The following is a 144,179-nucleotide window of genomic DNA, read 5'->3' as shown; positions in this document are numbered from 1 at the left end:
CTGGTAAAAAGCAGCCCTCCTATCTTTACACTTACACTTGATTTGATTAATAAAAATTACATATTCTAGAAAGGAAGGGATTTTGACCTTTGTTTACTTCTTCTTTGCTGATAAATGTGGTTTTATTGATTTTCATGTTAAATGGAGTAAGTTCTAGACTTTTCTGCTGAGCAGGATCAGTAATATCTAGCTTAATCTGTGTGATGACAGCGTGTGACACATTTCAGTACCTTATTTTCTCTTATTTCTTGGCATAGTTAATGATACAATGTAGTGTTTCAGATCACTGTTAAAATAAAGAGAATATGAAAGCTGTATGGTTGCACAATATTACAATTTTTAGAGAAATAATTTCAGAATGTGATGAGCATTTCTATTCGATATAAATTCAGGGGTATTTGCAATAATTTAGCTGCTCGAGGTAGACTATGTAATGAATGATCCTCAGATATGCCTCTTCCACTCTGATACTTCTAGTTCCTGTCATGCTCTAATTTGTATATCACACCAGTAGTGGTAAACCATTGGAATTTTGAACATAAAATACATATAACTGGCCCATTACAGAGCTCTTCTTTGTCAGAGAAAGAACTTTAGTCACACAGCTTAATCTGGTAAAATACACTATGTGTCAAATTTTGAAGAAAAGTAAATTCCTGTGAATGACATGCTGTGTTATTGACGCATAAACTGACCAGCAACTTGTAACGAGGAAGAGATACCCTATGAATTGTGAATAGCCTCACGTTTCTGGCTGATTTGCGCCATTCCACTGTTAGCTTTGCAAAAACAACATCTTGTACTCAAACTGCCTGTGTGTTACATGAAGTTGTTGCATTTGTACATTCATCGGCCATTAAACTATCCACTGAAAGGTATGTTTCGTAATTAATAGCATAAGAACCTTTTCAACAATGCGATAATTGTTAATGGCTGCCAATCAACCTCTATTGCCCAGAAAGTAAACAATTATAAGTGTGGACTCTCATTCCTTCAGGTTGTTCAATTGTTTTAGGAGATTTTAAAATACCAAATTTTGAATTTAAAAAAAAATTACTTTTCCCTTCTGTCTCTTTTTTTCTCTCTCTTGATTCAATCTTTCTATCCCTCTCTCTTTATTTCTCGTTCTAAACCTGAGTTGACATTGAGTTCACCCATTATAATTCACTGTTCTCAGTCCTTCCTCTGTTTAAATCTAATTGGTTAAGGAGATAGATTGTTTGTCCCATTGTTCACCAAGGTCCCAGATGCCCTGTTACCCTTACTCCGCTTTTATTAGCTCGTGATTCGAGCAACTTACTGGGCAAATCATTTTTAAAATGTATGAGCAAGTCTAAGTGATAGGGCATGCCGTGAAATGGCCTGGTCTGGCAAAATCTGGCCCTATGAGCTTTCTTCTTGGATTTTGGAGGAAGAATGGAGGCCATTAGGCAATATGTATCACATAAAGAGAGAATTTTATTAGCTTTCAGAGCTAGAAGACCAGTATACAGTAAAAGGATTCTGACAAGATCATAAATTACAAGACTGAACCAGTATTTCATTAAAACCACAAGATTTTGTTACTGTTCTACAAAGTGCAATCATTGCTTACTACTTACAATGTACATTTATTTTTCATCTTGGTGTGAATCCCTGAGTTTAGTGACAGTTGCAATAACATCACGTGATAAGAATGGCAACTCTGTGGCCTTTTTGATGTTCAGCATGCCTGTGAAAATGGGAAAAAATCTTTTAGCAGCTCAGATGCTCAAGCTGCTTTTATCGTCATTATTTAACAGGAAAGTAGCATTTTACTGAAATACTGTACATTCCCTGTCACCAGGGTTTAGATAACCTATTGTGCTAGGATAGCTAAGTAATATTTAGTTTTTATTCTCAGCAACATAAAATATCACCATGACAATGAAAATGGAAACAATATTTAAAGTGATGTTTTAATAAGTGCATGTTTACTACAGTTATGAGGAATATTAATAGTTTTTCCAGTTATAAAAAGAAAACTGGTCTGCTGTTTACTTCGATTATAGACTATATTTTAATTAATTATAACTGAGTTCTGTAAGTTCAGGTCAGCAGTTAAAGACTTCCTGAACATAATTATTTGCGTTGCTTTTCCCCCAGGCCCTATTAGGTGCATCTGTGGGCCTAATTGTTCATGTGATGTTTTGTGGAACAATTTACCAGAAGGTCTCTGCACGAGAGGCCTGGTGGGTTCAACTAAGTAGAGTTGCAAACAGTCATTGGAAGTATACTATGAAATGAATTGTTATTTTTTGAGCCCTGTGATGTGGACTGTGATTCTTTTTGATAACTTCGCCATTTTTACAGTTTAATAGTACAATGTAGTGGGCAGTGCAGTGGGAAAGAGAAAGGATTGATACCAGATTAGGTCAAGGTTCAAATACTTGTTGGAGGCCTAAATGCAATCACAAACACACACCATTTATTGATACTGCATTATGATTTGAATACTTTCATTCTCATGTTACCGTTCAAGCCGAGCCTCACAAACTTGAAACAGATAAACTTGCATGAGACACTTATTGCACCACAGTGTAAGGGGTAGCTGTGGAATAAGCAAATGGTCAACATGTACTCTATGCTGCACACTTCTCTTTTCCCACGCCTTGCTGTGGCTGTGATTGTCGCACAATCTCTCCCACTCACCTTATACAGTGGTGATTGTGTTGAGAGAGAGAGGAAAAAAAGCTGTTGTATTTTCCAACTTCTGTATTTATGCAGTGTGCTTAGGGAGATTGTTCCTGTTACTCATGGAGCATGGCATCAGTTTCTAACATATAAAAGCCACTGCCTCATCTTACATGTACCATGTAACATTTAATTTACTCCCTGTGGTTACCCATTTTGATTTGAGTGGATTTTTTTTCAAGTTCTTTCTGGCTCCCTGACCAGCATTCTGAAGCTGAGACAGACATTTTCCTGCCCAGCCAATCTGTCCGCTGAAGGAAGTCCTACCATATACCAGGGTTTTTATTAATACTGTTACTAATGACTCAACCACTCTGCTCTGCACCAAGTCAGGTGCGAAGTTCATGGATTTTGAATTTAAATTTTCCTTGTGATAGTTGACTATCCTAAAAGTAGAATTACTTGATTGATATAAAATTGGCTCAGGGACAAAGTGCAGATTAGTGATGAATGGATGTTTTTCAGACTGGGGGGTTCACGCACACCAATCTTTGAAGGTGGGAGGATAAGTTAAGGAGGCTGTTAAAGCATATTTGATCCTTGGCTTTATTAATAGATGAATAGAGTACAAAAACAAAGACGTTACACTAAACCTTTATAAGACACTGGTTAGGCCTCAACTGGAGTATTGTGTTCATTTCTGAGCACAACACTTTAGGAAGGATGTCTATTCCGTGGAGATAGTACATGAGATTCACTAGAATGTTATGAAGGATGAGAAACCCCAGTTATGTGGAGAGATTGGAGAAGCTGGGGTTGCTCTCCCAAGAGCAGAGAAGGATAAAAGAAGATCTCATAGGTGTGTTCAAATCATGAATGGTTTTTGATAGAGTTCTGCTGGAACTCTGTTTCATCTGGGTCACTGTGGCCTAATTAATTGTCTGGCACCAACAAGGCAGAGTGCCTGCATAAACTTGAGGTCATCCAGAACTCTGCTGTCTGAGTTCTAACCCACACCAAGGGCTGAATTTGTGCTCTGGTATGGGGGCGAGTACAGAGGCAGTTGGGCATGAAATTTCCTGCTGCTGGTTGGCGTGCCAGTTTGCTGGTACCATCCCACCCCTGGCCATTTTCTCAGAGGCAAGATTGGGAGAAGGTCCACCCACCTGCAAGTGGTGGGTAGCCAATTAAGTTTAGTACAAGACCAATTAAGGCCAATTATCAGAGGCTGACTGCAATTTTCCAGTCAGCCTGCAAGCCCCCACAGCATCAGGAATAGGCCAGCTGCCTGGAGATGGCCTCCCAGTGGCAGTCAAGGGGGTTTGTGCTCTAGGCAGGCTTTGAGGCCCTCCCTGCCTACCTAGCCATAGCTGCAGCCACAGGCCCCTCTGGAGAGGTTCCCTTTCCACAATGGTGGCCTGGCAGCTGTGGCCATTTTTTAGTTCAAAAGTTTTAGAAGTTGCTGAGGTCACCTCAAAATGGAGGCACCCCCTCTCTCCCTTACCTATAACAGCAGGCTGCAGCTTCTTTGTGCTGGATGGCCTCCTCAAGCAACACCTCAATTCTAAAGTTCTCATCCTTGTTTTCAAAGCCTTCCATGACCTGGCCCATCCCTATCTCTGTAATCTCCTCCAGCCTCAACCCACTGAGATACCTGTGTTCATTTTTATTTTGGCCTCTTGAGGATCCCTGATTTTCATCACTTTACCATTGGTGGGCATGGCTTCATTTGCCTTGGCCCTAAGCTCTGGAATACCCTCCTTTAAATCTCTAACCCTTTGGCTGAATTTTACGCTGGACGGACGGGAGCCGGACTCCGACGTAAATGTCGGTGCCGAACCCACTTCTGCCCAGCCTGGGGATCCGTCCCATATTTTACGGATCCCCAGGCTTTAATTGGCCCGAGGTGGGACTTCCACCCACTTGAGGGAGCGGTGGCCACTGCTGGGACTGCAGCCCAGCCGACTGAGGAGGATACAAAGGAGCCGGGACCGAAGGTAAGTTTGGGCTGCCTCACCAGGGGAATCGGTCGTGCCCTGGTGTGGCTAGGGTGGTCGTTTGGGGGGAGGGGGGCATCTCGGATCCCGAGGTTGGGTTGGGAGGCAGGGGCAGCCCTCAATCGGGCACCCTATTTCCGATTGCCAGGCCCCTGCCCCCCCCGGGGTGCAGAAAGGCTAGCAGCTACAGCTGGGCGGCCTTTCCCATCCGCGGCACACCCACTTGCCACGAGTAAAATACCCGTGGAGGCGGGCGAGGGCCCTTAAGGGGCCGTTAAGTGGCCAATTAAGGGTCTTGATTGGCCTCAGGCGGGCAGGCCACTTCTCACCCCCCGCACCCCTGCCGGACCTCCGTAAACTTGGTCGGAGGCGGAATCGGGGTGGTTAGGCCTCCCAGAGCCTGATGCTCAATTTTATGCCGCCCCCACGTCACCATCCGACCTGCTGGGGCGATGTAAAATTCCGGCCTTTATTTCTCTTTAAGCCATTCCTTAAAACCTGCCTCTTTGACTAAGGTTTTGGCCATCTGCCTTAATACCTCCTTATGTGGCTGGGTGCCTAATTTTGCTTTCTAACACTCCTGTGAAGCACCTTGGGACATTTTACAGGGGGCACAGATTTAAGGTGATTGGCAGAAGGATTAGAGGGAACATGAGGAAAAACATTTACACCCAGAGGGTGGTGGGTGTCTGGAATTCACTGCCAGGAATGGTGGTGGAGGCAGAAACCCTCAACTCATTGAAAATTACCAATTGCAAGACTAAGGACCAGCTGCTGGAAGGTGGGATTAGATTGGGCGGCTAGATTTTTCAGCCGGCACAGACACGACGGGCTGAATGGCCTCCTTCTGTGCTGTAACTTTTCTATGTTTCTATATAAATATAAGTTGTTGCTGTTGTTGAAATGGGGGAAAGAGACAAGGGTATACTTCATAGTATGGGTAAGCAGAGACAGATGAGTGACTTCTGAAAACAGCACACATTTTTCATGCACAGTGTATGAAGGTGAAATTTAAGTGAGAAGAGATAGAGGGTAAGTAAGTGGGTAGCCCTGCAAGACACATTCTCCAGCCTCACCGGAGGCCAAGCACCTGATCCACATACACGATGTCCATCACTTGTTCTTCCAGTGGGGACAGCACATGGATGAATGGTGCCCCTCCTCCTCTGGTTACCAACTCCCTGCTATTGTGAGTTTACTTATTTAATTTATTGTTGAGACAGCTAATTTTAAAAACTCCACTTTTTAAAAAAATGATTAACCACTGTTACTTTTGAATATATGTGTATGAATGGGGAATTAGATTAAAGTGAGTTATAAGGTCTTTAGATATAGGTTTATCTTAATAGTGTTTAAGATTTAGTTTTTTTTAAATAGTTAATTTGTTGTTGTCTAAAGATACCTAGTTTGGTCTCTTTCATTCTGGGGTTATTAGAGTGTTTAACTTGGCTGTTTATTGATTGGGTGTAAAAGCTTTAATGTGCTGTGACCTGTGGAGTGACGGGACTGAATTGACAATGCATTGCTCCTGCCGCAGTCGTAACATTATTCTCTATGATTGTCATGTCCAACAGGTAGCTGGGGTTTTGTATACTTGATGTGGCACTTTAACTTGCATCAACTGAAATCAGATACAGATGTATACTTTATGTCTCTTACCAAATCTTGAGGTCTATCGCCATGTCAAGCATGTGCTTCTCAATCCATTGTGGGAAAAGAAATGAATGAGAAGAGGCATCTTTGTTTCATTTCCTGTCTGAGCAAGAAGAGTTCTGAAAGCAGTCCATCACACCTGCAGCAAATTATAAATCATTTCAACCACCTCACAAATATGTCTGGAAGTGAGTCTTTCCATGGAATAAAATAAAAGGTGCCATTCTACTGGTTTAAAAGACTTTTCTGCTAGCAGGATTCATGACTGGGGCATCTCCCAATACAACCTCATGTATAATCAGTGCCACTTCCTTCTTAGTATCTGCTGAAATACCTGTCTTAAATAAATCCTATTTAATTGTTCTGGAAAAAGTTCCTGTGTGAACCATGCCAGCCTCCGTCTAAGCACTTCCACCAAGATTTTAAAATCCCTGTTGACGAGGGAAATGGGTCTGCAGATTACACAGTTGAATGGGTCCTTCTCTGATTACAGGAAAACCAATGCCACTGCATGAATTATCATATGTACAGGTCCACATTTTCTCAGACATGCTAGCTATCTGCTTCATAAGCCAACAATCAGCTTTTCAACCTGGTAATAAGCTTTTCAACCCATATGTCAGCTTGTCAGCGTTTTATAAGAAAAATTAACTTTTTCCACCGGGATTAAAAGTTGGCAACACAAACTAATCAGATCAGTTGAAAGGCACAACTGCAGGCTGTCAAAACCAATAAGAAGAGTTGGAAGGAAAACTGAAGGCTGATAGAATGAATTCTTTCTTCCTCTGTTGGCTGTGCGTAAACTTGAGCCAAAAAGGTTTTCCGATGACCTGATGGTATCTGAGAATCACAGCTGCCCGTGTTTTTATTTAGTGTTTCTCGAAAGAACATAAATTAACTGCTAAAATGCAGCTTTTAAAAACATTGGATTTTCTTCAAAGGAACTTTCTGACTCGTGCTCGCTTGCTATCTTTTTATGGAGGTTTATTTTCAAGACTATTTTCCAGTGGTTTTAGGCACAAATCAGTAAAATATGGCAGTATAATTTACCAGCTACCCTTGAAAATGGCCACCAAAATTCTTCTGTCCAATAATCAGCTGTTCTGACAAACGATACCCTGAGCCTGCCCCACTGTGAATGGTGTTGAACACTTGTGCAATCATCAGTGAACATCCCTATTTCTGATCTTGTGATGGAGGGAAGGTCATTGATGAAGCAGCTGAATATGGTTGGGATTAGAACACTATCCTGAGGAACTCCTACAGTGATGTCCTGGGACTGAGCTGATTGGCCTCAACAACAAATTGGAAAAGGTTAGAATGGAGGGGCTTAGAATGAGACTAGGAAATGCTTGTTTCCAGCACAAAAGGCCTTAGATTTTTCTATCCGTTAAAGGTTCAAAGCTGTGTTACCCACACCGCACCCCCAGCCTTCCCCAGGAGGTTCTTGCTGAATTATATCAGCTGCTGGCTGAAGACTTGCAACCCACTTCATTGAGGAGCACAACATTATCTGTGGTAGTGAAAATGGATCATTACAAGCAGCCTTAAGTGACCTTTGCCACATTTGTCAGGCAGCAGCTCATCACTGAAAGGCACTAATGTTCTATTCAGGCAGGCCTTGCAGTTTATAATCTTCTCAATGGAACCTGAAAAACAGAGTTAACAGTTTAATTTTATAGGTTGGCTGGATTCCCACATGTGCAGGGAGCAATTGAGGAAACACATGTGGTCATGAAAGTCCATTGGACAATGCTACCTTCTTAATTTCATTACTAACAAAGTTTGCTTTCAATAAACATTCTGCTAACTTGTGATGCTAATCACTTAATCCTGCATGTTAATGCATCTTGCCCAGAAAGCAGTCATATAGCATTCCATCACACCAGTCCTGATAACAGAACCATGGCAATGATTTTACGTTGGGTGGACAGGAACAATGTTCAGCACCATTCGCAACTCCTCTGATACTGAAGCAGTCCGTGTAGAAATGCAGCAAGGCTCGAACAATATCCAGGCTTGGGCTGATAAGTGGCAAGTAACATTCGCGCCACACAAGTGCCAGGCAATGACCATCTCCAACAAGAGAGAATCTAAACATCTCCCCTTGACATTCAATGGCATGACCATCGCTGAGTCCCCCACTATCAACATCCTAGGGGCTACCATTGACCAGAAACTGAACTGAAGTAGCCATATAAATATCGTGGCTACAAGAGCAGGTCAGAGGCTAGGAATCCTGCGATGAATATCTCACCTCCTGACTCCCCAAAGACTGTCCACCACCCACAAGGCACAAGTCAGGAGTGTGATGGAATACTCTCCACTTGCCTGGATGGGTGCAGCTCCAACAACACTCAAGAAGCTTGACACCATCCAGGACAAAGCAACCCGCTTGATTGTCACCCCATCTACAAACATTCACTCCCTCCACCACAGACGCACAGTGGCAGCAGTGTGTACCATCTACAACATGCACTGCATCAACGCACCAAGGCTCCTTCGACAGCACCTTCTAAACCCGCGACCTCTAACAACTAGAAGGACAAGGGCAGTAAATGCATGGGAACACCACCATCTGCAAGTTCCCCTCCAAGTCACACACCATCCTGACTTGGAACTATATCGCCGTTCCTTCACTGTCACTGGGTCAAAATCCTGGAACTCCCTTGCTAACAGCACTGTGGATGTACTGACCCCACATGGACTGCTGCGGTTCAAGAAGGCAGCTCACCACCACCTTCACAAGGGCAATTCGGGATGGGCAATAAATGCTGGCCTGGCCAGTGACGTCCACATCCCATGAATGAATTTTAAAAAAGTCGGTGGCAAACCCACTTCCGCTTAGCCTGGGGATCAGTCCCGCATTTTACGGGTCCCCAGGCTTTAATTGTTCCGAGGCAGGACTTCCACTCGCTTGAGGGAGGAAGTCCCACCTCATTGAGCTGCCACTCAATCAGTGGGCCAGCAGCTCTTAGTCGCAGCAGCACCACTGGGAGTGGTGGCCACTGCTGGGACTACAGTCCAGTCGAGGACATGGAGCCAAGAGTGCAGTTAAGTTTGGGTTGCTTTGCTCAGGGTAATTGTTCGGGCCCTGACGAGGTAAGGGCGGTCGTTTGGGGAGGAGGGGAGGTGGCTTAGGTCCTGGGGGCAGTTGGGGAAATGGGGGCGGCCCTCAATCAGGCACCCTGTGCCCAATTTGTTAGGGCCCAACCCCGGGGCACTGAAAGACCGCCAACATTTACCGGCGGCCTTTCCTGGCACCAGGACGCCCACTTGCCACACGTAAAATCAGCGTGGAGGCAGGCAAAGGCCCTTAAGTGGCTGTTAATTGCCAACTTAAGGGTCTTGATTTGCCTGGGGCGGGTGGCCCGTTTTTCGCTTCCCCCCCCCCCCCCACCCCCGACCCTACGTAAAGTGGTGCGGAGGCGGGAGCCAGTCGGGAAGGCCTCCCGAAGCTTCTTGCTCCATTTTATGCCACCTCACCACCATCCAACTCATTGGGGTGGCGTAAAATTTCGACCATGTATCAGGATGATTGGTGATCTTGGATACCTGCAGTCATCTGTAAAAATTCAACATTTTCTGGGAACCATGCCCCTGGAAAGCCTAGAAATGAACCACAAATTCTGTGCCTTGAACATTTAGGTTTCCTCTTCAGGGGTTCATGGACTTCTGTTTCCACCCACCTCACCCCATACAAGCAAAAGAATAAAAATGGAACAAAGAGGAAATACTCAGCAGGTCAGTCACCATCAACGGACAGAGAAACAGAATTAACATTTTGGAATGATGGCCTTTCATCAGAATGGAATGTTACTTATACCTGCAGCTTAAGTTACAAAGCACGAGCAGCTACTTGTTTTCAAACCTCAGGCCTGTTCTTGAGTTACCAGAGTTTTGTGATCTGTGCCAGCTTCGTTGAAGGTGTTGGCTAAGTTTTGCTAGCTTTCTCGGTTTTCATGTTGTTAATATACATATATTTGTACTTTTTTAAACCAAGGGATGCACTTCCAAGCTTTTATATAGGTCAAGTGGGACATGTCTAATACTTAACTGAAAGGAGTAAAACCTAATTTCCATATGATGCGCTTCACTGTGGTGTGTTCCATTATTTTTAATATAGTAAGTATGAGGCTGTAACTGACAAGCTATTCCCAAATGGATTGCATAGTTTGCATATGTCTAGGTGGCTTACCATACAGTGTAAAGAAAAGAGGATGGATCACATTCAATTTATAAGCTTGGATATGATAAAACACTTTGAATTATTTGCAGAGTTTATTCTTTGCAATTGCCATATCAATTCAGATCCTAATTAATTCAGCTGTAGTGTTACAGATAAGTGAGCGTTAACAACACATGATACTTCAGTTTACAAAACATATTGGCATGGTTTCATAAAGATAGGCTTGCAATTGTTTCTTGTGTTTCCTTCATTCGAGGTTCATTAGGGATTTTCTCACTTGGAGCGGAGAGGCTGTGCTCATCAGTAGGACCAGCTAACAAGATCTACAACACATTGCCAATGTATTTGTGAACTAGTTTTGGGAGGTCTAATTAAAAATAAAGAGTTAATGGTTAGGAATTCTGCAGCAATAGCAGCAATGTTCAGGCTACTCAATTGTGTGTTTGACATTTTCTGCTTCACAATACTGCTGCTTTGAACAAAGAATTATGTGAAAGGGGGTTAGGGAATTGAGATAAGAAGAAGACCAATAGCACTGTTAGAAGCTGCACTGGAGAGCATGCACTGATAAGTGTTCATCATGTACTAAAACAATTACCATCATGAACTGGTAATATATTCTGAGATCATTAACCATGCCTCTACTTAGATAGTTCTAATCCTTACTGTATGGAGCCACGAAGCCTGAAACAAATTGTGCTAATAATATTATACTAATTATAATTGATAATAGTAATTGTGCTAAAAATACTGATGCTGCAAAAATTACTGAAGCTTGGACACTACCAATCCTTGGATTGATGTATGCTGGGTTCATTATTCTGGGTGTTACAGAAATGAATATATTTCCCATTTTATTGTTTTTATTCTTTCATGGGATGTGAGCATCGCTGGCAAGGCCAACCTTTGTTGCCCATCCCTAGTTGTCCTTGAAGGTGGTGGTGAGCCACCTTCTTGAACCACCAGTCTATCTGGTGTAGATACACTCAGTGCTCATAGGAAGGGAGTTCCAGGTTTTTAACCCAGCGATATATTTCCAAGTCAGGATGGTTTGTGGCTTGGATGGGAACTTGCAGGTGGTGGTGTTCCCATGCATCTGCTACCCTTGTCCTTCTAGGTGGTAGAGGTCCCAGGTTTGGAAGGTGTTGAAGGAGGCTTGGTGAGTTCTACAGTGCATATTGGTACATACTGCTGCCACTGTGTACCAGTGCTGGAGGGAGTAAATGTTTCAGGCGGTGGATGGGGTGCGGATCAAGTGGGCTGCTTTGTCTTGGATGGTGTCGAGCTTCTTGAGTGTTGGAGCTGCACTTATCCAGGCAAGTGGAGAGTATTCCATCACACTCCTGACTTGGCCCTTGTAGATGGTGGACAGGCTTTGGGAGTCAGGAGATGAGATACTCACCTCCAGAATTCCCAGCCGCTGGGACCTGTTTGTCACCACTTTATTAACATGGCAGATCCAGTTGCATTTCTGGTCAAAGAATGTTGATGCCTTACTGCCTAAAGTAAGCTATCTGTGCAATGTCAACATATCTGTAAGCTAATGGCAGGCATAGTGAATACTTATTGGGTGTAGAAGTCTGATTTGGATTTGTATTCTAACTCAGACCATCCATTTTTTTCCTTTCTCATGGCTATTTTTACTCCTTCTGAAAGCATTGCTGAGGTACAGTTCTGCAGGCATTGGGCAAACGCTGCTTGCTTAGGAGTCATTGTGAGCCTTAAGTGTTTGCAGGTTACTCAGTCATGGCTGACAGTCAACATGTCCGAGTCCAATTCTCTCTTCAGCTAACATCTGCTCAATCAGACTTCCCTGTAAGGATTACTGAGTAGTGATCAGGAGAAGGAACCCTTGGTAATTTTTCCTCCCTAACCCAAGAACACTGAAGTAAGTTACATCTCTGAGTTCCCTGGCTGAGATCAAGTAATGAGATCCTTTAGGGGATTATTTTCACCTCGGCTGCCTGGTGAAAAACTGACAGGACCAGATCAGCTGCCCATTTTACACCCAACTGATGGAAAGTAATATCAAGCGAGATGTAAAACAGGCTGTCAATCTGATCCCGTCAGTATCCTGTTAGATGGGTTAGGTTCAAATTACCCTTTTAGACTGTATGGCTCACCTGCATCCACTTTTTGTTTACATGAATTTCATTAACATTTCTGTATGATTTTGATAGAACGTGGGTTTTTGAATTTCAACTAATACAATATATCAATGTTATATTTGTAAAATATGGTCTCAAGGGACCACACTTGTAAAACTTAATTTTCAGACCCACAGAGGTTAAAAGGGTACTTAGGGCATCTTCGACAGTAACTTCCGGATTTCCACATTTAATGTACACATGCAGTCACCGGAAGTTGCTGTTCAATTTGCACATAAATAATGGTGAGCACTGTTTGCTTCACCATTATTGTACAGCAAAATAAACAGCCCTATATGCCATAAAATGTTTTAAACCATCTGGTTGTTTATATAAGCCTATATGCAAAATATGTTCAATATGTTAATTTTGCTTTTTAATGAAAAAATATTAATATGCGAGATCATACATGTCACTTAATAGAATGTATTGTTTAAGGAATAGGAATCTGTCCTTCATACGCACATAAAATAAAGGCAGGTAAAGATCAGCGTTTCCACTGAATCGCTGCTATGCTAATGTAACTTCTGCACACCATCACCCTGAGCCGCCCACTGTCCCCCACACCCTTGCAATCTCCTGGGAGTCTAACAAAGCATAGAAAAAACAGTAGGTCAATTTAGAACTCTGGGAAATTCCTTTTTGACCCCCAAAGAAAATGAAACAAATTCCAAGAGACTAAAGTGACTGGGTGACACAACTGTCAATATTCACCTTCCTTGTTTATGAAGTTATGTTGGTCACTCTCATGAACACACCAGATCCTTCTTGAATGCTTTCACTGAATCTGCATACACTGCACAATGTGGCAACTTGATGGGCTGAATTTTACATTCCCCCCCCCCCCCCACCAACATTGTGGGTCATTGTGGGGGTGGGGGGTGGCAGAATATGCCTCCAGCAGAGGCCCGCCACAAGCCTGGAAGCCAGGAAGGCCCAGCCCAATATTATCAGCGGTGGTGAGGCTTCGTGGTGGCCCCCCCTGCCGCTCGGTGATGGGAGTCTGATTTAAATGTTTAAATTTCATCAAATTGATTACTTACCCACTCCCGCCATCCATTCCACTCCAATATTGGTGCCTGTGGCCAGCACTCACATACTTTCGGGTCCCCGTCCAGTTGTCTGAGGTGGAACACTGGTGGGGAGGGGGAGCAGGTAGGTTTTTCAGTGTAGTAGGGGGAGCAGGGTCAAACACATTTCATTGGTGTAGGAGATGATGGGAAGGGTATAGCGTAAGGTTTATGTACTTTGTTGGGGGGGAAGGTCAGGTGCACAAGTTAAGTATTTCGGGGCTGTGGTGAGAGGGCAAGGAATGAATTATATGGTTATTGGGGGGTGGGAGAGAGGCTGGAAACATTTATTTTTTTCAAATCAATTTTAAATGACTATTTCTTTAAATATTACAGTGGAAATGTAGGGCTCAAAGCCCTTTAAAAATGGCGTCAGCACCTGTGCAAAGGCTGCTGACGCCATTGCCAGGGACGGACTGCCTGCCTGCCTAGCCATTTAAATGAGCCACCTGGTTTAATTTTGTGGCAGCTCCACAACATGTGGTTTGCACGGGCAGACCTCCATTGTTCAAGTCAAATCAGAGGCAGAAATGTAAAATCCAGCCTATGAAAAGGAACACCTTCTAATGCCTAACCTAGTTCTATTCTTACATAATTTACACTCATATTCCATGGTCCTCTCTAATCTATATAGCACTGAATAGTTTAGATACTTGCACAGAGCCTAATGGTTTCCTTGCACAGAAGATCTTTGTCAAATCTTCTCAAAGTCTACGTTTTCCTAGAGTTATAAGCCTACTATGGTAGCCGAGTTAAATTATCAATCCAGTAGAAATTTTCCAGGGCCTCTGTCACCCACAATATGACAGACAGTATTCTAGATGAAGGCTGACCAATGACTTACAGAGAAACAGTATTTCTTGTTTTATTTTTAACTGTCCTGGCAAAACATCCTAACACTCTGCTTGCTTTTATAGTGGACGCATGGTAGTGGTCGTGGACCTTCAATGATTCATATTATATAACACCCAAGTCTTTCTCCTGTTCAGCAGCTTTGAGCACACATTTCTGCATGATATACACATCCTTGGGGGTAACCTCTATCAGGGCAGTAGCGAGGGCTTTAAACTAAATAGTGGGGCGGGGAATCAAGTAAGGGAAGATGTGATAGTTTAGAGACAGAAGGCAAGAGAGCAAGATAGCAATAAGGATAATGATGATCAGGGTGTGACAGGAAGGGACAGTGTGTACAAAATCAAGAGTGAGCCAGAAGATAAGACTAGAATAAAAGCAAAATACTGCAGATGCTGGAAATCTGAAATAAAATCTGAGATAAGACTAGAAGTTGTGAACTAACAGAGCGGGGGGAGACTTCAGGAGAGGTGAGATTTAGAAATCCAAAGAGAAAGGCCAAGGCACTGGAGGAGTATAGTATTGTGGGTAAAGACAAGCAGAATGGTACAGGAAGGGAAAGAGTTTAACAGAAATTGTACATCAGAAATAAGGGTCATTGAAGGGAATAGAAGCAAAAAATGAAATTAAAGGTTCTATATCTGAATGCACAAAGCATCTGCAATAAGATAGATGAACTAGTGGCACAAATAGAGACATATGATTGAGATCTAATCACCATCGCAGAGAAACGGTTACATGGTGATCAAGGTTGGGAAATAAATATTCCATGGTACACAATGGGCTGAATTTCACCAGCCCTTCGATGCCGTGGATTGTGGCGGGAGGCCAGTAAAATGCTAGATGGAACGGACCGCCACGACCCTTGATGCTGAGGACCCCACCAGATAATATTGGCGCGGGCAGGCCTCGGTGCAGCCCCCACCCCCCCCGCCACCACCAAGTGGTGAGGCCTTCATAAAAGTATTGAAATGAACTTACCTGCCGCCGCCGGCTGTCCCCCGCCGATTTCATGGCCAACCAGCCGTAACCCGCATGCCTTCGGAACTCGTTCCAAGGCAAGACACTGGTGGGGAGTGGAGAGGAAATAAATTATCAGGGCAGGGGGAGCAGGGAAAACTATTCCTATTGGTTGGGGATGGTGAGAAGGGGTTGAGGGTCAAAGATACTGAAGTTCGGCGGGGAAAGTTCTGAATTTCAAAAAGTGTATTTTGGGGGGATTAGATCAATTTATGTGTTTAGCACTCAGTGTGGGGGTGGTAGAGGGGATTCAATGTTACATTAAACATTTTTTTCAAGCTCACTGGCATCTTAAAATATTTAAAATATATCCTGAAGGGATATCCTTTAAAAATGGAGGCCGCTCCGCCCCATCCGTTTAAATCAGCCCCTGGACATAATATCACAGGGGCTGTGTGGCGGCACGTCATTGTGAGAAGGCCGCTGCTTTCAAATTCAGCCCAATATTTCGGAAAGACAGAATAGCAAAGGAGGAGGGGTAGTACTGATGATAAAGGATGACATAAGGGCATTAGTGAGACAGGATTTGCCCTCAGAGGATCATAAAGTAGGATCAGTATGGGTGGAAATAAGGAATAGTGAGAATCAGAAACCATTGGTGGGTGTAGTTAATAGGCCCTCCAACAGTAGCTATACCATTGGACAGAGCATTAAATAAGAAATTATTGGAGCTTGTAACAAAGGCAATGTAATAATTGTGGGGGACTTTAATCTTCATATAGACCGGGAAAATGGAATTGGCAGGAGTGGTCTAGAAGATGAGTTTGTAGAATGTTTTCAGGGCAGTTTCTTGGAGTAATACCTTGTGGAGATAACTAGGGATAAAACTATCTTAGATCTAGTACTCACACTGAAGAGTGCCTGCAGAGTCTCATCGACAGGTTTGCGGCTGCCTGCAATGAATTTGGCCTAACTATCAGCCTCAAGAAAACGAACATCATGGGGCAGGACATCAGAAATGCTCCATCCATCAATATTGGCGACCACGCTCTGGAAGTGGTTCAAGAGTTCACCTACCTAGGCTCAACTATCACCAGTCCTCGAGGTGGCCAACATCCCCAGCTTGTACACACTACTGAGTCAGCGGCGCTTGAGATGGCTTGGCCATGTGAGCCGCATGGAAGATGGCAGGATCCCCAAAGACACATTGTACAGCGAGCTCGCCACTGGTATCAGACCCACCGGCCATCCATGTCTCCGCTTTATAGATGTCTGCAAACGCGACATGAAGTCCTGTGACATTGATCACAAGTCGTGGGAGTCAGTTGCCAGTGGGCAGCCATAAAGGCGGGGCTAAAGTGTGGCGAGTCAAAGAGACTTAGCAGTTGGCAGAAAAAAAGACAGAGGCGCAAGGGGAGAGCCAACTGTGTAACAGCCCCAAAAAACAAATTTTTCTGCAGCACCTGTGGAAGAGTCTGTCACTCTAGAATTGGCCTTTATAGCCACTCCAGGCGCTGCTCCACACACCACTGACCACCTCCAGGCGCTTACCCATTGTCTCTAGAGATAAGGAGGGCAAAGAAAAAAAAAGATCTAGTATTGTGTAATGAAGCAGGGTTAATAAGCAATGTCATAGTAAAAGATCCACTGGGAAACAGTGATCATAATACCATTGAATTCCATGTTAAGTTTGAAAGTGACATGCTCCATTCACAAACAAGAATCTTGAACTTAAACAAAGCCAATTACATAAGCATGAGTGGAGGACTGGCTAGGGTAAATTGGGTACCTAGACTAAAAGGTATGGCAGAAAATGAACAGTGGGAAACCTTTAAAGAACCAATTCAAAATGTTCAACAAAAATACATTCCTTTGAAAAACAAAAACTCAGCTGGAAAAACCCATCTGTGGCTCACTCAGGAAGTTAAGGATAGTATTAGACTGAAAGAAAAGGCTTACAATGTTTCAATAAAGATTGTCTGAGGATTGGGAGTGTTTTAGAAATCAGCAATGGGCCACCAAAAGTTGATCAAAAAAAAAAAGGAAAAATAGAATGAGAGTAAACTGACCAGTAACATAAAAACAGATTGTAACAGCTTTTATAGGTATATCAAAAGGAAGAGAGTAGCTAAAGTACATGTTGATCCCTTGGAAGCAGAGACAGGAGAAATTATCATGGGGAATGAGGAAATGGCAGAGGCATTGAACAAATATTTTGTGTCTGTCTTCACAGTGGAAGACATAAGTTCCATACCAGAAATAGACAGTAACCTAGGGGCTAAAGAGAGTGGAAAAATTCATATCAACAGAGAAAAAGTATTGGAGAAACTTAAGGGACTAAAATCTGATAAATCTGAATGACCTGACGGCCTACATCCAAGGGTTCTAAAAGATAGCTGCAGATATAGTGGATGCACTAGCAATGATTTTCCAATCTGATAGGACCATTCCTGAATCCAAGGAGTTTTGGAAGTTGTCACATGTTACACTGCTTTTCATGAAAGGAGGGAGAAAGAAAACGGGGAACTGCAGGCCAGTTAGCCTAACATCAGTCATTGGGAAAATGTTGAAACTATTATTAAGGAGGTTTTAACAATGCAATGCACAGTATGATTAGAACAAGTCAACATGGTTTTACTAAAGGTAAATCCTGTTTGACAAATGTATTTGTTTTTTGAGGATGTAACTAATTGGGAAGTTAAAGGGGAATGAGTAGATGTAGTATACCTGGATTTCCAAAAAGCATTCGATAAAGTGCCGTACAAAAGGTTTTTTGGCAAGATAAGGGCTTAGATGAAGAGACCAAGAGTAATGTATCTAAGTTTGTTGATACAAAGGTAGGTGTAAAGGTAAGCAGTGGGGAGGACACAGAGGCTGCAAAGAGGTATAGACAGGTTAAGTGAGTGAATAACAAGATGGCAGATGGAGTATAATGTAGGGAAGTGTGAAGTTTTGCACTTTGGTTGTAAAAATAGAAAATCAGAATATTTTTTGAAAGGTGTGCGACTTGTAAGTGTCGATGTTCAAAGAGACTTGGGTGTGCTGGTACAAGGAACGCAGAAAGTTGGCACGCAGGTACTGCAAGCTACTCTGAAGGCAAATGGCATGTTGGCCTTTATTGCAAGGGGATTAGAGTACAGGAATAAGGAAGCATTGCTACAGTTGTACAGAGTTTTGGTGAGACTAGATCTGGAATACTGTGTGCAGTTTTGCTCTTGACATTTAAGATCGGATATACTTGCATTGGAGACAGTGCAGCGAATGTTCATTAAATTAGCCCCTGGGATGAAGGGGTTTTCCTATGATGACAGACTATGTAAATTGGGCCTGTATTCTCTGGAGTTTAGAAGAATTAGAGGCGAACTCATTGCAATATATAAAATACTAAAGGGGCTAGATAGGGTAAATGCTGAGAGATTATTTCCGCTGGTTGAGGAATCTAAAACACTATTCTTATGCTCCCTGCTGATCACCTGAAAATCAGGTGAGAAATGGGTGGCTGGCAGCTGAAAATTCCCCAGTTATATCTAAATTTTTATTGTCCTTCCTATATTCCTCTCATTTCTTCAAAGCTCCAAACACATTGGCATGAAATTCAATAAGACGCAAACACAGGTGTAGGGATGTCGATGCGCAATTAACCCACTCCCTTTGCTTATGATGCAGACAGCATGCAAACCTTGTGTTGCCTACTTGTTTCAATGATTATCATTCATCCAGTGTGCTAAGTATGCTCTTGTGGCTGCACGCCTTAGCAGGGGCCCCAAAATCATGCAAGGCGAGCATCACTTAAAGCTAGCCTGCACTTTTTTTAGGTTTTTAGATTTAGATTTAGAGGTACAGCACTGAAACAGGCCCTTCAGAACACCGAGTCTGTGCCGACCATTAACCACCCATTTATACTAATTCTACACTAATCCCATATTCCTACCACATCCTCACTTGTCCCTATATTCCCCTACCACCTACCTATACTAGGGGCAATTTATAATGGCCAATTTCCCTATCAACCTGCAAGTCTTTAGGCTGTGGGAGGAAACCGGAGCACCCGGAGGAAACCCACGCAGACGCAGGGAGAACTTGCAAACTCCACACAGGCAATACCCAGAATTGAACCTGGGTCGCTGGAGCTGTGAGGCTGCAGTGCTAACCACTGCGCCACTGTGCCGCCCAAACCGGCTGCCCCTCTTAAAGGGGCATTTTGGCTGTAGCAGGTGATCGACCTGCTTGCAAAGGAGAGTAACCCAGAAGAACACTGAATTATAACACGACATGGTAGAGAGTGGGCTCCCACAATTTCCAACACTGCAATAGAGACCTTGGTTGAGGAGGTGCCAAGGAGGAAAGATGTAATAAGAGTCATAAGAATTTTACAGCACAGAAACAGGCCCTTCGGCCCAACACGCCTGTGCCGACCATCAAGCACCCGTCCTAACTAATCCCATAGCCTTGTATGCTATGGCATTTCAAGTGCTCATCTAAATACTTGTTGAATGTCGTGAGTGTTCCTGCCTCTACCACCTCTTCAGGCAGTGTGTTCCAGATTCTAACCTGCCTCTGGGTGAAAAAATTTCTCAACTCCCCTCTAAACCTTCTCCACATTACCTTAAATCTATGCCCCCTAGTTATTGACCTCTCCGCTAAGGGAAAAAGTTTCTTCATAATCTATCCTATCAATGCTCCTAATAATTTTGTATACCTCAATCAGGTTCCCCCTCAGGAGGTTTATGGCAGATTCAGAGTGCCGAAAACCACAAGGAGCCAGGAAACCCTCCAGACAAACTCTCAAAAGGTAATGGGAGCAGATAGCTGTTGTGGTCAATGGCAGCAGTCTGGCCTCAAGGACGTGGATGCAGTGCTGCAAGAAGTTCAATAACTTCACACGAGTGGTCAAGGTCAGTGAATGCATCCTTACATGTCATATTCTACCTGCACTGTTCAATGCACCACACACCCATCACTCGTCTACTAACAATCTCTATCAATCATGACTCATACCACACATTCATAGCTTCACATCACCCTTACATGTATCACTGCTGCAAGCCTCACATTCTCATCTCACAGCTTGTACTTATTGCCAGCTATTCAACCATAATGGTGACATCACCCAAACCCATTGCACCACACTCACTGACACACTCCCCTCTCTCTTGCGGGACCAGTTGGCACATAACTGGAGGCTGGAGGCTGCATGTCCTTACCTCCATGGAGGAGACAATGCTGGCCATCATTTGAGTGGCCGTCTCTGAGGCCATGGTCTCTTTTGAATGGCAACACTTTCCCAACCACTCAACGCATTACTTATCCAACCTTTGTAATTCTTTTAATACTTAATTATTCTTATTTTTACCTTAGTTCCTGCTTGACCTGTAATTTCAGCTTTCATCCTCTGTTAGATTTACAAGGATGAGACCAGAAGTGAAGATACAACTATCAAAGACTGCATAGGCTGGGGCTTATATCTCCATAAAAGGGAAGACTGAGAGGTGACCTAGTAGAGATTTTTAAAAATTGTGAAGGGATTTGATAGGATAGACATAGGGAAAACGTGAGGAAGCCAAAACTGGGGACCATAAATATAAGATAGCCGTTAATGAATCCCATAAGGAGTTCAGGAGAAACCTCTTTACCCAGAGAGTGGTGAGAATGTGGAACTCGCTACCACATCGAGCTGAATTTTACTAGCCCTTCAAAGCTGTGGTCATGGAGGGGAAACCTGTAAAACGCTAGTGGGAGCAGCCTGCCACGATGACAAGAAGGCCCCACCGAATATTAGCGGCGGCAGTGAGGCCTCGGTACAGCCCCCCCACCTCTTGGTGGCGGGGTCTTCATTAAAATATTGATATTAGTTAAATTAAAATGCAAATGAACTTACCTGCCGCCGCCGGCTGTCCCACGCCGATTTTATGGCCAACCGGACGCAGCTAGCGTGCCTTCAGAACTCCGTTGGAGTCCGAGGTGAGACACTGGTGGGGAGATGGAGGAATAAAATTATCGGGGGAGTGCGGGGAAAACTACTCCTATTGGCTGTGGGGATGGTGGGAAGGGGTTGAAGATCAAAGATACTGAAGTTGCGGGGGGTGGGGTAGGTTGGAATTTCAAAGAATTTTTTGGGGGGATAGGTCAATTTATGTATTGAGAACTCAGTGTGGGGGTGGGAGAGGGGATTCAAAGTTAAACTTTTATTGTCTTTTTTATGACACTGGCACTTTTAAATATTTAAATCCCTCCTGAAGGGCTTGAAGTCCTTTAAAAATGGCGCCAGCGCAGTGGCGCCGGATGCAGTTGCCGGGGACATGGCAGCCGCCTCTCTACATCATCGGGTGGCTGCTCTGCTCCCTCCATTTAAATCAGCCCCTGCACATAATATCGCGGAGGCTATGCGGCGGCACTTCCGTGTCGGAAGGCTGCCGACTTCACAGCGCGCCCCTGATAAAATTCAGCCCGGAGTTGTTGAGGCAAATAGCACAGATGCATTTAAGGGAAAGCTAGATAAGCACATGAGGTAGAAAGGAATAGAAGGATATGATCGGCTCAGATAAATTAAGGCGGAAGGAGGCTCTTGTGGAGCATTGACAGTAGCAAAGGCCTGTTGGGCCAAATGGCCTATTTCGGTGCTGTAATTTCCATGCAATTCTGTGTATGGCTGGTTCCTTGTCTCACCACATATGGGAATTATCAAGAGAAAAACGTGTATTTTTAGGCATGAAGATTTTTGGCTATTTCTTCTGCAGTGGTGCAGCAGGGGCAATTTAAATTGGCAATTCTCGCTTATCCTGGCAGACGATCCACATCTTGATGAGAAAACAGCAGGCAATTACATCTTGTTTAATATCGATGCATGAAACCTGCTGTTACAGCCCACTAAGCATTATGGACACTCAGCCTGCACAGATGAGTGCATTAAATCCCTACATTTTAAACCATGTCATTGTCTTTCATATGGCATTACAGGGTTCCCACATCTGGTCTAATATGTTCTCTAAATGTTCATGTTTTATCAAGGATGCACCTTGGTTTTGCACACAATTTTAATCCATTTTGAACCAGCAATCATCTTGGTACAACTCCTCTCCCAAGAACGTGCCAGATAAAACATGTGTTCTTTGGTTGTCCTCACAAAGATTGTACATTCTTGCCAAATTGAGTTAATGGATATATTTGAGCATGAATTTACATTATACAGGGCACGATAATGAGTGGTCTTAAAGTGATGTGCAAACTTACTGAAACTTTTAAGATGTGATTGGTACAGCTTTGTGATGATTCTCTTTTCTGAGCATTTATCCTTATGAATTAGTGCACAATTACGACAAGGGATAAGCAGAGTATAGTTGTACCTGATTACACATACCACCATATATCACAAATTACAGCTCTTTGACATTGTTAATTACAAAGTAAGCAGCATTGTGCTGATTGCTTTCTTTCAACATTGTAATAAATGCATTTCAGTGACAAGTGGTGAACATGTGTTATCACAATAGCTAAAATCCTGCAATTCAATGACCAATGTAACGTAATATAATTTTAACAATCAAATCTAGCATCAGAATCTGCTTTGTGTATAACAGAAAAATTAACAGCTCAGGATAATGTTCCCACTCTATGATTGTAAAGCCCGAGATAGTATTGCATAAACACATTTCCAGAATTCATCATGACCCCTATTAATAAGACTGCATAAATTTATCTCCACATAGGTGCTTAGCTATTTGATAATTTCCTTTTTATTACAGATGGATTAGTTTAGATAGCTTTAGATGAAAAAGGCTTTTTGCCCAATTTGATCTCATCCCTTCAGAATACCAGGAGTCAGAGGGCCATTCCTCAAGGCAAATTCAGGTGGACTCCTATGATATCGAGAAGTTTTATACAGGTACTTTGCATCCATCTTCATGACTAAAGATGATGCTGCATTACCAATAACATTATTGGGTGAATAATATTGAAAATGTCAAAGTGGATGTGGGTTTAGTCCTACTAAAGTTAGAATAAGGGATCACAACACAAATCATGTTGTTTGCCCTGATGGAATTCACCTTCAAGTGCTCAAACAAATAGGACTTCTGCTTTGCAAGCTCTTTGTATATTTAGTTAACAGCTCTCAATAGCTCTGACGACATCAGTGATTATAAGTGTATGAGTTCTTCTAGCAACTTGCCTATAATCAAAGTCAAACCAGTAGGTCTTTTGGAAAAGAAGGTTCTGTCATACCTATTGGTTGAATGTTTTGAGAAAGTTACGAGGTTGGTTCATGTCAACATTGTGGAAAATGCTGAAAGGTCACAGACCTGAAAATATGGGCTGGATTTTACCGAGCTCCCGACGTCTGGCTCTGTGGTGGGGGGTGCCAGAAGATCATTCTGGAGAGGCCCACCATGGAGCCCGACGCCAGCAGGGCTGGGCCCAATCTCCCGGAGGCAGTGAGGCTCTGTAGTGGCACCCCTGCCGCTAGGCGACGGGACCTGCATCTAAAGGGGTAAGTGAATAAAATGAATATATTAACATGCACTTAACTGGGATCTTACGGGCCCACTGTGATCTTCAGAGCAGCGGATGGCACTCTTGTGCCTTCAATTCCCCATCTGGGGAAAGCAGGATTGGCACTAGTGCGGAGGGGGGGCAAGTTAAGAATGTTAGTGCAAGGGGGGTGCATAGGGTTAAATAGTCATCATCGGTGTTGGGGATGGTGGGAAGGGGTGAACTGCAAACTTTCTACAGTTTGGGTGGGTGGATGGAGGGAAGGTCATATTCCAAAGGTAAGTGTTTTGGGGTGGGGGGAGGCAAGGGCATGTACTTAATTGTTATTGGGGGGGAGGGAAAGGAGCGTTAGAATTTTATTCATTACAATTTGCAGGAGGTGAATTCCTTTAAAAACAAATTAAATTAAATTTACCAACAGGGCTGGCTGCCCTTTAAAAATGGCGTAAGCACCTGCACACAGGCAGCTGATGCCATTGCAGTTGTCTGACAGCTCCCCTCTCCACGTGATGGGGGCGGGGCGGGCCGACCCAGATTTTTAAATGAGCAACTGCGCAGTAGATTGCGGCAGCTCTGCGGCATGCGGCCCGCATGTGTGGGCTGCTATTTTTTTCACCCACCGTCGGGCTCTTAAAATACAGCCCTGTCAACTCTTCTTTTTCTCTCTCCAGAGATGCTGCCAAACCTGCTGAGTGTTTCCAGCATTTTCTGTTTTTAATTCAGATTTCCAGCATCCACAGTATTTTGCTTTTGTGTCAACATTGTGGATTTTTAGTTTTGAAAATCCTTTGACAAGTTGCAGCACAAAAGGCACTAACTGATGTTGAGTCCTATGGAATTAGCAGCCATTCTTTGGGTTGTACAGAAAGTGGTTTCATTTAGTAGTGGGGAATGGAAGCAATGATAAGGTTGCTGTTCTTCACTATCTTTATCAGTGATTTAAATGAAGGCATTGAGGAAACATCTTAACTTTGTAAATGATACAACGATATAGATGGGTGCCTCAGATCAGAAAATTAGATTGCGACCAGCAGTATATGCGATGGGAGAATGGGCCCATATCCAGAAGATGGCTTTTAATATGGATAAATCTAGCATAATGCACTTTGGTGCACACAAGAACACAAAAAATAGGAGCAGGAGTAGACCATATGGCCCATCGAACCTGCTCCACCATTCAAAACGATCATGGTTGGTCTTAGGATTCAACTCCACTTTCCCATCCGCTCCCCGTATTGCTTGATTCTGAGACCAAAAATCTGTCTATCCCAGTGTTATGACCGAGTGAGGAAGGGGTCTCAGACTCCCCTCTTGCCTCTTTCTTGGTTTGGCCATAACAGGGTTTATCTTAAACGCAGTGATTTTTTTTTAGCTTCCCACCTCAGTGAGTCTTTGCTCACTGCTCTCTAATTGTAATTGCAAATGAATCAATTATACAGTTTTTTTGGTTTAAACAAGGAAGATGTAAGTTTATTAGCCTTATCACTCTAACTCGGTTAAAACTACTAAAATACGTGACACAACCATGCTCGCATGCACATGAGAAAAACACACACAAATAGATAGAGGGGATGAAAGAACTCCGAGGGCGGGGGGAGAAGGGTTGGGTGGGGGTTGAAGTAGGGTTGGCAATAAGTGGAATTCAGTTACTGTCTTTTATCTTCGATGTAAAGTCCTTGGTTGAAGTTGATTTTTTTAGAATTAGAATATTACAGCGCAGTACAGGCCCTTCGGCCCTCGATGTTGCGCCGATCATCTGACCTACACTATTCCATTTACATCCATATGTCTATCCAATGACCACTTAAATGCCCTTAAAGTTGGCGAGTCTACTACTGTTGCAGGCAGGGCGTTCCACGCCCCTACTACTCTCTGCGTAAAGAAACTACCTCTGACATCTGTCCTATATCTTTCACCCCTCAACTTAAAGCTATGTCCCCTCGTGTTTGCCATCCTCATCCAAGGAAAAAGACTCTCACTATCCACCCTATCTAACCCTCTGATTATCTTGTATGTCTCTATTAAGTCACCTCTCCTCCTCCTTCTCTCTAACGAAAACAACCCCAAGTCCCTCAGCCTTTCCTCGTAAGACCTTCCTTCCATACCAGGCAACATCCTAGTAAATCTCCTCTGCACCCTTTCCAAAGCTTCGACATCCTTCCTATAATGCGGTGACCAGAACTGCACGCAATACTCCAGGTGCGGCCTCACCAGAGTTTTGTACAGCTGCATCATGACCCCGTGGCTCTGAAACTCGATCCCCCTACTAATAAAGGCTAACACACCATATGCCTTCTTAACAGCCCTATTAACCTGGGTAGCAACTTTCAGGGATTTATGTACCTGGATACCAAGATCTCTCTGCTCATCTACACTACCAAGAATCTTCCCATTAGCCCAGTACTCTGCATTGCTGTTACTCCTTCCAAAGTGAATCACCTCACACTTCTCCGCATTAAACTCCATTTGCCATCTCTCAGCCCAGCTCTGCAGCCTATCTATGTCCCTCTGTACCCTACAACACCCTTCGACACTATCCACAACTCCACCGACCTTCGTGTCATCCGCAAATTTACTAACCCACCCTTCTACACCCTCATCCAGGTCGTTTATAAAAATGACAAACAGCAGTGGCCCCAAAACAGAACCTTGCGGTACACCACTAGTAACTAAACTCCAGGATGAACATTTGCCATCAACCACCACCCTCTGTCTTCTTTCAGCTAGCCAATTTCTGATCCAAAGCTCTAAATCACCTTCAACCCCATACTTGCGTATTTTCTGCAATAGCCTACCGTGGGGAACCTTATCAAACGCCTTACTGAAATCCATATACACCACATCCACGGCTTTACCCTCATCCACCTGTTTGGTCACCTTCTCGAAAAACTCAATAAGGTTTGTGAGGCACGACCTACCTTTCACAAAACCGTGCTGACTATCGCAAATGAACTTATTCTTTTCAAGATGATTATAAATCCTGTCTCTTATAACCTTTTCCAACATTTTACCCACAACCGAAGTAAGGCTCACAGGTCTATAATTACCAGGGCTGTCTCTACTCCCCTTCTTGAACAAGGGGACAACATTTGCTATCCTCCAGTCCTCCGGCACTACTCCTGTCGACAATGACGACTTGAAGATCAACAACAACGGCTCTGAAATCTCCTCCCTGGCTTCCCAGAGAATCCTAGGATAAATCCCATCTGGCCCAGGGGACTTATCTATTTTCACTCTTTCCAAAATTGCTAACACCTCCTCCTTGTGAATCTCAATCCCATCTAGCCTAGTAGGCTGTATCTCAGTAATCTCCTCGGCAACATTTTCTTTCTCTACTGTAAATACTGACGAAAAATATTCATTTAACGCTTCCCCTATCTCCTCTGATTCCGCACACAACTTCCCACTACTATCCTTGATTGGCCCTGTTCTAACTCTTATCATTCGTTTATTCCTGATATACCTATAGAAAGCCTTAGGGTTTTCTTTGATCCTATCCGCCAATGACTTCTCGTGTCCTCTCCTTGCTCTTCTTAGCCCTCCCTTTAGATCCTTCCTGGCTAGCTTGTAACTCTCAAGCGCCCTAACTGAGCCTTCACGTCTCATCCTAACATAAGCCGCCCTCTTCCTCTTGACAAGCGCTTCAACTTCTTGAGTAAACCACGGCTCCCTTGCTCGACAACTTCCTCCCTGCCTGACAGGTACATACTTATCAAGGACACGCATTAGCTGCTCCTTGAATAAGCTCCACATTTCGTTTGTGCCCATCCCCTGCAGTTTCCTTCCCCATCCTACACATCCTAAATCTTGCCTAATCGCGTCATAATTTCCTTTCCCCCAGCTATAATTCTTGCCCTGCGGTATATACCTGTCCCTGCCCATCGCTAAGGTAAACCTAACCGAATTGTGATCACTATCGCCAAAGTGCTCACCTACATCTAAATCGAACACCTGGCCGGGTTCATTACCCAGTACCAAATCCAATGTGGCATCGCCCCTGGTTGGCCTGTCCACATACTGTGTCAGAAAACCCTCCTGCACACACTGGACAAAAACAGACCCATCTAAAGTACTCGAACTATAGTATTTCCAGTCAATATTTGGAAAGTTAAAGTCCCCCATAACCACTACCCTGTTACTCTCGCTCCTGTCGAGAATCATCTTCGCTATCCTTTCCTCTACATCTCTGGAACTATTCGGAGGTCTATAGAAAACTCCCAACAGGGTGACCTCTCCTCTCCTGTTTCTAACCTCGGCCCATACTACCTCAGTAGACGAGTCCTCAAACGTCCTTTCTGCCGCTGTAATACTTTCCTTGATTAACAATGCCACACCCCCCCCTCTTTTACCCTCTTCTCTGTTCTTTCTGAAACATCTAAATCCCGGAACCTGCAACATCCATTCCTGCCCCTGCTCTACCCATGTCTCCGAAATGGCCACAACATCAGGATCCCAGGTACCAACCCATGCTGCAAGCTCACCCACCTTATTCCGGATGCTCCTGGCGTTGAAGTAGACACACTTTAAACCAAGTTCTTGCTTGCCAGTGCCCTCTTGCGTCCCTGTAACCTTATCCCCTACCTCACTACTCTCAACAGCCTGTACACTGGCACTGCAATTTAGGTTCCCATTCCCCTGCTGATTTAGTTTAAACCCCCCCGAAGAGCACTAACAAATCTCCCCCCCAGGATATTGGTACCCCTCTGGTTCAGGTGAAGACCATCCTGTTTGTAGAGGTCTCACCTACCCCAGAAAGAGCCCCAATTATCCAGGAAACCAAAACCCTCCCTCCTACACCATCCCTGCAGCCACGTGTTCAACTCCTCTCTCTCCCTATTCCTCTCTTCGCTAGCACATGGCACAGGCAACAACCCAGAGATAACAACTCTGGTTGTTCTCGCTCTAAGCTTCCACCCTAGCTCCCTGAATTTCTGCCTTAAATCCCCATCTCTCTTCCTACCTATGTCGTTGGTGCCTATGTGGACCACGACTTGGGGGTGCTCCCCCTCCCCCTTAAGGATCCCAAAAACACGATCGGAGACATCACGTACCCTGGCACCTGGGAGGCAACACACCAACCGTGAGTCTCTCTCGTTCCCACAGAACCTCCTATCTGTTCCCCTAACTATGGAGTCCCCAATGACTAATGCTCTGCTCCTCTTCCCTTTTCCCTTCTGAGCAACAGGGACAGACTCTGTGCCAGAGACCTGCACCCCATTGCTTACCCCTGGTAAGTCGTCCCCCCCAACAGTATCCAAAACGGTATACCTGTTGTTGAGGGAAACGGCCACAGGGGATCCCTGCGCTGCCTGCTGGTTCCCTTTCCTTCCCCTGACGGTAACCCATCTACCTACTTCTTTTACCTGAGGTGTGACTGCCTCCCTATAACTCCTGTCAATAATCCCCTCCGCCTCCCGAATGATCCGAAGTTCATCCAGCTCCAGCTCCAGTTCCCTAACGCGTGAGGTCTTGGAGTTCTCACTGGGGCCCAGTGCACAATTTCAGACTTGCTTCTTTGGTACCAGAAGGCTGAAGAGAGGTTTCAATTGTCTTCTCAGTGGTCACCTGTTAGGTTCTGTAGTCTTGAGGCTTACGTTGCCACCGTGGCTTTCCTGGGACTTTGCTGGAGAGAGACACAGAGGGAGAGAGACCTTCCTTCTCCTTTCTGTTCAAATTGCAGTCAGTTACCTCTCTGAGGCACAATTCAAACAGTCCCCAGTCTGGCCGGCAAGTAAGCTATGTGACCCTCTCTTTGTTTGAAACAGCATCTTCTGGGAGGGTTATTAGTTTTCAAAGGTCTCCAGTCACACTCAGTTGGGGGGGGGGGGGCAGGGGAGTTTTGGCTCTGACGCAGAATGTTGATTATCATGATTGCCCAGACCAATCTTGTTAATTGAATTATTGAACACTCCCATTGTCTTTCTATTCAACTGTCTCTCAGAATGCAAATGTACAACCATGTTTTCAGCTGGTTAACTATTGGGTTTTTTAACAAGTGATGTGCAATGTCCAGTAAAAAGGTTTCAGTAGTGTCCCAAATGACAAAATTAATGTTTCCATTTGGCAGGTATGGTTTCCATCTCATCTCCACCTCTCTCTGAATGAAATGCAACATTAGGGGAGCATTTCACTAAATTAGAAGGAAGGGAAAATACGGGAAAGCGCACATGCATTTCTCTCATTCATTCCCATTCATTCAGAAATCTTAAAATTGTTTCAGCCTGTCTTTCCTTTGCAGCAGTGCTGCTTTAAACTGCCCCTTTTTCCTTCAGGTGGGTCTGAGATGGTTGTGTTGCCCAAGGGGTTTAATGTTTCTTCATTATCAGCCTGCAATACGTTGGAAATGGACATCCCAAAAAATATGATTTTTGGGGAGACTTGGGGTTTGCACAGTTCCATGATTGTCTAGGGTGCCTTTGTTCCTGTTGATCTGCAAGAGGATGGTTAGATTTAATTGGCCCTGGTTGAGTCATGCAAGTGCTGTTCACTTCAGGGCATTGTTGGTTGCCTTTTCTCCTGACTGTGGCGGTGGATTCTTTGCTAGTCTTCCCTTTGTCCTTTGGGACACTCCTGCTTACAGGTATTTGTTCAAATTGAACTGCACTCTCCTGTAGCACTTTGACTAGGTGAGGCATCACCCTCTGTTTCTCTGCCCTCTTGAGGACTTTCTTTGTCCCTGCAGGTTTCTGTAAATGTTGTTAGCAGCCCTGGTAGGGTGCTTCTGCTGTCTTCATTTACATAAGAAGATATGGGGTCTAATTCTTCGAACACCTCCGGGTTGGCTCACCAGACAGTAGGGGTTTTCATTTGGGAATCCTCCCATACCTCCTTTTAACCTGTCGTCTTTGTCCTTGTTGTTCCCTCCCTCTCTAACTCTCTGCCAGACCCGTGCCTATCTGTCCCCTTTTGTTCTCAACAGGGGTCCCTTACAATTCACCAGCCCTCTGCTGGACGATTTCCCAAAAGCTGATATAGGAATTAGGGGGTGCAGATTACACTACAAGTTGGGGTTTCTCCTCCACCTGGCACATGTAGCAACTCCTACAGTACTCCACCACATCTTTGTGGAATTTTGGCCAGTCATGCTGCTGCCTTATGTGGGCTTTGTTTTTTCCGCATACATGTACAGCCATTGTAATCTCATGGGCCATTCTTAATATTTCTTTCGAGTGCCTCTGCTGCACCACTAACTGGTGAACCACTGTCCACTCTTTGTCCCCAGGTCTGTGAGGAGAACTCCACTTCCTCATCGGTACCTCATTCTTTACATAGTAGCAATCAGGGACTCCCTGTGCTTCACTTTCAGTCTGGGCAGCCTGTTCTAACTGTCTCAATACTGGGTCAGCTCACTGAGCCTCGACTAGGGAAGATCAATTTAATCCATTTGCTGGTCTTCTAACTTTCCAAAGAAAGTTTCAGACAGACAGTATGGTTATCTGACTGTAGTGCCATTTCATTCTCCCCTGGGGGAGCTGGTTTGGTCATGGCCCGATTCACTACACATTCAGGGGAACTGCAGGGGACTGTCTCCTGCCACTGCCCTGTCTCCTTGACCTCCTTCGGTATCTCTATCACTACTAGGGAAGCTACCACCTTTGCTGCTGTCAGATCATTACCTTGGATCAGGTCAATCCCATCCACAGGCAAACTAGGGACAACCCCTATGGTCACCGGTCCCGAAACTAGGTTGTACTCCAAGTGCACCCGGTGTAAAGCTACAGCCATAAACTGGCCTCCAATACCATTCACCATCATTCTGGTATTTACTGCACTTTCTGGGGGGAAAGGTCAGGACTTTTCCCAGCAAAAGGATCTAGTGGCCCCTGTATCCCTGACTATTACTATGGGCTTGCTTGCCCCACTTGAGGGGTATGGGGTTACTCTCCCTTCAGAGACAAAATCCTGATAACCTTCAGGAATCCTATTACATTTTCCTGCACCCACAGCAGTATGTTTCCTGGGTCTGAATGCTACTGTAGTTAAAGCCATACCTGCTCAGCTGCAGTTTCCATCAGGGTCCCTTCTCCTGCACTGAGTGGGTGTGCCTTGATTAACCCTACAGGCTTTCCCCATAATTTCCAGCAGTCAGCTCTTAGATGACCTGCCTTATTACAATGGAAGCACACAGATCTCCAGGTCTCACTCCTCCTATTTTCAGCACTATCCTTTTTAGGCTGGAGGAGGGGCCCCTGTGTCCAAATTTTCTTTCTCTCCCAGGACTGCTTGGGCTCCTATTACCTTCCCACTCTTTGTCCTTTTCAGATTTGTGGGAGTGACCATAAAAGGTTTTCCTCTGGGGAACAGACATATATTAGAGCAAACTCATCAGCCAGAACTGCATCTTGTCTCACTCTATGTACTTTTTGTTCCTCCACATGGGTCTTTATGGAGAGGGGGAAGGGAGTTTTTAAATTGCTTGAAGAGAATTACCTCTTTGAGGTTACCACTGGTCAAAAGCCCAGCTGCTTACTCCTCTCAAACTCCAAGTAGGTTTGACCAGCTTGTTTCCAGAAGGTTCAGAACCTCTGTTGGTAGGCTTCTGGTACTAGTTCATATGCCCCAAGGACAACATTTTTAGTCCATTCATAATTTCATGAACTCTCATCTGGCAAATGGGAATAAACCACATGGGCTTTTCCTGTTAGCTTGCTTTATAGCAGTAGTGTCCGGCTCTCATCCGGCCATTTTAACAGCCTTGCAAGTTTCTCAAAAGATACAAAAATGCTTCCATGTCTCCCTCATTAAATTTTGGAATCAGTTTGCAAAATTTTAAGAACTCACCACACAGCCCAGCATTATTTGTATTCTCCATGTTGGCCAGGCTTCCACTGGGGTTACTCTATCACTTCTTAGTTAACTCAAGCTACCTCAGCTTTCTTTCCTCATGTTCCTTCTGGAAATCTCTCTCTATCTTTCTCTGTCTTTCTCTCTCTGTCTCTCTCTCTCTCTGTCTCTTTCTCTCTCTCTCTCAGGAGGGTGGTGGTGGTGGAGTGCCCATCACCTACTCAATACCTTGGAATTTGGTCTGGGGCAGGGAAGGCTGATGACAGACTTCCCGCCCAGAGGTCAATTCTACCAGTGACTGGTGGGAGCCCCACTATGTGAGGTAGTCGCCCAATAAAACAAGGCGGCCACCCTGTGGGCTTGGAGGAGCGGGGCCTCCTCCATGGGGAAATCTGGCCCATGGAGGGTCCCCGACGGCAAATGTCACCCTCCACTAACAAGCTCCCCCTGCCCACAATGACCACCCTTCACCCCCTCGCCAAGTCCTGTCGGACTGGCCGTGGTGACCCCACCATATTTATCTGGGTTCTGGGCCTCCAGCTCTGGTCCTGGTCCCAGACCTCTTGTAATACCGGCAAGAGCCACGACTTCAGGTGGCGCTGCTGATACTACTGGGCTGGCAGCTCTTGGAGGCAGCATCCCCATCACTAAAGGGGTGCAGACCCCGGCGCCAGGCAGTTAATCACCCAAGTACCATTAAATAGAGCCGGGGTGGTCTCCAAAGAACCAAGGCAAGGTTCCCCTCACCTTTTGGGCCCGGTGTCGGGACCCCTGCTGGCTCCATAAAATCCAGCCCTTGTATGTTTCAATGAGGGCACCTCTCATTCTTCTGAACTCCAAAGAGTATAGGCCCAATTTACTCAGCTTCTCATCTTAGGACAACCCTTTCATCCCAGGAACTAATCAAGTGAACCTTCGCTGTACTCCTCCAAAGCAGGTATGTCCTTTCTTATATGTGGAGACCAAAACTGCACACAGTACTCCAGGTATGGTCTCACCAAAGCCCTGTACAATTGTAGCAAAACTTCCTTATTCTTGTACTCTAATTCCCTTGCAATAATGGCCAACATGCCATTTGCATTCCTAATTGCTTGCTGTACCTGCATGCTAACTTTCTGTGTTCCTGTACGAGTATCCGCAAGTCCCCCTCAACATCAACATTTATAATTTTCATGCCTTTTAAAAAAATATTCTGCTCTTCTATTCTTACGACCAAAGGAATAACCTCACACTTCTCCACATTATACTCCACCTGCCACCTTGTTGCCCATTTACTTAACCTATCTATCTCTATGCAGCCTCTCTGTGCCCTCCTCACAACTTGCATTCCCACCTCGCTTTGTTTTGTCAGCAAACTAAAAGGAAGAAAGTGTGATGGGGACTTTGTTCACCCATTTTCCTGCCAGAGTTACTTTTCAAGCAGACCACTAAATGGGCGTCTAGCACATTCAACCACAACAGGTGGGAACCTGTTTAATCGTGCCTATTGGAATCCTCTGTTTACTATCGGACCTCAGTTGTAGAGGACAGAAGTGGTCCAACATCGCATTGATGTCGCATAGTGGAAGTCAGCTGTGACGTTGTCCGACCTGAATTTAGACAACGAATTGGAGACCACCTTGATGAGATGCATGATGACATTAAATTAAAATTAATAGAAACGTTCCTAGCAGCCTATAGTAATTGAGGAATCCAAATGATCTGATGGCAAAATTTGATAATTGATGGCCGGTATGATGTTTGATCTTTGGAGAGTTCGTAGCAGAATATCCATCCATTTTCCAAGTGGTTCATACAGGCAATCTGTCAGAATGATATCTGTCAGTGTAGAGATGAATATGCATTCATATTTCCAAATGATGTAGTCAGGTGTCAGAGTCTGATCCCTCATGATGTAACACCAGTCGACATCTGATTTCTGATGGTCTTCTGTTGATTATCCATCTGCATTTCAAGTTAAAATCCATCCATGGCCTTACTCATCTCAACTCTGTTATCTCCTCCAGGCCTCCACCAATCTAAGAACTCTGTGTTCCTCCATCTCTGGCTTCTTATGCATCCTCTACTTCCTTTACCCTACAATTGGCAGCTATGCTTTCAGGCATCTAGCCCTAAGCTCTGGAATTCCCTCCCTAAACCTCTCTCCTCTCGCCCTCTCTCTCAGTCTTTTTAAGGCATTTCTTAAAATCTACCTCTTAGGCCAAGCTTTTAGTCACCCATCCTAATATTTCCTTCCTTGGCTCAGTGTGTTTTTTTTCTCTCGGTTGGTTGGGAATACTGGCAATGAGCTGCATTTGGATTGCATGTTCAGCTTCAATTTCAAAACCACCTGATTTTTAGGTTTCTGATGCAAAATCAAATCTTGAATTTTTCAATTTGACATATAGTATTAAACAAGATATAGTGCAGCTGAAGCATATGTTCACTCAAATCATTTTGTAGCGTTAAATTTGTCAAGATAAGATACTATCATGAAAATCTGCATTACATCAAATACTGTGTGTAATATAGAAAAATAGCTTAGGGTTTAAGAAAGCAATATAAATGCTGAATATATTTGGCTATAATTTCAAAGGAATGTTGAGACTAAATAATCAGTGTGTGGCACAAAAATTCAGATGGTTTGTTAGAATAAATAGTAAAACCATGGCTTATATTACTTGTATCGAGTTGGAGTGATTGGAAAATGTAGGATGACAGCCTTTTAAATATAAATTGCTATTTTTATTCATAACTGAGTACATCTTGAGTGTGCAAGATAGCAAGATTTGAGGAAAGTAAGAAATCACAACATTCGTGGAATTTTAACGTTTGACTTGGCAGGAGAGGAGCAGCCCGATAGGGTGTGGGGAACCCAGAAGTATCTGTAGCATGATCATTGTTGGCTTTTAATCCAGCCGCTGCACTTACATCTGACTTCCAGGTTTCCCAATCAATTAATGCAAATAGGCTTGATGACAACCCACGTTGATCTATATTAGCTGAACTATTTATAGACAAACTGCAAAGACGACAGTTGAAGGATTGTGCAGGTGGGTCAATAGAGGAAGCAACTGTCATAATGGATTCCCAACATGACAAGGCTGCACCTCAGTTCATAAATGCCATGGTAGACCTGATGCTTCAGTGTGTAAGGGCCCACAGGTAAATACTTTTCCCTGCCTATGGGAGGAAAAACTTGCCTCCGAGAGCAAGAAGTCATGACTGGAGATTGCTGAGAAGGCTAGCAGCAGGACTGTGGTGCCACTCTCCTGGATATAGTGCCGAAAGTGATTAATGACCTAATTAAAGCAGGATAGGTGAGTACAATGGCACATTCAACTACATCTTAATGTGTATATCACAACAACCCCCTCACTCTGCCTTCCCAAGCCTACTCTTGTACATCACTCTTCACACCAATGTACCTTGCAGATGCACCCATCCCTCTCCATCAACACACTTCCTCACATCTCCATCTGACCATCCACCACTGACACTTCATGCAATGTCACACCTATCCCTCATAGTGACCTTCAAAAACCATTGCCCATCCATCTATCCATTTGGCACTTCTCATTACGCTCACTCATAGATCTCCTTTCTCTCTTTGCCGGAGAAGAGAGCACAGAACATTAGGGAGAGGTAGAGAACCAGAGGTGGCGCTCTAGCCATCTCCATACTGACAACTGCAGAGGAGGATACAGTGAAGATAAGCTGAATGTTGGTGTGCCTGGTCATCAGAGATACAGAGATGGGAGTTTCCCAGCTACCAGGTGACAGAATTAAACATCACACAGCCACATGGCACATAACACTCACTCATGTTGACTTGCTATCAGCTAGTGAAATATGATGTTCATTTAAGAACTTCGAACCTTAAAAGTTCTAATTCATGTTTTTAATCTCCCACAGGCACATCAATCAACCAACAGCAGGTGGAGGAGGAGGAGGATGATCACTCTTCAGAAGAAGTCACTTACTCTGAGGATGCATCGTCACAGGACTCTCTCAGACCATGCACCAGCCATGATACACACACCTCGGTAGGACCAGTAAGACAATTGGGTTTTCACCTGGTGTCTCATGTCACATGTGAACAGAAGCAGTTGGTGAAGGCAGGTACAGCAGTGGAGAGTCCCCATCAGAGGGCACAGGACACTCCAATCTCTGTGCAGCTGGACACAGTAGCTGAGCCTCAGGGACTATCAACAAAGAGGACAATTCTCCAGCAGTAGATTGCAGAGATTGGAGGAGCCCATCTCAACCATGAGTGCCATGATGTTGCAGGCCTTTGTGATGCTGTCTTCACCCACGAAAAGAGTGGCCACTTGCATGGAGCATCAAACATGGCAATCAAATGTATGCCTGCTGGCCCTCACCAATGGCTTGCACATTCTGAATGCCACCTGAAATAACATTGGTCAAAACCTTGCCTTGGCCCTTTACTGCCTCACTGATCTGCAGCAAAGTGTTCTTCAGCTCATTGCGAGGAGGGAAGTGCAAGTGGAACATGAGCGGGAAGATGGAGAAAGGGGCATGCAAGTGGCAGTTCTGCTCAAAGCGCTTCCACTTCTCACCCATTGCCCCGCCTCAGTCAATGGGCCACATGCTGCCTCCTGTCCCGATGGCCCTCACAGGTGCAGGTGGGGCAGTGTTTGGCAGGCCCTCACAGGTTCCAAAACCCAGAGGACATCCGCCGTGGGCATCTCAGCAGTCAGAACCTGTATCTGTGCAGCATGCCTCCACCTTTGCTGAAGCCACAGGATAGAGGAGAAGGCTTCTGCTGCTGCTCATCTTGGTTCTCATCTGAGGTCCAAGATAAAGGCAACATGCTGCTCTGATGTATGACAGATGGAAAGTGGAGATCAGACGTGCAAACTTCAAGTAGTAGAAATGACCACCAAGGTAGTCAAAACACACTTTCTGCACAAGTACTGTAAGCAAAAGCCTTTCACTTGGACAAGGAAACAGGTGTGAGGTCTCAGTACTGAAGGGATCTTTTGCCTGTCTTTTTTCCAGCTCCGTCAGTTGCCATTGTGTTTTGCCTTGCTTTCACCAGCAAATTCCAGGAAGCTTGGGAAACCAATGCACCCACAGTTAAAGCTGAAAACCCATGTTAAAATAGCCGTTAAGGTAATAAGGGAATAAAAGCAAAATACTGTGGATGCTGGAAATCTGAAATAAAAACAAGAAATGCTGGAACCACTCAGCAGGTCTGGCAGCATCTGTGAAAAGAGAAGCAGAGTTAACGTTTCGGGTCAGTGACCCTTCTTCGGAACTAGCAAATATTAGAAATGTCAAAGGTTATAAGCAAGTGAGCCGGGGGTGGGGCAAGAGATAACAAAGGAGAAGGTGTAGATTGGACCAGGCCACATAGCTGACCAAGAGGTCATGGAGCAAAGGCAAACAAAATGTTAATGGTGTGTTGAAAGACAAAGCATTAGTCCAGATAGGGTGTTAATGAACTGAAGATTGAACAACAGCAAGTACAAACATGAAAAAAAACAGTGGGTAAGCAAACTGAACAAACTACAATGAAATGAAATAAACAAAAGAAAAAAAAAATTGTGAAAAAATGTAAAAAAGAAAAAATAACTAAAAATAAAAGTAAAATGGGGGGCCCGTCATGCTCTGAAATTATTGAACTCAATGTTCAGTCGGGCAGGCTGTAGTGTGCCTAATCGGAAAATGAGCTGCTGTTCCTCGAGCTTGCGTTGATGTTCAGTGGAACACTGCAGCAAGCCCAGGATAGAGATGTGAGCATGAGAGCAGGGGGGAGTGTTGAAATGGCAAGCAACCGGAAGCTCAGAGTCCTGCTTGCGGACTGAGCGGAGGTGTTCCGCAAAGCGGTCACCCAGTCTGCGTTTGGTCTCCCCAATGTAGAGGAGACCACATTGTGAGCAGCGAATACAGTATACTACATTGAAAGAAGTACAAGTAAATCGGTGCTTCACCTGAAAGGGGTGTTTGGGGCCTGGGATAGTGAGGAGAGAGGAGGTAAATGAGCAGGTATTACACCTCCTGCGATTGCAGGGGAAGGTGCCATGGGACGGGGACAAGGTGGTGGGGGTAATGGAAGAGTGGACCAGGGTGCCGCGGAGGGAACGATGCCTTCGGAATGCTGACAGAGGAAGGGCGGGGAAGATGCGACTGGTAGTGGCATCACGCTGGAGGTGGCGGAAATGGCGAAGGAGATCCTTTGGATATGGAGGCTGATGGGGTGGAACGTGAGGACAAGGGGAACCCTATCACAGTTCTGGGAGGGAGGGGAAGGAGTGAGGGTAGAGGTGGGGGAAATGGGCCGGACACGGTTGAGGGCCCTGTCAACAACAGTGGGGGGAATTCTCGGTTGAGGAAAAAGGTCATATCAGAAGCATCGTCATGGAAGGTAGCATCATCAGAGCAGATGCGTCGGAGATGGAGAAACTGGGAGAATGGAATGGAGTCCTTACAGGAGGTAGGTTGTGAAGAAGTGTAGTCCAGGTAGCTGTGGGACTTGGTGGGCTTATAATGGATATTAGTAGACAACCTATCCCCAGAGATGGAGACAGAGAAGTCGAGGAAGGGAAGGGAAGTGTCAGAGATGGACCATGTAAAGGTGAGAGAAGGGTGGAAATTGGAAGCAAAGTTGATAAAGTTTTCCAGTTCGGGGCGGGAGCAGGAAACGGCACCGATACAGTCATCAATGTACCGGAAAAAGAGTTGGGGGAGGGGGCTTGAGTAGGACTGGAACATAGAATGCTCGACATATCCCACAAAAAGACAGGCATAACTAGGACCCAGGTAATAAGGAACTTTCTTTCAAGCAGCCCAATGTGCTGCAGTTAAATGCAGAGGTCAGCGGGTTGGAGTCTGCTTCCCTATGTACTGTTAGTTTCAGTGTTTTTAACCGCTTACCTGCTCCCAAACCCACTCACTCTTTGGAGTTAAAAGTCCCCCTCCATTGGGGTTTTATTGATGTGTCAAATTCAGATCAAACTGCAAAATGTCTTTTCTTTCCTTCTCAAAGTTGTTTGAGGTTATATCGATGTAAAGGTGCAATTGTGGGGCTGGATGAATTAAAGCAGTGGATGGAGGAGCAGCAACAGGCTCAATGGTCATTTCTTATCATTGATTTTTTTTTTCTTATGTTCTTAGGTGATTAGACAGTTTAGTGTTTTGTTCAATATAGTACCAAGTCATACAGACCAGGAAGCTTCCCAATTTTGATCCCGGTCTGTGGTAAATTAGCTTATCTCAACTGAGGCATCTGTAGAAGTGATACAATTAACCTCAGTGCCACTGAATTAGGAAAGGGGACAATCAACCAGGGGTCCTGTCCCAAAACATTATCCTTTTGGAAAGTGCAGGTATTTGAATGGGTAGTTAAGACAAGTCAGCATGAATTCAGAAGGCAAAGTTTTATGTTAGAGTGGGAAGAAGTTTTGAGGGGGGATCAATACCTTCAAATTTACTTAAGTGACTTGGATTCAGAAACTCAATACAAAGTGGTTAAATTTGCAGATGATACTAAACCAGGAAGGGGGAATAGAATGAGAGGAGGCAGCTCAGAAGCAGAATGTTAATTAGCAGAACAATGGGAAGATGAAATTTAATGCAGACAAAAGTAAGGGTCTATGCACTGGAAGGAAAATAGATGACATGAATATTTCATGAATGACTACACTAAGCATGTCCAATTGATAGAGATCAGTGCTGACAAAGTAAACATGAAAAGTAAAAACTTCAGCATAATTACAACCTCGACAGATTGCTGACAAATGATGTTGAACTAGATAGCCAAAACATTACAATATAAATTAGAGCAGGTAATGATCAAACTTTATAATCTACTCAGACCACATCTTGAATACTATATCCAATTCTGGTTATCATGAAACAGAGGAGACTTTCAAGCACTGGACATAATGCAGAGAATAGCCAGCATCAGGAGACTGAGTTATGAGGAAAGACTGGAGAAAATGGACTTTTCAATCTGGAAAGAAGGTGACTAAGAGGTGATCTTATAGAGGTATATAAAATAGTTAAAGATATTACCCAGAATATTACTTTAAATTAAACTGCAGAGTTGAATTAAGGGACACAGGTTCAAACTAGAGAAGGATACTTTTAGAAGTGATATCAGGAATTCTTCTTCACACAAAGAGTGATCGTATGTGGAACAAACTTCCAGATACAATACTGATCCCGTAAGCAGTTAAAAACAAGTAGATGCTCTCGAGATGGATGGATGACGTTGAGCTTTCCTCATTCGCAATCATCATGTAATCTCACAAGGACGGCATCAAATTTGGTTGTGATCTCCCTTACTGTCAATCAGAATGTCAATACAAATGAGGGCTGGCATTGGTGGAATGATTCAGCAACTTCGAGAGAGGGGCTAAGGTAAAAAAGGAACTTTTATATTTCCGTCTATGTCTTTATGCTTTGCTTTATTACTGGTTATGTCTTGTTTTATAATAAACTGATAATTTTGTTGTTTATTAAAGAAACCTGGTTGGTGTTTTAATTCTGGGATAAAAATAGCCTATGATTGACCATATCGGTAACTGGGGAAAAAAAAAATGTTGTGACCTGTGTAGAAGTGGAACTAGAAAAAAGTGCACTCCCCCTGCCTAAGTCACAACAGTAGACCTTTGACTAACGCCCTTAAATGATTTAGGTGGTCTTCCCAGGTGTCACTGTAGACCAGCAGGTTATCAAGGTACACGACACAATTGCTTAAGCTAGCCACCACTTAATCAATCAATATTTTAAAGGTTGCTGGTGTGTTCTTTATATCAAATGGCATGACTTTACACTGGTATAGGCTATCTGACATTACAAAAGTTGATATTTCCTTAGCTTGGGTGGTCATGGGGACTTGCCAGTACCCTTTTAATCAATTTTGTTGATTTAAGTGAAATTTCCTGCCCAGTCGATACAATCTTCAATGCGTCGAATCGGTGCGAGTCACTGCATTAACTTTTCGATAGTCAATGCAGAGTCTCTTTGAGCAGTCTGACTTAGGAACCAATAAAATAGGAGAACTCTAGCTGCTTTGACTAGTCTCTATTAGGTCATTATCTAGCATGTATTGAATTTCCTCTCAGACGTGAGCCAATTTATCATGGCTCAGTCAGTATGGGTTCTGTTTAATAGGTGGGTCTCCCCTGCATTCACATCATGAATGGCCAAAGAAACGCAACCCAGTTTGTCCCTACACACTTCCTCATACTCTCTTAACAATGTGTTCGGCCTTTCCTCTGCTCATCATGTAAATAATGAAGTACTGTGTCTAGCCTCCCTAAGAATTCTTTGTTAGCTAGTTTCACAGTAGGGGATTCAAACTGAGAATTTTCCAGGTTCTCCTTTTCCCCTAGCTCCTCCTCAATATTGTTTCCATCTTGGACTGTGTTCACTATCTGGTATACATTCACCAGTTTGTCTTGCTCCCGATTTATAATATTTCTTTAACATGTTTATGTAGCACAGCCATTGTTTCTTTCTCCGGTTGAGGGTGTTGTTCCATTAAGTGACCTCACTGATCTTCCCATTCAGAACAGGCCACTAAATCTAGCTTTCAGGTGTTTGCATGGTAACAGCAATAGTACCAAAATCTGATACCGTGGTTTGAATGTCTGAGCCTCAGTATGTCTATCTGCCTGCCTTTTCGTGGTCTGCTGGGAGGCTTTAAGCTCTTACCTCATGCTCATAGACGAGGTTGAATGGGCTGTAGCACATCAATTCATTGGGTGAATCCCTAGTGACGAACAATAGAAAAGTTAAACACTTGTCCCAATTGTGGGGCACTCACTGCAGTAGGCTTTGATCATGGTTTTCAGGATTTGGCAATACTGTTCAGAATCACTCATGACTTTGGGTAGTAGGCCGAGGATTTTAACTGTTTGATGCTGAGGCAATGTGTAACCTCTTGGAATACCTGGGACATAAAATTTGATTCTTGATCTGATTGAATCTCTTTTAGGCAGTCCATAGTGGGTGAAAAACTGGGTCAGATCTTCGACCACAGCTTTTGCTGTGATTTTTCTTAAGGGTATGACCTCTGGAAATCGGGTGGCCAGGTGCATGATAGTTAAGAGATATTGAAAACCTTTCCTAGTTCTAGGTAAGAGTCCCCCACAATCCAGCAGAACTCTGCTAAACAGTTCATCAAAAGCAGGTATATGTATTAGTCGGACAGGCTTGATTGCAGGTTGTGGTTTCCCAACAACCTGACGGGTATGGCAGGTCCTACAGAATTTAACCACATCTTTGTGAAGGTGAAGCCAATAAAAGTGCTGTCTTATTCGGGCCTGGGTCTTTCTGATACCCAGCCATTAGGATTTCATGGGCAATCCTCAAGATTTCCCTAAAATAGCTGGGATGAACTAAAATTTGGTGGACCACTCCTGCAGGTCGGCAAGGAGGTCTCCACTTTCTCATCACTACCCATTTTTTTAATTAATAGCATTTGGGAACACCTTCTGCCTCTGCCTCAGAACAGACAGCCTGTGCTTTTCTTTTAAAGTCGGGGTCTGCCTGCTGAGTCTCAATCAAGGAGGATCTCCTGGATACCACCTTCTCCTTTCCTAAATTCCCAAAAAAAGATTTCGGCCAGCTAGACCTCTGGGTCATCTGTCCAAAATACTGGCTCAGTGCCCTCCAACGGAGTTCACTTAGCCATGGACCTGGTCACTCCGCAGTCAGGGAATATTCCAGGGACTTCCTTGTGTTATTGTTCCATCTCCCTGGCCTCATTTGACTTGTCTAAGACTACCTGGAAGGCTATCACTTTACTCCCAGCCAAATCATTAACCAACAGCAAATTTACTCCAGCCACAGGCAAATTAGGGACAATCCCTACCATAGCCCATGCAGAGGCAAGGTGACACTGTAGGTGGGCCTGATATAGTGGTACAGGCATGCACCCACCTTCAATGCCTTTTACGAGCACCTTCACATTCACCCAGCTCTCTGGTGGGAAGATTATGCCTTTACCCAGATTAAGGATTGGGTGGCCCCTGTATCCCTGAGCAGGGCAATTTTTTTATTCATTCATGGGATGTGGGTGTCACTGGCTAGGCCAGCATTTATTGCCCATCCCTAGTTGCCCTTGAGGAGGTGGTGGTGAGCTGCCTTCTTGAATCGCTGCAGTCCTTGGGTTGTAGGGATACCCACAATACTGTTGGGAAGGAGGTTCCAGGATTTTGACCCAGCAACAGTGAAGGAACAACGTTATAGTTCCAAGTCGGGATTGTGTGTGACTTGGAGGGGAACTTGCAGGTGGTGGTGTTCCCATGCCTTTGCTGCCCTTGTCCTTCTGGTTGGTAGAGGTTGTGGGTTTAGAAGGTGCTGTCTCAGGAGCCTTGGTATGATGCTGCAGTGCATCTTGTAGATGGTACACACTGCTGCCACTGTACGTCGGTGGTGGAGTGAGTGAATGTTTGTGGATGGAGTGCCAATCAAGCAGGCTGCGTTGTCCTGGATGGCGTCGAGCTTCTTGAATGTTGTTGGAGCTGCACCCATCCAGGCAAGTGGAGAGTATACCATCACACTCCTGACTTGTGCCTTGTAGATGGTGGACAGGCTTTGGGGAGTCAGGAGATGAGTTACTCACCGCAGGTTTCCTAGCCTCTGACCTGCTCTTATAGCCACGGTATTTATATGGCTACTTCAGTTCAGTTTCTTGCCCAATGGTAACCCCTAGGATGTTGATAGTGGGGGATTCAGCGATGGTAATGCCGTTGAATGTCATGGGGAGATGGTTAGATTCTCTCTTGTTGGAGATGGTCATTGCCTGGTACTTGTGTGGCGCGAATGTTACTTGCCACTTATCAGTCCAAGCCTGGATGTTGTCGAGGTCTTGCTGCATTTCTACACGGACTGCTTCAGTATTTGAGGAGTCATGAATGGTGCTGAACATTGTGCAATTAACAGTGAACATCCCCACTTCTGACCTTATAATAGAAGGAAAGTCAAGTAGCTGAAGATGGTTGGGCCTAGGACACTACCCTGAGGAACTCCTGCAGTGATTTCCTGGATCTCAGATGACTGACCTCCAACAACCACAACCATCTTCTTTTGAATGAGGTATGACTCCAACCAGCGGAGAGTTTCCCCCGATTCCCAATGACTCCAGTTTTGCTAGGGCTCCTTGATGCCATTAGCGGTCAAATGCTGCCTTAATGTCAAGGGCAATCACTGTCACCAAATCTCTTGAGTTCAGCTCTTTTGTCCATGTTAGAACCAAGGCTGTAATGAGATCAGGAGCTGAATGGCCCTGGCAGAACCCAGACTGAGCGTCACTGAGCAGGTTATTGCTGAGCAAGTGATGTTTGATGGCACTGTTGATGACACCTTCCATCACTTTACTGATTATTGAAAGTAGACTGATGGGGCAGTAATTGGCTGACTTGGACTTGTCCTGTTTTTTGTGTACAGGACATACCTGGGCAATTTTCCACATTGCCGGGTAGATGCCAGTGTTGTAGCTGTACTGGAACAGCTTGGCTTGGGGTGTGGCAAGTTCTGGACCAAAAGTCTTCAGTACTATTGCCAGAATATTGTCAAGGCCCATAGCCTTTGCAGTATCCAGTGCTTTCAGTCGTTTCTTGAGATCACATGGAGTGAATCGAATTGGCTGAAATCTGGCATCTGTAATGCTGGGGATTTCAGGACGAGGCAGAGATGGATCATCAACTCAGCACTTCTGGCTGAAGATTGTTGCAAATGCTTCTGCCTTATCTTTAGCACTGATGTGCTGGGCTCCCCCATCATTGAGGATGGGGATATTTGTGGAGCCACCTCCTCCAGTAGTTGTTTAATTGTCCACCACCATTCATGGCTGGATGTGGCAGGACTGCAGAGCTTAGATCTAATCCGTCGGTTATGGGATCGCTTAGCTCTGTCTATTGCATGCTGCTTACTCAGTTTGGCACACAAGTAGTCCTGTGTTGTAGCTTCACTCGGCTGACACCTCATTTTGAGGTATGCCTGGTGCTGCTCCTGACATGCCCTCCTGCACTCTTCATTGAGCCAGGGTTGGTCTCCTGGCTTGATGGCAATGGTAGAGTGGGGGATATGCCGGGCCATGAGGTTACAGATTGTGGTCGAGTACAATTCTGCTCCTGCTGATGGTCCACAGCGCCTCATGGAGGCCCAGTTTGGCATTGCTAGATCTGGTCAAAATCTATCCCAGTTAGCATGCTGATAGTGCCACACAACACGATGGATGGTATCCTCAATGTGAAGATGGGACTTCATCTCCACAAGGACTGTGCGGTGGTCACTCATACCAATACTGTCATGGACAGATGCATCTTCGGCAGGCAGATTGGTGAGGACGAGGTCAAGTATGTTTTTACCTCTTGTTGGTTCCCTCACCACCTGCCACAGACCCAGTCTAGCAGCTATGTCCTTTAGGACTCAGCCAGCTTGGTTAGTAGCGGTGCTACCGAGCCACTCTTGGTGATGGACATTGAAGTCTCCCACCCAGAGTACATTCTGCGCCCTTGCCACCCTCAGTGCTTCCTCCAAGTGGTGTTCAACATGGAGGAGTACTGATTCATTAGCTGAGCGAGGGCGGTTGGTGGTAATCAGCAGGAGGTTTCCTTGCCCATGTTTGACCTGATGCCATGAGACCTCATGTGGTTTGGAGTTGATGTTGAGGACTCCCAGGACAACTCCCTCCTGTATGCCACTGTGCCACCACCTCTGCTGGGTTTGTCCTGCCGGTGGGACAGGACATACCCGGAGATAGTGATGGCAGTGTCTGGGACATTGTCTGTCAGGTATGATTCCGTGAGTATGACTATGTCAGGCTGTTGCTTGACTAGTCTGTGGGACAGCTCTCCCAACTTTGGCACAAGCCCACAGATGTTCGTAAGGAGGACTTTGCAGAGTCGACAGGGCTGTGTTTGCCGTTGTCATTTCCGGTGCCTCGGTCGATGTCGGGTGTCCATCTGGTTTCATTTCTATTTGTTGACTTTGTAGCGGTTAGATACAATTGAGTGGCTTGCTAGCCTCATTAGAGGGGCACCTTTTCTCTTGAAGCCAAAACACCAGTAACCCTTGGGGATCTGTCTATTTCTACTGCATCCATGGCAGTATTCCTAGAGTGGTCAATCACCATGGTTAGGGCCAAGGACTTGTCAGTTGTGCTACCTGTTAGGGAACCCGTTCCTGGACTGGCCATGTGAACCCTAATAAAACCCACTGGCTTCCCCTTACAATTTCCAGCAGTCAATCTTCACATATCCTGGTTCACTACAGTGGGAACACACAGTTCTTTGAGAATCTATCCTACCATTTGCACCTTCCTTCCTGCCCTGTGGAAGGCCTCCTGTCTTCTCACTCCGATTCTCCTTTTCACTACCAGCCCATCGCCTATCGCCCTCCAACTTTCTGTCCTTCCTGGATCACTGGATATTAGTAGGGAAGGACTTTCCCTGATTAAAGGGCTTGTGCATGAGGTTGTAATCATCTGCCATTGCAGCAGTGTCCCTCACCTTTGAGAACCTTTGTTCTTCAATGTGGGACTGGATATTAATTGAGATGCTATTTTTGAATTCTCCTAATAGGATCACAGTCTCATCGGACTGTTTTAGCTTCAACAATCTCATCCAGTGATTAAAAGTCATTTGTTTAACTCGCTCAAATTCAATGAATGTTTGGGCAGGCCTTTTCCAAGTATTCCTGAATTTTTGTTTGTATGCCTCAGGGACTAGCTCATAGGCATTTAAAATAGCAGTTTTGGTTTGCTCATAATCTAAAGAGCTTTCCTCTGATAGCATGGAGCAAACCTCATGGGCTCTTCCCACCAATTCGCCTTGTAAAAGGAGGGTCCAGGACTCTTTTGGCCACATTAACCAATGGGCAATTTTCTCCCAAGAAATAAAATATGATTTGACCTCATCCTCATTAAATTTTGGCACTAATCATGAGTGTTTCAGGAAATCAAAGCTTTGCTCCGAATTGGGGCAGTTTCCCTCTTTCCTTATCTAGCTCAAACTGCCTTGCCTCTCTCTCCCTTAGCATTTTTCTTTCCTCTTTTTCCTTTGCATTTCTCTTTTTCTCTTTTTCCTTTTTTTTCCCTTTGCATTTGAAACTCTAATTCCAGTTTTCACATGGTAATTTCTCTTTCCAATTTGAATTCTAGCTAATGCAACTTTGTCAGTCTCTGATTCCAGGCCTATTTCTTCTGTTTCTAGATCAATATCAAAATGATTAGCTAGACTTTTAAGGATCTCGGGTTTTCTTACTTTCAGCCTTAAACTTATGCCCACCTGGTTAGCTACAGCTTTTAGTTCCTCAACAGTTAATGAATTTAATGCACCCCAAGATAACTCTTCTTGGTCTACAAATGCTTTGGTGTCAAACACATGTTTTAAGTGTTTATCACAGTAAAATGTGAGAAAATCTGCTATTATTTATTTTCTTTCTTTTACCAATTTTAGTGATCGATTCACCTCCTGTTTGCAATTCACTCATTCAATCTAATGTTTCAGATCCCAGACAACAAGTCCCCTATCTGTTATTGACAAATGAGAGATGATACCGATGGCTCCCCTTTTCCACCTCTTGACTGACTGAAGACAATGGCCTGAATTTTATTTATCTCCTCGTTGGTGCTCTTTCAACTCTGCGTCCTTCCAACACGGAAGGGCTGTTGAGGAGCCCGCGCGATTTTACGCACTGGGGGCTCATTTAAATAGTGGGGGCGGAGCGTCCACCCCAATGACATGTAGGGCAGCCACCACGTCCCCAGCAACAGCATCTGACGCCACTGCTCAGGTGCTGGTGCCATTTTTTAAAGGGCTTTAAGCCCTGAGCAGATATTTCACTTTTTAAGAGGGCCAGGACTTCAACTTTTAATAAAAACAGTAAATTTTACATTAAAGCGCCATTTCCACCCTCCCCCCGCAATGATCACACAATAAATGTATTTCCCTCTCCTTTCCCCCCTGCCCTCCCAAAAACCATTCTTGACAGTCCCAAACTTTAAACCCCAAACTTTGCACACTTTGTCCTTCAACCCCTTCCCACCATCCCCACAGCAAATGAAAAATGTTTTCCCCACTCCTCCACCCCTCCCGCTCTGAAAATGTTATTCCTTCGCCACCCCCCCACCCCCAACCAGGTTCTCGCTTCGGAACTCTGTATGGAATTCTGAAGGCACGCGAGCTACGTTCAGAGTCATTAAAATCGGCTTGGGACATCCGCTGCCTGCAGGTAAGTTTATTAGCATCTAATTTACGTTCTTTTGAATATGCAGATGAAGCGCCCACCTCCAGGTGACGGGGGAGCCGCACTGAGGTCCCCCTGCCGCCAGTAATATGCGACGGGCCCTTGGCGACGTTGCGACTAGCGACAAATGACAGGTTTTCTCATAAGTTTTAAAAGAAAAATAAATGTTTATTATTCAACACCTGAAATATATGCAACTTCACCCACTCTCTCTCATACAGATACTCACACGCGCAAAAAGACATGCATTTAGGTCTTATGAATTTTTAAGATATCTGTGTTGCACTTACTTTTCCCTGGGTGAAGACTTGAAATGATGCAGGCCTGTAATCTTTTCCTTGTTCATTGAAGAAAAAAACTTGGGAGGTTTAGGAAGACGGATGCCCTGTTGCAGATTTCTCTTGTTATAGTCCAGTCAAAGTTCCGTGGTAAACCCTGGTACAATTTCTCAGGTGGGGAATTCAAGGCCAACTCAGTCTCTGCCTACATGTAGCTTAAAAGCCGGTGGTGTTAGGCAGGGTCCTTTCTCTTTGATGGCACAGATGTTTCTCTCGCTGCCCAGAATATACCTTTATTAAAACATCTTATCAGAAACTTAGTTTCTGTCATGTGACCAGAGTTTCTCTTCCATTGAATTCATAAATGATTTCTGATGGTTAGGCCATTGCCAGACAATGCAGTTCAGTTGCCATTCAATCACATACCATCTTGATAAAGTAGAGCTTTTCATACACATTCTCTGGAGTTCAAGCTTGGAGTCAAAAAGTCTGCCATGGTATTGTTAACCCAATTGTTTGGAGAGATGCAGCCATTACCATAGAAAGGGCTGTTTGCATCTTAATGACTTCTTAAAGAAATGTCCAGAAGGATCATTTGTATTTTTATGACTTTGCCAAGACTTGTCCAGACATGAAAATTAACTTAGGATTCTTGCAGTTTCATGTGTATTGGCAGGAAAGAGGTCACCTGACCTCTCAACTCCATTCTGTTTTACAGGAAAAGTGTCTGTTTTGGGTTTATTTCATAAGTTCATATTGGCATGAGCATGATGATATTTAAATTGATCATCATTGTTGCAGCAGAGATTCTAGAAATCAAGCGGGAGCAGAGTTCTCCACTGGAATTGGCAGCGTGAAAGCTATTCCTATCACTTCTGTGACAATTCAACTCTAAATGCTGATGAATTAAGAACATTTCAAAACATTGGAATACACAGAATTTTCACATAAATAGCACATTAAACAGGAAAATAACATTATACTGACATTTAGAATTTTGAATATGCTGACAGAGGAAAAAGTTCATTGTTTTTCATCAATATAGTGCAACATAAAGATCTAAAACTTGAGGACTGAGTTCCAAGCATTCATGTCGTTAAAACAGTTGTGCTGTCACTGTCATAAGAGACATAGTAAATGAAAGTACCCGTCACTATTAGTTTTATTTGGCAGGCAACCAAACATATTTTGCAGCTTTTATTGCCTGTCAAACAATATATTGTGCCCACAAATCACCAAGTTTCATATTTTGGCATTTGAAACAAATGGGTATTATAATTAAATCTGCTGTTGTCAGATTTGTGGTTAAGAAGATTAGGAAGGTCTACAGATCTGACAATATCGCCTACAATGTTCTTGTCAATTGCTACCAATGTATTTGTGAAAATGCCTATGTGAACATCTGGGAAAGTTGGCTAATTTACAGTGTCATTCAATTACAATGACGCCTAACATGTACAATGTCATAAATCAGATAACTTTAAAATAAAACGTCCTGACAGTGACGACACCATGATTAATTTGACACAAAATATGTCATACAAAAATAGGAGCAGGAGTAGGCCACTCGGCCCTTCGAGCCTGCTCTGCCATTCAATAAGTCCATGGCTGAACGGACCACTCCACATTTCCAACTACCCCCGATAACCTTCCACCCCCTTGCTGATCACGAATCTATCTACCTCTGCCTTAAAAATATTCAAAGACTCTGCTTCCACCACCTTTTGAGGAAGAGAATTCCAAAGACTCACGACCCTCTGAGAAAATTCTCCTTATTTCTGTCTTAAGAGGGCGACCCTTTATTTTTAAACAGTGACCCCTAGTTCTAGATTCTCCCACAAGGGGAAACATCCTTTCCACATCCACCCTGTCAAGACCCCTCAGGATCTTGTATGTTTCAATAAAGTCACCTTTAACTCTTCTAAATTCCAGGAAATACAAGCTTAGCCTGTCCAAATTTGCCTCGTAAGACAGCACGCCCATTCCAGGTATTAGTCCAGTAAACCTTCTCTGTACTGCCTCCAACGCATTTACATCCTTCCTTAAATAAGGAGACCAGTACTGTACACAGTACTCCAGATGTGGTCTCACCAATGCCCTGTATAGCTGAAGCATAACCTCACTATTTTTGTATTCAATTCCCCCCGCGATAAACGATAACATTCTATTAGCTTTCCTAATTACATGCTGTACCCGCATACTAACCTTTTGCAATTCATGCACTAGGGCACCCAGATCCCTCTGCATCTTCAGAGCTCTGCAGTCTTTCACCATTTAGATAATATGCTTCTTTTCTATTCTTCCTGCCAAAGTGGACAATTTCACATTTTCCCACATTATACTCCATTTGCCAGGTCTTTGCCCACTCACTTAACCTATCTATATCCCTTTGTAGCCCCCATTATTTCCTCTTCACAAGTTACTTTCCTACCTATCTTTGTGTCATCAGCAGATTTAGCAACCATACTAGGTCCTTTCATCTAAGTCATTTATATAAATTGTAAAAAGTTGACGACCCAGCAAAGATTGCTATGGCACACCACTCGTTACATCTTGTCAACCAGAAAATGACCCATTTATGTCTACTCTCTAATTCCTGTTAGCTAGTCAATTTTCTATCCATGCCAATATGTTGCCCCCTACACCATAAGCTTTTATTTTTTGCAATAACCTTTGATGTGGTACCTTATCAAATGCTTTCTGGAAATCTAAGTACAATACATCCACTGGTTCTTTGGAAATTTAGAAATTAGCAAGCATTGAGCCTGAAATTACACCATAGGATACGAATATTTAATAGCATTGTCTGATATTCCTTCTTCCGCCATACAAATAAATGGGTTAATGCCTTGTATTAAAACAGATTAATATCTTTGCGAAATTAGTGGGGCTGGGTGGTGAGATGTTAAAATTCCTTCTGCTGTTTCAAGAGCTATATCTTCATAGCCTGTGTCTACTTCCTGTTCTACTCTTGACTCTGAATTATTTTCCTTCTTCCCCATGGCTTCGATCCCTTTTACAGCAAAGTTATTGAGCCTTAAGTATTCTAGCCTAATTTAAGGCAGATCATAATTGACTAATTGAATTTTTTAATGAAGTAACAGAGAAGGTTGATGAAGGGAATGCGGCAGATGTTATCTATATGGTTTTTAAGGAAGCAGTTGATAAAGCACCACATAAAGGACTGGTTAACAAAATTGAGGCTCATGCAATAGGAATGTCAGTGTCCAATTGGATAAAAAATTGGCTAAAGGATCGAAAACAGCAAGTCATGGTCCATGGTTTTTAAGTGGTGTTTCCCAAGGTCAGTGCTGGGACCACTGCTATTTTTTTGCTATATATAAATGACTTGGATTTTGAAATACATAGTAGAATTTCAAAATTTGCAGATGGTACCAAACTTGGAGGAGTGGCAAACAGTGAAGATGATATGAACTGCCTGCAACAGGACATAGGCTAGCAGAATAGGCAGACAAGTGGCAGATGAAATTTAATACACACAAGTGTGAGGTGATGCATTTTTTGCAGAAGGGATAGGGTGAGGCAATATAAACTTAATGGCACAATTCTAAAGAGTGTGCAGGAACAGAGGGACCTTAGGGCACATGTTCATCAATCTTTGAAGGTACAGGAGATATTGAGAGAGTAGTTAGCAAAGCATATGGGATCTTGGACTTCATAAACAGATGTTTTGAGCACAAAATCAGAGAAGTTATGCTGAATCTTTATATATTTTTGAATAGCTTCATGGAGAGCTGGCATGGACATGATGGGCTGAATGGCCTCCTTCTGTGCTTTTAGTGACTCTATGACTCTACAAAGCACTGGTTAGACCCCAACTGGAGTATTGCGTCCAGTTCTGGTCACCACACTTTAGGAAGGACACGAGGGTCCTTGAGAGGGTGCAGAGGAGATTTACCAGAATGTTTTCAGGGTTGGAGGATTTTAGTTACAAGGTTTGGTTGGAAAAGCCTGGGTTGTTCTCCCTGAACCAAAGAAGATTTAGGGGAGATTTGATAGAGGTGTACAAGATTATGACAGGCTTAGATAAGTTAGACAAGGAAAAACTGTTCCCATTAACTGATGGTACAAGGAATAGGAGACACAGATTGAAAGTTTTGGGCAAGAGATGCGGGGGAATGTGAGGAAGCACTTTTTTACGCAGCAAGTGGTAATGACCTGGAACTTACTGCCCACGAGGTTGGTGGAAGCAGAGACAATCAAAGATTTCAAAAGGAAATTGGATGGGCACTTGAAGGAAATAAACTTGCAGGGCTACAGGGATTGAGTGGGACTGACTGGATTGCTCCGCAGAGAGCCGGCTGGGCCAAATGCCTTCCTGTGCTGTAAATGACTCTGACTCTATGATGATAATCTTATAGACCCTGGGGAGGCTTAACTACATGGCATCCACTCAATCAAGATCTCAATACAATGCTCAGTAATGGTTCTGGTGATCACATGGCCTTGTTGAATCTATGCTTTGCCTCTGCTGTGGGTTCAGCAAACATACGAGAATCTCACAGCACACAAAAAGGCTATTTGACCCATTGTGCCTGTGCTGGAATAAAATGTCCTTAAAGTGATTATTAGTTAAGTTTGGAGAGGAAATTCCCATTCTTCAGTCTCTTTACATATAAGCCAGGTGCCACCTGGAAATAAATATTGACTTACATAGAGCAGTATTGGTGATCAGCTAAATATTGATAGGGTAGGAGCTTTCTCTGTTCAAGTGGATGACCGTCAATCAGTGTCTGTACCTTCAGAAAACCACCACTCTGGTGGAATTGAACAGGTGCTGTTCCTGATCAGTGCAAAAGGAAATGTGAAGGTGCTGATTTTCCTGAATTAAAGCATCAGTTACCTGATTGATGTAACTGTGATAACAGCAAATTGGTTGATGCTGCTGATATTCTGAGAAACTGAAGGTGTAAAAATTGAGAACTGTGGTCACTTTGATGGCCACTGGCAATATTGTCCTATGGCACAGCTCTATAACTGTATCACTGATAAACCTGAAGCTCTGTAGATAATTCTCTTCGGTCATTGTCAACTAGATGTGATTAAATCTGTAGATGTGATAAGTGGCATAGCAATTAGACCAGACAGTACTCCGTTGGTGCCATATGATATCTCTGGCAGCTCTTCGCTGTTCCTCTGCTAAGTAAAGTGACAGGGGAGAACTGAAAGCAGTTCCTGTTGTAGTAAACTTTCCTTTGTGAATCTGATGCAGTTCGCATCTTAATCTTGACATGACAGAACCTGCCTCAGCTGTAATATCCCTTTTACATGGGTGGAATTAGTACATTGCAGGTGCAATGTGTGATGATTAGAATTTCATTGATTGCCTTAATTAGAAATAAGCCAGGAATTAGCAAGCACAACAAGGCTAACAGACAGCATTGGTACTGTAATCCACTGAAAGCTCCAAAGTGTTGAAGTAATTTCCAGACAGGCACACAAATGACAAATTTTTGGCCATTAACATTGAATTCTGGCTGATATAAATCTTCACAACAACAACAATTTTCAGGGGTGAAGGGAACTTAAAGAGGGAGAGTATAAGGAAGTATGAGGAGTTTGGGGCGGCACAGTGGCGCAGTGGTTAGCACCGCAGCCTCACAGCTCCAGGAACCCGGGTTCGATTCCGGGTACTGCCTGTGTGGAGTTTGCAAGTTCTCCCTGTGTCTGCGTGGGTTTTCTCCGGGTGCTCTGGTTTCCTCCCACAAGCCAAAAGACTTGCAGGTTGATAGGTAAATTGGCCATTATAAATTGTCACTAGTATAGGTAGGTGGTAGGGAAATATAGGGACAGGTGGGGATGTTTGGTAGGAATATGGGATTAGTGTAGGATTAGTATAAATGGGTGGTTGATGTTCGGCACTGACTCGGTGGGCCGAAGGGCCTGTTTCAGTGCTGTATATCTAATCTAAAGATATTTATTTTGTACTTTGCAATTGCCTTTTCTTTTTCATTGTCTATGGAACTGAAAGAAAACAATCCTATTTAAATAGCTTCCCATGTAGCCAAAGATGAAAAACCTTATTCCCTCAAATTCTTGGAAGAGATGAAAACTGACATTTTGTCCAAATGTAAGGATAGTTTAGAAAGAGCTGTTACTCTCTTGTATGCAAGTAGCAAATCCTTTGGTTAGTAAATGTTCATCTCTAACTCAAACACAACATCTCTGTGAAATCTAATAACCTTCAATAAGTCTTGTATATTTCCAGAATGAATTTCCTTGAAAGATTCATATTTCAGTTGCTGCAAACCTCGCAAAACATTGTATTATTTGAATATGAAATGGTGAATGAGATTCTTCTTTCATTGCAGGAAATAGACGCTTCCTATTTCAGTAAAAAGCCACTTGTGTGTAGTTGCTTATTCATAACATATTTATTCCATCATGAAAAACCATACAGTTGAGGATTGTAGTTTCTGTTCCTACCAAACAAAGCCATTCTACAGTACTCTCTTTATACAACCCATTTCAATTTTGTGGAGGCATGCACTATTCTTTATGGGATGTGTACAGAATGACTTTAATACTGTGATTTGTGGCTTAAGTAACTGCCTCACAGCTTACATTTGAGCAAGAAAAGAATACTTTAAATACAATAAGCACAGGCAACAAATGCAGGATACTTTTCACATGATTCCATTAGCATCAGTGTTACAATAAGATCTAGTAGTTCTCTGTTAAAGACCATGGCTATTTGTCCAGGTCAATATCTGAAACATTTGTGCAGAAAATCGTCTTGGGCAATCATGCAAAATGGGTGAAAGTGAATCGGCCACCCATTTTACTCAATGCCCAATTTTTTTTTTCCTTTATTGAATCAAACCAAGTGTAAAAGGGGAAATTGCTTCGTCTACACCAATTTTACACTACCACCAAAACAAATTTTTACCACAGTGATTCAGTGGGAAACATGACATCGGAATGGCATGTGATACTTGTAGATACATTGTTGCCTGATGACATTGCTGGTATGACATTTTTTTCTTCATTATTCTTCTCCTTTTCCCACTGGCACTTAAGACTTGGATGACAATCATAGTGTAATGAAGAGATATGATAATATTGATAATTCAGTCCTCTCTTAGGCTAAGAACTTTGGGTTGCAGAGATGTATGGATATGGTACCATAGTGGTTATGTTTCTGGACTAGTAATCTAGAGAACTAATAACTGAGACATGAGTTCAAATGCTATATGGCAGCTGAGGAATTTAATGCCACTTAATTAAATAAATCTGGAATTAAACTGCTAGTATCAGTAATGGTGACCATGGAACTACTGGGCTGTCAGTTGTATCAAACTACTACAGAAAAGTCCAATAAGAATAAAACCAGACAGACTACCTCGCACGACCTAAGCACTGGTCATGACTAAGGTACAACCAGCCTAGTGAACCCTGCAATGTCCTCCTTATTAACATCTGGGGACTTGTGCCAAAATTGGGAGAGCTGTGCCACAGACAAGTCAAGCAACAGCCTGACATAATCATACTTGCAGAATCATACATTTCAGCCAATGACCCAGACTCCTCCATTACCATGCAAAAGCAAAATATGGTGGTTCTGGAAATTCGCAGGAAATACTCAGCAGGTCAGGCAGCATCTCAGTTTAACGTTAACTCTGTTTCTCTCTCGAAAGATGCTGCCTGACCTGCTGAATATTTCCAGCATTTTCTGTTTTTTTTTCTCTCCTTCACCATCCGTGGGTATTTCCTGTTCCACCTGAGGTGACAGCAGTGGTATACAGTTTGAAAGAAGTGGCCCTGAGCATCCTCATCATTAACTCTGATCCCATGAAGTTGCATGGCATTAGGTCAAACATGGGCAAGGCACCCTCCTGCTGGTTAGCACTGACTGCTTTGGCTCAGTTGGTAGCATTCTTCTTTCTAAGCTACAAGGTTATGAGTTCAAGTCACACTCCAGGACATAAGCATAAAAATCAAGGCTGATACTCTAGTGCAGTACTGAAGAATTACTCCGACGCATCTGCTCTGATGACCATGGCGGTGCTTCTGATATGACCTCCTTTTTCCTCAACCGAGGATTTCCCCCCACTGTGGTTGACAGGGCCCTCAACCGTGTCCAGCCCATTCCCCGCACCTCTACCCTCACCCCTTCCCCTCCCTCCCAGAACCGTGACAGGGTTCCCCTTGTCCTCACTTTTCACCCCATCATCCTCCGCCATTTCCGCCACCTCCAGCGTGATGCCACTACCAGTCGCATCTTCCCCTCCCTTCCCCGTCATCATTCCGAAGGGATCATTCCCTCCGCAGCACCCTGGTCCACTCCTCCATTACCCCCACCACCTCGTCCCCGTCCCATGGCACCTTCCCTTGCAATCGCAGGAGGTGTAATACCTGCCCATTTACCTCCTCTCTGTATACTGTATTCGCTGCTCACAGTGTGGTCTCCTCTGCATTGGGGAGACCAAGCACAGACTGGGTGACCGCTTTGTGGAACATCTCCGCTCAGTTCGCAAGCAGGGCCCTGAGCTTCCGGTTGCTTGCCATTTCAACACTCCCCCCTGCTCTCATGCTCACATCTCTGTCCTGGGATTGCTGCAGTGTTCCAGTGAACATCAACGCAAGCTCGAGGAACAGCATCTCATCTACCGATTAGGCACACTACAGCCTGCCGGACTGAACAGTGAGTTCAATAATTTCAGAGCATGACAGCCCCCCATTTTACTTTCATTTTTAGTTATTTTTATTCCTTTTTTTTACATTCTTTTTTACATTTTTTACAATCTTTTTTTTTGCATTTATTTCTTTTCATCTTAGTTTGTTCAGTTTACTTACGCACTGTTTTTTTTCAGGTTTGCACTTGCTGCTGTTCAATATTCAGTGTAATGACACCTAATCTGTACTAATGCTTTGTCTTTCAACACACCATTAACATATTATTTGCCTTTGCTCCGCGATCTTTTGGTCAGCTATGTGGCCTGGTCCAATCTAGACCTCCTTTGTTATCTCTTGCCCCACCCCCACCTCACTTGCTTATAACCTGTGACTTTTCTAATATTTGTCAGTTCCGATGAAGGGTCACTGACCCGAAACGTTAACTCTGCTTCTCTTTTCACAGATGCTGCCAGACCTGCTGAGTGGTTCCAGCATTTCTTGTTTTTATTTCAGATTTCCAGCATCCGCAGTATTTTGCTTTTATATTACTGAAGAATTACTGCTCTGTTGGAGGTGCCTTGTTTCAGATGAGATGTGAAACCAATGATTAAAAACTGGAAATGATCTGTAGTCTTTTGCATTAAACCCTGTCTGCCCCCTCTCAGGTGGACATAAAAGATCCAATGGCACTATTTTGAAGAACAGCAGGGAGCTATCCCTAGTGTCCTGGCCAATATTTATCCCTCAATCAACATCACAAAAAACAGCTTATTTGGTCATTATCATATTGCTGTTTGAGGGAGCTTGCTGTGTACAAATCGGCTGCTGCATTTCCTACATTATAACCGTGACTATACTTCAAAAGTACTTCATTGGCTGTAAAGCGCTTTGGGATGTCCATCTGACCATCATTTTCCAATTCTCTCCAGCTACAGGTGTGGTGCCAGAGGAGTGGAGGACAGCTAATGTCGTACCATTGTTTAAAAAGGCAGAAAGGGATAGAATGAGTAATTACAGGCCAGTCAGTCTAATCCAGGTGGTGGGAATATTATCGGAAAAAGTTCTGAGGGGCAGGATAAATCTTCAGTTCAAAAGACACGGGTTAATCTAAAGCAGTCAGTACGGATTTGTTAAGGGAAGGTCAATTGAACTTTCTGAGGAGGTAACGAGGAGGGTCAGTGAGGATAATGCATTCGATGTACTCGATATGGATTTGATAAGGGCCCACATGGTACACTGGTCATGAAAGTAAAAGCCCTTGGGATCCAAGGCAAAGTTGCAAGTTGGATCCAGAAATTGGCAAGAAGCAAAGGGCAACGATCGATGGGTGTTTTTGTGAGTGGAAGACTGCTTCCAATGGGCCTCGGTACTAGGTCCCTTGCTTTCTCTGGTATATATCAATTACTTGGGCTTGAATGTAGTGGGTGTGATTGCAAAGTTTTCAGATGATTCAAAAATTGGCCATGTGGTTGACAATAAAGAAGAAAGCTGTCGACGACAGGAAGATATCAACGGACTAGTCAGGTGGGTGGAACAGTGGCAAGTGGAGTACAATTTAGAAAAGTGTGAGGTAATGCATTTAAGGAAGGTTAACAAGGCAATAAATGGTAACATACTGAAAAGTGTAGAGGAACAGAGGGAACTTGGAGTGCATGCCCACAGATCCCTGAAGGTGGCTGGACAGATAGATAAGTTGATCAAGAGGGTATCATGCAGGGTCCCACCTGCCAAGAATGAGGCATATTAATTTTGTCATATGAACATTGATTTTAAACTGTTACTGGAGTGAAGAAAGGACTTGTTAAAAAATCACCAGACACTTGGCTGGAAGGACATTTCCATACTAACAGACAGTGCTTGTGGAGACAAAGGGCTATTCCCAGGTCCACTTAACCCACAATGGATTTTGATCACCAGACATTGATGGTGTTAGGAACAGCATTCCAGAGACTGCTAAGGTGATACAATCCACAAAAGCCAGACTGGTTAAACTAGCTGGTCACATGACTAACTGACTGGTCCAGGTTTTTTTTTGAACCAGCCACAGAAAGTTTGAACTCAGAAAGACTATTTGCTCCTGGACTGAGAAGACCTCTCCTGTCTGCTCCCATCTCTTTCTCACAGAACTCCAAACCCACTGAAGACACGTGAACTTCAAGAGAGAAAAGTCTCCTACATCGCACAAGGTTTAAGAAGAATACGGGGCCCCAACGAAAAGCAAGGCCTACCTACAATCAAGGACTCTACAGCAAGCTCTAAGAACAGTAACCAAAACCATCTTCAGATATTGCCTTAAACATTCCCCCTTTATTTCTTCTGCTCTTTTCTGTCTCTATCTGCATGTGTGTATCGTGTGTACATGTTAGCGTGGGCCATTGCGTATCCGTAGGCATTAACCGAATTAGAGTTTAAGTTTAATAAAGTTCAACCTTTCTTCTTTAAACCTAAGAAGACCTGTTTGGCTGGTTTCTTTGCCTTACAATTGGAAAGCAGTGAACAAGGATTCACGAAGGGGGAACTAAAAATGCATTGTGTTTAAAATTAAACCCTGTTATGGTAAGATCAGGTGAATGCTGACAGGGACCCCTAGACCACTTTTCACCTAGTCGTAACATAGGGGATACTTGCCTTTATTTGCTGAGACGTCGACTATAAGAGCTGGGACATTCTGCTGGAACTGTGTAAAATATTGGTTAAGCCATAGCTGGTCACCACACTATAGGAAAGATGTGATTGCACTAGGGAGGGTACAGAGGAGATGCTCTGATGAAAGGTCAGATGACCTGTAACGTTACCTCTGCTTCTCTCTTCACAGATGCTGCCAGACCTGTTGAGTATTTCCAGCATTTCTTGTTTTTATTATAGAGGAGATTTACCAGGATACTGCCAGAACTGGAGAATTTTAGTTATGAGGAAAGATTGGGCAAGCTACGGTTGTTTTTCTTTGGAACAGAGGAGGCTGAGGGGAGACCTAATTGAAGTGTATAAAATGATGAGGTGTCTAGATAGTGTGGATAGGAAGGCCCTATTCCCCTTGGTTAAGGGGTCAATTGGAACAGAGGAACATAGGAGCAGAAGTAGGCTATTCAGCTCATTGAGCCTGCTCTGTCATTCAATTCGATCATGGCTGATCATCTACCTCAATACCACTTTCCTGTGCTATTCCCATATCATTGATGTCATGAGTATCCAGATATCCTCTGCGGTTGAGAATTCCAAAGATTCATCACTCTCTGAGTGAAGAAATTTCTCCTCATCTCGTCTTAAATGGCCTATCCCTTATTCTGAGACTATGTCCCTGGTTCTAGACTCACCAGCCAGGGGAAACATCTTATCAATATCCACTCTGTTGTGCCCTGTAAGAATTTTGTAAGTTTCAATGAGATTGCTTCTCATTCTTCGGAACTCGAGAGAATACAGGCCCAGTTTCCTCAATCTCTCCTCATAAGACAATCCCGCCATCCTGGGATTAGTCTGGTCAACCTCCATTGCACTCCCCCTATGTCAAGTATATCCTTCCTTAGATAAGGAAACCAAAACTGTACACTGTATTGCAGGTGCAGTCTCACCAAGGCTTTATACAATTGAAGCAAGACATCTTTACTCCTGTACTCAAATCCCCTTGCAATGAAGGCCAACATACTATTTGCCTTCTTAATTGCTTGCTTAAACTGCATGCTAGCTTTTAGTGACTCATGAATAAGGACACCCAGGTCCCTTTGGACATCAACACTTACCAATCTCTCAGCATTTAAGAAATACTCTGTCTTTCTGTTTTTTCTACGAAAGTGGATAACTTCACACTTATTCACATTATATTCTATCTGCCATGTTCTTGCCCAATCACTTAGCCTGTCCAAATCCCCTTGAAGCCTCCTTGCATAATCCTCACAAGTTATATTCCAACCTAGTTTTCTGTCATCAGCAAATTTGGAAATATTACATTTGGTCCCCACATCCAAATTATTTATTGAGATTGTGTACAGCTGTGGCCCCAGCACTGATCCTTGCGGTAAGACTAGTAACAGCCTACCATCCTTAGAATGATCCGTTTATTCCTATTGTCTGTTAACCAATTCTTGATCCATACCAGTATATTACCACCAATCCCATGTGCCTAATTTTGTTTACTAACCTGTTTGAGATCTTATCAAAAGCCTTCTGAAAATCCAAATACACCACATCCATTAGCTCTCCTTTATCTAAGCTACAAGTAACATCCTCAAAAAACTCCAACAGGTTTGTCAAACATGATTTCCCTTTCATAAGTCCATGTTGACTCTGCCCAACCATATCATTACTTTCTAAGTGTCTAGTTATCACATCCTTTCTAACAGACTCTAACATTTTCCCTACTACTGATATCAAACTAACAGGTCTGTAGTTCCCCGTTTTCTTCCTCCCTCCTTTCTTAAATAGTGGGGTTACATTTGCTACTTTCCAATCTACAGGAATTTTTCCAGAATCTGTAGAATTTTGAAAGATAACCACCAATCCTTCCACTATCTCAAAAGCCACTTAAACACTCTCAGATGTAGCTCAACTGGTCCAGGAGATTTATCAGCCTTCAATCCAGTTAATTTTTCGAGGACTACCTCTATATTAATACTAATTTCTTTCAGTTCCTCATTTTCACAAGTCCCTTCGTTCCCGAGTATTTCTGGGAGATTTTCTGTATCTTCCTCCGTGGATACAAACACCAATTATTTAGTTTCTCCGCCATTTCCATATTCTCCATTATAAATTCTCCCTGTCTCTGCCTGTAATGGACCCACATTTGTCCTTGCTAATCTTTTCCTTTTTGCATACCAAAAGAAGCTTTTACAGTCCACCTTTATGTTTCACGCTAGCCTTGCATTCATATTCTCTTTTCCCTTTCTTTATCAGTTTCTTGGTCATTCTTTGCTGGATTCTAAATTGCCTCCACTCCTCGGGCTTTTGAGAGCAACTTCATAAGCCGCTTCCTTTGATCTAATTCAATCTTTAACTTCTTTTGTTAACCACGGTGGATTCATGTTTCTTGTTGGGTTTTCGTGTCTTACAGAAAGTATATTTGTTGTAGACCAGGTAATACTTCTTCAAATACTAGCCACTGTCAAATCTTTTAGTGTATTTTCCCAATCCACCAAAGCCAACTTTCCTTCATATCTTCATAGTTTGCTTTGTTGAGATTTAAGACCCTAGTTTCAGAATGAACTATATCACTTTCAGAATTAATATAAAATTCCATCATATTATGGTCACTATTTCCCAAAAGCTCCTTTACAGCAAGGTTATTAATTATCCCTTTCTCATTTCATAATACTAAATCGAAAATAGCCCAATCCCCAGTTGTTTCTTCAACGACCTGTTCCAGAAACCAATCTCATACACACACACGGAATTCATCCTCCACAGCATTTGTGCTGATTAGATTTACCCATCTATATGTAAATGGAAGTCACCCATTATTACATGTTACCCATTGCGGTGGCATAGTGGTATTGTCACTGGACTAGTAACTCAGAGACCAAGGGTATTGCTCAAGGGACATGGGTTCAAATCCCACCATGGCAAAAGGTGGAATTTGAATTAAATTAATAAATCTGGAATTAAAAGCTAGTCGATTGATGGCGATGAGATCATTGTCGATCGTCGTAAAAAAAAACATCTGGCTCACAAATGTCCTTCAGGGAAAGAAATCTGTTGTCCTTACCTGGTCTGGCCTACATGTGATTCCAGACCCACAGTAATGTGATTGACTCTTAAATGCCCTCTGAAATGGCCGAGCAAGCCATTCAGTTGTATTAAAACTGCTATAAAGTCAATAAGGAATGAAACTGGACGGACCACCCGGCACCGGCCTAGGCCCAGAAATGACAACGGCAAACCCAACCCTGCAAAGTCCTCCTTACTACTATCTGGGCCTTGTGCCAAAGTTGGAAGAGCTGTCCCACAGACTAGTCAAGCAGCAGCCTGACATAGTCATGCTCATGGAATCATACCTTACAATGTCCTAGATACTGCCATCACCATCCCTGGGTATGTCCTTTCCCACCAGCAGGACAGACCCAGCAAAGGTGGCGGCATGGTGGTATACAGTCGGGAGGAAGTTGCGCTGGGAGTCCTCAACATCGACTCCGGACCCCATGAAGTCTCTTGCCATCAGGCCAAACATGGGCAAGGAAACCTCCTGCTGATTACCACCTACCACACCCCTCAGCTGATGAATTCATACTCCTTCATGTTGAACACCACTTGGAGGAAGCACGGAGGGTGACAAGGGTGCAGAATGTACTCTCGGTGGGGGACGTCAATGTCCATCACCAAGAATGGTTCGGAAGCACCATTGCTGGCCGAGTCCTAAAGGACATAGCTGCTGGACTGGGTTTGCAGCAGGTGGTGAGGGAACAAACAAGAGGGAAAAACATACTTGACCTCGTCCTTACCAATCTACCAGCCACAGATACATCTGTCCATGACAGTATTGGTAGGAGTGACCAGTGCACAGTCCATGTGGAGACAAGGTCCCGCCTTCACATTGAGGATACCCTCCATTGTGTTCTGTGGCAGTACCACCGTGCTAAATGGGATAGATTTCAAACAGATCTCGCAATGCAAAAGTGGGCATCCATGAGGCGCAGTGGGCCATCAGCAGCAGCAGAATTGTACTCAACCACAATCTGTAACCTCATGGCTTGGCATATCCCCCACTCCACCATTACCATCAAGCCGGCAGATCAAGCCTGGTTCAATGAAGAGTGCAGAGGGGCATGCCAGGAGCAGCACCAGGTATACTTCAAAATGAGGTGTCAACCTGGTGAAGCTACAACACAGGACTACTTGCAGGCCAAACAGCATAAGCAGCATACGAAAGACAAAGCTAAACAATCCCACAACCAATGGATCAGATCTAAGCTCTGCAATCCTGCCACATTCAGTCATGAATGGTGGTGGACAATTGAACAACTAACAGAAGGAGGAGGGTCCACAAATATCCCCATCCTCAACAATAGGGGAGCCCAGCACATCAGTGCAAAAGACAAGGCTGAAGCATTTGCATGCATCTTCAGTCAGAAGTGCCTACTGGATAATCCATCTTGGCCTCCTCCTGAAGTCCCCAGCATCACAGATGCCAGTCTTCAGCCAATCCGATTCACTCCACGTGAGATGAAGAAATGGCTTAAGGCACTGGATACTGCAAAGACTATGGGCCCTGACAATATTCCGGCAATAGTACTGAAGACCTGCGCTCCCAAACTTGCCGCACCCCTAGCCAAGCTGTCCCATTACAGCTACAGCACTGGCATCTACCCGGCAATGTGGAAAAATCCAACCCGGCCAATTACCGCCCCATCAGTCTACTCTCGATCTTCAGTAAAGTGATGGAAGGTGTCATTGACAGTGCTATCAAGCTGCACTTGCTTAGCAATAAACTGCTCACTGATGCTCAGTTTGGGTTCCGTCAGGGCCATGCTGCTCCTGACCTCATTACAGCCTTGGTTCAAACATGGACAAAAGAGCTGTAACTCCAGAGTTGAGGTGAGAGTGACTGCCCTTGACATCAAGGCAGCATTTGACCGAGTATGGCATCGAGGAGCTCTAGCAAACGTGGAGTCAATGGGAATCAGGGAGACAGCTCTCTGCTGGTTGGAGTCATACCTAGCACAAAGGAAGATGGTTGTGGTTGTTGGAGGTCAATCATCTCAGCTCCAGGACATCATTGCAGGGGTTCCTCAGGCAAGTGTTCTAGGCCCAACCATCTTCAGCTGCTTTATCAATGACCTTCCTTCAGTGCTAAGGTCAGAAGTGGGGATGTTCACTGATGATTGCACAATGTTCAGCACCATTCATGTCTCCTCAGATACTGAAGCAGTCCGTGTAGGAATTCAGCAAGACCTGGACAATATCCAGGCTTGGGCTGATAAGTGGCAAGTAACATTCGTGCCACACAAGTGCCAGGCAATGTCTATCTCAAATAAGAGAGACTCTAACCATCTCCCCTTGACATTCAATGGCATTACAATTGCTGAATCCCCCACTATCAACATCCTGGGAGTTACCATTGACCAGAACTGAACTGGAGTAGTCATATAAATACTGTGGCTATAAGAGCAGGTCAGAGGCTAGGAATCCTGCGGCGAGTAACTCACCTCCTGACTCCCCAAAGTCTGTCCACCATCTACAAGGCACAAGTCAGGAGTGTGATGGAATACTCTCCACTTGCCTCAATGGGTGCAGCTCCAACAACACTCAAGAAGCTCGACACCACTCAGGACAAAGGAGCCCACTTGATTGGCACCTCATCTAAAAACATCCACTCCCTTCACCACCGACGCACAGTGACAGCAGTGTGTACCATCTACAAGATGCACTTCAGCAACATACCAAGGCTCCTTAGACAGCACTTTCCAAACATGCAACCTCTACCACTTAGAAGGACAAGGGCAGCAGATGCATGGGAACAACACCATCTGCAAGTTGCCCTCCAAGCCACACACCATCCTGACTTTCGCTGTTCCTTTACTGTTGCTGGGTCAAAATCCTGGAACTCCCTCCCGAACAGCACTGTGGGTGTACCTACCCCACATGGACTGCAGTGGTTCAAGAAGGAATCTCACCACCACTTTTTCAAGGGCAACTAGGGATGGGTAATAAATGCTGGCCTAGCCAGTGACGCCCACATCCCATGAATGAATATAAAATAAAATGTTAGATGTAGCTCTAATTTCCTGATTTATGCCATGCTCAACATTACCACTACTGTTTGGTGACTGCTAAACAACTTCCACCAATGTTTGCTGTTTCTTAGCTCCGCCCAAACTGATTCTACATCTTGATCCTTCGATCTATGGCAGGAAGGGAAGATTGGAGGGTAGCAAAACTAGTAACAGGAAGTAGAAATTCGTAAGCGAAATTAGAAGAGAGAGGAAGCGAAGGCAAGCATCAAATAGGATCAGAATACGGAATAATGTTAAAAAGACAAAGTTAAGGACACTCTATGCAGAACCTCTTTCCTAATCCTATCTATGTCATTGGTACCCACATGGACCACAACAACTAGATCTTCCCCCTCCCACTGAAAATTCCTCTCCATCCCTGAACAGATGTCCTGAATCCTGGCACTGGGCAGGCAACACAGCCTTCTGGACTCTTGCTCTTGGCTGCTGAGAACACTGTCTATACCTGACGATACTATCTCCTACTACCACTACATTCTTATTTATTCCCCTCGCTTGAATGGCTTCCTGTACCATGGTGCCGTGGTCAGTTTGCTCACCCACCCTGTAGCCCTTGCTCTCATCCATACAAGTAGAAAGAACCTCAAATCTGTTGAACAATTGCAAGGGCTAGATTCCTTCACTTCTGCCTTCTCGATCACTTTACCTGTCTCATGTGCAGTCACACCTTCCTATCCTTGACCATGGACCAAATCAGAAGTCCAGGTAGCTTTCCCCCTCCCTGATGCATTGCAGGTCTGTAGGTTGGCCTCCAGCTCATCAACTCTCAGCCAAAGCTCCTCGAACTGCAGACACTGCAGACATGTTTGCCATGGTTCACACTGGCGTCCACCAGCTCTCACATAATTCAGCTGCAGCACTTCACCTGCCCTGCCATCTTTATAATGTGTTCATTAATTTATTTTTCTATATTAATTTATAATTAATAAACCTCACTTCTACTAAGCCCCACAACTAGTGAGCTTTACTACTGCTGGTAAATCTTACTACAACTAATAAAACCTTACTAATAAATCACCTGAGTCTGAAATGTTTCTTATGCTTATCATTCTTCTTTGCTGGAACTTCACATGTCAATTCCTCTTTCCCCCTCTGCACCGAATTTCCACATGAACCAAATTCCCACCTTCAAACTCTGACTGTGTCTCACTCCAGTGAAGTCTCCACTCCGTGCATCCCTCACTCTGGAGATATAGATTTAGGATAAGTGGTAGGAGATTTAGAGAGGAGTCGAGAGGAAATTCTTTTCTCCCAGAGGGTAGTGGGGATCTGGACCTGGCCTGAAAGGGTGGTAGAGGTAGAAACCCTCATAACATTTAAAAAGTACTTGGATATGCACTTGAAGTACAGTAACCTACAAGGCTATGGACCAAGAGCTAGAAAGTGGGATTAAGCTGGATGGCTCCTTGTCCTGGCTGAATGGCCTCCTTCCGTTCTGTAAATTTCTATGATTCTATGTGAAATCCGATTGAAATAATAGTTGCCCAATTTGCATAAATTTATGGGGTTCCCACCTGCTTTAGGTGGGTGCCTCATCTGTCTGCAGCTGCCCTGCAGGTTAATATAGGGGACAGTTGGGAAGGATTAAGTAATCTGTATGGTTTAAACATCCCACTTGCCTGGTTTTCGCCTGGCAGGGTAGGGTTAAAATTGATTGCAATGATTTGTAAATTGTCAGAAGTTGAAGTTTCTTATTATTTGGTCAGTAATGCGTTCCTAAAATTTTTGTGATTTGTTTTCAGAATTAAACTGCTAAAACAAGCACTCAGTGTTGTAGTAATGTCAAGAGTAAAGTTGGGTTAATAGTGACAGAGTGGTTTTGTTCAATGTGCAGATGAATAGACCCTAACAGTCAATATGTGGAGTAACAGCAATGGTGATTCTAGGAAGGAGGAGGAGCAACAGAGAATGTAAACAAATTAGAATAAACGTGGAGGGCACAAACAATGGATGATCTGACAAAACATTAATTAAAGCATGGCTTTGTAAAGACAAACTGGTATAGTTTTATTTGATATAATTCAAAAGCAAAAATTAATTTACTTCCACTTAAGCTGCACCTCTGTACAAGCACTGCCTTGATTAGCTTGTTTATCACTGCAGTATGATCAAACTTCATCTTCTGAGTTGAAAATAATGTCATTGGAAGGCAACATAGTTAAGTTTAGATTAAGAAAGAGCCCACTGGGATCCATGTGAAATGAGATGTTAAAATGAACTATGCTAAATTTGAAGGTGTTTTTTCTTAGTCAATTCCCTTGTGCTGAAGTAATTGGTTATTAATTAGACTGCCTGAGGAGTAATTTTGTACACATGCATTGAAAGCTTGCAGCAGCGTGTTCAAAATATTTTTACTTTTGAAAAAAAAGGAAATCTTTCCATGAATTCGGACCTCAGACATTCTAAAGGTGACTGACTGAGTTTCCATGAGGATAAAGCATCCCACATAATTGAAGGTAGGTGGAATAAATGGGACCATTGACACAAGAGAGGATTTTAAAACATAGAACAGTACAGCACAGTACAGGCCCTTCGGCCCACGATGTTGTGCCGACCCTTTAACCTACTCTAAGATCAAACTACCTACATACTCTTCATTCTACTATCATCCATGTACCTGTCCAAGAGTCGCTTAATAGAACAGGGTTTTTTCCTAAAATGGTCTACTGAGACAGGGTGGAGGATTGATGGGACAGGCTTGATGGTGATTTGGTCTTTCCCTTATATTTTCATGTTTGTAATTAATACTCAGTGGCCTAGAAATTGGTTTGCACTAGCCTGTCCTTGCAAACTGGACAGAGATCAATCCGGGTGATGGATTGGGTAGACCTGAAGCACACCTGCTATTGGGCTTCATTTAAATGAGACTAGCAAGCTGCGGATGCGTGCTGAGCAACCCAGGCAGCTCACTGACAAATCAACATTGGATGTCAGGACACTGCATCTCTGGCAACAACCCTCAGATAAGGCCTGGATTTGAGGAAGGTGCATAAGTAGGAGTGGGGCAATCGGGAGAAGGGGGAAGCAATCAAGAGGGAGGATGCAATCAAGAGGGTAGGTAAGATCAGTATTTTTGGTAGAAAATTGGGAGAGGGCAGAATGAGAGCTGGCAATTTTTTTTCATTCATTCGTGGGATGTGGGTGTCACTGACTAGGCCAGCATTTATTGCACATCCCTCATTGCCCTTGAACTGAGTGGCTTGCTAGGCCATTTCAGAGGGCATTTAAGAGTCAACCACATTACTGTGGGTCTGGTGTCACATGTAGGCCAGACTAGATAAGGACAGCAGATTTCCTTCCCTAAAGGGCATTAGTGAACCAGGTGGGTTTTTACAACAATCAACAGTGATTTCATGGTCACCATTTGACTAGCTTTTTAAAAAAAAATTCCAGATTTATTAATTTAATTCAAATTTCGCCATCTGCTGTTTAGTTTAGTTTAGAGATACAGCACTGAGACAGGCCCTTCGGCCCACCGAGTCTGTGCCGACCATCAACCACCCATTTATCCTCATCCTACACTAATCCCATATTTCTACCACATCCCCACCTGTCCCTATATTTCCCTACCACCTACCTATACTCAGGACAATTTATAATGACCAATTTACCTACCAACCTGCAAGTCTTTTTTCTGTGGGAGGAAACCGGAGCACCAGGAGAAAACCCACGCAGACACAGGGAGAACTTGCAAACTCCACACAGGCAGTACCCTGTTGTTGGATTCGAACCCTTGTCTCCATAGCATTAGCCTGGGCCTCTGAATTGCTAAAATAAAAGCAAAATGCTGCTGATGCTGGAAATCTGAAATAAAAACAGGAAGTGCTGGAAATACTCAGCAGGTCAGGCAGCATTTGTGGAGACAGAAGCCGAGTTAATGTTTCAGGTCTGTGACCTGTCATCAGAACTGGCAAAGGTTAGAAAATAATTAGGTTTTAAGCAAGTGAGGGGAGGGGTTGGGGGCGTTAGTGGTGAGGAAGAGAGCAAAAGGGAAGGTGTGTGATAGGGCAGAGGGCAGGAGAGATAAAATAACAAAGATGACATGGGACAAAGGCAAAGAGCATGTTAATGGTCATGGTGAAAGACAAAGCATTAGTCCAGAGAGAGTGTTAATGGCAGAATGATGAGCAGCTCTGTCCAGAAGCACAACATGAAAAATAGGCACATAAAAAATAAAAAAGGCATGTCATGCTCTGAAATTGTTGAACTCGATGTTGAGTCCACAAGGCTGTAGAGTGCTTAATTGAAAGATGAGGCACTAGCCTCGAGCTTGCATTGATGTTCACTGGAAGCTCACGGAGCTGCTCATTATTCTGCCATTAACATTCTCTCTAGACTAATTTAGTTTAGTTTAGTTTAGAGATACAGCACTGAAACAGGCCCTGCGGCCCACCGAGTCTGTGCCGACCATCAACCACCCATTTATACTAATACTACACTAATTCCATATTCCTACCACATCCCCACCTGTCCCTATATTTCCCTATCACCTACCTATACTAGGGGCAATTGCTAATGGCCAATTTACCTATTAACCTGCAAGTCTTTGGCATGTGGGAGGAAACCAGAGCACCCAGAGGAAACCCACGCAGACACAGGGAGAACTTGCAAACTCCACACAGGCAGTACCCAGAATTGAACCCGGGTCGCTGGAGCTGTGAGGCTGTGGTGCTAACCACTGCGCCACTGTGTCTTTCACCACAGCCATCTTTTCCTTTGTCCCATGACATTATTGTTATTTTATCTCTCCTGCCCTTTGCCCTATCAATTGCCCTATCAACCTTCCAATTTGCTTCTCTCTCCACAGATGCTGCCAGACCTGCTGACTATTTCCAGCACTTTTTGTTTTTTTATTTCAGATTTCCAGCATCTGCAGTATTTTGCTTTTATGTTACTGTTTAATTCACTACCACTTCTCTTCCAGGAATGCCTACCTTGAAGAAGTTTTGCTCTTCTCTCTGACGGGATTTTCATTTGTCTCTTTTACCTTGTTCACCTTCATTGCTTTCTCTCTTTAGCCCCACCCCCGCTTATTTGCTTAAAACCTTTTACATTTCTAACCGTTGCCAGTTCTGATGAAAGGTCACTGACTTGAAATGTTAACTCTGCTTCTCTCTCCACAGATGCTGCCAGAGCTGCTGAATATTTCCAGCACTTTTTGTTTTTATTTCCAATTTGTTCTCTTCCCTAGCCCCTTGTTCACCTTCATTGCTTTCTCTCTTTAGCCCCACCCCTCTTCCCTTGCTTAAAAACAAATACTTTTCTAACCCTTGCCAGTTCTGATGAAAGGTCACAGCCCTGAAACGTCAACTCCACTTCTCTCTCTACAGATGCTGCCTGACCTGCTGAGTATTTCCAGCACTTTCCATTTTTACCTCTGAATTACGAGTCCAGTGATATTCCCTCTAGACCACAGCCTCTCCATGAGAGGGAATGTTCTCAGCATTGCAGTGGGGCCAAGAGGAGCAGTCCCTGGTGAGGCTGTCAATAGATATTGTTCTTCAAAGTAGGCCTCAAAAAGGCATTAGGCCCCTTGTTTATGAATGCAAAAGGTCTCTTCTTCTGCCTTTGCCAATACGTTGAGCTGTGCATTTCTGGTGTAAATTGTGACCAGGTGTGCCACATGCCAAATTGGATACTTTGGCAGCTATTTTATGGGTACAGCACCAAACAATTTTTAGGCTAAAATGTTGCTACAGTATTTCTGATGCATCCAACTTAAAAAAGCAAGGTGTTTTGATTGTGAATGAAACTAATCTGCATCAAAAGATGATTACATGTGCACCTATACATTATATACATTATTTATATCATGTTATACATTATTTTGACAGTACTGAAATTGCATCAGTATAGCCAGACAATCAGATTAATTTTCCTATCCAATGTATCAAGAACATGTTCAATTTCCAAGTGTAAAGCCGAAGAAAAGGAACAGAAATCTGTGACAATATGTCACTTCTCCTTGCCATTCCTGGGGTTTCATAGGAGCAGGAATAGGCCATTCAGCCCCACGAGCCTATTCCACCATTCAATGAGATCACGGTTGATCTGGATCTTAACTCCATCTACCTGCCTTAGTTCCTTAACCCTTAATGCCTTTACCTAATACAAATCCATCAATCTCAGGTTTGAAATTTGTTGAAGTTTTTTCTGACATCATCACTGAATGACCTAACTTTAATCTCACCAGCGGAAATAGTTTCTCTCTATCTACCCTATCAAATCCTTTAATCATCTTAAACACTTCAATTAGATCAGCCCTTAATCTTCTAAATTCAAAGGAATATAACCCTAGTCTATGCAACCTGGCTTTATAATTAAACTCTTTCAGCTCCAGTATCATTCTGGTGAATCGGTGCTACATCCATTCCAAGGTCAGAATATGCTCCTAAAATAAATGCAGAAAATGCAGGAAATACTCAGTAGGTCAGGAAGTATCTGTGGAGAGAGAAAAACAGAGTTAATGGGCTAAATTTTTCCATGGGCATTGGCAACCCAACAGCAGAATATTTTCCAGGGCCCAAGCCCACGTGTTTCCATAGCAGCTCCCCGGCTTAAACTTACGAGAGGCAGCCAATACAGTTCCACGTATGCTGTCCAATTAGGGATGAGGGGCAGCACACAATGTGGGAGGGCAAATCGTAAGGGCCAAAGGGAGAATTGGCCAGCAGCCCCATTGGGAAAGGTGCTCAGGCACATGGAACGTAAGTCCCTTTTCTTTCTGGGAGAGTGGGTCTGGGGTCAGGGCCAGATGGCTGCAAAACTGGGAGCCATTACAGTGTCTGCAAGCCTCTCATGCAGTGGTTACATTTTTGTTCTTGTTGCCAGGAACCAACCCCTGTGCCTAGGTTGCACTGGACCAGGACAAATATCTAAAACTGCATATAATGCAGGGTTCAGGTCAGATCAGGTGGTACATAGTTTGAGCAGGCTACATCAGACTCGTGTCCAGGCACCAGAAGAGGAATAAAAATAAGAAATGCTGGAAATACTCAGCAGGTCTGGCAGCATCTGTGGAGAGAGAGAAGCAGAGTTAATGTTTCAGGTCAGTGACCCTTCCTCAGAACTGGCAAATATTAGAAATGTGAAAGGTTATAAGCAAGTAAAGCAGGGGTGGGGCAACAGATAGCAAAGGAGATGGTGTAGATAGGACAAGGTCACAGAAGAGCTGACCAGATGGTCATGGAGCAAAGGCAAACAACATGTTAATGGTGTGTTGAAAGACAAAGCATTAGTACAGATAGGGTGTTAACAGACTGAAAATTGAACAGCCACAAGTACAAACATGAAAAAAAAAAGTGGGTAATCAAACTGAACAAACTAAGACGAAATAAAATAAAATAAACACAAAAAAAACAAAAAAGAAAAAAGAACTAAAAATAAAAGTAAAATGGGCGGGCCCGTCATGCTCTGAAATTATTGAACTCAATGTTCAGTCGGGCAGGCTGTAGTGTGCCTAATCAATAAATGAGATGCTGTTCCTCGAGCTTGCGTTGATGTTCACTGGGACACTGCAGCAATCCCAGGACAGAGATGTGAGCATGAGAGCAGGGGGGAGTGTTGAAATGGCAAGCAGCTGGAAGCTCGGGGTCATGCTTTTGGACTGAGCGGAGGTGTTCCGCAAAGCGGTCACCCAGTCTGCATTTGGTCTCCCCAATGTAGAGGAGACTACATTGTGAGCAGCGAATACATTGAAAGAAGTACAAGTAAATTGCTGCTTCACCTGAAAGGAGTGTTTGGGGCCTGGGATAGTGAGGAGAGAGGAGGTAAATGGACAGGTATTACACCTCCCGCGATTGCAGGGGAAGGTGCTATGGAAAGGGGACGAGGTGGTTGGGGTAATGGAGGAGTGGACCAGGGTGTCGCGGAGGGAATGATCCCTTCGGAATGCTGACAGGGGAAGGGACGGGAAGATGCGTTTGGTAGTGGCATCATGCTGGAGGTGGCGGAAATGGCGGAGGATGATCCTTTGGATATGGAGGCTGATGGGGTGGAAAGTGAGGACAAGGCGAACCCTGTCGCGGTTCTGGGAGGGAGAGGAAGGGGTGAGGGTAGGGGTGCGGAAAATGGGCCGGACACGGTTGAGAGGCCTGTCAACCACAATGGGGGGGAATCCTCGGTTGAGGAAAAAGGAAGACATATCAGAAGCACTGTCATGGAAGGTAGCATCATCAGAGCAGATGCGTCGGAGATGGAGAAACTGGGAGAATGGAATGGCATCCTTACAGGAGGCAGGGTGTGAAGAAGTGTAGTCGAGGTAACTGTGACAGTCGGTGCGCTTATGATGAATATTAATAGACAGCCTATCCCCAGGGATGGAGACAGAGAAGTCGAAGAAGGGAAAGGAAGTGTCGGAGATGGACCATGTAAAGGTGAGAGAAGGGTGGAAATTAGAAGCAAAGTTGATGAAGTTTTCCTGTTCGGGGCAGGACCAGGAAACGGCACCGATACAGAAAAAGAGTTGGGGGAGGGGGCCTGAGTAGGACCAGAAGAGGAAAATCAGTCCCAAGTTTCAATCTTCAAAGCATGCTATTTATTTTGTCAAGTGCCTCTTCTATTCTCCACTCTTGACATGGCATTTTTCTTAGGGCTATGATCAATAAGTGCTTGATTTAATAGATGGTAGGTTTCCTTCGATCTTGGATTGCCTGAAGATAAGACTGCCACCTCTTGTGAATGTTGTTAGTCCTACGAGAATGTTCCAGTATCCTGAGGTGGTTTCCAAACCTTATTTACTTTCTCAGTTTCTCCCTATCTCCTCCTTCTGATCCATAATCAATCTCCTTTTGTCACGCATTTTGATTTTTTATGTTAGATATTCTTTCACCAGCCCCATAAGTGAACCTTACCTTCCCTATGATCTAGAGGGTGCTTTTTTCTGTTCACTATCAAGTTAAATGGGAACAAGATTCAGGCAAATAACAGATGCTATAACAATATTCTGCATACTGGTTCTTTCCAAATCTGTTGGCATCTACACATTACTTCCCGAATTATTTCGTCTTCTCTTCGACTTTTGTTAATATCGGTATTATCGAGCATTCATGGACTTTAGCCTTCCATTCAGGTTTCCTATTAATAAGACAATACCACAGAATCACAGAACTGTTACAGCGCAGAAGAAGGTCATTTGGCCCATCATGTCTGCACCAACTTTTCGAATGAACAATTCACCTAATGCCATTCCCTCACCTGCTCCCCGTAACCCTGCACATTCTTTCTTTTCAGATAACAATCTAATTCCCTTTTGAACCTGTCTCCAACACACTCTCAGGCAGTGCAATCCAGATCCTAAACACTCACTGCGTGAAGAAATTTTTCCTCTTGTCGTTTTTGCTTCTTTTGCCAATCACTTTAAATCTGTGCCCTCTCTTTCTCGATCCTTTCACGAGGGAGAACAATTTTTTCCTATCCACTCTGTCCAGACCTTTCATGATTTTGAATACCTCTATAAAATCACCTCTCTGCCTTCTCTTCTCCAAGGAGAACAACCCCAACTTCTCCAATCTATCTTCAGACCCGAAATTCCGCATCCCTGGAATCATTCCCATGAATCTTTTCTATACTGTCTCCAATGCCTTCACATCTTTTCTAAAGTGCAGCATCCAGAACTGGATGCAATACTCCAGTTGAGGCCAAACTAGTTTTTTATCCAAGTTCAAAATAATCTCCTTGCTCTTGTACTCTATGTCCCTATTAATAAAGCCTAGGATGCTTTATTAACTGAGCTCTCAACCTGTCCTGCCACCTTCAATGCCTTATGGACATATACCTCCAGGTCCCTCTGCTCCTGCATCCCCTTTAAAGTGGATAATTGTCTCTCCATGTGCTTCCTACCAAAATGAATCACTCCACATTTCTCCGCATTGAATTTCATCTGCCACTTATCCGCCCATTCCACCAACCTATGTCCTTTTGAAGTTTTATACTATCCTCCTCGCAGTTCACAATTGTTCCAAGTTTTGTATCATCCACGAATTATGAATTGTACTCTCTACACCAAGGACTAGGTCATTAGTATATATCAGGAAGAGCAAGGGTCCCAACACTGACCCCTGGGGAACTCTTCCAGCCCAAAGAACCATTAACTACTATTATAATAAAAGCAAAATACTGCGGATGCTGGAAATCTGAAACAAAAACAAGAAATGCTGGATTCACTCAGCAGGTCTGGCAGCATCTGTGGAAAGAGAAGCAGAGTTAACGTTTCGGGTCAGTGACCCTTCTTTGGAACTGACAAATATTAGAAAAGTCACAGATTATAAACAAGTGAGGTGGGGGTTGGGCAAGAGATAACAAAGGAGAAGGTGCAGATTGTCTGTTTCCTGTCACTCAGCCAATTTCATATCCATGTTGCTACTGTCCCTTTTGTTCCATGTAAACAACCATATATACAATGAACCAACAACAGTTTGCATTTATATAGTGCTTTTCACATAGTAACATGTCCAAAGTGCTTCAGAGGACAGTTATCAGGTAAAATTTAGCACTGAACCACACAAAGAGATATTAGGACAGGAATGTGATAGATGTTTAGGATCATCTTAAAGGAGGAGAGAAAGGTAAAAAGGCAGAGTGGTTTACAAAGGAGTTTCAGAGCTTTGGCCCAGGTAGCTGAAGACACCAATGGTGGCCTGTCATGAAAACATGCTGTGCTGAATGATGATTTTTAATTCACTGGTTGGAATCCTACATTCAACTTTTAAAAAGCTGGCAGCCAAGATGGCCACCACAATTTGCAGTAAAATACCTCACATTCCAAGGCATTGAAGTGGAGATGCATGTCTAAATAGCTCTCATCCAGAACAATGGCTCGAATGGTTCAATGAATTATCTGGCATCACCCTCATTAGCAAGACATTTAAAGCCATCTTGGAGCACTCATACTAATGGAGACAAACCTCCAGGGGGTCAACATTGAAACAATAAGGCCTGAGTGAGACTGGGATCCTTAGGCTTGGATCTCTTTAAAGTGAAAAGAAAATACACTGAGAGAATCATATGACAGTCTCCAAAGTCTGTGTGGAAACTTCGAGTTTCTGTTACACACAAAAGACAAGCTTTGAGAGCTAATCTGTGCAGGACCCCAGTGGGGTTGTCTCTTTCTCTCTCTCTCTCCCAGGTAAAACTGCAAGTTACGAACCCTGTTTGTGAAGGCGGAACATCCAAGGCTATCATTGCTACAGAGAGAGACCCCAGGGAGAAAACCACTTACATTACTGTCTCCACTACCAGCCAGGGACATCAGAACCGCAAAATCAGCCGGAAGACAACTGAATTACCAGACTCCTCGACTGTATATTATTTTTATTTGTTCTAGATTCTAATCCAACCAAACTATCCTTCATCATTCTGTAACTTATTTGTGTGTGTGTGTGTGTGAAAGTTGGAGCATAGTTTATTATTTTACTTAGATTGGGTTTTGACTTTAAGTACAATAAATTAACCTCTTTCTTGTTTAAACTCAAGAAAACCTGCCCGATTTGTTCTTTTATGATCATAGCAGATAAAGGGTTAAACACTCACTGAAATGGTAAGCACATCCACTGTTTAAAAAGTAATAAACCCTGTTGCAGTCAAACAAGGAGAGGGACAAGAGGGACAAGCCTTTCGACCCCTCCTCACCTGATCGTAACATGGGTGAAATAAATCAGGGATGCAAAAGAGACCAGAATGCAGAATGCAGATATCTTGGAGGGGCTGCAGAGCTGGAGGAGGTTACAGAGATAGGGAGGGGGTGAGGACATGGAGGAATATGGCACACGATTGATAATTTTAAATTCAAGGTTTTCCTGAACCGGAACACCGTATAGGCCAGTATGCATAGGGATGATGGGTGAAGGAGAGTTAGTACTAGAGGGCAGCAGAGTTTTGGATGTGCTGAAGTTTACGGAAAATGGAAGATAAGAGGCTGGCCTGGACAACATTGGAATAATTGTGTCTAGATGTAACAAAAGCATGGATAAGGGTTTCAGCAGCAGATGGACTGAGGCAGGGGTGAAAATGAGCAGCATTACCAAGATGGAAGTTGATGGTCTTGATGATGGAAAGGTGTGTTCAGGTTCAATGAGATGCCAAGGCTGCAAACCGTCTGCTCAGCCTTAGACTGTAGTCAGGGAGGGGAATGCAGTTTGTAGTGGGAGCCAAAGACAATGGCTTCCATAGTATAAAGCATTGGTCTGAGGATAGCTATAAGTCTTGAATTGAGAACAGCTCTGTCACTTCAGACCAATGTATACGTTGAACTAGATTACAATTACCAACATTAAATTAAGTTGAGGTGTAGAAGAGAAGTTCTGTATCTTTTAGTTGGAATAGTACTGGAGTCTTCTGGGGAAGACTCGCACAGCCTCTCCTGAATTATCCAACTAAAGTATTGTTTTTTACCTGAAATAAAAGATCGATGGAGATGCAATCCTTGTACCGAAAGAGCATTTCAACTTTAAAATATAAACCAGTTTGCAAGCTTATCCTAATATAAACTGGGATAGCAATAGTGTACAGGGCAGAGAGGGAGAAGAGTTTCTGAAGTGTGTTTGGGGAGAATTTTCTTGATTAATATGTTTCTGAACCAATGGCAAAGGAGTCATTGCTGAATCTGGTTCTGGGGAATGAGGTGGATCAAATGGATCAAGTGTCAGCAGGCGACCATTTATGAACAATGATCATAGTATCATAAGTATCATAAGGCTTAGATTAGCTATGGAAAAAGACAAGGAGCAATCTACAGTAAAAAATATTTAATTGGTGGCAGACCAATTTCACTGGATGGAGAATGGACCTGTTCCCGGTAAACTGGAATGAACGATTGGCAGCAAGAATTGTAATGGAACAATGGGCTGTCTTTAAAGAGGAGATAGCTCAGGTACAATCAATGTACATTCCCACGAGGTGGAAAGGTCGGGCAACCAAAGCCAGAGGTCCCTGGATGATGTAAGAGATAGAGAGTAAGATGAAGCAGAAAAAGGGGGCATGAGTCAGACAGGTTGATAATACAAGTGAGAACCAGGCTGAAAATAGAAAGTTCAGAGGGGCAGTGAAAAAGGAAAATCAGAGAGACAAAGAGAGAATATGAGAAGAGACTATCAATTGGCATGAACGGAATCAAAAAGTCTTCCAAAGGCCTATAAATAGTAAAAAGGTAGTAAGAAGAAGAGTGGGGCAAATTAGGGAACAAAAATCATATCCATGCCTGCAGCCAGATGGCATGCCTGAAGTACTAAATGAGTACTTTGCATCTGTCTTTACCAAGGGTGAAGATGCCACCAAAGTCAGAGTGAAGGAGGAGGTAATTGAGATATTGGATGGCTTAAAATTAATCAAGACGAGGTACTAGAAAAGCTGGCTGTACTTAAAGTTGATAAGTCACCAGGACCAGATGGGATGCATCTGAGGATGCTGAGGGAAGTAAGGGCAGTGTTGGCCAGGGGCTGTAAGAAATACAGAGTCTGTTACAAACTGTTGAATATTTCATGAACTGAAGTAACCTGAGCTCAGACACTGGCCTGTGCTGGTAAAAACCAGTTTGAACTAATTAATTTATGTGACAAGACAAGGGAGAGATCACAGGAATAGAGCCTAATTTGGACACGGTGTGATACCGGGGTCTTTGGGCCTGGGCCAATAAGGAAAAGATACGAACGATGTGAGCAGGTCTAAACCAACCGGAAAGAGACAGCACAGTTTTGAAGATATAAGAAAGAGAATAAGTGTAGAGAATCTCAGGCATAGAGCCAGCGAGAAAATCTCCCCTTTTTCGGGTATTATTCTTTGTTTTCTGTGACTTGGTCAGGGAAAGGTCAGAGGAACCTAGTGGGTGTGCTTATCAATTCTAGCTAGCTTTGTTATTAACTGTATAACCCAGTTTGAGTTGCATGCTTTTGTCTAACCAAGTGTATAAGCCTTATTCTTACATTGTACAACAACGTGAATAAAGTAAATTGATAGTTAAAGAAAAGACTGAGTTTCCTCCTCTTTGTACTAAGCCATTAACTGTAGCTGGTGGATTAGGTGGAGGGTGGCTCTCCTGTAACCCCGATATCCCAAGCACCCAGCCTGAGCCTGAATTAAGAAGACTTAGTCCCACGTGATGGCCAGGATCAAATGGGTGAAGGGAATAAAGGGGCCAAGGGGGAGTTGACTCCACGCCACGGTTTACAGCAGAAATTGTGGAGACACTGGCTACAATCATCCAATTATCATTAGATACAGGGGTGGTGCCAGAGGACTAAAGAATTGCAAATGTTACACACTCATTCAAAAAAGGGTGTCAGCATAAACACAGCAACTATATGCCAATCAGTTTAACCTTAGTGGTGGGAAAGCTTTCAGAAATGATATTCCGGGAGAAAATTAATAGTCACCTAGCAAGGATGGATTTTTTTTTCATTCTTTCATGGGAGGTGGGCATCACTGGCTAGGCCAGCATTTGTTGACCACTCCAAATTGCCCTTGAGAAGGTGGTGGTGAGCTGCCTTCTTGAACCGCTGCAGTCCATCTGCTGTAATTACACCCACAGAGCTGTTAGGAAGGAAATCACAGGATTTTGACCCAGCGACAGTGAAGGAACAGCGATACAGATCCAAGTCAGGATGGTGTTTGGCTTGGAGGGGAACTTGCAAGTGGTGGTGTTCCCAAGCATCTACTGCCCTTGTCCTTCCAGGTGGTAAAGGTCGGGGGGTTGGTAGATGCTGTCTAAGGAGTCTTGGTGAGTTACTGCAGTGCATCTTGTCGATGGTACACACTGCTGCCACTGTGCATCAGTGGTAAAGGGAGTGAAGTTGAAGGTGGTGGATGGGGTGCCAATCAAGCGGGCTCCTTTGTCCTGGATGGTGTCAAATCTCTTGTGTGTTGTTGGAGCTGCACTCATCCAGGCAAGTGGAGAATATTCCATCACATCCTGACTTGTGCCTTGTAGATGGTGGACAGGCTCTGAGGAGTCAGAAGGTGAGTTACTCACTGCAGAATTCCCAGCCTGTGATCTGCTGTTGTAGTCACAGTATTTATATGGCTGGTCCAATTCAATTTCTGGTTGATGGTAAACCCCAGGATGTTGATAGTGGGGGATTCAGCGATGGTTGAATGTCAAGGGGAGATGGTTGGATTCTCTCTTGTTGGAGATGGCTATTGCCTGGCTTAATTAATTGCCTGGATTAATTTAGGAAAGCCAGCAAGGATTTGTTAAGGGAAAGTTATGTTTAACTAATTAGATTTTTTTGATGAGGTAACAGAAAGGGTTGATGCGCTATATATATACGGATTCCAAGAGACTTTTAATTAAAGTGCCACATAATAGGTTTGTAGGAAGGTTGTGGCCCAGGAAACAAAAGGGACAGTGGCAGCATGGATACCAAGTTGGCTGAATGACAGGAGAGTAGTGGTGAACAATTGTTTTTGGATTGGAGGAAGGTATTCTAATAGTATTTCACAGGGATCAGTTCTAAGACCACTGCTTTTCTTGATATATATGAATGACCTAGACTTAGGTGTATAGGGCACAATTTCAAAATATGCAGATGACACTAAACTTGGAAGTATTGTGAACTGTAAGGAGGGTAGTGATAGACTTCAAGAGGACATAGATAGGCTGGTGGAATGGGCAAAAATGTGGCAGATGAAACTTAATGCTGAAAAATGTGAAGTGATACATTTTGGTAGGAAGAATGAGGAGGGGTAATATAAATAGATTGTGTTTGACTCATCTAATTGAATTTTTTGAAGAAGTAACATAGAAGGTTTATGAGGGGAATGCAGTGGATTTTGTCTCTATAGATTTTAAGAAAGTGACAAGGTACTACGTAAAAGGCTGGTTAACAAAATTGAGGCTCATGGAATAGGATGGTCAGCGTCAGCTTGGATAAAAAATTTGGCTTGAGGACAGAAAGCAGTGAGTCATGGTAAATGGTTGTTTTTCAGACTGGAGGATGGTAGACAGTGGTGTTCCCCAAGGGTCAGTGCTGGGACCACTGCTTTTTTGATATATATGACTTGACTTGGATATTGGAATACGAGTAAAATTTAAAAATTTGCTGATGATACCAACTTGGAGGTGTGGCAGACAGTTAAGATGATACCAATAGATGCAACAGGACATAGATAGGCTAACAGAATGGGCAGATAGAATTTAAGACAGAGAAATGTGAGGTAATGCATTTTGGGAGAAGGGATAGGGAGCAGCAATATAGACTTAATGGCATAGTTCTAAAGAGTGTACAGGGACAGAAGGACCTGGGAGGTTCATATGTATATATCTCTGAAGGCGGCAGGAGATATGGAGTAGTTAGCAAAGCATATGGGTTCTTGGGATTCATAAATAAAGGTATTGAATACAAAAGCATGGGAGTTACGCTGAACCTTTATAAAGCTCTGGTTAGGCCACAACTACAGTATTGCACCCAGTCCTGGTCACCACACTTCATGAAGGATGTAAGGGTCATTGAGAGGGTGCAGAGGAGATTTACCAGACTGGTTCCAGAGATGAGGGATTTTAGCTACAAGGTTAGGTTGGAAAAGCTGGGGTTGTTCTCCTTGGAGCAAAGGAGATTGAGGGGAGATTTGATAGAGGTGTACAAGATTATGACAGGCTTTGATACGATAGACAAAGAAAAACTATTTCCATTAGCTGATGGTACAAGGACTAGGGACACAGATTATAAGATTCTGGGCAAGAGATACAAGGGGACGTGAGGAAGAAGATTTTTACACAGTGAGTGGTAATGACCTGGGAATCGCTGCCTACGTGGAAGCGGAGATGATGAATAATTTCAAAAGGAAATTGGATGGCCATTTGAGGGAAATTAATTTACAAGGCTAGAGCCACAGAATTGAACTGACTGGATTTCTCTACAGAGAGCTGGCATGGACTCAATGACCTCCTTCTATGCCGTAATGTCTCTAGGACTCTATAAACGAAAGGGTACTATTCTAGAGGGGGTGCAGGATCAGAGATGTGCACAAATTATTGAAGGTAGCAGTGCAGGTTGAGGACATGGTTAAAAAGGCATACAAGATCATGTGCTTTATAAATCAAGGTATAGAGTAGAAAAACAAGGAAGTTATGAGACACTTTTATAAATCAGTGGTTTGGTCTCAAGTGGAGTATTGCATCCAATTCTGAGGACTGGACTTTGGAAAGGATGTGAAGACTTTAGAGAGGGTGCAAAAAAGATTTACAGGAATGGTTCCAGGGATCAGGGACTTCAGTTACGAAGATAGATTGGGGAAACTAGGGCTGTTCTTAGAAAAGGGAAGGTTACGAGGAGATTTGATCGGGGTATTCAAAATCATGAGGGGTCCAGACAGAGTGGATAGTGAGAAACTGTTCCCTTTGGTGGAGGGGTCGAGAACCAGAAGACACAGATTTAAGGTGAATGCCAAAAGAACAAAAGGTGACATGAGAAAACCTCTTAACAGCCTTGGTTCAAACATGGACAAAAGAGCTGAATTCCAGAGGTGACTTGAGTGTTATTGCCCTTGACATCAAGGCAGCATTTGACTGAGTGTGTCATCAAGGAGCCTTAACAAAATTGAAGTCATGGGAATCAGGGGGAAAACTTTTCACTGGTTGGAATCATACCTAGCACAAAGGAAGATGGTTGTGGTTGTTGGACACCAATCATTTCAGCCCCAGGACTTTGCTGCAGGAGTTCCTGAGGGTAGTGTCCGAGGCCCAACCATCTTCAGCTGCTTCATTAATGACCTTCCCTCCAACATAAGGTGAGAAGTGGGGATGTTCGCTGATGATTGCACAGTGTTCAGTACCATTAGCAACTCCTCAGATACAGAAGCAGTCTGTGTCCATATGCAGCAAGACCTGGACAACATCCAGGCTTGGGCTGATGAGTGACAAGTAACATTCAGACCACACAAGTACCAGGAAATGACCATCTCAAAACAAGAGAGAATCTAACGATATCCCCTTGACATTCAATGGCATTACCGTTGTTGAATCCCCCACCACCAACATCCTGGGGGTTACCTTTGACCAGAACCTGAACTGAACCAGCCATATAAACACTGCGACTGCAAGAGCAGGTCAGAGGCTGGGAATTCTGTGGCGAGTAACTCACCTCCTGACTCCTCAAAGCTAGTCCACAATTTACAAGGCACAAATCAGGAGTGTGATGAGTACTCTCAACCTGCCTGGATGAGTGCAGCTTCAACAACACCCAAGAAGCTCGACACCATCCAAGACAAAGCAGCCAGCTTGATTGACATCCCATCCACCACCTTAAACATTCACTCCCTCCCTCCACCACCAGCACACTGTGGCAGCAGTGTATATCATCTACAAGATGCACTGCAGCAACTCAACAAGGCGCCTTTGATAGCACCTTCCAAACCTGCAACTCACACCACCTAGAAGAACAAGGGCAGCAGACACATGGGAAAACCACCACCTGCAAGTTCCCCTCCAAGCCACACACCATCCTGATTTGGTACTAAATCACCGTTTCTTCACTGTTCTCTCCCTCCTTAGCAGCACTATGGGTGGGCCTACACCAGATGGACTGCAGCATTTCAAGAAGGAGGCTCACCACCACCTTCTCAGGGGCAATTAGGGATGGGAAATAAATGCTGGCCTTGCCAGTGACACTCACAGCCCATGAATGAATATATTTTTAAAAAGCACGTAGTTAGTGGTTAGGATCTAGAATGCACTGCCTGAGAATGTGGCAGAGGCAGATTCATCTGTGGCTTTAGAAAGGGAATTGGATAATGTTACGACCAGGGGAGAAAAATGTCTAGGGGTCCCTTTCGATCTTCACCTGGTCTTATTGTAACAGGGTTTAATTTTTTAAACACACTGTGTTTTGAGCTCCCTCTTGGAGAATCCTTGTTCACCGCTCTCCAATTATAAGGCAAAGAATTGAGCACAAACAGGCCTTCTTAGGTTTAAAGAAGAAAAGTGAAATTTATTAAAACTTAAACTTTAATTTGATTAATGCCTACGGATACACGCTGCGCCCCACGCTAGCATGCGTACGCGTTACGCACATGCAAATAGAGACAGAAAAGAGCAGAAGAAAAATGATTTTATTTTTTATTTATTTAGAGATACAGCACTGAAACAGGCCCTTCGGCCCACCGAGTCTGTGCCGACCAACAACCACCCATTTATACTAACCCTACAGCAATCCCATATTCCCCATCACCTCCCTACACTGGGGGCAATTTACAATGGCCAATTTACCTATCACCTGCAAGTCTTTGGATGTGGGAGGAAACCGGAGCACCCGGCGGAAACCCACGCAGACACAGGGAGAACTTGCAAACTCCGCACAGGCAGTACCCAGAATCGAACCCGGGTCCCAATCTCTGAAGAGGGGTTTTTGTTACTATGCTTCGAGCTCGCTGTAGTCCTTGCTTGCAGGTAGATCTTGCTTTTGGTTGGGGCCCCGCATTTTTCTTAAATCTTATTCACTGTAGGAGACTTATCTCTCTCAGAGTTCATATGTCTTCAGTGGTTTCCGAAGCTGGTGAGAATGAGATGACAGCAGACAGGAGAGAGGTCCTTTCCAGTCCAGGAGCAAACAGCTTTCTGAGTTCAAATTCTCTGTGGCAAGTTCAAATTCAAAAAACTCTGACAGCCAGTTAGTCATGTGACTAAACTGGTCTGACCACGTCTGTTTGTGTATTCGGCCATCTTAGCAGTTAACCTGGAATGCTAGCCTCTCCACCTTCAACGTCTGGTAATCAAAAGTCCATTGTGGATTAAATTGGAACAGGGAGTGGCCCCTTTGTCCTTTCCAAGCACTGTCTGTTACTATGCAAACGTCTTTCCAGTCAGGGGCTTGGCAGCCCCTTGTAATAGACCTTTTTCTCCCAGCAACAATTTTAAAATGTAATGTCCATGTGGCGAAATAATGTGTGCCTCATTCTTGGCAGTTGAGGGCCTGCGTGACATTAAGAACCTGAAGATAAAAAGATTTGTGTGGTTACAGGGAAAGGGCAAGAAAATAGGACTAACTGAAGGGTCTTGCAGAAAGCTGACGCGGGCTTGACAGGCCGAATGACCTCCTTCTGCTTTGTAAGCATTCTATGATTCTAGAGGTCATCTGCTAAAAAGATTATTTTGATAAACTCTGGAACTAGAGAAATGTGCAGAACTAGGTAACATTTCTGAATTTATACTATTCAGACAATCAGCTTTGGATATGTACAGTTGTAGCATTTGTGCTATTGATGCATTGAACTCACATTAGCCATCAAAGGCTTGATAATTGTCCTGTCAGCCATCTTTTGTATGCCACTTCAGAACCAGGAGATCAGTTATGTGTTCTGAATGACAAATGAACAAAATGTGCAATGCAAACACCATTATCAGGTTGGCATAGTGGGAGTCTAATAACAAGCTTGACTCATCAGTCGTGTATTGGTGTACAGGACTAGATAGAGTACCTTTAGAATGGTTAGTCATTGTTACAAACTGTAGGGGGAAATGTTTAATCAATACTTAATATAGAAAGGGGATAACAGTGGTTCAACAGATAAAGATGCCTCTGACTAATCCTATTATTGCAAAACTCAGCACTGTAATTAGTATCTGGGCCAAGGAGAGGATGAAGGAGACGACAAGCAAGGGTGTCTGTTTTGTTCTGCGGTAAAACCTATCTCCATCAGTAGGGAACAGGGCAAGTGAATTTTCTTTCTATTTTCAAGGGATTTACTGAGCAGGAATGGCATAGGAAATCTTTTTTATCGAGGAAATTGGAGTGGAAGGTATTTCCATAACTTGTACCTCTTTAATAACTTGCCTTTTTTAATTCATTTCATGGATATGGCATCGCTGGCAAGGCCAGCATTTGTTGCCCATCCCTAATTGCCATTGAGGAGGTGGTGGTGAGCTGCCTTTAGAACCTCCGCAGTCATCTGGTGTAGGTACACCAATAGTGCTGTTTGGGAGCAAGTTCCAGGATTTTGATCCGGCGACAGTGAAGGAACGGTGATATAGTTCCAAGTCAGGATGGTGTGTGGCTTGAAGGGGAAACACCTGCTACACTTGTAATTCTAGATAGAAGAGGTTGTGGGTTTGGAAGGTGCTGTCGAAGGAGCCTTGGTGAGTTGCTGCAGTGCATCTTGTATATGATACACAATGCTGCCACTGTGCGTCAGTGGTGGAGGGAGTGAATGTTGGTGGATGGGGTTCCAGTCAAGTGGGCTGCTTTTTCCTGGATGATATCAAGCTTCGTGAGTGTTGTTGGAGCTACACATTTGCATCTGTTAGACTATCAATGAGGTGCCCAGTGTCCCCTGACCAAGGCAGGAGTGAGGAACCAGTGAGGTTGACGAGTCTGGAAACATTATGTAGTAATTTCTGCAGCTTGGAAGTGTTTTTTTTTAACTCTGTTTCTTACATTTTGCCTGCAGTGACCTGTGCTTGATTCTGACTGACTCTCACAGGAACAGCCACTGGAAGAATTTCAGTCCCACCCCAGTCCAGAGTCAGGTATCTCAGGACATACCATTCTATGCCAAAGATCCCACAAATCCAGCCCTCAGATGAACCCAGCATAGTATTAGTGGTATTATTCGCACCAGGCTGCCAACTGGCATGGCTGGGCCCTACCAGGAGGTCCAGTCTACATTGTCAAACAGACCCACCTCGAAATTGGACACAGTTTGCATATTTTACAGCTTACAGGTGCCAGCAATTGTCTCAATGCACCCTAGTGGCACCAGTACCTGTTGGTGTCATGCCACATATTAAACTTACTCTGACCCAGCCAAGTCCTCTGAGACTGATGGCAGAGATTCCCAGTGGGAGCAGCCTGGTATTTACACCAGGATGTGCCACCCACCCTACTCTCACTCCAATGTCATGGATCATTCCTGAGGGGGGCTATTAATGGTGCCGCAGGCTCAGCTGCAATGACCATTGGGGAGATCACACACTCCGTAGTTGACCGCAGAGTATTGATGCCATGCAAGAGATGGTAACATAATATGGTAATGGACTCCACAATGTTATGAAGGTGCTTTTATTTTTTTTTTTGAGGATTAGTGTGTTAGAATTGTGGAGATGGATTCATGGGAGAACTGAAGTAATTCTATAGATGTTGGATTTTGTTTTTTAAAAGAGGTTGCCAGAAGGACACTTGAAGGCTTGTTTGAAAACAACCTTTACTGGAAGTCACATGCCTTAAGCTCAATAAACAACAGTAACCTTGGTGACTTGGGGGAGATGTTTACAGGGAAACCTCGATTTATGAGGGTCAAGAGGTTCTGACTTGCTGTTTGTTTTCGGTTCTGAGATATTGTTTTGGTTCAGTTGGGGTGTGGACTGAGTTTGAAAGCAATTGGCGAGCAACCTGCCAAGACAGAAACACCTAGCTTGCCTCCTTCCTCTTGTCTCTGTGAAATGCCACGTTTCTCCTCAGGAGCTCCTGGAAAGCTTGCCAGATTAATTCTCGCAGCCGCCTGGAAAGAACTGTTCCAAAAAAGATCCCAATGACCCATCTACATGTACTCAGAAGTCAGATTGTATGCCATTTTGGGGCACAGCATATTTCATGTTTTCTTCAAGAATTAACAACTATTTGGCCACAGTATTTTTTTTTTGTTTTTTTGTAAAAGAGCTCTGCAGAGAAAACCGGTGTGTGTGTGTGTGTGTGAGGCTAAGGTAAAAAGGGAACTTTCATATTTCAATCTGTGTGCTAATGCTTTGCTTCGTTACTGGATACATCTTGTTTTATAATAAACTGATAAATTTGTTGTTTATTCAAGAAACCTGGTTGGTGTATTTTATTCGGAGATAAAGAGTAGAGTGTATGATTGACTGTATTGGTAACTGGGTACACATTTAAATAGATGTTATGACCTGTGGAGAAGTGGGACTAAAAAAGACAGTGCACTCCTCCCACCTTTTATGCCATTTTTAGAAGACCCATAGCAGTCAGGATCAGAGATTGCAAGGTTCAAGGCTCGTGGCCTTACACAACAGTGTTAGCATCTGAAACAAAAACAGAAAATGCTGGAAATACTCAACAGGTCAGGCAGCATCTGTGGAGAGAAAAACAGAGTTAACTTTTCAGGTCGATGACCTTTCATCAGAACTGGTAAAGGTCAGAAAGTAATAGGTTTTGAGCAAGTGAAAGGGGTGAGGGCGTAAGAAGAACAAAAGGGAAGGTTGGTGATAGGGTGAAGGGCAGGAGAGATTAAATGATAAAAGGTTTCATGGTACAAAACTGAGTAAAGAAACAAAAGATATGCCTGAATGAGGTGTAGATGGCAGGATAGCAGCCATCTAGACACAATTGGCACCTTCCCTTCATCTTCTTTTGTACTTAACTCTTTCAGTCACACACTCACACAGTCATATGCTGAGCATTGCAACTTGACTGCTGTCACCTGCCAAACCCCCACGCTTTTCCAACTAGGAGATAATTATCTGAGTGTGCTTATTCAAAATGTTGCTAAACCATTAATAAAATCTGTAAAAGTAATACTTATGAATCAACAAAAAAGCATACATATGTAGAAAGAGTACGGCACACACATAAATTCCTTGACAGAAGGCTGGCTGCAAGGGCGGCACAGTGGCGCAGTGGTTAGCACCGCAGCCTCACAGCTCCAGGGACCCGGGTTCGATTCTGGGTACTGCCTGTGTGGAGTTTGCAAGTTCTCCCTGTGTCTGCGTGGGTTTTCTCCGGGTGCTCCGGTTTCCTCCCACAAGCCAAAAGACTTGCAGGTTGGTAGGTAAATTGGCCATTATAAATTGTCACTAGTATAGGTAGGTGGTAGGGAAATATAGGGACAGGTGGGGATGTTTGGTAGGAATATGGGATTAGTGTAGGATTAGTATAAATGGGTGGTTGATGGTCGGCACAGACTCGGTGGGCCGAAGGGCCTGTTTCAGTGCTGTATCTCTAATCTAAAAAAAAAGAGATTACGTTGACTATTTCTATTCGTTCAGAACTAGTTAATACAATAATTAAACATTTCTAAGTTTGATATAAATAGACTAAACAAAATCATGGTTATGCTGTATTCTGTCAATAATTAAGTCAGGCAACATTTTTGACAAGCATGTACTTTTCAAATAATAACTATGTAAAATAGATCATCAACAGTACTCCTAATTGTGGCCCACACGTACTTAAAAGCAGAGATAAATGGATATTTTTTCCACATGTCACTTTGTGCCTTTCTATGTAAGTGAAACTTGTTTGTTTTGTCTGCAATGACAGATGTGGTTGGACTGTTGAGTCATAATTGTAATTGAATCTCATCTGCTGTTCCAGAAAGCCTTAATTCTGTCCTCAACCAGGATTAAACAAAAGCTACATTGGTATCTCTTTGTTCACATTGTCTATTCTTCTGGTTATCTGCTATCTATGTGGATCTGTTCACATCATCCCCACTGAAAAACTACTATTTCTAATCTTTTTATAAATAAGCACAAACCTGCAAACCTTTGTTAACAGTCCTTTCTGTCCCTTTGACAAAAGCTTTGCTATCTGCACTTCTGAGGTTTTGTTTACCCATTTTTACTAATTTAACTAGTCTACATCGGAAGCTTTATGAAAAGTCAGGCTAAATAATACAATAATTTAGAATCATAGAATCATAAAAGGACATTCAGCCCTGCCAGCTCTTTGAAAGAATCTTAGCCCATAGCCCTGAAAATTTACGTAAGGTACCCTTCCCTGACTGATAGGAATTTGGAAAGTAATTTTGGACTGAATTAAATGTCTTTTAACAGAAGAAGAGGACTATATTTAGCAATTTGAACCTCTTTGCTTCAGTGATTGTTTAGTAGTACTGGATTATCACAAAGGTTTCAAAGGACCAAATAATTTAGTTGGCTTTCAGCCTCTGAAGAAATACACCTCCTCATTTTAATTTATTGTTTAAAGATGGTCACCTCCAGCAATACAATATTGCCTTAGTATTATGCTAGCCCAGACTACATGTTTAAATCCTGAAGTGCAGCTAAGAGGTTGAGAGTGCAAAAGCAACGTCAACAGTTTACATTTATATTATATCTTGAACATAAAGAAAATGGATTCCAAGCCAGGTAGGGATAGAATATCACAGGTGACCAAAGCCCTAGTGAAAAAGAAGGTTCTGAAGGATGATGCTCAAAAGGCTGGCATTTGAGGGAGAGGAGTTTAACACTGGAGAAGACTACAGAGATACGGTATGGTGAGAACACAAAGATCTTTAAGGACAAGGATGAGGGTTTGAACTTTACTAATTGCGGACAGGGACACAATGCAAGTCAATGAGGAAGAATCAGGAGGTGACGAAGGCACATATGAGGGCTTCAGCAGTGAAGGAGCTGAGGTACGGGATGGAGCTAAACTGACATGAACTACTGACAAAAGAATTGTTTCTCGACTTGAAAATAAAACAAAGTAAAAACATGTCAAAATCTACTGGAAGAATTTTCCAAACATACCTGAAATTTGACCTTTAACTTATGCATCAGACATGATTTGGGGATCTGGTAGTGAGGTTGAATTATGCAGAAGAATGATTTTCTGTCAGATTCTTCAGATGAAGATGTTAGTGGTATTGATTCAATAGCAGCTTGAAGAATCAAAATGTTATGCAGAACAAGTAGATACAAAAACAGGATAATACTGAAAGAATAAAAAAAAAACAGCAGCAAGGCATTTTAATTTGGTTTTATTCTAGGGAAAAATGAATGATAAATATTTACTCTTTTTGTAATAAGTAGAATCCAGTTGCATAAGCCTAAAAGGTGTATTTGTTTTTTTTTTTATAGAGTACACACATAAATAATGATCATTGGAAAGTTAATTTTCCCTCCATTTTTCCATCTCCTTCTCCTCTCTTCTGAAGACAGTGACTCAAATTGAGATATCATTTCAATGGTGCTGGCAACCATCTCATGCCTCACTCAAATGGCCACTCTTGTATGAATTTAGACAGTGAGCACTGGCAACCTTGGGGAGCACTGCATCAAGCCTGACCCTCTCTTCACCCAATCTCCACATAGAAACAATTCCCAGCAGGGATCACTAAATAGCAATTAGGAGCAGGAGCCCTGGTTAAATGTTCCACCTACTTGTCGGATGTAGTGGTTAAGCTGCCACTCAAACTCAAATTAATTAATTAAGCACAAGTGATGAAGTGAATCTGGGATGGTTCGAGTCTGTGTGACTTAGGACCACATTGAATAGTCCATTTACCCACTAAAGCAATGTGAGGTCTATTAATAAAGTGTTTAAATAAAATTGTACAAGATAGTCATCTTTCATTTCACAGAAAACTAAATAGCTAGCAAAATCCTATCTTGCTTTGTCTTTTGCTTTTTGAAAATACATTATTGAGGCCATTCACCCAACTTTTCCATTATATTTTTCCTTCTGCCAGGTTCCTTCCCAGGGCAGATAACTCTGCAACTGTCAAGATGCAGCATGTAACGTGGTTTTGGCCAATGGAATCATATGCTCAGAATATCCCTGCAATAGAATCTTACAACATAGAAGGAGACCATTTGGCCCATCATGCCCGTGTTGGATTTTTAAAAATGCTCTATTAATACCTTTCTTCGTTGGCCTCTAGTAGCCAAATGACAACTCAATGAAGAGACTCCTTCCAATATTGGGAACTTAGTAGACTTAGTAGGTGAGTGCTCAAGCCTAAACCTCTCCATTCCCTTGCATTCATATTGTATAGTACCATCCATATTCAATTTGGCATTAAAAATGTCCTTGTATTTTCAACAGTTCAGGGTGAAAGGAATACATCAATGTCTTTTCATAACCAATCTTTGCATGATCTCATCAGCTGAGAGTTATCCACATACCTTCATTTCCTGTCCAAAAAGGCACACAGAAATAATTGAAAGGTCGATTTTAATCTTGCCTGCCCAGTGGAAACCAAGGGACTTATGTGACTTACCCACACTAATCCTACTGCCTTCTGGCAGGTCATGATCTTGGGCTGAATTTTAAGGAAATGAAATGGATGGGAACAGAGGCACTAGGAGGGGGAACATGAAATCAGGATGGGATAGGTCGGACAGGAAGTCCAGTGTTGTGACGTCCCATCCCAATTCTGTCCATGGTGGAAAACATGGAGGGCAGAGGTTTGACGGTAATTAAGATACGTTAGAGGCCAATTGAATGCGATTTGATGGAGCGGATTGAATTTTTAAAACAGCGCATGGGTCTCACAGGGCTTCAGAGACAGAAGGCTACATGGAGGCAGCAGAATATGGCTGGCTGCAAGGGAAGGCCATCTGGAGGGCAACCATCGAGGGCTTGGCAAGGTAACGAAGGAAGGGCTGTGGGCAGCACGTCAGGAGGGTTAGGAAGGTTGGTTGAGCTGCGGGGTTGCCATTAAAAGGAGGGCAACAGGCAAGCGACACCTGGGCAAGGCTCACAACTGGGGGCAACAAGAAGGGGCCACTGGCTGGGAAGGACTGCCTTTCAGGGAGAAACCACCTATCATGGGCTTCATTCATCCAGGCTTTGGGGACCCTGTCGAAAACGAGGTGCAGCAGAAAGGGAGGGAGGGCCAGTCACCTACAGCGGCACCGCAGCAGCCTGTGAGGACTCAGGTGGATCTGCACTGGCCTCCAGACGCTGGAGAAGGGCACAGAGGGGAGAGAGAGGAGGCTGCCCCACACAGAAGGAGGTACCCTCCAGAGAGGGTGTACAGGTCGAGGCTCAACCACCTGCAGATGGCCAAGAGGCAGTGCCAAAAATGACTCCACTTCTTCAAAGAGGCTGTTATGGACCTGTGTGTCATGATACAGGATGAGCTGTGCCCCACGGGTCGTGGTGGAAATCCAATGCCAATGTTCCTGAGGATCACTGTGATATTGAACATCTACACCACCAGATCAATCCTGGGATCCACAGGGACATGTATGGGATCTCACAGTCAGCAGCCCACTGGTGCATCAAGGAACCCACCTGTTCAGGCGGGCTGGAGACTATGTGCATTCCTGGATGCATTCCAACTCACAAGCTGAGAGGGCCAACTGGTTCAGAGCCATCGCTGGATTTCATTAGGTGTTGGGGTCATCGACTTCACGTATGAGGCCATCAAGGCTCCTGAACACCAGCCAGTGGCCTTCATCAGCAGAAAGAGCTTCTACTCCTCAATGTACGACTGGTCTGCGACCACTGTGAACAGATCCTGCAGGTCTGTACACGCTTCCCGGGAAGTTGCCACGATGCCTACATTTTGAGGCAGTCCCAGTTACCTGAACTTTTCCAGCCTCCCTCCAGCCTTCAGGGATGGATTCTTGGAGATAAGGGTTACCCACTGAGAACGTGGCTCCTGAAGCTTGTGAGGAACCCACACACAGATGCCGAGGAGAGAAACAATGAGTGCCATTGGACAATGCGAGCGACTATAGAGCAGGCCATTGATCTGCTGAAGATAAGATTCAGGAGCCCTTCAGTGTGCCCCGGCGAGGGTCTCATGTATCGTCATGGTCTGCTGGGCACTGCACAACCATGCCCTGCAGAGAGAGGAGCCGTTGAACAACGAGGAAAGTGAGGATCAGACTGCCGTCTCTAATGATGAGAATGCGGTGCAGGTAAATGGGCAAGCCAGGCCAGATGAAGGACCCCAGGGGCTACAGGACAGTGCTCATGAAAGATGTGCAAGGGAGGCTTGCAATGCCCTTATACATTCTTGTTTCATTTGATTCTTTCTCGCCTTGTATCTTGATCAATAAAGACCTACTTTTATGCAGCCATGTTTTTTTAAAATTCATTCAGGGATGTGGGCGTCACTGGCTAGGCCAGCATTTATTGCCCATCCCTAATTATCCTTGAGAAGGTGGTGATGAGCTGCCTTCTTGAACTGCTGCAGTCCATTTGGAGTAGGTACACCCACAGTGCTGTTAGGAAGGGAGTTCCAGGATTTTGACCCAGCGACAGTGAAGGAACGGCGATCAGGATGGTGTGTGACTTGGAGGGGAACTTGCAGGTGGTGGTGTTCCCATGCATTTGCTGCCCTTGTCGTTCTAGTTGGTAGAGGTTGCGGGTTTGGAAGGTGCTGTCTAAGGAGTCTTGGTGCATTGCTGCAGTGCATCTTGTAGATGGTACACACTGCTGCCACTGTGCGTCGTTGACGAGGGAGTGAATGTTTGTGGGTGGTGTGCCAATCAAGCGGGCTGCTTCGTCCTGGATGGTGTCGAGCTTCTTGAGTGCTGTTGGAGCTGCACCCATCCAGGCAAGTGGAGAGTATTCCATCACACTCCTGACTTGTGCCTTGTAGATGGTGGACAGGCTTTGGGGAGTCAGGAGGTGAGTTACTCGCCTCAGGATTCCAAGCCTCTGACCTGCACTTGTAGCCACGGTATTTATATGGCTATTCCAGTTCAGTTTCTCGTCAATGGTGGCCCCTAGGATGTTGATAGTGGGGAATTCAGTGATGGTAATGCCATTGAATGTCAAGGGGAGATGGTTAGATTCTCTCTTGTTGGAGATGGTCATTGCCTGGCACTTGTATGGCACGAATGTTACTTGCCACTAATCAGCCCAACCCTGGATATTGTCCAGGTCTTGCTGCATTTCTACAAGGACTGCTTCAGTATCTGAGGATTCACTAAGGTGCTGAACATTGTGCAATCATCAGTGAACATCCCCACTTCTGAACTTATGATTGAAAGAAGGTCATTGTTGAAGCAGCTGATGATGGCTGGGCCTAGGACACTACCCTGAGGAACGCCTGCAGTGATGTCCTGGAGCTCAGATGATTGACCTCCAACAACCACAACCATCTTCCTTTGCACTAGGTACGACTCCAGCCAGCGGAGGGTTTTCCCCCTGATTCCCATTGACCTCAGTTTTGCTAGGGCTCCTTGATGCCATACTCGGTCAAATGCTGCCTTGATGTCAAGGGCCGTCACTCTCACCTCACCTCTTGTGTTCAGCTCTTTTGTCCATGTTTGAACCAAGGCTGTAATGAGGTCAGGAGCTGAGTGGCCCTGGCGGAACCCAAACTGAGCGTCACTGAGCAGGTTATTGCTAAGCAAGTGCTGCTTGATGACACTGTTGATGACACCTTCCATCACTTTACTGATGATTGAGAGTAGGCTGATGGGGCGTTAATTGGCTGGGTTGGACTTGTCTTGCTTTTTGTGTACAGGACATACCTGAGCAATTTTCCACATTGCAGGGTAGATGCCAGTGTTGTGGCTGTACTGGAACAGCTTGGCTCGGGGCGCGGCTAGTTCTGGAGCACAGGCCTTCAGTACTATTGCCAGAATATTGTCAGGGCCCATAGCTTTTGCAGTATCCAGTGCCTTCAGTCGTTTCTTGATATCACACGGAGTGAATCGAATTGGCTGAAGTCTGGCATCTGTGATGATGGGGACTTCAGGAGGAGGCCGAGATGGATCATCAACTCGGCACTTCTGCCTGAAGATTGTTGCAAATACTTCAACCTTATCTTTCGCACTGATGTGCTGGGCTCCCCCATCATTGAGGATGGGGATATTTGTGGAGCCACCTCCTCCAGTTAGTTGTTTAATTGTCCACCACCATTCACGGCTGGATGTAACAGGACTGCAGAGCTTCGATCTGATCCGTTGATTATTGGATCACTTAGCTCTGTATATCGCATGCTGCTTACGCACTTTGGCACGCAGATAGTCCTGTGTTGTAGCTTCACCAGGTTGACACCTCATTTTGAGGTATGCCTGGTGCTGCTCCTGGCATGCCCTCCTGCACTCTTCATTGAACCAGGGTTGGTCTCCAGGCAGATTGGTGAGGACGAGGTCAAGTATGTTTTTCCCTCTTGTTAGTTCCCTCACCACCTGCCGCAGACCCAGTCTAGCAGCTATGTCCTTTAGGACTCGGCCAGCTCGGTCAGTAGTGGTGCTACCGAGCCACTGTTGGTGATGAACAATGAAGTCCCCCACCCAGAGTACATTTTGTGCCCTTGCCACCCTCACTGCTTCCTCCAAGTGGTGTTCAACATGGAGGAGTACTGAGTCATCAGCTGAGGGAGGGCGGTAGGTGATAATCAGTAGGAGGTTACCTTGCCCATGTTTGACCTGATGCCATGAGACTTCATGGGGTCCGGAGTCAATGTTGAGAACTCCCAGGGCAACTCCCTCCCTACTGTAGACCACTGTGCCACACCTCTGGTGTTCCTGTCCTGCCAGTGGGACAGGACATACCCGGGGATGGTGATTCCAGTGTCTGGGACATTGTCTGTAAGGTATGATTCCGTGAGTATGACTATGTCAGGCTGTTGCTTGACTCGTCTGTGGGACAGCTCTCCCAACTTTGGCACAAGCCCCCAGATGTTAGTAAGGAGGACTTTGCAGGGTCGACAGGGCTGTGTTTGCCGTTGTCATTTCCGGTGCCTAGGTCGATGCCGGATGGTCCGTCCGGTTTCATTCCTTTTTTTATTGACTTCGTAATGGTTAGGTACAACTGCGTGGCTTGCTCGGTCATTTCAGAGGGCATGTAAGAGTCAACCACATTGCTGTGGGTCTGGAGTCACATGTAGGCCAGACCAGGTAAGGACAGCAGATTTCTTTCCCTGAAGGACATTAGTGAAACAGATGGGTTTTTACAACAATCGACAATGGTTTCATGGCCATCATTAGACTAGCTTTTAATTCCAGATTTATTAATTAAATTCAAATTCCACCTTCTGCTGTGGTGGGATTCGAACCCATGTCCCCAGAGAAATACCCTGGGTCTCTGGGTTACTAGTCCAGTGATAATACCACTACGCCACTGCCTACCCTACGGAGAGTTAGGAGAGTAAAGTTGTCACTCTCCTTCCTTAAGGATGCATTGGCTTATTGAATATTCACGCAGAGCAGATCTGGTGAGGCTCCAGAGTTGACCACTCACAGCATCTTCGATCACCTCCAACTTCTTCATCGTGTCCGGAATGCAGCGAAGAGCCAAGTCCTTGACAGAAGAGAAAGGGAGGGAGTCTATGCTTAAGAGAAATGATATATTTACATTCAGACTACAGACTGCCATTTGCATCTGAAACATACACTCACCCATGATAACTATGTACGCTTTTTAATTTTCCTTCATGAACTCGGGCATGATGCTCCCCCTGCGCTGTCAGCTGAGGTGGAGGCAGGCTGCTGACCTTGCTGCTCTGTGGCTTGTGTCATGAAGACCCCACCTGCCAAGAATGAGGCGTATCAATTTTGTCATATAAAACATTAAATTTAAACTGTTGCTGGCATGAAGAGATGATTTGTTTAAAAAAATCAGCAGTGGCTGAAAAAAATTGCATTCTAAGAGACAGTTGGCTGGAAAAAAGACAATGGAACTGCTTCCTGATCCACTTAACCCAAATAGATTTTGATCACCAGACATTGAATGTGTAATAAACCAGCATTCCATTTGCCCCCCCCCCACCACCACCTTCCCTCCACCCCCCCATCCCCACCCCCCCCCCCCCCACCCCCTGCAACTGCACGTGTCTGCTAAGATGAAAGGAATCCACAAAAATGCAGGAGCTTTTGTTAAAAATAACTCATCACATGACTAACCTGCTGGCCCAGGTTTAGTTTTGAACTGCTCACAGAACAGTTTGGGTCAGACTGCAACTTAACTTGAAGAAAGAGCCTCTCTCCTGGCTGACTCTCTCTCTCTCATGAATTTACAAATCCACTGAAGCCACTTAAACCTCAAGGGAGAAGACTCCTACATCAAAACAAATTTGAAATCATGCACTGGGCCCCAACGAAATGGCAGGATTTAACTGCAATCAAAGACTCTACATCGAACTCAAAAAACAGTAAATAAACCCCAGCTATTGCTTCAAACCTTTCCCCTTTATTCTTTCTACTTTTCTGTCTCTATCTGCGTGTGTGTTTATCACGTATGCATGCTAATGTGGTCGCGTCGTGTGTTTGTAGTCGTTTTAACTGAATTAAAGTTTTAAAGTTAATAAACTTATTCCTTTCTTGTTCAAATCTAAGAAAACCTGTCTGGTTGATTTCTTTGCCATTACAATTGGAGAGCAGTGAACAAGGATTCACTGAGGTGCAGCTAAAAACACGGTGTTTTAAAAATTAAACCCTGTTAATATTAAGCCAGGCAAAGGCTGAGAGGGAACCTCTCGACCCCTTTCTCACCTGGTCATAACAGAAACTTGGGGGCTCATCCGGGATTCGACCCACTGACAAATGAGAAATTAGATGCCGGAAATTAAATTGATCCCAATCACAAGGAGAAAAGATTTCAATACAGGTTTTCTTGTGGTTGTGTGTGCTAGAATACTAACATGTCTGCGACTGAAGTCAGTAACTCCCCACGCCAGGGTGAAGTAATTTAGGATAATTTAAAGGCACTGTCTATGGAGTTGAGGAAAATGGAATAGAAATAGACTCTGACAGGGTATTGCTATCAAAGCTACAATTGGAACAGAGGAAACTTGAGTTAGAAGATAGGTAAAGAGAAAGAGAGAGACAGAGACAGGCAAAAGAAAAAGAGAGGGCGGCACAGTGGTTAGCACTGCAGTCTCACAGCTCCAGAGACCTGGGTTCGGTCCTGGGTACTGCCTGTGCGGAGTTTACAAGTTCTCCCTGTGACCGCGCGGGTTTCCGCCAGGTGCTCCGGTTTCCTCCCACAGCCAAAGACAGCCATTGTAAGTTACCCGTACTGTAGGTAGGTGGTAGGAGAATTGTGGGGATGTGGTAGGGAATATGGGATTAATGTAGGGTTGGTTGATGGTTGGCACAGACTCAGTGGGCCGAAGAGCCTGTTTCAGTGCTGTATTTCTCTATGACTCTAGAGCAGGAAAGAGACAGGAGAAAGAAAGAATATTCCAGAACCTTAATCAAATTATGAGCTGACAAAAATGCTATCCTCAGGGCATATGAGTTAGTACCAGAAGCTGATGGCCAGAAGTTTAGAACCCTCAAGAAGCAAGCTGATCAAACTTACCTGCAGTTTAAGAGAAGTAAGCAGCTGGCTTTTGACCAGTGGCTGAGGGCTCGTAATGTGCAGCCCAGCCATGAAAATCTCAGAGAAGTAATTTTCCTCGAGGAATTTCAAAACTTTCTCCCACTCTCCGTAGAGGAACAGAAAGCTCATTGAGCCCGGTAAGCCGCAGTGCTGGCTGATGAGTTTGCTCTCATTTATAAGTCGGTTCCCCAGGGGAAAAACTTTCCTAATCACCCTCACAAATCCGAAAAGGATAAAAGGTGGGAATGTGATAGAAGCCCAAGCAGTCCTGGGAGGAAAAGAAAAGCAGGAGACACAGGGGGCCCTCCTCCAGCCAAAAAGGATAGTGCTGTAAGTAGGAGTGAGACCCGGAGACCTGTGTCCTTCCATTGTAATAAAGCAGGTCAGTTCAGACCTGATTATTGGAAACCACGGGGAAAGCCTGTCGGGTTAATCAGGGCGCACCTGCTCAGTGAAGGAGAAAGGACCCTGATAGAAAGCACAGCTGAACAAGCTGTAGCTGTAGCTGCTGTAATAGTAAGACCCAGGAAGCCTACTGCTGCAAGTGTCGGAAAATTTAAGCGGGTTCCTGAAGATGATCAGGATTTTGTGTCTGAAGGGAGAGTAACCCCATACCCCTCGAGTGGGGCAAGCAAATCTATAGTAATCCTCAGGGACACAGGGGCCATTAGATCCCTTTTACTGGGAAATAGAGTGCAATAAATGCCAGAATGGTGGTAACTGGTATTGGAGGGCAGTGTATGCCTGTACCTTTATATCGGATGCACTTGGAGTGCGACCTAGTTTCGGGACCGGTGACCATAGGGATTGTCCCTAATTAGCCTGTGGACGGGGTTGACCTGCTCCTGGGTAATGATCTGGCGGCGGTGAATGTGGTAACTTCCCCAGTAGTGAAAGAGAGACCACAGGAGGTCAGAGAGACAGGGCAGTGGCAGGAGACAGTCCCCTGCAGTTTCCCTGCATATGTAGTGAATCAGGCCACGATCAAACCAGCTCCCCCAGAGGACATTGAATTGGCACTGCAGGCAGATAACCATGAGGTCTCTGTGAGACTTTCTTTGGACAGTTAGAAGACCCAGGGCATGAATTAAATGAATCTTCCCTAGCTGAGGCTCAGTGAGCTGACCCAGTACTGAGAGAGTTAGCACAGGCTGCCCAGTCTGAAATTGAAGCCGAGGGAGTCCCTGATTGCTACTATTTAAAGAACGAAGTACTGATGAGGAAATGGAGTTCACGTCACAGACCTGAGAGCAAGGCGTGGACAGTGGTTCACCAGTCAGTGGTGCCGCAGTGGTACCGGAGAGAAATATTAAGAATGGCCCATGAGATTACGGTGGCTGTACATGTTGATATACGCAAAACCAAAGCTGGCATAAGACAGCAGTTTGACTGGCCAAAACTCCAGAAAAATGTGGTGCAGTACTGTAGGAGTTGCCACATGAGCCAAGTTGAGGGGAAACCCCAAACTACAGTGAAATCTGCACCCCTAAGTCTTGTATCGGTGTTTGGAGGACCCTCCAGCAAAGGGCTGGTGAACTGTAAGGGACCCCTGCCCAGAACAAAAGGGGCCAGACAGGCACAAGGCTGGCAAAACATTAGAGAGGAAAAAGGAAAAAGGGACAAACAGAACAGGTTAAGGGAATTTCTGGAAGATTCTCAAATAGAAGCCCCCTACTGTGCGGTCAGCCAACGCCGAAATGTTTGAAAAGTGAGACCCCACATCCTCCTTTGTAAATGCTGATACTCATGGCAGCCCACCAGAGTTGCTAACAGCATTTAAAGGAAACTGCAGAGACAAAGAACGTCCTCAAAACGGCAGAGAATTCGTGAGGGTGATGCCTTACCGAGTCGATGTGCAGCAGGGGAGTGCAGCAGAATCTGGACAAATACCTGCAAGTAGGAGTGTCCCAGAGGACAATGGGAAGATTAGCAAGGAAGTTTCCCCCACACTCAGGAGAAAAGGGCACCAAGCATCCCCTAGGTGAAAAGATTAGATTAGATTAGATTAGATATACAGCACTGAAACAGGCCCTTCGGCCCACCGAGTCTGTGCCGACCATCAACCACCCATTTATACTAATCCTACACTAATCCCATATTCCTACGACATTCCCACCTGTCCCTATATTTCCCTACCACCTACCTATACTAGGGACAATTTATAATGGCCAATTTACCTACCAACCTGCAAGTCTTTGGCATGTGGGAGGAAACCGGAGCACCCGGAGGAAACCCATGCAGACACAGGGAGAACTTGCAAACTCCACACAGGCAGTACCCAGAATTGAACCCGGGTCGCTGGAGCTGTGAGGCTGCGGTGCTAACCACTGCGCCACTGTGCCGCCCTTGTATGACCCCTCAAAGCACTGAAAGAGAGTTCAGAGTGGATCCACCCACTGCCGTCGCCCATGAGCAGAACTCCAACCTCTGGCTAATTAAATTTAACCCTCCCCCTGCAGATCTTGACAGGAACAAAGACACCCTAGACAGTCATGGAAATATGCAAATCGAAAAATTTCCCCAACAATCACATGGTTATTGGGATGGCAAAAAGGGCAATTTAAAGTAGCACTGCTACCAAGAAAAGACAGGCGGTAACACATTTTCAGGATTACTGAATGAATGAGAATGAATGAGAGAGGTGCATGTGTGTTTTCCTGTACTTACTCTTCTCTCTAGTCCTTTTCAATGAAATGCTCTTCTAAAAATCGCATTACATTCCGCTGGGTGCGGAGGTGACATGAAGACCCCACCTGCCAAGAATGAGGCATATTAATTTTGTCATATGAAACATTAATTTTAAACTGTTGCTGGAATGAAGAGATGATTTGTTTAAAGAGATCAACAGTGGCTGAAAATAATTGCATTCTAAGAGAAATTTGCCTGGAAAAAGACAATGGAACTGCTCCCTGATCCAATGAACCCAAATGGATCTTGATCACCAGACACTGAAAGTGTAACAAGCCAGCATTCCATCCCCCCCACACGCCACCTCTCCCCCCACCCCTTCCACTGCAGGTGTCTGCTAAGATGAAAGGAATCCACAAAAACACAGGAGAATTTGCTAAAAAAAAACTCATCACATAATTAATCTGCTGGCCCAGGTTTGTTTTGAACTGCTCACAGAACAGTTTGGGTCAGACTGCAACTGAACTTGAAGAAAGAGCCTCTCTCCTGGCTGACTCTCTCTCTCTCTCACAAATTTCCAAATCCATTAAAGCCACTTAAACCTCAATGGAGAGAACTCCTACATCGAAACAAGTTTGAAATCATGCACTGGGCCGCAACGAAATGGCAAGATTTAACTGCAATCAAAGACTTTACATCGAACTCAAAGAACAGTAAATAAACCTCAGCTATTGCTTCAAACTTTTCCCCTTTATTCTTTCTACTTTTCTGTCTCCATCTGCGCGTGTGTTTATTGCATATGCAAGCTAGCATGGTCGTGTCGTGTGCTTATAGTCGTTGTAACCGAATTAGAGGTTTAAAGTTAATAAACTTCCACCTTTCTTGTTTAAATCTAAGAAAACCTGTCTGGTTGATTTCTTTGCCTTACAATTGGAGAGCAGTGAGGTGCAGCTAAAAACATGGTGTTTCAAAAATTAAACCCTGTTACAGTTAAACCAGGCAAAGGCTGAGATGAACCTCTAGACCCCTTCTCACCTGGTCGTAACATGAGGGATGACCATGGTGGTTGTCCTCTGGATGCCTTGGGCTTGGAGGGCCCCAGCATGCTGAGGGCTTCCTACACAGAAGCAGTACTACCCTCTGTCAGAAGGGAAGTTGGAGGAACTGGCGACACTGGCAAAGGGGCAGAGTGGCAGAGGAGCAGTTGCCCGCACCAGGAGCACCCTGAAAGGTGCACCCAGCTGCAGGAGGCCGCCATTCCTTCTCCCCAGCAAGACAGGCTTCTGCCTCCCTGCTGACCTGGCGGTGACTCAAGATCCCCTGTCCCCTCCCGCCTTGCCATCGCTGCCTTGCGCCCATGGTCAGGATGAGGGTATGGAAGTCTGCACAAATGTCCTGCAGACACTGGGCTGAATTTTGGATGGCCCAAAGGAGCGGGAGTGGAGGCATGGGGGGCTGAAAATCTGGGACAGACACACTTGCCTGGAAATATGACGTCGGGACGTCAGTTCCGGATTTGGACAGTGGCGTGAAAGCTCCAAGTTGGCGTTGCCACCCCGACACAAAGGGACTACAATTTAAATTGGTGAACACTTCATTTTAATACATTTGCATGGAAGTGATAGCAATTTTGTGGGGGGGTTTAAATTTAGGCAACAGTGTGAAGGGATCATGTGCCTTCTGATCCACAGCCGTTTAAAGGTGGTGGCACCGAGGTGAGGCCTCAGTGATGCTGTGGGAAGGCAGCCATGGGGAATATTGAAAAAGAGAAGAGGGGGGAGCAAAGGCCATTGTCAGCCTGCAGTGGTGGGCACTCTGCACATGTGGGCAATCTCTGGGGTGCAAGAGTGGCAGAGGAGCAGTTGCCTTAAGAAGGAAATTAGGAGGGCGAAAAGGGACCATAAGATTTCCCTGGCAGATAAGATAAAGGAGAATCCTAAAAAAAATTACCAGTATATTAAGAGTAAAAGGGTAGCGAGGGAGAGAGTAGGTCCCCTTAAGGATCAGTGTGGCAATCTATGTGTGGAGCCACGGGAAATGAGCGAGGTCTTAAATGAATATTTCTCGTCCGTATTTACCGTGGAGAAGGTCACGGAAGCTAGTGAGTTCAAGGGAGGTACCACCGATATCCTGGAGCATATAAACATTACAAAGGAGGAGGTGTTGGAGGTTTTGAAGCGCATTAAGGTGGATAAATCCCCAGGGCCTGACCAGGTGTATCCTAGGATTCTATGGGAAGCAAGGGAGGAGATTGCTGGGGCCCTGGCAGAGATTTCTGTATCATTGTTAGCCACGGCTGTGGTACCGGAAGACTGGAGGATGGCTAATGTTGTGCCTTTATTTAAGAAGGGCAGCAGGGATAAGCCAGGGAACTACAGGCCAGTGAGCCTTACATCAGTGGTGGGAAAGTTATTGGAAGGGATTCTGAGAGACAGGATTTATATGCATTTGGAAAGGCATGGTCTGATTAGGGATAGTCAGCATGGCTTTGTGCATGTGAAATCATGTCTCACGAATTTGATTGAATTTTTTTGAGGAGGTGACCAAGAGGATTGACGAGGGCAGGGCGATGGACGTGGTCTACATGGACTTTAGCAAGGCCTTTGATAAGGACCCGCATGGTAGGCTGGTCCAGAAGGTTCGAACACATGGGATCTAGGGTGAGCTAGCAAATTGGATACAAAATTGGCTTGGTGATAGGAGGCAGAGGGTGGTAGTGGAGGGTTGCTTTTCAGATTGGAGGCCGGTGACCAGTGGTGTGCCGTAGGGATCGGTGCTGGGCCCTCTGTTGTTTGTCATATATATTAATGACTTGGATGTGAATGTAAATGGCATGATTAGTAAGTTTGCAGATGACACCAAAATTGGTGGTATAGTGGACAGTGAAGAAGGTTGTCTAAGGTTACAACAGGATATAGATCAACTGGGAAAAGGATTGGCAAACGGAATATAACTCAGACAACTGTGAAGTGATGCATTTTGGGAAGTTAAACCAGGGCAGGACATATACAGTGAATGGCAGGGCCCTGGAGAGTGTTGTTGAGCAGAGAGACCTTGGGGTGCAAGTACATAGTTCCCTGAGAGTGGCAACACAGGTCGACAGGGTGGTGAAGAAGGCATATGGCATGCTTGCCTTCATCGGCCGAGGCGTTCAGTACAAGAGTTGGAACGTCATGTTACAGTTGTACATAACGTTGGTTAGGCCGCATTTGGAGTACTGTCCTGGTCGTCGCACTACAGGAAAGATGTGATTAAGCTAGAGAGGGTGCAGAAAAGATTCACAAGGATGTTGCCTGGTTTGGAGGGCTTGAGTTATGAAGAGAGATTGGATAGTCTGGGTCTGTTTTCCCTGGAGCGAAGGAGGCTGAGAGGGGACATGATAGGTATATAAAGTTATGAGAGGCATAGATAGGGTAGCTTGCCAGAGTCTGTTTCCCATGGTAGCGGTGACTAAAACTAGAGGGCATAAATTTAAGGTGAGAGGGAGGAGGTTTAAAGGGGATCAAAGGGGCAAATTTTTCACACAAAATAGTGGGTATCTGGAATGAGCTGCCTGAGGTGGTGGTGGAGGCAGGAACAGTAGCAACATTTAAGAGGCATCTGGACAGGTACTTGAATGAGCAAGGCATAGAGGGATATGGAATTAATGCAGGCAGGTGAGATTAGAATAGATAGGCATTAAGGGCGGCATGGACGCAGTGTGCCGAAGGGCCTGTTTCTATGCTGTACGACTCTATGACTCTCAGGTCTGGTGTGCAATCTCTCGGGTGCAAGGGTGTGATGGGTTATATCTTGGGTGCTGGGCTATCTGCAACGGCACTGAGTTGCATTAGTACATATACTGAGGCGATTAGCAAAGGGAAAGGTGCCAATGCAACTTTGTCTCTGCAAGAACAACGCTTTGGAGTTCTACTGATCAGCTGGCATTCATCTCATTTACCCTGTCTTTGTGGACCCCTGTGCCATGCAGCAGCAGATCAGAGGAAGGGAGGGCCATGATACAGCTACCCCTGCCCATGAAGCTCCAAGAGGAGAGCGGCAGCAGCCAGCCATGTCAAGAAGGGCTTACCCGAGTGAGAGAGTGTACCAGACTCATCTAAGTTACCTCCAAATATCCGAGCAACAATGCCAGTGAAGACTGCAGCTCTCCAGGGAGGCTGTCATTGACTTATGCGCCATGCTGCAGGACAAGCTTTGACTCATGGGCTTTGGTGGACATCCAAAGCTTGTGACCGAAAATCACTATGGCACTCAACTTTTACACGTCTGGCTCTTTGCAGGGATCCGCCGTGGACATATGTGGGGTCTCCCAGGCAGCAGTCCACCGCTGCATCAAGAAAGTGACCAATGCCCTGTTCAAGTGGGCCGGTGATTATACCCACTACCTACATACTTTGACAGTCTCAGGTGCCACAGCTTTCCAGGCCCCCTGTTCACCTTCAGGGATGGATTCTCCCGAACAAGGACTACCCATTGAAGTTATGGCTACTGACGCCTGTGATGAACCCTCGCACTGCAGCAGAGGAGAGGTACAACAATTGCCACGGCTCCACATGAGCGACCATTGAGCAGGTCATTGGGCTACTGAAGATAAGATTCTGGTGCCTGGATCGCTCTGGTGGAGCCCTGCAGTTTGTGTAACATGGTGGTCTGCTGTTCTCTGCACAATCTAGCACTGGAGAGTGGGGAGGCCTTTCATGAAGAGAACATGATTGATCTCCAGTCCTCATCTGATAAGGAGGATGTGGGGGAGGCAACTGAGCAGGCAGTACTGGATCTTGATTCCCTTGCACCAGGGCCATTGAGAGACGAGCAAGGGAGGCAAGAGACAATCTCATACATACCCGGTTCCTTCCACCATGATGGCCTCTTAAAGTGAACTCATTAAAGACTCACCTCACTGCATTCCGCCTGTCAACTCCTCTCTATCTTGATTCCGAGCCTGGTGCCCAGCTTCACCCCGCACTCTGGCACACCTGAGACGTTTGACAAAGGTGGCCTGTGCCTACACTGGTAGGGCACTGAGGGAGCAAGGATGAAGGTGGCACCTCCCAATTCAGGCATGAAAGAATGAGCATTTTACAACAATGAATGTGAGCTCAATTTATAACAACAATTGCAGAAAACAATATAAAGGCCAAATGTAATACACCAGTGAATCCCCAAGTGTGTCTAGGTGTTCTTCTTTATATGTTTTTGTGTGTTTCTATGCGGTATGACCCCTGCGCTCGCAGCTGAGATGGAGGCAGGCTGCTGATCATGCTGCCCTTTGGTCTGGGATGACCCCGGTGGACATCTTCTGGGTGCCTAAGGCCTGGAAGGCTGTGTCCGGCTGAGTCGTTGCTGCACAGGTGCAGGAGCCTCCTCAGTTGTCGTGGCTACTGGAGCTGGGCTCACTGGTGGAGTGGCTGAGGAGCCACTATCCACACTCAAAACATCCTGAGGGGAGCCCCCAGCTGTGGTCAGCCTCTCCTTCTCCCTTTCAAGGCTCACTTGAACCTCCCTGCTGACCAGAGAAGGACAAGGAGCTGGAGAAGACTCCATGCACCTTGTTCTTCTCTCGCCTTCCCACTGCTGCATTGAGCTCATGGCCAAGGTGATGGTGTGGAGGTCTGTGCGCATCTGTGGGACCTGGCTCTCCATGAAGGTCGCCAACCTCTCAATGAAGGAAGCCATGCACTCACATGCCTGAGACATGCAGCACTCATGGCATGGATGGATTCCTCCATCCTCCACTCATGGCCGCGCATTGCCTCTGGCAGCTCCGCCAGATGTTGCCTTTCCTCTCTCTGCAACTCAAGCATGCCCTGAGCTGTCGACACCAGAGGCTTGTCATTTGCTGGGGGCTCAGCATGGGCCTGGCCACCCACAGTTCTCCAAATGTCAGAGGTTGTCACAGCTTCTGTCAGCTGCTTGGGTGTGTGCGTAGTGCTGTCACACGCTTGTGACCCTGAATCTAATCCCAAGCACATACCCACTTCTTCTCTTCTTCTTCTTGGCATTTCTTCACAGACGAAGATTTTGGGAAGGTTGTAGTCATCGGTTGCAGGCCCGCTGTTGGCTAGTCAGGCCTGTGAGGGGTAGATTCTCTGACAGCGGGTACAAGTGAAGGTGTAGTCGCTGCTGGGGGCAATTGGGTCTATCCTTCTTCTCCTTTTCTCTTCCTTGCTGGTTCTTCGCTCAGTCTCAAAGATGTCGGTAGCCCTCCTGATGTAGCATCTCCAGGCATCACAATCTATGGCCTATGCTTCCCACTGGTGATGGTCGATGTGGCACACAGAGAGGGACTTCTTCAGGGAGTCCTTGAAATGTTTGCATGGGGCCCCTCTGTTCCTTTTACCCCTGGTCAGCTCTCCATACAACACGATCTTCGGCAGGTGACTGTCGTCCATCCAGGCAACATGACCCACCCAACACAGTGGCTTTACAGGAGGATGGCCTCAATGCTGGTGATGTTGGCTGTTTCCAGGACTTCAATGTTTGTAATGCAGTCCTGCAAGCGGATCTTGAGGATGCTGCGGAGGCAGCGCTGATGGAAGCGCTCTAGAAGGCGTACATGACGGCGGTATAGGACCCATGACTCGGCACCATACAGAAGGGTGGTGAGGACTATGGCTTTGTACACTTTGAGTTTGGTCTGTGCTCTGAGGCTGTGGTTGCTCCACACATGCTTGTCTGCCGAATGTACCGTTTCCTCTTGAGAGCCTATTGTCCATTTCCTTGTCTATGGTGGCATCAAACGAGATGACGTTCCCCAAATAGGTAAATTGCTTGATGGCATTCATCTCGGTTCCCTCGATGACAATGCTTGGTGGTCTATATTCTTCTTGGGTGTGGGCTGATGCAGGACTTCATTTTTCTTTAAACTGAATTTTAGTCTGAAGAGTTGTGCCGCCTCGGAAAAACGTGTTGCTATACGTTGCAGGTCTGACTGACTGTGACCAGGAGAGCACAGTCATCGGCGAAAAGGAGTTCACGATGGGTTTTTCTCGTGTCTTTGTGTGAGCCTGAAGACACCTGAGATTGAAAAGGCCTCCATCAGTTCGGAAGCGTACATAAACTCCCTCATTAAGGTCTTCCGTTGCCTGCTGCAGCATCGTGCTGAAAAAGATGGTGAATAGGGTTGGGGCCAGCACACATTCCTGCTTCACGCCATTGGAGATACAGAAGTGACTTGAGAGGTTGCCGTTTTGCTTGACTTGAAACTGCTTCACCACGGCCAGGAATCTGGGTGGGCATCCAAGTTTTTCAAGGATTTTCCAAAGTCCATCTCTGCTCACAATGTCGAATGCCTTGGTGAGGTCTACAAAAGTGATGTACAGGCCTTTGTTTTGCTCACAACACTTTTCTTGTAATTGAGTGCAAATACCATGTCTGTGGTGCCTCTGTTTTCTCTGAAACCACACTGACTCTCTGGGAGGTTTTCTTCCGCAATGGTAGGCACAAGCCTGTTCAGAAGTATTCCAGTCAGGATCTTCCCAGCATTAGAAAGGAGGGTGATCCCACAATAATTAGAACAGTCTGATCTTTCTCTTTTGTTTTTGTAGAAGGTGATGTTAACGGCATCACAAAGATCCTGTGGAATCCTGCCCTGTTCCCTGCAGGCTGTGAAAAACTCATGGATTTAGTGTATAGGGCAGGGCCACCATGCTTCAAGGCATTGGGTGGAATTCCATCGGCTCCGGGGGCTTTGTTGCTCTTCATCTGGTTGATGGCGGTCACAGGTTCCTCCAGACTTGGGCTCTCATCCAGTTCTTCTTTGACAGGCTGTTGTTGGATGTGATTGATGGCAGGATCATGCACTGTGCACTTGGGACTGAAGAGACTTTCAAAGTGCTCCGACCAGTGATCCAGGACTGACTCTTTGTCGGTGTGTAGGTCTTGCCATTGGCGCTCCTCAGGGGGCTTTGGGTTTGATGTGCTGGTCCAGCGACAGATTTATAGAAACTTCTTATGTCGCCAGTATCAGCGTACAGTTGAGTTTTTTCCGCAAGTGCAATCAACCCGTCATTTTGGATGTTTCTCAGTTTACGTTGAAGGGTGCTGCATGCTTGACTGTAGGCTGTCTTTTTCTCTTGGCTGGCTGGCTGAGCCTGATCAGCTGACCTTTTTATTTTTAGCATATCTTCAATTTCCTTGTCACTTTCATCAAACCAGTCCCTATTCTTCATGGTGCTGGGTCTGATGACCTTGTTGGAAGTATCCAGTGCTGCAGCTTTAATGTGCTCCCAGAGTTCTTCTGGAGTGGAATCAGCAGTGAGATCTGGATGTTCCAGCCTAGTCTGTAAGGTTGTTTGATATCTATCTCTGCAAGATGAGGTTTGCAGGTTGCTGACTCGAAATTTCTTTGATGGGTTGTCTCTAGGCCTGTTCTTGGGCTTAGGCTTGAAGTTGAAGTTCAACTTTGAATGAACAAGCGATCATGGCCTGCATGATAGACTCGCTTGTGACCCTGAATGTAATCCTGAGCATATATCCACTGAGATGAGAGTATCTGCGCTGGTGGAAGGTGCAGGAGAATGATGTGACGGGGACTCCACTGAATGCTCCTCCTCCTCAGAGGTTGATAGCAGCCCCCTGACCCAGCGGCTGCGCTTGCCTCTAGTTTTTAATGACCTGAATGAGTGAACACAAACATTTGTGGGTTACATTAAGTAGATCTCCTTATGCCAGCTAGGTGTCATATGGATCTCCAGAAGTGTGGTGGAGGTCACATGAACACAATCCTCACTCTCTTGTGTGAACATTCCAGTTTCACCATCTGCGATTGACCCTCTTACGACACTGGACCCAGTTCTGGGAGGTGACCCCATGGCTTCTGACCTCCTCTGCAATCTCCATACAGGCTGGCTTGGTCAGGTGGGAGGATTCCTTCTTGCTATCTCATGGAAAGAGGACCTCCCACTTTTCCTTTCAGTCTGGAGGAGGATCTCCAGGGATGCATTGCTAAACCGTGAAGTCATCCGGTGTTTTGCCTTGGACATGGTCCCAGTTCGATCAAGCTCCATTGTGACAGTTGGCAGTCCTGGTGCAGGGGGTCCAGGAATCGCAGTCCCAGCAAGCAGCTGCAGCAGTGGTGCAGGAGGGGTCCAGGAGTTCAAAATACCATCAGTGGGCTCCAGTAGCCCTCCAGGTTCACTGCGTCACTGAAAGGCAGCATTATAAGTCATGCTGGCAGTGCTTTAAAAATGGCGCCAGCACCTGCATTGGAGTTATTTGATGCCACCATCAGTGCCTCAGAGCCCACCCTTGTCATGCAATTGTATGGGCCCCGTGCCTCCATTATGTTAAGTGGCTGGCCGCTACATGATCTTGGTCAGTTGGCCAACCACACGTGACATGCAGCGACAGCACCTGCTTCCAGGTCTGCTGCTGGAACCTGGGTCATCCTTGTAGTATAAGGGTTTGAAAGGGTTAATGTTTGAGACAGTGTGAGGAACACCTCCCACCATGATGGTGTAAGAGATCACATCTGAGACAGACAGGCGAGAGATGCAACATGCCTTCAGAGGAGTCATACAGACTTATGTAAAGCTGTATATAGTTAAAATGTAATAAGAGTTAATGTTAAAGACTCAATAATCTCTCCAGCTGGTCTAGCCATATATACAAACGGTGGCAGACTAATCAAACATACAACAGTGCTCATAAAATTCAGCCGCAGGAGTGCTCTGCTGGATGTGGCTGTCCATCAGAGCTGCCAATCTCTCAATGAAGAATACCACTCGTGCATTAGTCAGAGACAGTGTGGAGCTCAAGGCCTTGATTGGGCACGCATTGCCTTTGGCATCTCTGCCAGATGTTGTGTTATTGCTTTCTTCAGCAATAATGTACCAAACAATCTTATCCTGAATGATGATTAAATAGTGGGCTCTTTATTGTTAAGTAACAGGTTTACAAGAGAGCTTTATGATACACGTGAGACTGCGTGATGAACACAACTCCAACTGAATGTGTTGGTTGATGTCACTTCCTGTGATCATGTGTGAAGTACTTAGACTGTTAAAGTGATATCACAACAGATGCTGTTGCACCTCTCACTGCAGCTGCAGCATTTCCCCTGATACTGCCAACATCAGAGATATGTCATGAATCTGGGGCTCAGCATGGGCCTGGCCTCCCACCGTCTTCCGACTGTCAGAGGCCTGAGCTGTCAGAGCCTCCATCAGCTACTCTGGTGCGTGTGCGCTGTGCTCACCAGTTTGTGTGCCCAGATCTAAACTACAGCGCAAAGCCAATGAGGTGTGAATATCTGTGCTGGTGGAGGGTGCAGGAGTATGAATTGCCGATGGACCCTCTGAGGCTTATTCCTGCCTCTCAGAGATGGCAGGCTCCCCCACGGACTCAGAAGCTCTCTGATTTGGCACCGCTTGGCTTGCATGAGAAAATAGAGACATGCAAGGGTCAAGGGCTTGCCTGCCCGCCATAGCACACACCCCAACAATGCAGACTCTTGTTGGCACCAGACGCCTGATGAGCAGTATGGCTCCATCACTGCAGATGAAGCCTTCTGCCACATGGTGATCTTACTCACTGTCTAGGGAAGGTCCCTCTGCCTTTCCATCCGCCATGCTCTGGCCGTCTTGTGGTCTAGCCTGCTTCATGGCCTCCTCTTCCATTGGGGGTTAAAACATGCAAAATGGGCAGCCCACCACCGGTCTTGGGCCCTCTCTCCTGCAGACAGAGGGAAGAGAGATGTTGGTCCCCAAAGGAGATCAATCCCAACACAAAGGTTCCTGGCAGTCCAGCTGCCACTGATGAGGGCACACAGACACCTCCTTCATGTGTCCCCTTTCCAGTGATCTCGCGAGATTGAGCTAAGTCAGGAGGCTTCCTTTCAGGACCACCTCTCCGTGCCACTGTCAGTCATCTTGCATCCCCTGATCCTTTGCCCATGTCTGGGGTGTTGATCCCTCTCCTCCCTGCTTTGCCTGATGCAAGGCCCAAGAGGATGAAAGTATTGAAAGGTACTCATTTCACAGCCCGGATGAGGTCGTTGAGCTGCTTGCAGCACTATCTCCTTGTGCATAGCCTGACCCCACAGCTGCTGACCTCCTCTGCAATCTGAAGCCATGCCTGCTTGGTTTGTCTCCCAGGTCTCCTCCTCCTGACCCTCAGGAACATGATGTCCCTCCTCTCCCTTACAGCCTCCAAAAGCTCCTGGAGGGAGGCATCAGGGGATGCATGGGGTCATCCGTGACCTCCTTTCAGCAATCTATTTAGTTTCTGCAATCACCTCATCCTCTCCCAGGCCTTCAGAATGCAGAGTTCAATGCAGGGTTGGAAGCCCATTAAAAATGGCGCCAGCACCTGCCGAGGCCATGGACATCCATGATGGTGCTGTTATATTAATTGGCAGCAAATTCCTTTCCCCTTCCCAAACTCAAAAAAAACAATTTAAAAATGATTAGTTTTCTTTGTCCTTTTAAGATTGATTTGCATCAGTGATGGCATTCTACCCGCCTCCGGGCCCAACCCCAACCACGCAACAGGTCGGTTTTCATGGCTCATTTGGCCGCTGAATCGCGTGCAGCCAGCCACTCCTGTCCCGACATGCCTTGTACCCGGTTCTGGTCCCGACGGCAGGACCAGTGTCTCTCTAATAAAATTCAGTCTGTTATGGCAGGGCCCGACTGCAATGTTAACTAAAGGCCTGTGCAGCTTACCCACGATGCCATCCTGGTTGGAAAAGGAGACAGGGCTAGAAGAAGTTCAGAGATGTAAGTGGCTTTTATGACTTTTAGTTCCTTGTGAGCCAAGAGGTGTAGGAGTGCTGTCCTGACCATCCTGCACCCCACCCCCAGCCCCCAGCATCCACCCCATACCTGAGTGCTAGGGACTATTGTTTTGGGTCCTCCATAACAAACCCCTGCCCCCTGGCATCACAGTCCTGGTGGCCCACCAGATTCAAATTCCCACCTGGCTTGGATGGCGGACTGAAAGGATCCACAGCATGAGGCCCAAGAGTTGAAATCTCCCAGGCCTCATGCTGTGGAAGTTCCAACGATTTCCTGTCCTCTTTAACCCTTCCCTATAAGACTCACAACCTTGAGCAAAAATCGGAGCTTTAGTTGGTTTTTACTGAAATTAACTCTTTATGATATTTATGTGACTGTGTAATACTGATAAGATACCATCAGCATTATTTCAATAAACAATAGTCATCACATTTCAAAAGAAATGATCCGTCTCTTATGCATATCATGTATTGCAAAAATAAAAAGTGTGTAGTCTTTTCATCTTTAATTCACATTATCACATTAAGAATTTTGTTGATGCTGTTAGAAACATGGCTCGCATTATTTAATATGATTTCCATTTTGATATTAACCTATTTTAATGTTTGGAGATTTAGTGAATTGGCTTGAAATCTATGACACAAAATGTTATGCACTGTGGGATCACCAGACGTTTGTTTAGCATTAATCTCCACAATTTCAAGATGACAAATGCTTTCTCTAGCTGTTCTCCACAATATTCACCTTTTAAATGATTAAATATATATGTGCAATCAATGCAAGTTTCAGTAATAATCTATAATGGGATGCCAGAAGATGGTAGGGTCACTTTTCATCAATATAAATAAAAATACAATCAATATTATTTCTATTTTTAGGGATGGATTCTTTTAGCAATTGCATATCTATCCATTGATCCATACTCTGTTACAGATGCAAATCAATCTTAAAAAGACAAAGAAAACAAATCATTTTTAATTGTTTTTCTTGAGCTTGGGAAGGGACAAGGAATTTGCTGCTAATTAACATAACATCACCATCATGGATGTCTATGAATGCCTAAACTATCAGGTACTTGTTGCCTCAAAGCATTTGTAATCTGATTTATGAGGGCCAGGCAACACAATTTGCACTTACATTTCTTGTTAGCTGTTTGAATTTATGAATGTGTTCCATACCACTGCTGCTTTATTGGTGAATCAATCAGCAATCTGCAACTTGAGGTATATGTAAATAAATAGAAATATTGATTTTAGCAGCATGGGGTAAATTTTGCAAGATGCCACAACACCAGCAGGGTATTACAAACAAAGAGGAATTGGAAATTTGAGTGCATACTGACAAAAATTTCCATCCATTGAAATTCATGGTCAAAAAATTTAGCAAAACTTCTGATCTAATTGACTTCAGGATATGTCTAAGAGGAGTTAGCTGGTAACTGACTTCAGGGTGTTTCTGTTTATAAGAACTAGACCATATGGCTTTAAAAAGCCATTGCTCCAGGTTACCAGTAGAAGGTGATTTGCCCATTGCATTATCCTGATCTTGTAAAACAATTAAGATGACCATTGTTCTGGGCTTTTGGGTCACATCCATTTTGTTTTATAGTACTTATATGTCGTTTTTGCTATCAACTTTCAGGAGAAGGCCTTGTATAACTGAAGCTTGTGACATTTTACCTCTTATGAGGAGAGGGTTCTGGAGATTTTGGGGATAGAGAAAATAGATATTGTGGTTTAGGGTAAGATTGAAGAACCCTATATCTAATAGTTAACTTTGGATTTCACTCTTTATAACTATCAAGAAAGATTGAAAAGGCCGAGACTCTTTTCTCTGGAAAAGAGAAAGCTGAGGGATAACCTAAAAGAGGTCTTTAAAATTATAAAGGGGTTGATAGGATAGATGTTGAGAAGATGTGAATTTTAATGCCCAAAATGAGTGGGCTGAAGTTGGGTCAGATGTTAAGATTTTTAAAATCTGAAAATCAACTCCAACCTGCCTCCAACACGCCCACTTCTGGGTTTAACAGAGACGGGACAAGGAATGGGTAGCCAATCCACTCCCGTGAGGCAGTTGGCAGTTGTTAATGAGCCTGGTTTTCAGGTTTAAAAGTGATTTGTTGGGTTTCCCAGGCCTCGGGAAACCCTACAGCTGAAGGGAGGTGAGGACAGCTTTGGGGAGAATCTAAGTGCCTTCACAGAACTACTTGTGAGTCAGGAGGAGCAGGAGTGTTTATCCTAGCTCCCCAAGCTCCCCCTGCATCAAACCCTTCCCCATATAAAGATCCTCCCTCCAACTCCACCCCCCACCCCCAACAGGATTGGACTCCCTGGGATCAGGAATCAGATCCCTCCTGATTGGCCCCTCATCCTCTCCCAACCCCCAACCTCTGCCCAGATCATATCCCTCCCTGGGGGATCCTTACCTGACATCCGGGGCGGAGGCAGACCTGAAAGGAACAGGTCTGAAAATCTATAAATAAAGAGCAGGGCTCAAGGCCCTTCACTAACCTGATGTCCGGGGCAGCGGCAGACGCTCTGACTGTTGCTGCACGCGCTCTGTTTGGATTTAGTAAAAAAAGAATGGTGACATCACTGAAATTCTGGGCGCTGATTGGTCGGTGGGCAGCAGGTGTTATTGCCTGGGGATAACTGTGATTGATTGGCGTTAAAAAAAGGTTCCTTTTAAATTAAAGCCCTAAGATAGTTACTTGTACATTTTTAGTATTCACTGGCTATACTAGTGCTGATTGTATGGAGTGAGGCTATAAGTTAAATGCGGGTATTTTTGTTGGCTGGGGGCGGTGGAAGATGCTCTTCGGTCTTTTTCTTTCTCAGCCTCAAAGGTACAGGGGATAAAAGTTGATTGTAAATAGCTGGTAAGTTATTACACTGGCAAGTTTTTTTTTTCTTGTAAAAGTAAGTAATGGCAGGGCAGCTTGGCCAAGTGGAATGTATCTCCTGTGCAATGTGGGAAGTCGCAGACATGCCATGTGACTTTGGCGAACATGTCTGCAGAAAGTGTCTTCGGTTGCAGAAGCTTGAGCTTCGGGTTTTGGAGCTCGAGTGACGGCTGGAGTTACTGTGCTCTCCAGGCAAGTGGAGAGTATTCCATCACACTCCTGACTTGTGCCAAGTGCGGGGAAATGGGATTAGTTAGGACGGGTGCTTGATGGTTGGCACAGGCGCATTGGGCCAAAGGGCCTGTTTCTGTGCTGTAAAACTCTATGACTCTAGGTTTGGAACCCCGCCCCCCCCCACCACAGGATCAAATCCCTCCCAGGGGTAGGGAATCAGAGTCATCCCCACAATAAGACACCATCTCGTCTCTCTGGATATTGGATCAAACTTGCCTGCTCTGGAGTTCTCCATGCCTGACTGGGAGCCAAGCCTGTCAATCTGGCTGACTTCCTGGTGAGGAACTTGTTAAGTACAAAAGACACACACCATGGAGTTAAAATGGCACAATATGCAGGGAAACCCAGACTTCTGTCTAACTCCACCACCTGATCCCCAACCTGCCACCCCCACTTAGTTCACCACCCCTGGTAATATCCAGGACGATGTTTCTGCTTCTGAGGGAGTCCAAAACAAGGCGTCATAGCTCTAAGATATTCACTAATAAATTCCATAAGAATTAGGGAGAAACTTCTTTACCCAGAGAGTGATTAGAATGCGCAACTTGCATGGACTATTTGAGGCAAATTGCATTGATGTATTTACATGGGTAGGAAGGAATAGAAGGATATGCTGATAGGGTCAGATGAACTGGGGTGGGAGGAGGTTTCTGTGGAGCATAAACACTAGCATAGACCATTTGGGCTGAATGGCCAGTTTCTGCACTGTAAATTCTCTGTAATTCTATATATTCTGTCACACACATATATATAGCAGCATGTCAGCATAGTACATTACAATATCTTGTCATTTAAATATCTGTTGTGTCTTATGACGAATGATCTAAAATATGTTCTTCATTTCTTTAGGTCTCCAAGAGAAGGCAGAGTCAAAGTCCATTGACCAAATAGAACAAAATACCTCATACCACCCTGCATCATCTGCTCTAGTACCAATGCAAATAGATGTGCTTTGGTGGCTCAAGATAAGCACCTTTTGAAGTCATTTGAGATTGTGCAAAGCAGCATCTATATTTTGAGGGCATCTGGGAGGAGTAAGCACCTGATTCAGTGCCATTCTGCATGGCTTCCTGATTGAGCTACAATACATTGTGAGAACATAGTTATTCCATAAAATCATAGAATGGTTACAATACAGAAGGAGGCCATTCTGTGTCCATGCCAGCTCCCTGCGAGAGCAACTCAGCTGGCCCCACTCTCCAATCTTTCCACCATGGCCCTGCAAATCCATTTTCTTCAGATAATTATCCAATATCGTTTTGAAAGTCACGATTAAATCTGCCTTCACTACAGTGCATTCCAGATCCTAACCACACGCTGCGAAAAAAGGCTTTCCTCATGTCGCCTCTGGTTCTTTTGCAAATCACTTTAAACCAGTGTCTGCTGATTTTCAACTCTTCAGCCAATGGGAACAGTTTCTCTCCATCTACTCTGTCTAGCTCCTTCATGATTTTAAACACCTCTAGCAAATATTTTCTTAATCTTCTCTTCTTTAAGGATGAGAACCCCACCTTCTCTAATCTATCCTTGACACTGAAATCCCTCATCCCTGGAACCATTTCTTGTAGATCTTTTCTGCACCCTCTCCAATGCCTTCCTAAAGTGTGGTGCACGGAATTGAACTCAATACTCCAGTTGAGGTCAAATCAATGTTTTATAAAGGTTCACCATAACCTTCCTGCTTTTGTATTCTTATGCCTCGATTTGTACAGCACTTCCCAAATGCTTCATTAACCGATTTGTCAATCTTCCCTGCCAAATTCAACAATTTTTTCACATATACCCCTTATGCTCCTGCACCCACTTTAGAATTGCATCCTTTATATAGCCTCTCCTCATTCTTCTCAGCAAAATGTTTCACTTCACACATCTCTGCAGTAAATTTCATCTGCCATGTGTCTACCCATTCCACCAGGCTATCTATGTCCTCTTGAAGTCTATCACTGTCCTCCACACAGTTCACAATACTTCCAAGTTTTCTGTTATCTGCGAATTTCGAAATTGTGCCCTGTACACCTAAGTCTAGGTCATTAATATATATCAAGAAAAACAGTGTTCCAAGTACCGACCTCTGGGAACACCACTATATCTTGTCCTCAAGTCTGAAAAACAATTATTCAACAGGACTCAATCATACTTATCACTCAGCTAACTTTGCATCCATGCTTTTTTCTTATTCATTAATGGGATGTGGGTGACGCTGGCCAGGCCAGCATTTATTGTCCATCCCTAATTGCCCTTGAGAAGGTGGTAGTGAGCCGCCGCCTTGAACTGCTGCAGTCCATGTGAGGTAGGGACACCCACAGTGCTGTTAGGAAGGACGTTCCAGGATTTTGACCCAGCGACAGTGAAGAAACGGCGGTATAGTACCAAGTGAGGATGGTGTGTGACTTGGAGGGGAGCTTGCAGGTGTTGGTGTTCCTATGCACCTGCTGCCCTTGTCCATCTAGTTGGTAGAGATCGCAGGTTTGGAAGGTGCTGTTGAAGGAGCTTTGGTGCGTTGCTGCAGTGCATCTTGTAGATGGTACACACTGCTGCCACTGTGTGTCGGTGGTGCAGGGAGTGAATGTTTGTGGATGGGGTGCCAATTAAGTGGGCTGCTTTCTCCTGGATGGTGCTGAGCTTCTTGAGTGTTGTTGGAGCTGCACCCATCCAGGCAAGTGGAGAGTATTCCATCACACTCCTGACTTGTGCCTTGTAGATGGTGGACAGGCACTGGGAAGGTAGGAGGTGAGTTACTCACCACAGGATTCCTAGCCTCTGACCTGCTCTTGTAGCCACGGTATTTATGTGGCTACTCCAGTTCAGTTTCTGGTCATTGGTAGCCCCTAGGGTGTTGATAGTGGGGGATTCAGCAATGGTAATGCCATTGAATGTCAAGGGGAGATGGTTAGATTCTCTCTTGTTGGAGATGGTCACTACCCTGAGGAACTCCTGCAGTGATGCCCTGGAGCTCAGATGATTGACCTCCAACAACGGCAATCATCTTCCTTTGTGCTAGGTAGGACTCCAACCAGTGAAGAGCTTTTCCCCTGATTCCCAATAACCTCAGTTTTGCTAGGACTCCTTGATGCCATACTCGGTCAAATGCTGCCTTGATGTCAAGAGCAGTCACTCTCACCTCAACTTATGAGCTCAGCTCTTTTGTCCATGTTTGAACCAAGGCTGTAATGAGCACAAGAGCAGAATGGCCCTGGCGGAACGCAAACTGAGCATCACTGAGCAGGTTATTGCTAAGCAAGTGCCGCTTGATAGCACTGTTGATGACACCTTCCATCACTTTACTGATGATTGAGAGTAGGCTGATGGGGCGGTTATTGGCTGGCTTGGACTTGTCCTGCTTTTTGTGTACAGGTCATACCTGGGCAATTTTCCACATTACCAGATAGATGCCAGTGTTGTAGGTGTACTGGAACAGCTTGGCTAGGGATGTGGCAAGTTCTGGAGCACAGGTCTATTGCCGGAATATTGTCAGGGCCCATAGCCTTTGCAGTATCCAGTGCCTTCAGTCGTTTCTTGATATCACGCGGAGTCAATCGAATTGACTGAAGTCTGGCGTCGCTGATGCTGGGGACCTCAGGAGGAGGCCGAGATGGATCATCAACTCGGCACTTCTGGCTGAAGATTGTTGCAAATGCTTCAGCCTTATCTTTTGCACTTTTGTGCTGGGCTCCCCCATCATTGAGGATGGGGATATTTGTGGAGCCACCTCCTCCAGTTAGTTGTTTAATTGCCCACCACCATTCACGGATGGATGTGGCGGGACTGCAGAGCTTAGATCTGATCCATTGGTTATGGGATCACTTAGCTCTGTCTATTGCATGCTGCTTATGCAGTTTGGCACGCAAGTAGTCCTGTGTTGTAGCTTCACCAGGTTGACACCTCATTTTGAGGTATGCCTGGTACTGCTCCTGGCATGTCCTCCTGCAATCTTCATTGAAGCAGGGTTGGTCTCCTGGCTTGATAGTAATGGTAGAGTGGGGGATATGCCGGGACATGAGGTTCCAGATTATGGTTGAGTACAATTCTGCTGCTGCTGATGGCCCACAGCGCCTCATGGATGCCCAGTTTTGCATTGCTTGATCTGCTTGAAATCTATTCCATTAAGCATGGTGGGTAGTGCCACACAACATGATGGAGGGTATCCTCAATGTGAAGGCAGGACTTCATCTCCACAAGGACAGTGAGGTGGTCACTCCTACCAATACTGCCATGGACAGATGCATCTGCGACAAGCAGATTGGTGAGGACGAGGTCAAGTATGTTTTTCCGTCTTGTTGGTTCCCTCATCACCTGCCGCATACCCAGTCTAGCAGCTATTTCCTTTAGGACTCGGTCAGTAGTGGTGCTACCGAGCCATGCTTGGTGATGGATATTGAAGTTCCCCACCCAAAGTACATTCTGCACCGTTGCCACCCTCAGTGCCTTCTTCATGTGGTGTTCAGCTGGTGGGGGGCGGGGGGCGGTAGGTAGGTGGTAATCAGTAGGAGGTTACCTTGCCCATGTTTGACCTGATTCCATGAGACCTGATGGGGTCCAGAGCCGATGTTGAGGACTCCCGGGGCAACTCCCTCCCGACTGTACACCACTGTGCCATCACCTCTGCTGAGTCTGTCCTGCCGGTGGGACAGGACATACCCGGGGATGTGATAGCAGTGTCTGGGACATTGTCTGAAAAGTATGATTCTGTGAGTATGTCTATGTCAGGCTATTGCTTGACTAGTCTGTGGGACAGCTCTCCCAAATTTGGCACAAGCTTTCAGATGTTAGTAAGGAGGACTATGCTGGGTTGACAGGACTGGGTTTGCCATTGTTGTTCCGGTGCCTAGGTCGTTGCCAGGTGATCCGTCCAGTTTCGTTCTTTTTTATTGACTTCGTAGTGGTTAAATACAACTGAGTGCCTTCAGAGGGCATGTAAGAGTCAGCCACATTGTTGTGGGTCTAGAGTCATATGTGGACCAGATAAGGACTGCAGATTTCCTTCCCTAACAGACATTAGTGAACCAGATGGGTTTTTACAACAATCGACAATGGTTTCATGGCCATCATTAGACTAGCTTTTAATTCCAGATTTATTAATTGAATTCAAATTCCACCTTCTGCTGTGGTGGGATTCGACCCCTTGTCCCCGAAGCAATACCCTGGGTCTCTGGGTTACTAGTCCAGTGACAATACCACTACGCCACCGCCTCCTCTATCCCTTTTGTTCCATGGGATTCAACTTTGCTGACAAGCCTGTTATGTGATAGTTTATCAAATGCCTTTTAGAAGTCCATGTACACCACATCAACCACATTACCCTCATCAACCCTCTCTGTTACCTCATCAAAAAATTCAATCAAATTAATTAAACACAATTTTCCCTTAACAAATCCATGCTGGCTTTCCTTAATTAATCCACATTTTTCCAAGTGACTGTTAATTTTGTCCCGGATTATCATTTCTAAAAGCTTTCCCACCACCAAAGTTAAACTGACTGACCTGTGGTTGCTGGACTTATCCTTACACCCTTTTTTGAACAAAGGTGTAGCATTTGCGTTTGTACATTCCTCTGCTCTATGCCTGTATCTAAGGTGAATTGGAGGATTATGGCCAGTGTCTCCACAATTTCCACCCTTACTTCCCTCATCTCTTCCGGTCTATTGAGTTATCAACTTTAAGTACAGTCAGCATTTCTAATACCTCCTCTTTATTAATTTTTAACTCCTCTTTCACGACAACTTTGACAGCATTTTCTTCCTTAGTAAAGACAGATGTGGAGTACTCATTTAGTACCTCAGCCATGCCCTCTGCCTCCATGTGTAAATCCCCTTTTTGTCCCTAATTGGCCCTACACCTCATTTTACCACCCTTTTGCTATTTATATGTATATAGAAGACCTTGGATTCCCTTATGTTAGCTGCCAGTCTCTTCTCATGCTGTCTCTTTGCTGCTCTTATTTCTTTTTAAAACCTGGCTCGGGTATAAAATGCACCCTTTTTCTGATTCATCTTACTCTCCATCTTTTGTAATCCAGAGAACTGAGGCTTTGTTTGTCCTAACTTTCCTCCTCGTGGCTTGACTGTACCCGAACCATCTCCTCTTTAAAGGTAGCCAATTGTTCAATTTCAGATTTGCCGGACAATCTTTGATTCCAATTTACCTGGCCCAGATTCTTTCTCACCCCTTTGAAATTGGCCCTCCCCCAATAAATCATTTTATTCTAGATTGCTCTTTGCTCTTATCCACGATTAACCTAAACCTTATGATACTATAATCACTATTCTCCTCCTGTCACTTGATCCACTTGTCCCACTTCATGCTCTGGAACCATATCCAGCAATGCCTCCTTCCTTGTTGGACCAGAAACATATTGGTTTAGAAAATTCTCGTGAACACACTTCAGAAACTCTTCCCCTTCTCTTCCCTTTACCCAATTACTATCCTCGTCTATGTTAGGATAATTAAAGTCCCCCATTATAGCTACTCTATAGTTTTTGTACCTCCATGTAAATTCCTTGCAAATTAGCTCCTCTTCATCTTTCATACTAGTTGGTGACCTATAGAATATACCCAGCAGTGTAATGGTAACTCTATAACGTCTGGAGTGGGGATGTTCACTGATGATTGCACAATGTTCAGTACCATTCGCAACTCCTTGATACTGATTCAGTCCACACCCGCAGGGAGCAAGACCTAAACAACATTCAGGCTTGGGCTGATAAGTGGCAAGTAACATTCACACCACACAAGTGCCTGTCAATGACCAATTCCAATGAGAAAGATTCTAATCATCTCCCCTTGACGTTCAACAGCATTACTACTGCGGAATACCCCACTTTCAACATTCTGGGAGTTACCATTGACTAGAACCATAACTACACAAGCCATATTAATGCTGCAGCTACAAGAGCAGGTCAGAGGCTAGGAATTCTGTGGCAAGTCCCTCACCTCCTGACTCCCCAAAGCCTGTCCACCATCTACAAGGCACAAGTCAGGAGTGTGATGGAATACTCTCCACTTGCCTGGATGGGTGAAGCTCCAACAACAGTCAAGAAGCTCGACACCATCCAGGACAAAGCAGCCCGCTTGATTGACATCCCATCCACCACCTTAAACATTCACTCCCTACACCACCGACACACAGTGGCAGCAGTGTACAAGATATACAAGATACACTGCAGAAACTCACCAAGGCTCCTTCAACAGCACCTTCCAACACTGCAACCTCTACCAACTAGAAGGACAAGGGCAGCAGATGCATGGGAACACCACAACCTGCAAGTTCCCCTCCAATCCACACACCAGCCTGATTTGGAACTATATCACTGTTTCTTCACTGTTGCTGGGTCAAAATCCTGGAACTTCCACCATAACAGTATTATGGGTGTACCTGCACCACATGAACTGGAGCGGTTCAAGAAGGCGGCTCACCACCACCAAGGGCAGTTAGGGATGGGCAATAAATTCTGTCCTTGCCAGCGACACTCACAATCCACGAATGAATTTTTTAAAAACCTTCAAAATTGTACCATTTAGTTCATATTTCCTCACCTCATTCTTCCTACCAAAATATATAATTTCACACTTGTCTGCATTAAATTTCATTTACCATGTGTTTGCCTATTTTACTAGTCTGTCTGTGTCCTCCTGAAGTCTGTTACTACCCACCTCATTGTTTACTACATTTCCGAGCTTTATAACACCTGTCAGCTTTGCAATTATGCCCTGTTTATACAAGTCCAGGACATTAATATGTCTGCAAAGGAGCAGCGGCCCTATTACTGACCCTTGGGGAACACCACTGTATACTTTCCTCCAGTCTGAAAAACAACAGTTCACAAGTACTCTCTTTTCATATAATAAAAGCAAAATACTGCGGATGCTGGAAATCTGAAATAAAAACAAGAAATGCTGGAACCACTCAGCAGGTCTGGCAGCATCTGTGAAAAGAGAAGCAGAGTTAACGTTTCGGGTCAGTGACCCTTCTTCGGAATTGACAAATATTAGAAAAGTCACAGCTTATAAGCAAGTGAGGTGGGGGTGGGGCAAGAGATAAAAGAGACAAACGAAAATCCCGTCGGCGAGAAGAGCAGAACTTCTCTTTTCATTACTTAGCCAATATTGTATTCATGTCGCCTCTGTCCCTTTAATCCCATGAGCTTTAATTTTGTTAACAAGTTTATTATGTGATACTTTGTCAAATGCCTTTTGAAAGTCCATATACACAACATCAACTGCACTACCCTCATTAATGCTCTCCATTAATTCATCAAAGAACTCGATCAAGTTCGTGAGCACAATTTTCTGTTAACATATCTATGCTGACTTTCATTTATTAGCCCATACTTTTCCAAATGGCAGTTAATTTTGTCCTGGAATATAGTCTCTAGTTGTTCTCATCTTGAACAGCTTCTCCTTTAACTCCACTCACTGCCTCCAGTTGAAAGGTGTTTACATGGTAACTTGCTTGTCTTTTTGTTGGATATGTTTTCCAGATTACCGCAAGCTAGAAATCTACTGGAGTTACATTGTGGATGCAACTGACCAAGACCTCTGCAGATACCTACACAGTCAAGGGGAGTTCCATCTATAGCTCCCTTTATTTTAATAAGAATGGTAGGATCTTCATTCTCATTTCCTCCGATGACTGCACATGTGTAACTGCACTTAAATGGCTGGTCACTTACTGCCATGCTCACTGCAATTTGACTCAGGTTGAGGGTAGCCTTCAGCCCTGAAATTTTGCATCTCCTCCAGCAGCACATCTAATTCTCCCAGTTGCTCCAGGGCTTCATTCAACATTGTACAGCAACACCTGCTAGTTGCCACAGTACTTCCTTCACACGTGAGAAACGTATAGTTTTGAAATTATTTAAATGCTGAAAAGCCAGGAGACCACTAATCAAGCAGAAATGCATGACTGCAGTGAGATTGTGGCTGATTTTTTCCCATATGAGGAGTCGTCTCTTATATATTAACCACGGTATTGTGATGTTTCAATATTTTTTCCATTTCTTCAGCAATCCTTTATGATTCTTCTTGTTCATTAGTATGTTTGACTCATATGTCTTCCTCTGAGGAATCTGATAAAAGTCATTATCATCATTCATTGTTCAATCAATGCTGTAAGCATTGTAAACATTAACACTGTTAATACTGTGGCAGATGAAGGGTCAAATCTCAAGTCTGTTCAGAGGTGTTCATTTCAAAAACATGAGGATAATTCACAGACCTTATTATTGTACTTTTTGGCAATAAATTACCAGAAATTTCTCACAGTATACGAAAAATGTGCAGACACTCTTCCAAATAAAATTGCTGTTCGTGTTTATGATGTACCTGCTTTCTGTGACGCTTTTAGTCCTTTATTGTGGTGTTCTCAGGACAGAAGTAAGATTCAGTCAGCTTAGTAAAAGATATGAGACTGCATATTGTTGAAAACAATGGATTCTTCTTTATTTAATTTCGCTTTCCATTCCCTCTGCTGGCATCTGTGTATGTTAACCTCTAGTGGACAAAATGCACAATGCAATTTTCAAAATACTACAACCCTCTCCTTCTTAGAAAATGAGGTAGGATGTTTCAATGGTTTGTTTCAAAATTGTAAAAAAAACTTAAACATAAATTCTTCACTTCGTAACACAGTCACTTAGGTATGATGGACGTTTTCTCTCACGGATAGGATATCATCTGACATCAGATGTAGTCTCATTTGACTCATGTCCTTCATCTGAGGTGCCAATGTCAGAATCAGATTCAATGCTTTTGAGTGGTGTTTTCAGTGCTTTGAAGAATAATGTGTTTGTTGTGATGATTTGTGAACTGTGCTTAGCAGTGATCATTGATCCTTTTTTGTCGGTGTGAAGAAAACTTGCCATGCCAAAGGGGGATTTTTTAATTCATGGATTGGAAACCTACATTAAACTTTTAATGAAACAAAAAGAGCTGGAATTATACAGTTAACTTTTTTTTAAAAGCCAGCAGCCAAGATGGCCACAACAATTTGCATTTGAACATCTTGCACATTCCAAGGCCTCAAAGAGGAGACACATGTCTGATAAACCTGTATCCAAAACAATGGTTTGCTCTATGGGTGAACTACAGGAGATTGCTTTCATTAGGAAGACATTAAAAGCCATCCTGGAACATTAACCTTGAAAGGGCCAACCCTTCCACATGTAAATGTTACCAATCTGAGGCCTGGGGGACCAAAATTCCTAAACTTGTATCTCATTAGAAGGTTCCAGACAATACACTGAGGCAGTCATGTGACCATCTGTCCATCTCTGTGAAAGGTGGGAGTTTCCCTGGGACAAAGGAGACAAACAATGACTCATTCTGGGCAGAAGCAAAAATGGCTGTCTCTGTCTCTTTGTTTGTCTGTCTCTCTCTCTCCCCAGAAGGTGTGTTGGGGCGTGTGAAGCTTAACTGCTGCTTGCTAGATCCAAGACAAAGACACCAGGGGAAGAAAGCCACCACAATTTTGCCTCCAAGAAAACCCTGAACCAGTTGGGCCAGCCACAAAGTGTACTTCTACCAGCCAAAGACTTCAAGAACACAACTTCAGCCAGAAGACAACGGAACCACCCAACCCCGCAGATTGTGTAGTAATTTTTATTTGTTCTGGACTCTAATCTAACCACAAATCTACTCCTCATCACTCTGTAATCTATTTGTATGTGTATGATTCTCATGTGAGTGTGTGTGTGAATGCGTAGCGTAATTTTATTATTTTATTTAGATCGGGTTTAGATTTTTAAGTATAATAAACTCACCTCTTTCTTATTTAAACTCAAGAAAACCTGTCCAATTGGTTCTTTTACAATCACAACAAAGGTAAAAGGTCAAACACTCACTGAAGTGCTATGCACATCCACTGTTTAAAAAGGAATAAACCCTGTTGCGGTCCAATAAGAGGAAGGACAAGAGGGAAGCCTTGTGACCCCCTCCTCACCTGATCCTAACAGTTGGTCACAACAAATGTTTGGATGTCATAAGGGGTTGTTTGTTTTCCAACAAGACCATCACATTTCGCAAGTGCTTTATCTCCTGTCTTTAGCAGTGTAGTTCTAAGTTTCATGTTTTGCTCTGCATTTACCTTCATTCGATCCTCCTGTTAGTGATCGCGTTTGCGTACAAGTTGATCATTAGCTCTGCAGGGTAGCTCAGGAAGATGTCTGTACGTAGAATATGCAAAGATTAGTGTGGCTGGAGATTTTCCAGTAGTCGAGTTGGGGAGTCGCTCTGTAATTATGAAGAAAGTGATATAGCTCTTGCTTCCATGACTTGTTCTCAGTTGTAGCTGTACATATCCCTCTTTTCAAGGTTTGCATAAATCTTTTGACTTCGCCATTAGGTCTTGGCCAATGGGATGTGATTTTTCGATGAGTGAACCCTGGGTAGCTTGCAAATTTGCTGAATTCATCACTGTTGAATTGGGGTCCATTGTCACTTCTTACCGTTTGAGGGAATCCAAATATGGCGATGATCTAGTCAAGCTTTGGGTGACTGCTTTTGTTGAAGTTGCCATAACTAATTACATAATTGGGAATCTGCTATTGTCATCAGTGACAACAAGCAGGTGTTCATCTGTGGGCAAATCTGTGAAGTTAATGCTAACTTCAATCCATGGTCCTGGAAGTAGTTCAGACATCTTGAGAGAATCATGAAGATATGACATTGTGGTTGCTTGACATAGCAAACACTAAATAATTTTGTGCTCTACCGTATGGTTAATTCCTGGGAACCAAACCTTTTCCCTAAGGAGTTGTTTGGTTTTGACAGTTCCCTGGCGTCCTTCATGTGCTATATTGACAACACATTCCCTCAATGAGTGTGGAATGACAGTACAGTCGTTGTGTAATACGAGATCAGATGTGGTTGAAATAGTGACCTCATTTTGAAGATTGTGCAGACCTTGTAGTGTGTGAATGATTTCGTTTGTAGACGCTTCCTCAATCGCGTTTTTCCAATTTCATGATTCAATAGCCTTCAAGCATCATTGCAAAGCCACATCTTGTTCTGTTGCTGCTTTGGTGTCAGCTAGTTTTAGTGACTTTGGCACTGCATTTATGCTAATATAATTAAGATGTTGCTCAGCAATGTTTTCCTCACAACTAGTAGGGCTGACTGTCGGCAGCGGATGTTGTGAAAGGCAGTCCACTGGGTTGCGTTTGCCTGGCTGATACTCAGCTTGGAACTCATACTTTGTAGTTTGAGTATCCAATGTTTTATTCGAGGGGGCGGTTTGTTATGTGGCTTGCTGAACAAGATCACTAGTGGCGTGATTGGTTGTTACTTTAAACTCGCTTCCATATAATTAGAAATGAAAGTGTAAGATACCCCATGTAATTGAGAACGCTTCTCTCTGTTTGCGAATAACATTGCTCTAAAGGTGTTAATGACCTGCTTGCCATTACAGGCTTGCATCCACGATGAGCTAGGTAGTTTTCTTAGGGTTGAAATAGGCATTTGTGCAACTTGATGACAAACATCATTTGATCTGGTGTACCACCTGTTTGTGTGATTTAGATTTTTAGATTTTTTTTTTAGATTTAGAGATACAGCACTGAAGCAGGCCCTTCGGCCCACCGAATCTGTGCCGACCATTAACCACCCATTTATACTAATCCTACACTAATCCCATATTCCTACCACATCCTCACATGTCCCGATATTCCCCTACCACCTATCTATACTAGGTGCAATTTATAATGGCCAATTTACCTATAAACCTGCAAGTCTTTTGGCTGTGGGAGGAAACCAGAGCACCCGGAGGAAACCCATGCAGACACAGGGAGACCTTGCAAACTCCACACAGGCAGCACCCAGAATTGAACCCAGGTCGCTGGAGCTGTGAGGCTGCGGTGCTAACTACTGCGCCACCGTGCCGCCCTTTTAGTCCATTCCTACTTACTGGTCAGATCACGTAGAGGGGCAGATAGCATAGTGAGGTCAGGAATGAGATGACTACTGTATGTGATGAGTCCTAGCAGACTCTGGACTTCCTGCACATTTGTAGGATCTACAGCATTTGCAATGGCTTCATTGAAACAGTCCCTTTGGCCCACCGAGTCCGTGCTGACCACCAACTACCCATTTATACTAATCCTATTTTCCCTCTCACATCCCCACCTACCCTCAATTCTCTTACCTCCACTAGGAGCAATTGTTTTTCTTTTTTACAATGGCCAATTTACTTATCAACCCACAAGTCTTTGGCATATGGGAGGAAACCAGAGCATCCGGAGGAAACCCACGCGGTCACAGGGAGAATTTGCAAACTCCACACAGACAATACCCAGAACCAAACCCGAGATTCTGGAGCTGTGAGGCTGTGATGCTAACCATTGCACCACTGTGACCTTTTGTCACAGACCTGAAACGTTAACTCTGCTTCTCTCTCCACAGATGCTGCCAGACCTGCTGAGTATTTCCAGCACATTCTGTCTTTATTTCAGATTTCCAGCATCTGCAGTATTTTGCTTTTATTTACAATATCTCGATTCTTCCGCAAGCTTGATCTGAGGGTAGCTTGCATTGAGGTCAAGTTTAGCAAAGTGTTTCGCACCATTCACTTTCTCTATGATATCATTGATTGTTGGTGTCAAGTGTCTTTCTCATTATATGGCTTGATTTGGTGATTACATATCAACACAGATTCTAATTTGGTTCTCGCTCTTGGGTTTCTTGATGACTTGTATGGGTGAGACCCAAGGGGTAGGCTCATCCCCAACCCTCTCAATAATGTCATGGTCAAGTAGGCGTTGTTCGCATCCAGACCAGCCATGATCTTATTGAATGGAAGAACAAGCTCGAAGGGCCGAATGGCCTACTCCTGCTCCTAAGTCCGATGTTCCGAAGTTCCTTCTCTGTCTGTTTCCTGACTTGGAGTGGTATTTGTTGCCGTTGATGTGCAACTGAAGGCGCATTAGGATCTACATGCAGCTTGCATGTAACACCTTTCAGTTTGCCGATACCAGTGAAACGATCAGCATACAGTTCAAGAATGTTATTGTTCTGTGTAGGAATTGCATATGTGACTGCAATCATGTGCAGATCTGTTGCTGCGTGGAAGCTGATAAGCGTGTCACATTCTGCAGATATGGCATAGAATAGAGCATTCGTTCTCGTGTCTTTGAATGAGACTGGCATTTTAAAAGTCCCAAGAATTTTCAACAGTTTGTCTCTGTTTTAAGGGAAAATTTCCATATTCCCTGATTTGCAGAGAATGGGGCAGTCCTGAGGTTTGTTGAATGTTTTATCTCTCATAACGTTGACAGATGCTCCTGTATCTATGAGAGCATCTATATCCGAGCAGCCAATGGTCACACGTGGCTGTTTGCTGTGTCTGGGAGAGACCGCAAAAGTATGTTCAGGGCCATTCGCCTCTATATTGGCTACATTCTCTCACCTTTTTTGCAGTGGTATGCATACATGGCACCGCTCTGTTGGTATTGGTCTTAGTAGTTGATTTGCTGATGAGCGACAAACACAAGCAAACTGGTTGGGTTTTCCATTGCCTTTATACTGTTTACCAGTAGCAGAACACTCCATCCAGTGTGGGTAAGCACTACCACAATGGAAACATTCGTTGGACAAGTCGCAACTCTGAGATGGCTTTTGTTGCTTTGCAGGTGATTTCCTAGAACATGAGTGATGAATAGTGTTCACAGGAGTTGAACTTGGAATGTGGTAGTTTCTGTTGGCAGCCTCAACTTCAGTAGTTCTGGACTCTGAAAGCAATAATGATCTTGCTAATTCCAAAAGCTCTGACAGCTTTCTGTCTTTCTCAAGTGCTTTTTGGCATAGTTGATTAGAGAGACAATCTTTGATTATTTGTGTTTTGATTTCCCGTTCAACATGTTCAACATCAACAAAGTCACATTTGGTTGCTAGTTGCCTCAGTCACATGCAATATTGGTCAATTGTCTTGTTTGCTTCTTGATTTGTGCATCAGAAGACAATAGTTTCGTAAATGATTTTTTTCTTGGGTGGAAAGTAGCTTGTGAGTGCATTTTTTGCTGAGTCATAGTCTTGTTGCTCAGGCGTAAGTATCTCAAAGATATCTTCTAATTCTTCATCTCCATATTGGAGAAGTAAGGCCTTTTTCACTTTGACATCTGTGATTGCGAAACCTGCCATTGTGTCTTTGAAACGTCGTAGCCATTTTGCTAATGTGTGAATACAAATGATGACTCTGAATGTACATCAAAAGGTGGTAGATTGGGCATAAACAATGCCATATTGATCAGCAACGCAATGGTAATGCATGATCAAGGATCCAGCATCACGTTCCTTTCAGAGGAAACTTCTCTGCAATGCTCCGATGTTAAAATATTCTTTTTTGATTGGATGGTTAGTTTGGAGAGATCAGTGTGTGCATATACAATGTACAAGCTGCCTGTGTGTGTCTAACAGTCTCCAATTTAAAATGCTGTCTTCAGAAAGCAGACAAAAACCGTCCAAAAGTTTCATATCTGAAAGCAATGTTTTCTGTTTTTCACCATCCATTTTCTATTTACCTCATCGTCATTGTGGTGTTCTCGGGACTGAAGGAAGATTCAGCCGAGTTTAATAAAAGATATGAGACTGCATGCTGTTGAAAATAATGGATTTTTCTTTATTCTTATACTTTCATTTTCCAGCACCTCTGCTGGCATCTGTGTATGTTAGCCTCAAGTGGACAAAATGCACATTGCAATTTTCAAAACACTACACTCATCACCACATTTTTTTGCAGCTAATGTGAAGTTGGTTACAATGAGGCCCTGTAATTAGCTGTTAAAGGAGTGATCTGTGTGCCAATAAACAACCACTACACCTACCAATTTGGCTTTGGTATGTATTATCGACAGGATGTGCTGCAGTAACTCTGCAAGGCTTTTTCAACAGCACCTCCAAAACCTGCAACCCATACCACCTAGGGGTACAAGGATAGCAGTTGCATGGGAACACCGCCATGTACAAGTTTCCCTCCAAGCCACACAGCATCCTGATTTGGACAAATATCATCATTGCTTCATTGTCCTTGGGTCAAAATCCTGGAACTACCTACCTAACCATCTAATAGCATTCTGAGAGTATCTGCAACACATAGACTGCACCACCACCTTTTGTATCACAGCTAGGGATGTGCAATAAATGCTGACCTTGCTAGCGAACCCCTGACATCAAGAATATTTTTTTGAAAGACTGTTAGCCTTGGTTCAATCTTTCCTCTGAATCAGGTGTTTAAATTTACTGCAGAGACACGAACACATAATCTAGGCTGACACTTCATTGTTGTACTGAGGGAGACAAGCATTATCAGCAGTGCCATCTGTCAAATAAGATGTTAAAACAAGGTCCCATCTGCCCTCTTAGATGGACATAAAAGATTCCACGGCACTATTAGAAATTCAGGGCATTCTCCTGGTGTCCTGGTCAACATTTATCTCTCAATCAACACTAAAAATGTTATCTCAATTCTGTTTGTGAGACATTGCTGTTACAAATTGGCTGTCGCATTACCTTACATCGCAGCAATGATTACACTTCAAAAAACAACTTCATTGGCTGTGAAGTGAATTAGGGCATCCTGAAGGTTTTTTCTTTCAATCAGATACTTTAGCAGTATTTAAATGGCTGAAGGTTTGTAAAAGTGGATGAGGAGCATTCAATACTTGTCATCAATGGCAGTTGCTAGACAACAACAAAAAAGTGTTCGTAAGCAAAGCTCTGAGCTTGGCAATGGGAACAGAATGTGAGTATTTTGGGCAGCAGGCCAGATGACAGCACAGGTGGGAAGCATGGGCGACTGCCACTGATGGTGTGAATGCTGCCCAGCAACCTTAATGAATGGAAAATTATGTGCTGAGTGCTGCTCTCCCGAGCAAAGAATCACCTCTATGTTAGATTTTTTGTATTGTTATTCACAGTGAGTCAGAGAACATACTGTTGTATGCACTATATTATCAGGGCCACTGATATTGGTGACTCAATAACTGAAAATATGTTTTTATCACAAAATATCTTCGCCATTGCTTCTTTTGCCGTTCAACTTAAATCAAGTCCTTTAGTTCTTGGCCCTTCCGCCAATGTTTCTCCCTATCTACTCTGTCCCAGACCTCTCATGATTTTGAACATCTCTATCAAATCTCCTCTCAACTTCCTCTTCTCTAAGAAGAGCAGCCCCAGCTTCTCCAATCTATCCTACCCTTGTTACTGAAGTCTCTCATCCCCCAAAACATTCTCGTTGATCCTGACTGCACCCTCTCCAATGCCTTCCCATCATTCCTGAAAACTCTCCTTAAAACCTACCTCTCTGACTAAGATTTAGATTTAGATTTAGAGATACAGCACTGAAACAGGCCCTTCAGCCCACCGAGTCTGTGCCGAACATTAACCACCCATTTATACTAATCCTACACTAATCCCATATTCCTACCACATCCTCATCTGTCCCTATATTCCCCTACCACCTACCTATACTTGGGGCAATTTATAATGGTCAATTTACCTATCAACCTGCAAGTCTTTTGGCTGTGGGAGGAAACCGGAGCACCCGGAGGAAACCCACGCAGACACAGGGAGAACTTGCAAACTCCACACAGGCAGTACCCAGAATTGAACCCGGGTCGCTGGAGCTGTGAGGCTGCGGTGCTAACCGCTGCTTTTGGTCATCTGTCCTAATATCCCCTTATGTGGCTTGGTGTCAAATATTGTTTGATAGTGCTCCTGTGAAGGGCCTTGGAATGTTTTATGATGTCAAAGTTGTTAGATAAATGCAAGATGCAAGTTGTTGTTACTAATTCACTCGATCACATATTTACTCAGCATGACAACCTGTTACTGTAAAGTGCTGCCACTCATCTTCTACTGCTTACCCTTGGTATTATCTGCTATTCTGTTGCTCTGTCCTTTCTTTAAAAGGTTTTTCACTGGTTGGGCACTGCAACCACACAGACTGAGGAGCCGAACCTTCCCAAAAATTTTGTCTTAGCCCTTCAAGCACCCACACAGAAATCACCATCCCACAAAAGCTTTATTATTCAGCAACTGGTTAAGATCTGGAATGCACTATGGGGAAAGGACAGAGGAGTGTGACTAGCTGAGTTGCCCTTGCAGAGCGCCGGCATGGACACGAAGGGCTGAATGGTCTCCTTCTAATCTGTAACCATCCTATGATTCTATAATTCAGTTGCAGATTATGTCAAGATTTTCATGGAAATTTCTAATCTGTGGCCATCATTATTTCTATGTGCTCGTTTAGCTGTTTCTTAAATTAATGTCTTTTTTAAAAAAACAAAGTCCGGTATACATTGCAAGATGCTAGGGATGATTGTTATGTGAATGTTTCTAATTTTCTTTGGAAAAAGTGCTTTAAGAGCTGATATTTCATTTGTGGACTGAGTAAATTGTGTACAGACTGCAAGGCACATGTTTCCAAGCAGCTCAACAGGGAAATGACAGGAAGATTTATGACTGATTCTGAGACAAGGGTCCTGAATCTAAATAAAGGAAACTATGAAGGTATGAGGCGCGAGTTGGCTATGATAGATTGGGGAACGTTACTCAAAGGGTTGAGAGTGGATAGGCAATGGCTAGCATTTAAAGAGTGCTTGGATGAATTACAACAATTGTTCATTCCTGTATGGCACAAAAATAAAACAGGAAGGGTGGCTCAACCGTGGCTTACAAAAGAAATTAGGGATAGAATTAGATCCAAGGAGGAGAAATATAAAATGGCCAGAACAAGCAGCAAACCTGAGGATTGGGGGCAGTTTAGAATTCAGCAAAGGAGGACAAAGGGATTGAATAAGAAGGGGAAAATAGAGTATGAGAGTAAGCTTGCAGAGAACATAAAAGCTGACTGTAAAAGCTTCTATAGATATGTGAAGACAATAAGTTTAGTGAAGACAAGTCAGAAGACAGTCAGAAACAGGGGAATTATAATGGTGAACAAAGAAATGGCAGACCAATTAAACACATACTTTGGTGTTGCCTTCACAAAGGAGGACACAAATTACCTCCTGGAAATGTTGGGGAACATTGGGTCTAGTGAGAAGGAGGAACTGGAATTTTTTGAAGATCTGACTAGTAGAATATATAAGGGAAAACCAGTGGATGTGGTGTATTTGAACTTTCAGAAGGCTTTCGATAAGGTCCCACATAAGAGATTAGTGTGCAAAATTAAAGCACATGAGATTGGCGGTAAGGTACCGACATGGATAGAGAACTGGTTGGCAGACAGGAAACAAAGATTAGGAATAAACAGGTCTTTTTCCGAGTGGCAGGCAATGACTAGTGGGGTACTGCAGGGATCAGTGCTAGGACCCCAGCTATTCACAATATATATTAATGATATATGTGAGGGAATTAAATGTAATATATCCAAGTTTGCAGATGACACGAAGCTGGGTGGGAGTGTGAGCTGTGAGGAGGATGCAGAGAAGCTCCAGTGTGATTTGGACAGGTTGAGTGAGATGGCAGATGCAGTATACTATGGATAAATGTGAGGCTATCCACTTTGGTGGCAAAAACAGAAAAGCAGATTATCTGAATGGCCATAGATTGGGAAAGGGGGCGGTGCAGCAAGACCTGGGTGTCCTTGTGCACCAGTCTCTGAAAGTAAGCATGCAGGTGCAGCAGGCAGATAAGAAGGCAAATGGTATGTTGGCCTTCATAGCGAGAGGATTCGAGTACAGGAGCAAGGGTGTCTTGCTGCAATTATACAAGGCCTTGCTGAGACCACATTTGGAGTATTGTGTACAGTTTTGGTCTCCTTATCTGAGGAAGGATGTTCTTGCTATGGAGGGAGTACAGCAAAGGTTCACCAGGCTGATTCCTGGGATGGCAGGACTGACATATGAAGAGAGATTGGGTGGATTAGGCTTGTATTCGCTAGAGTTTAGAAGAATGAGAGGGGATCTCATAGAAACCTACAAAGTTCTAACAGGACTGCACAGACTAGATGCAGGAAGGATATTCCCAATGGCAGGGGAGTCCCGGACCAGGGGTCACAATCTAAGGATAAGGGGTAAGCCATTTAGGACTGAGATGAGGAGAGATTTCTTCACCCAGAGATCGGCGAACCTGTGGAATTCTCTACCACAGAAAGCAGTTGAGGCCAAATCATTAAATACATTTAAGAAAGAGTTAGATATAGTTCTTAGGGCTAAAGGAATCAAGGGATGCGGGGAGAAAGCGAGAACAGAGTACTGAGTTTGGATGATCAGCCATGATCGTATTGAATGGCGGTGCAGGTTCAAAGGACCGAATGGCCTATTCCTGCTCCTATTTTCTATGTTTCTATGACTGTCACATGACTTGATTGTGGGCTTTAGTTTCATTTTGCATTGTGAAAAAAGTGTGGGCTGGACCAGCAGCATGCAGAGAGCTGGCTGGAACCTGTTTGCAGACCAGAGAAAAAGACCTACTCTCTGTAAAAGAAGACTTGCCTCTCTTGGAAAAGAATTCCTACATTTGAGGTAGTGTCTGTGGTCTGTCTGGAGAAAGGAAAAGACCCCTGGAGAGAGAGAAAAAGAACCAGGAAAGGAGGAGTTGCTAATCTCTGTGGAGGAAAACAGCTCTGCAGAGAGGAAGCCCTGCATTTTAAAGGTATCAGATTCCTATTGCCTCCAGTCTCTGAAAAATCCCTGTCTCAAGAGTGATTCCTGTTACCTCTTGTGTTTTGGAAGATCCTGAAATCTCGGGAAAGCTTCTATTGCTAGACTGCTACTTCAAAACCCAAGTAGACTTGTTGCTATACCCTTTTACTAAAATATCTGTGTGATACCTGCTGCAGATGAATTGCCTTGAATGCCTACCCATCACAGACTGTTCAACAAACTCACCTGGAGAGACTTCGAGTGGCATCTGACTATTCAACTCTGGGACACCTCACCGACCCGGAAGTATCCTACCACACCTTGACAACCCAATTATTTTATTATTCCTAAGAAACAGTTGTAAACCAAAAAAGCATTTTCCCCAGTTAACTGTGGGTTTTTTTAATGTATGTGTGTGCATGAGGGTTAGGAAGAATTAAAAGAATCTTTTGCACATATAGAGTTATCTCATTATTGTTTAAGACTTAGTTTATTAATAAATAGTTAACTTTGTTGTTGTTTAAAGAAACCCAGGTTGGTGTGCTTTATTCTGGGTGACAAATTGTGTGTTTAATTTGGCTACTTTCCAGTAGGTGGGAATCCTTACTAATATGCTATGACCTGTGGAGTAGTGGGACTGAATTAACAGTGCATTACTCCCACTCTGGTCATAATGTGATGCTCTAGCTTGCAGGTAATTAGGAGACATTGAACAGAAATGGGGAGGAGAGGAGTTGTGTGGTTTGACAACAGAAGATGGGTGATGGACTGTATGGAAAATTGGGAAAGAAATTCCTCTACATGGACTGGGAAGATGGTGTTGTGGTAGGGATCATTGGTGAAGAAGTCCTGGAATCTGGCAGCTAGGTAAGTGGATGTGGGGTACAGAGATATTAGAGAGAAAGATGCAAGGGTCTAGAAAGAAATGGGCAATGTGGTCTTAGCACCTGGGAATATTGAGAGGTTTGAAACCATTGGAGGGCTAAGATCCAGTTGTGGTGCTAGGAGTATCAGGTAGGATCTGTAAGTCTTTTTTGGGAAGGATGTGCGAAAGAATGATGAATGAAAACTGTCATGATTTTCCCTGCTCTGCAAGGCTTTACAATATCATTTCCCTACACTCAGCTGGGAGCTTTAACTTCATTTTTTAAAGTGTTTAGTGCGTTTCTTCTGTCATGACTGATGTAAACATTAGTAGTTTAAATAACTAAAACTTGTGTCTTGACTCAGTGCTGGGACATTGATATTTGAAGGTTGAACGTGGCAGAAACAAGCAAAAATTCAAATAATAGGAAGCTGATTCTCGTTATGAACTGTTTTTATATCTGTTTAGTTAATTCATTAGATTTCTCCACCTCCACACCTTCCACCCCATTCAGTTATGCACAAAACACGTTGTTATGGACAGATGGGTGATGCGTGGCTGGTTTCCACTGTTCACCTCTCAACTGAGCACAGACAGTGTTTTTGAGTTACCAGTATTTCAACCTCTGTGTTTTACTTGCCAAATAAACAGACAGTGACAGGTTTTGTTGTAGGGTTAAAACAGAAGATTAACTATTTATTACACAACGTTCATTCTCCGAAATGTTTGCAACTCCGCTCACACATGCATTCACTCTCACGTGCATTCACAAGAGAAGATAGATAGAAGGTAAAGGATAAGAGTTTAAGGTGTAAAAGTCTGACATTTCAGGGAAAACCTGTGGGTTCCTCTCAGAAGGTGAATTTTACAGTTGTAGGCCTGGTTGCTGGTTGTCTAGTAATGGCTGGGCTGTTGCAGCCTTCTGGCAGTCCTCTTCAGGTTGAAGACAGTGCTGATGGCTTAGTTCAATTCTTATTGGTAGAAGAGTAGTTTTTACAAAGGCACTCTCTTGCCTCTGCTGTAGCTGGCTTCCAACTTGTCTCAGCAGAGTTCAAATATGTTGGCTGGAACTGATCTCTCTCTCTCTCTCTTTCAGCCTTGCTGGAACTCAAGATGGCTTTAGCTGTTTTTCTGTGTTGGCTGAGAGGAGACCAGACTGATCTGGATGTCTGAAGTTCTGTACTGGACAGACTCCCGTTTGTTCCTCAAAACAATTACTTTTTAAGATGAACAGCAAGTCTTAGTTCTGACCATGTGACTTTAAGTTTCAATTCTTGCTGGGCTGCACAATAGCCTATTGATGGCCCCACTTTAAGGATATGAGGGCTGTTCACACGCAGTTGTAGTGAAGGTGAGTTGGAGCGATAAGTCTGGGAAAATCCTTTCTCTTAGTTTGTTTGAGTACAGCTCACATCCATGTGTGATTATCTGTCTTATTTCCATGTAGACGGAGTTGATTGTTTTTGCGGACTGAACATTGAATTCAATCATTTCAGAGCATGACGGGCCCCCCTTTTTATGTTTAGTTATTTTTTATTTTTTTCTTTTCTCATTTTTATTTGGTTATTTTATTTTAGTTTAGTTATTTTGTTTCTACTGTACCTACCCACTGTTTCTGTTTTTTTTTAAAAATCTTTTTACTGTTAGTGCTTGGAGTGCTTTTTACTTCACAGTCAATTCACACCCTCTCTGTACTCACACTTTGTCTTTCACCACACCATTAACATACTGTTTGCCTTTGTTCCATGACCTTCTGGTCAGTTATTCTCTGTGACCCTGTCCTATCAACAACTTCTCCTTTGTTATCTCTTGCTCCACCCCCACTTTACTTGCTTAAAACCTTTTACATTTCTAATATTTATCAGTTCTGATGTAGGGTCACTGACCTGAAACGTTAACTCTGCTTCTCCCTACACAGATGCTGCCAGACCTGCTGAGTATTTCCAGCATTTCTTTTTTTTATTTCAGATTTCCAGCATCTGCAGTATTTTGCTTTTACGATTGTTTTTCAGCCTTAGTAGACAATGGATGTGAATTATAATGCAGGGAGTAGTCCTCCACTTTGTTGACAGCCAATATCCTTATCATTTAAATTTGTTCTAATTTTTATAACTTTTCAGTTTGTTTCTGTATTTTGACACTCCTTCCGAGTGTGACGATATAAATCAGATGCTTTTGGTATTCAGTTGCTCAAGTAATCTGTAATCCCAGTGCTACTTCTGATTTACTTTGATTTACTTCTGATTTTAATAAGGTGTTAATGGGCACATTTTGACTAATAATAAACACATTCACAACACAAAGGATTAACTATCTGAACTACATTTTAAAAAGTTGCATTTGGATGGTAATTTAAGGCTAGGAGCGGGTGACCCTCTCCCACCAGATATATATCATCTCCATTGCCTTGCATTTGGCACCAGTGCTGCCAGACACGATCAGAACTGCACCACAGATTTACATAAAAGAAAAACACTTAATGAGGACGACACAATTATTTCTTAATTTATACAGTAAATTATGATTCCTGTGATTGCACCAAATATACTGAGACCATGGGCTGAATTTAGTGACCCGTTGCAGGTCCCGGCGGTGGACACAGAAATAGGCACCGTCTCTGCTTGTCACATGTGTGGCAGACCCACCGCAACCATGCAGCAGGCGGCCAATTATAATAATGGAGGTGCGGGACCCATCTAATTACATGGCAGGGGTGGGCTCCGAGACACAGATTACATTGTCAGCCGACTCCTCAGTATTTAAAGTGCAGCCAGCCCTGTTTATATTGCGCCTTTCGTTGAGGCAGTAAACTTGGAATGTTGCTCGAGCCCTTTGATGGTATTTTGAACTGCTGGATCTTCCTGCAGCACTACTCTAACTGCTGGTTCCTGTGACTCCAACTCCTGAACCCCACTGCACCAGACTTCAGAGCTTTGGAACGCAATCTGATAGAACTGGGACCATGTCTGAGGCAAGACACCAGGTGGCCTCATGATTTGGCGATGCCTTCCTGCAGATTCTCCTCCAGGCTGCAAGGGAAAGGCAGGAGGTCCTCTTCCCCAGAGGTGGCAAGAAGAGACTTCCCACCTGACCAAGCAAGTCTGGACGGAGATCAGAGAAGAGGTCAGCAGCAGTGGGTCAGCCCCCCAGACATGGGTCCAGTGCAAGACGAAAGTCAACGACCTCCTTCTCTTTTGCAAGGTGAGTGATCCACAACTCTCTCCTCTTGGGCCTTGCATGTGGGTACATGGCAGGCAGCATGACATGGGGAGGGAGGCACCACAAAGACACTGGCAAAGGAGGCATCACCACCTCTTGGCAGATGCATGGCTGCAGCTCGGCCACAGGCCTCCTTCTTTCAAACCTCACCCCCATTACCTCCTCTGACAGCACATGTGGGGAGGAGCCATGTAGGAAACCCCAGCATGGGACTAGGGGCTGCCACTAGCAGGATTGCTATCTCACTCTTCCTGTGCAGGCTTACTATTTCTCTCTCTTTCCACTTGCAGGACAAGTGGGCCCATAACAGGAGGGAGACCTTGAAGACTGGCAGAAGAATTGCAGACATACGGCCTCTCTCAATGGCTGAGGAAGAAGCACTCGTGTTAGCAGGCACCAAGGGTGGCCACTCAAGTGTGGATGGAGGGACTGGAGTCTCCGCACAAGAGAGTGAGAATTATGTTCAATCGACATTCGACACAGTTGTGCAGGTCCACATCACACATGGCTGGCATAACAAGATCTGGTCATCCTAACCCACACATGCTTATGTTCTCTCATGCAGGTCAGCATCCGCAGGGGTATCCAGTAGAAGGGGGATATAATTCCACCTTTGAGGAGGAACCCGAGTCAGACGATGCACCATCACATGACTCTCCTGCATTTTCCACCAGCACAGATACTTGCACCTCGGTGGGTTTCTGCTCGGCTTTAAAATCAGGGTCACATGCTGGTGAGAGCATCACACATGCGCCCAAGCAGCTGGCTGAGGCTGAGACAACTGAGGCCTCTGACAGTCAGAGAACTGTGGGTGGCCAGGCCCAGGCTGCGCTCAGGCTCATGATGAGCCTTTGGTGTCGACAGCACAGGGCATGCTGGTTTGCAGAGAGAGGTAAGGCAACATCTGGTGGAGATGGCAGAGGCAATGCACAGCCATGAGCGGATGATGGAGGAGTTCATTCATGCCATGAGTGCTGCTATGTCTCAGGCATGTGAGCACATGATTTCCTCCAATGAGAGGTTTGCACCCTCATGAAAAACAGATCCCACAGATGTGGACAGACGTGTACACCATCACCTTGGTCATGAGCTCAATACAGCAGTGGCAAGGTCAGAGAAGGATGAGGCACCTGGAGTTTTCTCCACCTCCTCATCCTTCTCTGGTTAGCAGGGAGGTACAAGTGAGCCTTGGAAGGGAGGAGGAGAGGCTGACCTCCACAGCTGGGGGTTCCCCTCAGGGCGCTCCAAGTGTGGACAGTGGCTCCTCAGCCCCTCTGCCAGTTAGCCCAGCTCCAGTAGTAGCGATGCCTGAACAGAGTCCTGCACCTGTGCAGGAAACCCTCAGGCATCTGGGGCCCTCCAGGCCTAAGGCAGCCAGAGGACAGCTGCCACAGTCATCACAGGCCAAGGGACAGTGTGATCAGCAGTCTGCCTCCAGCACAGCTGCTGGGGATGGTTTCACACCTCATAGAAGCACCCATAAATGTGTGAA

This window comes from Heterodontus francisci, chromosome 4, assembly GCF_036365525.1.
Source record: "Heterodontus francisci isolate sHetFra1 chromosome 4, sHetFra1.hap1, whole genome shotgun sequence".
Taxonomy (NCBI): Eukaryota; Metazoa; Chordata; class Chondrichthyes; order Heterodontiformes; family Heterodontidae; genus Heterodontus; species Heterodontus francisci.
The sequence above is the reverse complement of the archived record's forward strand: the minus strand, read 5'-3'. Positions refer to the sequence as shown.